We start from the raw sequence: 140,490 nt of genomic DNA on the forward strand, positions 1-140,490 counted from the left end.
AGAAGTTTGGTCTTTGGTCATAGCTGTGATTGTTGACATGGCTTGAGAATAATGGGGGTTGAATGAAATCAAGAATAGGAGAGTGAAAATATAGAAAATGAATTGAGAAGGTGAGGGTGAGGGAGTCCCCATTTTTTTAAAGAAAGTTATGAACTTTGGAGGGTTTTTGCTCAAATTTGGAGAAGATAAGAAAGAAAGGAAGAAAGAGTTTGGGAATGTACAAAGAAAGTAGGAGGAGAAGAGTAGCTTATGGCACTATAAAATGGAGTTGGTGAAGGAGTGAGCAGAAACAAAACTACAATTTATATGTAGCAAAGTGTGTACATGAGTGGTTAGAAGAGAATTCTAACTTGAAAACTCTTGGATACATTTTTTTTTTTGTTTTTCATCTGGTGTCAGGTACTTTCAATTTTAACGAATTCAGATTTAATTTGTATCACGTATGACCATTAAATGAAGAAGTACTCTTTATCAAAATAATAATAATGCCCAACACCCAAACTTGAGATCTTTGCTTAAGATGGATCGATCATATCCATCTTATCCCAATTCTTAATATCCTAGCGATAATATTCTGACTTAAAGGTCTTATACTTTTAAAAGTTCTATATATTTTTATTGTTTGAGAATTATGTAAGTGCATTTTACGTTGTAGATATAATTAAAGAAATGAAAATTGTGTATTTTTAACTGTTTAAGTTCTTAGATGAGATAATCATAAATTTCAATATGATATTTTGAGTTTTACCGTCACTCATTAACAAAGAGATATTTTCACCTATTTGGTCCATTAAACGAATAGGCCCCCCAAGTTTAATTTGTTATAACAGACAACTTATTTTCTAGTTTCCCTCTTCTATGAGCATCTTGTGAGTTTTCTTTAAAGTGAATCTCATAGAGTATTTCATTTTTTACATAATATATATAAAACTTAAAGTCGTATAAAGAAATAAGGAGATTGGAAAGAGACTGTAGTGAGGACATGCCCAAAAAGGGGGAGAGGTAGAAGACAATAGGGTTGGGAGATGCATGTGTATTGATGACCACACCACTCGCTGAAGATTTCCAATCTTCTACGCCACCTTTATCACACAGACAAATAACAATATGCACATTACTACAATTTATTTTATGTAGTGCAAGGTCGGCACTTTGTTTGGGGTGCTGACACTGGAACTTGGATTATTTACTTTGTATTAGTTGTTGCTTCGTTTGTTTTGTTTTATTTTACTATTTTGCTGTCGTTATTTTTTCCCTCAGTCTTGTTTTAATCGCACTCCTTTTGAGCCGAGGGTCTATCAAAAATCGCTTTTTATCCCATAAAAGTCGGGATAATTACATCTGCGTACATCGTACTCTTTTCATACCTTACTTGTAAGATTACACTGAATATGTTATTGTTGTTGTGATGGTATTTGATCCAGCTTATACGTATTGCGATTAATATTATGGAATATTTGGTACCTCCTAGTATCCCGTGTATTGAATAACAATGTCTACTGAAATTTGAATAGTGAGAAAAATTCACCTAGTATTTTTATCTCCCCTTGAAATTTAAATGTGAAAAATTATAATTAAGATTGGGTTAGCAACCAACTTCTTGTTGTTTCGTTAGGTTTTTGTCATTGTGTGCATACATCCTTAGATGCGCATTACTTTACTCCATTTATTTGGACCTTTTCCGATTTGCTACTTCTGTTTTACATTGGTCATACCAACAGTGGCGAAACTAGAAATATTGTTAAGGGGTTCAAAATTTAATATACATATATGAGAAATAATTTTTGACGTAAATATACAACATAATTTTCTATAAACACAATATATATAATTTTTCGATAAATGGTGTTCAATAGCTCAACTAACCACTCTTCGATCTATCAAAAAAGCAACAAGAGATCCGAAGGGATGATTTAGGGACCAATGGAATCTCTAGTTAAAGCAATTTTGAATTTCCTTTATCACTACACTAAAATCTTTCTTTATGCCAAATTAAAGGGATTCACTTGTCTATATATACTAGTTATGTGAGGCCGTGCAATGAACCAACTAATGCCAAACTGGTTTCGAAGACATAAAAGTAGATATTTTAACTAAAGAAATATAATTTGTGTTAGAATACGAGTTAGAATTTTTGAGCTAACAACAACAACAACAACCATATACAAATCATACAATTGTAGTCGCGGTGGGTAGTTATATAAAAGCAAAATTTTCATTCCACTCCTTTAATATTTTAACTTCCATTTTGATGAAATTATTTAATTCAAATCAAATTTGGAACCGAATTTGACATTATAACTTGTGTATCCTAATTTTTTAAGTTATTTAATTCGAAATAAATAATCTATACATAGTTAATGAACTTTTAAGACAAATACATAATTTAACTTGTGCAGTGAGACGGAGTCGCTCCTCTCTTAATCAGGGATTAAGGGTTCGAACATGGATATGAAAAAAATCTTTGGAGGAAGCGCTCCCGAATAGGCGCGATGCGGTGCGAATTATAGACTCGGATTAATTGGGCTCAAATGCGGATATCGAGCACCAATCAGAAAATCAAAGAACGTGAAAAGTGAGGTAGGAGGTTCGATAGCTTTTGAAAAGTAGACTTTAAAAACAAAAACAAAAAAATTGACACAAAAAAAATAAGATTAGGACCTAAAAGTAATTAATTAAAAAGTTTTAAAAAATTTGAAAATTATTGTAAGGGACTACAAAAGTGCAACAAGGTCAAGTGTTGGTTTTTTTTCCCAACCAAGAAAAGTAGACTTTAAAAACAAAAAAACAAAAAAATTGACTTAAATAAATAAAATTAGGACATAAGAGTAATTAATGAAAAAAGTTTTTAAAAATTTGGAAATTATTGTGAGGACTACAAAAGTCCTCACATTCCCTCTTATATATAATAGTAATAGGATTAGGACCTAAAAGTAATTAATTAAAAAGTTTTAAAAAAATTTGAAAATTATTGTGAGGACTACAAAAAGTCCCTGAATAATAGCTTTTGAAAAGTAGACTTTAAAAACAAAAAACAAAAAAATTGACTTAAATAAATAAGATTAGAACATAAAAGTAATTAATTAAAAAGTTTTTAAAAAATTAGGAAATTATTGTGAGGACTACAAAAGTCCTCACATTTGCTCTTATATAATATAGTAATATATAAAAAAATTCTTCTTATTTATGCTTTCTAATTTTTTGACAATTTTTTTTTTAGTTAAACCTTAAGTTGCGCAGATCTTCACTTTCGAATCCATTTCGACACGCAAATAACTCTTAACACATATAGTTGACATTTTGAAAAAATCAAAATAAAAATTAAACCGTATTATATATTTTCACTTTTTGTCTAATTCTGCTACAGTGTCAGATAGTCAATAACCACCAGCCAACAGTCCCTTTGATCTAGATTGGATTGCTGTAAGATAGAGTTTTGGTTGAAAGTTGACCCTTTTGAATTCATCTACATTTATTGCATTTTTTGGATTGCCAGTAAAAAAAAAGCTTTAAAAAGGAAACTTAAAAAGAATAGATGTGTGGATCGTAGTGAACAGTGGAAAGAACTAAACGTACACTTACAAATAAGGGCAGATAACAATGCACCAAAATGACGTGGTCTTTGTCTTGTGACCAAGCTCGACGCCAAACCGACAACAATTCCTTAGGGATAATATCGTTTGGTCCCTACTCCCCAGTTAGGTACTATGTAGTTATCGGGGTTTAATTATTTATGCATGAGTTATTTTATCTTTACCATATTTAATGTGCTGAATTTTATATAAAGTACTTAAAATATTATTTTTTAAGATGAATTTGTCGCAAATTATCTTTTGAAAGTACGTCCAAATCACTTTAATTATTTACGCATAATTTACCATTATTTTATCTTTACCATATTTGATGTTCTGAATTTTATATGAAATACTTAAAATATTAAGTTGTTTTATTATAAACAGGGTATAATATTTTTAGTATTTCGATTTTTATATTAAAAGTAGGTATCTTTTACGTTTACTTATTGTGTTATATATGTATATATATAAAATCATATATATAATAATATATTTATATATATTCACACCTATTTTTGAATCTCTCTCCATTATTAATTATTGAGTTGGAAACTTCAAGAAATTTTAGTGGCTACGCAACTTTTGATTGATTTCAATTATTTGATGAGTTAGTAATAATTAGGAATGATATAATAAGATTGTCATTCTATTTATGACTTTTTAACGGGTGTACCAAATCAATATAGGAAGAATAAAAATAGACGGTAGGAGTACTAAACATAATTAGCTATGCTAATTCTAATAAGAGAATAACTCCTTTCCTAATCAACAACCAAAAGGCCCTAAACGCTTACCACGTCTTACGTTCTTAATCGATAACAATCTTTCGACTAACTTAGCTTTCTCCGCCCCTCGGAATCAATGAGAGACAATACAAGAATATTCACCTATTAGTGTTTTGATAAATAAAAATTATAATAACCCCTCATTCCTAAAATTAGAGTTTTGATTTTGGGAAATAAAAATTTAATAATCACAATCTCATTTTTTATTCAAACTAAATCAACACTTGCAGTGCAAAGTTAGATTTCCTTTCTTGTTTTCCTAGTTTCTTTTCGAATTTGCTTATAATATTTGGAGGATATATAAAACACTCTTATTTTTCAGCAGAAGATTTTCTTTTTCGCTTAATATTAATATGATACTAAAATAAAAGGACTTTTAGTTCATGCGCAAGTCAGGATTTTTAATTCAAAAATTTCTTGAAATCGATTAGGCTTAAAGTGTATGTCCCCTTACCTTAAGAAAAAGTACTTGCGATAAGCATATATCCACTCCCATATAAATTTATATCTCTATACTATGTCAAAATTATCTTTATATGTATGCAATAGATGTTGAATGTTTTTTTTCAAATGCTTACTTCTTTGTATTTTGAATTACCTTAATAAAAATTATGACTCTGTCTAAGACTATTTTGCGTTTAGGCATTTCTTCGAGGCATCCTACCGACCATGAGGCGATTGATCTCTGCAAATTATTAATTTATCCTTATGAACTGCTAATCTCCATAATTTCTATCCTTCCACCAGCATTATTATTAAATTATCGTAAGCTGACAATCTAATCAAATTAAGCTCTTCACAAAATGCTGTCAAGTAATAACATAAGAGAGAAACTCCTTGGTTTCGAGAATCTTCTGACTTGTGAACATCAAAATCAATGATAATCAACTATATTTAGGGATTAAAGCAAAACAATAATTTTGTTGGTTCAACCGTCTGGTATCCTAAGCCTACCGGTGGACTAATTTTAAATTTGTGCCATGTAATTTCCATTTAAGGAAAAGCACCATCTATCACAAATTTTTTATTCTCAAGATTCAAACCTGAAACCTTTATTAGGAGTCGAAAGATCTCATCAGGTCGTAGTGTATTGAAGCAAAATTTTCTAAAGAGAACAAATAGTATTTTATCAAATTAAACAGTCAGGCCTAGATACTAGTTGATAGACCTCCAAATAATGCCAACCAACTAATACATTTTTTTTTTTTTGCACGGATTTCTCTTCAAAAGCGTTGGTCTTTAATTTTTGTTCTTCGCTTAAAAAAGTGGTCAAAAATACCCTAAGATTTTGGGTTCGAACCCTCCACTCAAAAAGAAAAAAAATTGCAAAGTAGGACTTTGCGAAAATTCTGCCTTAAGGCTTGCGAAAAAAAATTTGCAAAATTTTGTTTACTCTGCTAGAATTCTTAAGGCTTAACGTTTGCCAGAATAGGCCTAATTTTGTTACGAAATTCTGCCTTGCGATTTTTTTTTGACTGAGCCGGAGTTCGAACACAAAACCTCGAAATATTTTAGACGAAGGATAAAAATTAAAAATCACCAATTTGAGGAACAAAAATGAAAGACTAGCGCCTTCAACAAACAATCCGTGCAAAAAAAAATGTTGATAGCTGACCTCCAAATAATGCGAACGAACCACTTATATTCACAGAGAGCCCAATTGAGATGAATAGAGCCCAAGCCCATACCCATTCCCTCCACGTCCACTCCGCCAAAACGAAAATTTGAATTTAAAACTTCCATTTTTAAGAGTTACTACTGCTCCAAATCACTGCATATCTTTCTTCTCATCACAAATTAAAAAAAACCCCCCCCCCCCCCCAGGAACAAAATCCAAGGCCATAGCAAAGAAGAAAATCCCAATGAAGTCTCCAAATTCATCTCCAAAAGCCCATCCACCCTATTTACAGGTACTCATAAAATTTGCTGAGTTTAAAATTATTTGTATATACTTAGGGAGCTTTTTAATACATACACATAGCCTAAGCCTAAGTCAAGTTCTATGGGTTCAAATGAATCCATAGTTAATACTCCCTCCATCTCAAATATTTGTCGTTTTAGGAGAGAAGGAAAAATTAATTATTTTTTCCCTATTTTACACTTGGTAGAATTTTTCTTGAAGACTACAAACTTCTTGATTGTGAGTGTTATTACTCTTGTGCAAGTACCAACATAGGTCAATCTTGTTATCTTAAACACTTCATTGCGTTTTACAAAATGCAATTACTACAGTTAACAACTTCCACCACTGTATGACGAGCATAAAATTTGTTCTTAATACAAAGTTCTACCATATGAAATGGTAGAATATTTAATAGAAAGTGAAGAAGGAAGTAAAAACTAATTTGATTGTTGAACATTCAACACTTGATTAAGTTGAAGACAGTGCTAAGAAAGTTAATGATAGAAAAGGTTCAAGGGATATTAAAGTTGATGATTCAATGGACATTGTTGAAGACCAAACGAAGAATGTCAAAGATTTAATTGTAAGTGTTCGACATGAGTTTGATTTGAATGTGGTTGATTTTGGATATGATTTGAACAAATTTCCGGATGAAGGAGAAAAAGCATACAAGGATGAAGAACTTCAAGGAACGTTTCAGACTATGTTAAAAAAATTATTGCCCAAGTTTTACATACAACACAAATTTGCATTTACATAGATAATGTCATTAACACATAAATTGATTTGAACATTTAATGGAGAGAAATGATAGCTTAGACATAAATAAGGTTAAAATAGTAAAAACTCTCTTATAATAATTGTTTCTAGCATGTAAACCAAAAAAGGAAACAATGATTATAAGGGTTTTTTTACTACTTTAACCTTATTTATGTCTAAGTTATCATCTCTTTCCATTAAATGTTCAGTTCAATTTATGTGTTAATGATTTATGTAAATGCAAATCTGTGTTGTATGTAAAACTTAGGCAATAATTTTTTTGACATAGTCTGAAACGTTCCTTGAAGTTTTTCATCCTAGTATGCTTTTTCTCCTTCATCCGGAAATTTGTTCAAAGCATATCCAAGATCAGCCACATTAAAATCAAACTTGTGTTGAACAATTAAAATTAAATCTTCGACGTTCTTCGTTTGGTCTTCAACAATATTCATTGAATCGACAACTTTAACATCCCTTGAACCTTTTGTATGGTTAACTTTCTTAGCATTGTCTTCAACTTCATCAAGTGCAAGTTTTACTTCCTTCTCCATTTTCTGTTAAATATTTTGCCATTTCATATTGTAGAATTGTTAAGAACAAATTTTATACCCGTAATAAAATGGTGGAAGTTGTTTAATTGCATTTTGTAAAACGTGCTAGAGTGTTTAAGATAACAAGGTTGGCCTGTTGTTGCAAGAGTAATAACACCCCATAATCAAGGAGGTTGTAGTCTTCAAGAAAAATTCTACAAGGGTAAACTCATTTTGTCTTGAACTGCTAAAACAACATAATTTGAGACAACTGTTTTTAATAACCATGACAAATAATTTACCATTAGCAGAGTTGTAGCTCCGCCCATGGATGTGGTGTATGGTTGATGGATTCAATCAAATAAACTTTTTTCACAAACATTAGATTAATTTCAAAAGTGTAATCTGCTAGTGGTAAGAGTAAAATCAAATTTAAATCTTGAAATCTGCCTTTGCATGCACCTAACTTTTTGAGTTCAATCTTTAGATGATCACAGAGGCTATAATATCATTGAAAGATCGTAGTGGTTCAAGCCAACCAGCAATAGCAAAGTTCATAGAAGCTAAGTACAAGGAATATCTTCCCCCAAATTTCAAGAAAATCCTCTCTGTTCAGTTGAAGAAATTCGTAAAGTCAGAGAAGCTATTCAAAATCAACAATTCCTACAAGATTTCAGCAAATCCCCACAAAGAAAAAACAATCTCTTACAAGAAGAAAGAGATCAAGAATGGGGTTGAAAAAACTGCAAAAATGAAGAGGCTGAGCCAAGTAAAGACCCCAGAAGCATTGAAGAAGAATGTATCAATTGCTGCTACAGGTAAAGGTGACAAATGGACGTGTTAGATCAAATTTGGGCTGGTAAAAATGAGTCAAATTAATATACATGTCAAGATCCAACTTGCTCGGAATTTGTTTGGGTTAAAATGGATTGGTCTAGATGGCTCAAATAACGGATCATAACCCAATCCGTTTGACATGACCTAACGTTCTATCTTTTTTTATTTTCCTTTTTCAAAATAATACGAAATTAAATATATTTACAATCAAACCTCTATAACAGCCAAGTTTTTTTGCAACTGAATTTTTATGTTATATTATATTATATGTTCTCTATAATAACATTTTGTTGTAGCAGCCAAAATGTATCTAAACAAATGACGTTATTATAGAGAGGTCTGATTGTATTAGCTTAAGTTTTTCAATTTTGTAATTCTCAATCTCTAAATTTGATTTTTCATATTTGGGGTTTTGGTTACATTTAACCTGTTTACGCTATTTGACCAGTTTGATTGGTGTAAGTCAAGGCATGGATTAGAACTCAACACGTCCAAAAAAGTATGTTAATTTTGCTACTCTGGCTGCAGGTAAAACTGAAGGCAAGATGAAGAGGTTAAGCCAAGTAAAGACCCCAGATAGGCTGAAGAAAACAAAGGCTGTGACTCCCAAGCAGAAGTCTTTTAAAAAAGGAAATAAGTGAGGCATGCTTTCTTTTTCATAGGGTGAAAATAGAAAGAGAAAAAGTCTGGTGTACATATTTGTGTTCTCACTTCTGTAGTCTCTAGTAGTAAATGGAAACATGAGAATGTTTTCAGGTATTAAATGCTTATTTTTGGTTGTTTTGATTCAAAGAATTTCTAAAGTTTGCTTTTGGATGATGGTATTGAATTAGTTTGTAATATTAGGATGTCTTAAATTGAACAGACTCTGTTCGTGAAAGAGCATGACTTTTTTGAAAAGTTATCTCTCTAGTTTTATAAATATAAGAACTGCTGAAGTAGCGTAAGAAATTCTATAGTAATATTTTGGCTTTGATGAATCCTAAAGGAAATTGCATGTATCCCCCAAAGAATATAGGGGCAATATTTCTTTAAGGACAGTGAATTTTTCACGCCTCAAAGTTTTTTTTCTTCTTTTGCAAATAATTCAAATAAATGGAAACTGTCACTGAGAGGTGTAGTGGGATGAATGGGTGAACAAGGTTTAGGTTTGACCTTTGCGAATGCAGAAACTCTTATAGGAAGCAATTTTTTTAATAGATTCTACGTGACATGAGTCTGAATTAATTGGGCTAATAGGTTTTAATGGATATACAACTCGTATGCGTGTCAATTCTTATGAAAAAAGAAAGATGGTGAGAAGAAGAAAATGAGCTAGCTCATGCTTAAAGCTTAATTGTGATATGATATGTGGAGTATTAATTGTATACTGCTTAATTAATTTTTGAATTAAATGGCAACAACACCAATAACATACTCAGAGTAATGCATAAGTGGGCCTGAGGAAGATAGAGTATGCAGACCTTATCTTTACCTTGAAAGGTAATAAGACCCCGGGCTCAAGAAAAAGCATGACAAAAAAGGTCAGAATTGATAGAAGTTTCAAATTAAATAAGTGCCACTATAATAGTATGCTTGATATAGAACTTGACTAATATTGTGAGCTTGGTTCAAAATATCACAATATAAACTTGTGAGTGTCCAGCGAAAGATCAGCTAAGAGGAAGGATATCTTATTTGTCTATTTTTCTTTTCTGTTTTGTCATTCTTTTATTTGTATTTTTATTAAGTGCATTCAATAGTTGTTAGGCCTAAAATATGCCTGGAATCTCTTGGCAAAAGGAAAAATACATTCCATGTGCTCTCACCTTACAACTATTATGAGGGAACAATTATGTCATATGGAACAAGATCATACTAATTAAAGTAAGAAGCTATTAGTTCTTGATACTCCCTCCAATGTACACTACTCCCCCCGTCTCAAAATATTTATCGTTTTATTTATCCAAGACAAAAGTAAGTAGATTTTTTCCATTTTACCCTTGTATTGATTATATTAATGGGTTGATTTTGTGAATTTACATACCAACACTTAAGAGATTTCATCATTAATGAAGCAAATATTTATTGAGGAGAAAGAACATGATGAAATATGTTATGAGGGTAAAATAGTCAAAATGCCACCTTATAAATATTTTCTTAATGGGCATGTAAATGAAAATGCGACAAATATTTTCCGATAGAGGGAGTACTACATATCTAACAAATCATCATAGGTATGGAAAACTTCATTTTCATTTCTTAATCTTTTTCTCTAATGTGGTGAATGTGGACCCATGATTTCTTAATTGAAGCTAACTACAAATGCATGGGGAATTTCTTTTGGATTTTGAAAGGTTATATTTTTAAATTTTAACAATCAAATTCATGCGGTTCTTGATAGCTGATGGGTTTTTAATAGTTGAAACTTATGTGCCCACTTTGACATCATTGATTACACCTTACTTAAATATTTTTAATTAGGTAACCTGACAATGTAATTTTTTTATATTATCGATGTATATAAATTAAACTCATTCTATAATTAAACTTCATTTCCTTTTTGTTCTTTTAGTTTACTTAATGAAAACGAAGGTGGTGTAATTCCTTAGCGTTCAACAATAGCACAACCAACTATAATGGGAGTCGATACACTTCTTTGTTGAAAATAACACAATTTATATAGATCAATAATTTTTTCTTATGTATATACACAATATATTGAATCTGCTTTACTTCTTTATATATTTACTTAATTATATTTTGAATCTCCTTAGAATATCCTAGTTCCACCAGGCAAGGACAGAGCCAGTAAAGAGCAAGAGGGTTCATCGAAACTTCCTTCGACGAAAAATTACACTGTATATACAAGGTTAAAATTATGTTTTATATAACCTAAGTATAAGGTGCCACTAAGGCTTTTCTTTTGATTCTATTTGTGGGGTTTATATAATTTCCGAGTTTAGTTATTTTATTTTAAGCAGGAAAACTGGTCCTAATAAACTTCATTAGCACCTATTGAATAGCTAAACTTTCAGAAAACAAGAAAACGCAGGGATAAGACAAAAGAAGAATCATACAAGACGAAACGGATATTGTGCTTCTGATATATTAATATAATAAATAATACGATGATGACAAACTTGAAGAGTGTAATTGAAGAATAATAAATTGTTTTATTAGGTGGTGGTCTCATAAAATAGGGAGAGGTTTTGAAATAAAGGAATCAAAATAAGACCCCCACATTTAATACATTATCTTGCTTCTAGGCAAGGATCAGATATCTCGTTGAAATATTTACTTGCAAATCATACTAGTGCTATCTTGATCTACTTGGTAGTGCACCGACAAAATTATAGTCTCCCTCAGTAAGAATCCATACTTTGAAATTGTTCCATGTAACAAGATGACTTTGTGTAGAGTTACTTGATATTTGTGTTAATGAAAGATAAAAGAGTAAGACGATGACTTTGTAAATAATTTGTTAAAGAGTACCGAGTTACCTAAAATATGTATAAGCGAAATTTATAATCTTAAAAATAAGTCAAATTATTTTGTAAACATTTGACATTTTAGAAAAATAAGGGGGCCATTTATTACTTCTTAGTTATCCCTGTCCAATTGATGGAGTATTCATTAATTGAGATGCTTAAAGAGAAATAACATATAGTTATACATAAACAAATATTCTGATGATTAAAGTTATTAATTGTTCTTTTTAAGGAGCGTATAAAAGCATTTAGCGACTGATAATACAAACGGGAAATAGTAATTAACCATTGTAATTTAAATCAATGAACCAAGTGCAAGCTACCTAGGATCAACATCAAGCATGGAGAGTAAAAATTCATCGTCAAACGTGTTTATATCAAATCCACAAATATAAATAAATGTCTTCATACACATATCTATCACTTAATCGTACTTCTTCCATCTTAAATTATTTGTCGTGTTTTTCTTTTGCACACCCTGAAGAAAATACTGTATTAATTAGGAGGAATTTTTGACTATATATTTTACCCTTATTTATGCCTTAAGATATATATAATCTTTCTTCATTGAATATTTACTTCATTTATTCCCCATCATTAAGGTGTTTATAGTTTTAAAAAATAATTACTACTAAGGGTAAAATGAGAAAAATTTAATTTAATTTTGAACTTTTGAAATAATAAATAATATGAGATATATATTTTTAGAAATCACGACAGACAAATTGAGGCGGAGGAAGTCGTAAGTAATATATAACCTCACTTAAATTTTTGACTACGACAATTAAATTCATTGCTTTGATATAAATGAGTAAGTAATTAAACCAACCAAAAAAAAAGAGAGCAAGTAATTACCAACCAATGAGAATAAGCCCTTAGTTAGTTAAAATAGTCAATCCAATGGGGACAGTCGCCGTATTTTTACGGTACAAGTACAACACCATTAATGTCCCGTGAAAAATACAGTTAACGAATTAACCATAAAAAGCCTACCCACCATTAAATATTCTTCTTTCTTCCTTCTTATAAACTTAAATTCATTACCCCTTTTTTGCTCACTTTCATATAATCTTTTGAATATAACTGAAAAAAAAAAAAAATAGGAGAAAAAAAAAAATGGAGATATTATCAGTATCAACAAACTTGTCCAGCTGGAGCAGAAGGAGAGGGTACGAGAAGCTAAACGGGTCGGGTCGGAGAAGAAGGAACCGGGTCGAATATGAGAGACGAAGGTTCTGTTTACTCAAACATATTATCCTAGTAATATTTATTTTTTCAGTGCTATCATTTTGCTAGTAAATATAGTATTCCCTCTGTCCCAATTTAAGCGTCTTTAACTTTCTTGTTGTCGTGGCCCAAAAAGATTGTCTATTTTAATATTTAGTATGCCGACAATTAGGACCATAAAAATCAAAAGTCTCTCCTTATTTCTTGAATTACATGCATAGTCAAACCAAGACACTTACATCGGAGGGAGTAAATTTTTTGATTGAGTTTTTTTTTTTTACCTTTGTTTCCCAACAGATTCTGGAAGATAAATCTGAAGCCGAGGCTGAAACTGAAACTGAAATTGAAGCGATTTTCGCCGAAGAAATTGCTACTGAATATACGCGATGCGTACATGAACCTGATGTTGAAGATTGCTAATTCGAGGTGTATGAGCAGTGGGCTTAGTGGATTTGGTGGGGATTATAATGGATTTGGGGTGAGGCAATTGAAGGAGTATGATGAGAAAGTGCTTGTGGAGATTTACAAGTCCATGGTTATAGCACAGGGACAATTGGTTTCTCGTGATCGTGCTCGTACTGGTGCTGCAAAATTTGGCACCGAGATTATGTGCCAACAGTAATTAATCCCGACAAAAAAAGGGTACTTATTATCCAATAATCAATAAATAAATTCTTCTGTTTGTTTCCATATGGTGTTCAGTCAGGAGTGGAGTTACTGTTTTACCTACGAAGTAAGTAGAATTCAGTAGTTTTGGCTCATACTCTGTATTTGTGTTTAAAAATTCACTTAATATGTATAAATAATTTATTAAGATACTACTAAATTGCGTTTTTTAAATAATCAGAATTCATACTCAAAATTCTAGCTCCGCCTCTGTGTCTGATCCTGACCAAATCGGATTAATATCGGAAAGTCTTGCTTTGGAGATAAAACATTCTTCTCAAAGGCGATTTTATTTGGGATAATGCAATTGAAGGAGTATGATGAGAAGGTGCTTGTGGAGATTTATAAAGTCCATGGTTATGGCCAAGGACAATTGGTTCCTCGTGATGTTGCTGCAACAAAATTTGGTACTGAAATTACATGCCAACAGTAATTAATCGTGGCAGAAAAAGGGTACTTATTATTCAAGAATCAATAAATACTTTCGGTTTTTCATATGGTGTCAGGCACCTGCTATGCGGTCCGATATATATATATATATATATATATATATATATATATATATATATTAGAAATTTTTTACTTTGAAGGTAAAACACTTTACTATAAGGTGATTTTATTTTTAGAACTCGAATATGAATATCTAAGTAAGGATAGCGGGATATTTATCCATGATGATAGAATCAATAAACTTTTTCTTTTTTCAGTTTTCTATCCGACGTACATACTTATTTTGAGATTCAAGAGCCGTTCTGAAGGTAAAGTCTCCTTACAAATTTACTTACCTTTATCCTCGAAGATGTAAAAGAAATTTTTACAGGTTACTTAGTACTCCCTCCGTCCCATAATAAGTGTCATCTTAGCCAAAAACACGCATATTAAGAAACCAATAATGCAATGTGAGTTTACTAAATTACTTTTATATAATGAAAATAAATTACTTTTCCCTCTTGATTAGAGTATGCACAAGTAATAATGCTTTTAACATCGGGAATCCAACAATACCAAGTTACTATATGGCTTGTCCAATAATCATTTAGATGTTTCTTTAACTTGTCATTTTTTGCCTAAGAGTAGAATTGAAAAAAACTAGTCAATTTATGTCTTGATTTCCTAAGGTGACACTTATTATGGGCCAAATTTTTGGCTAAAATGACACTTATTATAAGACGGAGGGAGTATAAGAATAATATCCTAGTGTGTGAATAAGTTGATACAATGATCGGTTACATTGACTTTGTGAAATTTTTTAGTTACTCTCTGTTTAACTTATGTGACGATTTTAAAGAAAGACAGTTACGGAATTTTTTCATTTTAAATATGTCATGAGATTTGTATGATAATAAAAACATGCCGTTAACGGTAAAATGTGGGTATAAATATGAATTGTTTTCATATATAGAACGTTTTATTCTTTATGAAATAGACTAGTGAGAAAATTACATCATGTAAATAAGTAATTTAGTTTCTAATATATACAAACAGAAAATGAAATGTTACAATTTTCACATATAGAAGGTTTTATTCTTTATTATTAAATAAGGGTAATTTAGTAAAATAAATACTTAGTTAATTTTTTTTAAAAGGGGGTGGGGGGGGGTTGTAAAATGCATGCTAGACAAGTAAAAGAGAATTAAGTGAGTAGTTTATAAAAACATTTAGAAACCGTTGGTCCAAAATTATATTTTTGATGACCTCAAAATTAACTTTGCTGGATAAATTAAAATTTAGTCTAAAAAAGGTACTTTACGTTAGTTATTGCGCCGTTCCTTAGGTGAGGCTATAAATGAAAGTTCGACAGTTGGTTAACACTTGTGACGTCTGAATTGTTGTTGTATTTAAGCACCATTCCAAAGTCAATGCTCTACCGTTTATTCAAAGGTAAAATTTACTGTTGATGTCAATTTTGTAATGTGACCATTACGTGTCCTATCATTATAATCCCATCAAATGCATTTCGCAGTCCATTGCTATCAATAGTATCAACCTACTATTGGTTATGGAAATAATCTAATTGATTAATTCGAAATCAATTGCTTTCAGAAGTGTTGTAGGCGTATCCGAAATTTGATGTATGTAGTCTGAATAGTTGAAGGAAACCTTTAATTGACATCATTTCAGTTATGTGTCATGTCGAAGGGAGTTTTAACGCAAATTCTCAACTAGTTATAGAACACCACAAGAAACTTAAATAGTACTCCTTCTGTCCCGAAATATTTATTATGTTTCATGAAGAGAAATTAAGTTAAATGAATTTTAATCAATATATTTTCTCACCATATTAATATGAGAAGAATTGCAACTTATAATATTTTATTGAATATCTAAATTTTAATTTTAAGATATTGAATTAATCTGATCTAATTTAATTCTGAAAATTGGTCAAATTGACTCTAGAGAAGGAAAATGTGACAACTTTTTTGGGGTGGATGGAGTTGTAATTAATCAAGACCTTGTCCTTCGACCACTGCAAATTTACAACTTTCAACCTCCGCAAATTACCCATTTTTTTGTAGTGACGCCTCCCTAACTCCAACGATTAGGTGTAGCTTAGGTTAACACGTAATATATTTTAACTTTTATTACGGTGTTGTTAAAAGTTAAAATATATTCTCACTTTAACTTTTAACAACAACAACATAACAACTGTAATCCCGCAAGTGGCTATTAAAAAAACACCTAATATTAAAATATTTGATTTAATATAAACAACGAATATTTCTACTATATAGAAACATGAGTTTCTATATAGGATCGTCGTCCACCCTAGGGACCCACCTATATAGAAACTCATGTTACTATATACTAGAGAATTAAAAAAAAAAAATTAAGGACTCACTCTTCTATAATTTTAAAAAAATAAAATTGAGGGCCCACTCTTCTATAATAGTAGAAATTAAAAAAAAAAACAAATTTAAGGTGGGGCCCACGTGAAGATTTAGGAGACAATTGCAACAAAAAAAATATGTTGGGCTCCATGTGAAGAAGTAGGAGACAATTGCAACCAAAAAAAAAAAAATAGGACATTTAAATAATGATAATAAGTTCAGAAAATGGTAAAAGGTACGCTTAGAGAAAATTTAAAGAAGAGAAATTCGAGAAAAAAGAAATAACGATTTAAATCAACACAAAAACCGCTTAAAGAAGTCATAAAACCAAAACATTTAAAACTTATACCTTTGGGTATAAGTTTAGACACATTAACATCAAGCTAAGAAGACGAAATATAAATGGTCTTCTGTAATAGTAAATTATAAAATAAAATAAAATTAAGGTGGGGCCCACTCTTCTAAATTAGTAGAAAATTAAAAAAATTAAGGTGGGGCCCATTCTACTATGATAGTAGAAATTAAAAAAAAAAAATTAAGGTGGGGCCCACTCTTCTATAGTAGTAGAGATAAAAAAAATTAAGGCGTGGTCCACGTGAAGTTTGGGTATAAGTTTAGACACATACATCTCACACAAATAATGAGGAATAACATCAAGAAGACGAAATATAAACGGTCTTCTATAATAGTAAATTATAAATTAAAAAAATTAAGGTGGGGCCCACTGTTCTATAATAGTTGAGAATTTTTTAAAAAATTAAGGTGGGGCCCACTCTTCTATAATAGCAGAAATTAAAAAAACAAATTTAAGGTGGAGCCCACTCTTACTATAGTAGTAGAGATAAAAAAAATTAAGGGGGGGGGGGGGTCCACGTGAAGAATTAGGAGACAATTGCAAAAAAAAAGTGGGGCCCACGTGAAGATGTAGAAGACAATCAAAAAAAAAAAATTAAGGTGGGGTCCCTGTGAAGAAGTAGGAGAAAATTAAGGTGGGGTCAACGTTAAGAATTAGGGAAAAATTAAGGTGGGGTCAACGTGAAGAATTAGAAGACAATTGCAAAAAAAAAATAAAAAAAATAGTGGGGCTCACGTGAAGAGGTAAGAGAAAATTGCAAGAAAATAAAAAGGGAATTTAAATAATGATAATAAATTCAAAAAATGATAAAGGTACTTAAATAAAAGAAATTCAGGGAAAAAAATAACGATTTAAATTGAACACATAAACCGCTAAAGAAGTCATAAAATCAAAAGATTTAAAACTTATACCCAAATGTATAAGTTTAGACACATACGTCTCACACAAATAATGAGGAATAACATCAAGAAGGGGAAATATAAACGGTCAAGAAACGTATACACATATTTTCTTAAAATGATGAAGTTGGTCTATACTTAAAAATTTAAGACTGCAGCAGATGCTGACACATGAAAGCGCTTTTTAGTTTCGTTGAGTAGAAAGAGATGATGGCATGAAACTCGGTAGGAGAGGGTGTATTTCAAATCTTTCAATTGGAGAACCAAACTTAAAAAGTCATAGATTGGAGAAGCGGACTAAATAAAATAATTTATCGATATTTTTAATTGAATTATAATACTTTTTATAATAAAAATTTCATAATTATATTACTAAAAGGTACTCTCTCTGTCCTAATTTATGTGACATAGTTTGATTAGGTACGAAGTTTAAAAAAGAAAGGAAAGATCTTTGAAACTTGTGGTCTAAAATAAGTTATAGATATCTGTGTAGATTTAAATCATTTCATTAAAGATAAAAAGGGAAGTTTCAAGTTAAATGAATTCTAAACATAAAAATATATCATTCTTTTTTAGATAAACTAAAAAAAATGTGCTACTATTTTTTGTGTTGAGCCCATGCTAGCATGGGCTTTCATCATCATTGGTGCCACGTCAGTACCACATCAGTAAAGCTACTAATTGCAATTTATTTTTCTCTTTCTTCTTCTTTCTCCTTTTTCTCTTTCTTCTTCTTTCTCTCAACCACCCCCACCACACCGCCACCCGCCGCCGCCACACACCGCCGACGCATGATTGAACATAGCCCGGTTCGTGAAATCATGGGCGATTCAGTAATTTCTACATTGTTGTTAAATTTCATTCCCGTGGATTTCCATGAAATTTAACAAATGGCAAAATTAGCTTTGTTGGACAATTTCCATGAAATTTAACAAACAACAATTTCACATTGTTGTTAAATTTCGATCCATGATTGAACATAGCTCGGAAAGGAAGAAATTGCGACAGTTGTCCTTTAAATGGTAATTTCTTCAAATGGGTGGGGCAAGAGGAGCAGTTTTTTGGAGGAGGAATGCGAGGTGAAATGAAAAGAAGAAGAAGAAGGGGTTTATGATGAAATTGAATGTGTGTGTTAATGGAGGAAGAAAATGGGTTGAATGTTTGTGTGAAAATAAGCTCTTTATGATTGATGATTAAATTGAATGTGTGTGTTAATGGAGGAAGAAAATGAGTTGAATGTGTGTGTGTTAGTGGAGGAAGAAAATGAGTTGAAGGATTTCTTGAAATGAAGAATAAGAAGAAAGGTTTAGTGATGAAGAAGACAAAATTAATGGAGGGTTTAATGGTTAATTAGTGTAAATATAATTAATAAAAGAAAAATTAAATGAAAAAAAGAAAGGAAAAGTGGCAGTGATGTGGCACTGACGTGGCACCAATGTGGCGGAGTGTAATCAACACTCTCCCATATTAATATCGCATCAATTTTTTTGGTGCCACGTAAGCCAAAAAATGGTACAAAAATATAGAAAAATAAGGCCGGGGTAATAGTCACTCCGCAAATTGGTCATAATTAATCCGAGATACGTTGGGGTTTTTTTTTTATGTATTTTCCTAATATAAAAAGTTTCGATGCCCCCTAACTAGGTGATGTTGACCTCTCGCGCCTAGAATACTATTTATCTTTTTTCTCTTTTTTTTGAAATTTTTCTCAAATGATAAAATGACAAAAAGTATACATAATTCATTTATTTTCCACTTCCCATATTTAAAAGTCTTTGCAGGAATTAATTACTTGTAGTTATGTAGCATTATACTGGAGAATTGCAAACATCATCAGCTTCCAATTAGTACTAATCGTGCCTGCCTCCATCATCTGACAGTTATCTTGTAATTACTACACACTACATAGTAAACATCAATTATAGGCATGCCGTTATCTTATGTGTGGTAAACACCAATCAAAGCTTTGTCACCAACGATCCTTTTATCCCTATAAATTCACAACCCCTAACCTCAATCATTCTACCATTTCAATTTTCTTCCTTCTATACTTGCACGTAGACGGTAGACTCATAACTGGTCATTGTTTTTCTGCCAAATTAGTGATGGCCCAAGCTGACATTCTCAAGGTAATCTGGATTAATGTTGTGTTGTCGTTAAACTTCGTCTCAAGAGCTTTACAGAAAAATGCAGTAATTTGTTTGGTTGGAGATTTATGAGCTTTTTTGTTGGGGTAGAATATGTAATTCAGATTTATTCTTTTGACAATATATATTTTTATGGTAAAAGTTATTGATATTAAAAATAATTAGATTCTTTGTACGAATCTGTTTGTTCTTACCCTCTAATAAATTTGTCTAATAACACTACCATCCTTCAGTGTTAATTGGAGATTATGAGCAGAATTTGCTTTATTTTTTTTTCCTCCTCTTTTTTCAAAATATGAGCAAACCTCATTTCCGTAGTTGTCTATTTATTGTTTTTAAGCACATCCATGACTGAAATCTTTAACAATAACGCACTAGGATAAAAGTCAAATTGAATGTTGATTACGATCACACTCAAGTTATTAAATAGAGAGCAATTTTACATGTAATTGAGGTACACAAAGAGTGAGAAAAATAAGGATTTGATAAAAAGCCAAAAATATGTATGACTGAAGTACGTACGTGCAATTTTGAAAGATCAAATAGGGTTATACAGAAAATTTTATTGTAAGAAAGGCAAAAAGTTAAAGGAAAAATTGAATAAGATAAATAGTTATAGAAGAGAAAATATAACCATAGTTGTGACGTTATATTTTTAGTTATTTTTCTATTTATTTTTTTGTGTATGTTCTTTATCTATTAGTTTTATTATAATTTTTATTTTCGAGGAATAGAAAATAATGTCAATTTTATTATGTAATAAGTGTCAACGATTAATTAACATAGTACTAAGAGAGCCTTGAGAGCGAGAAGGAAAAAGCGTGCATCACCACATCTTTACATCCCCATATTTTTATATCACTATCTTTTTCTCTTTTTCATTATTTTTTATTTCCTCTTTTCTTAATCAGGTTCACGTATATTAAGTCAAATGACTGATCATATTTGGTTTGGAACTTTGAGAAACATTCTTTCTATAATTCTATCAAAGAATTTCATGTACGATGCATGTTAAAGATTGAGTTTCCTTTCATTAAGAATTAAGACATTATTAGATAGATCTATTTTGACTTATTTTTCTTAATCGCGCGAAGCGCGAGCAAGTACACTAGTTGTAGTAATCAGATGCAAGCTCCTTTTCGGACAGATTCTTCCTTTCACTTCTCAGCCTATATATAGAGGGGATTAGTAGTCGTTTTCCGTTGTTGTTCCTTCTCTAAAGGTAAGTTATTACGCGTTACTTACCCGTCTAATACTGAAACTCTCTGTTCCTTTTCTAAAGGTAAGTTTTCACGTATAACTAACAATGCAATATTTAGAGACGGATGAAGCATTGCAACATTAGGTTCATATCAACCCAGTACTTACGGTGGGAGCATAAATTTATGCATAAAAATCCACTAAATTGAACCCCTATTTTTAAAAATAAAATAGAATCATTGCTAGGAATTTTTACATATGCACTTAGCAGTTTTGGTCCTTTAAATTCGCTAAAAATTAACACTTTTAGTTTCTATAAAATACCACCGAGCTCTTTAGTTGGATTTGACGGAAATCATGGAAAAATTAATAATATAAATTATATAAATTGCATTGATAATGAGGCCAAGAGATCTTTTTCCTCTAAAATTTTACATTATCAATATACATAAGGTAAATTATCCTCCAACTACACCTTCTGCTGGATAAATCCCGGCATCTATATGATAATGTACCTATAATTGGGAAATACTATGCAATTGGCGGCTACATATAAAAGCCTTTGCCTCCAAAAATAACGACAAATTCAGTTATGTAACCCTCCACTTTACTTCACCTTCTCTAAATAAACAGAAAGAATAACAGAAACAAAACACATTTCTCAAACAATTACAATTTCACCCATTCACAAATCTGGCAGAAATTCACGAAACTCTAGCATTCCTCTTTCTTTTTAATTCTTCACTACAAAACAGTCGTTACAATTTTAAAATGCTTTGGATTGTGAAATTCTCAACCTTTTTCCCAATTACAAGTTTAAATGTGCTTAGTCAAATATCACAAGAATTAAAATTAAAATTTGTCAATAATTGAGGGACCAAAAATGTAATTAACTATGAAAACCATTGCCTCCAAAAATAACTACAAATTCAGTTACGTAACTCTGCACTTTGCTTCACCTTCTTCAAATAAACACAACAGAAACAAAACACATAATAAACAATTACAATTACAATTTCACCCATTTCCAGTAAAAATGCTTTGGATTATGAGATTCTCAACATTTTTTACCGCAACAATGTTAATAATCGTCTTTTTTTCACCCACCGAAGCGATAAAATCATCTCAGCCTCACTTCTCGTATCGTAAATCCTCTATTTTCCGCAATGCACCTGATTGCACCACCTCAACAAAAACCGCGAAATCCGATTCATTTATTCATATATCAATCACACTCGATATCGAGTATCTTCGTGGATCAATCGCAGCCGTACATTCAATTCTACGCAATTCTAGATGTCCAGAAAACATATTTTTCCACTTTTTGGTCTCAAATACAAATCTCAAACCCCTAATTCATTGCATTTTCCCTAAATTGAAGTTCAATGTGTATTATTTCAATCCAAAAAAAGTGCAAAACATGATTTCAAGTTCTATAAGGGATGCACTTGAACAACCGCTCAATTACGTTAGAAATTACTTAGCTGATCTTCTAGAAGATTCTATTCATAGAGTTATATACTTAGATTCAGATTTGATTGTTATTGATGATATTTTTAAGCTCTGGAAAACGGATTTGGGGAATAAGACAATCGGAGCTCCGGAATATTGTCATGCGGATTTTACGGCGTATTTCACGGCCAGATTCTGGTCGGATCCCAGGTTTTCCGGCGTATTCGACGGACGGAATCCTTGTTACTTCAACACAGGTAAAATGGGCTAAAAACTAACCCGCCAAATTGTAATTAAATTTTTTAAATTCCTTATTTGTTTTTTCTTATAATTTGTTTTTTTTCCAATTATGAAGATATATACATTTTTTAAAATATACAACTTTTTAAAATAACGTAATCCATTAAATAATGGGAGAAATGATTATTTGAACCTTTATAATTTTTTTTTTTTTTAGTTTTATAACACTTTTACTAGAAATCTTTATTTTTTATACATTATAGATCTGAAAAAATTCAAAATCAGGAGAGGTCGAAGATGTTTATTTTCTCTAAATACGATGCTTCCTCCGCCCCGATTTATGTAGCATTGTTGATATTTCGAGAGTCAATCAAGTTTTTTCTTATTGATTTTTTTTTAGATGTCTTTTAAATATTTTAAGTTGTTAATTATTACTCCATTCGTTTCAATTTATGTGAACTTTTTCGGAGTACAAAGGTCAAACTTTATAACTGTAGCTGTAAATTTTGACAGAGATTTTTGAAATTTATAAAAATAAAATTTATATATTTAGATACTACATAAAAAGTACTATAACTCATGATAATTTGCAATTCAAATCATTTCGAAAAATATAAGGAAAACGTGGTCAAAAAATCACCTCGTAGACTCAAATAGTAATAGGTTCACGTAAATTGAAACAGAGGGAGTATGATTTATAGCACATCTTACGTAATATCCAACTATATAAATTTTATTTAAAAACTTAAAGCTTTTGTGTCCGGATTCACAGTCAAAGTTGAGAAGTTTGAATATCGAAATTTCAACAATGCTATATAAATTGGGACAGAGGGAGTATTATACAAAATTATATACATTGCATTATACATAAGTCATAATGTATCAACCTTCTATAAAGTATATAAAAAGTGTTTATACACAAATAAGTTAGAAAATTAGGTGTTTATACACAAAATATGGAATCCTCCTCTCTGTAACTCCCTTTTTCTCTCTTTGCTACTCGTAAGTTTTAAGAAGTTATATCTTTTTTATGTTTCCTTCAATTCTTGAAAAATTTCTGTTGTTTACTGTTTTTGTTTGCTTCAATTGTTGCTTCTTGCTTATCATTTTTGTATCCAGATGTTGTGGTTTTGCTTCTTTGAGCATTGCATTGCAAGTGTAACTCCATCCTTATGCCCTAAGTTAAAAAAAAAAAAAAATTACTATTACCTCCGTTCCAAAAAGATTGTCTTACTTTTCTTATTAGTTTGTCCTAAAAAAATTGATACATTTTTATATTTAGAAACAATTTAACTTAATGAGATAATTTATAATCATACAAATATTTAAGGCTTGTTTTGAATCACACATTTCAAAAGTCTTTCTTTATTTCTTAAATTTCGTGTCTAAGTTAAAATAAGAAAATCTTTTTGGAATGGAGCGAGTACTATTTATGTTTTCTAGTTGTTTCTTTCTATTATGGCCCGTAGCTTATCATTTTTGGATTCCATGTTGTGGATGTCTGTGTAACTCTCTTCCTCTCTTTCTTTGTCACACGCCAATATATTATGAGCTGATCATGCTTTTATGGGCTGAAACACAGGGGTTATGATTATAGATCTGAAGAAATGGAGGCGGGTCGGGTACACGAAACGGATAGAGAAATGGATGGATATCCAGAAAAGGATCCGGATTTATGAACTTGGTTCATTACCGCCTTTTTTACTGATTTTCGCGGGACACGTGGCGCCAATAGAGCACAGATGGAACCAACATGGTTTAGGTGGTGATAATGTGAAGGGAAGTTGCCGTGACTTACATGCGGGTCCAGTTAGTCTACTTCACTGGAGCGGGTCAGGCAAACCGTGGACCCGGCTCGATTCGAAGAACCCGTGTCCTATTGATTTTCAATGGGCTCAATATGATTTGTATACACATTTAAGGTGAAATTCGTACAGGTAAATTCTTCAATGTGACTAATTCTACTCAATTTTTTACCCCTTATATTCTTGTTTTTCTAAAGTGAAAAAGAAATTGATGAACATATGATGCATAAGTGGAGGCGATTTGCACTGAATTCTATTTGATCATATATTTTACCCTAAAATAATATTTTTGAGTTCAATTTTATTGTAGTGATGTTTGTGTTTGTTCTTTTATTCTCTTTTAAGTCGTAATAATATGTATAATCTGTTGCATTTGTCAATATGGCATTGTGTATGTTAAAAAATAATTAGTATAATCTGTTGCATCTATTGAGTTTTGTTAACTCCTTTTTTGTCCAGTTATTCACAGTTGGTATTTACTGACTCAGTTAAATTATTTGAGGGTTTAAAATAATTTCTTATTAAGAATTTTTCATTTTCAAAACTCGAACCTCAAACGTCTAATTAATGATGGCGGATGCAGAAGGCAACCTTCAAAATTGATCAATCAGTATTTAATAAGCACGAACTTGGCCAAACAGACTATTATACAAACCTAAGTATCATTCCAGCAATATTAATATTAGACTTATATAGATTATATAGACTTATACTTGAAAATGATCAATTAAATGGATGGATATCCAGAAGAGGATCCGGATACATGAACTCGATTCAAAGAATCCTTGTCCAATTGATTTTCAGTGGGCTCAGTATGACTTGTATACACATTCAACCTGAATTTTGTACAATCTATTCAATTTTTTGAGCAGGTATACTCTTTCAAAGTGACTAATTATACTCATTCTTTTCTTCAAAAGTGAAAAAGAAATTGATGAACATAAAGTGGAATAAAGGAAAATATTTCTAGCAATGTTGAGTTCAATTTTATTGTAGTGATGTTTGTGCTTGTTTTTTTTAATTCCAGAGTTAATAATTATGTTACATGTGTTCAGAAGTATCTACTGAATTTTATTGTCTTTGCTATTGGGAATCATTTTGCAAGAAAAATAAGATATATAGATTAAAGATGAATAGTCATATCAGTAAGTTGGGGAGTATTTTAATGAAAATTTTGAGTATTAGAGATTAATAATAATATTTAATTGTCAGTTGAGGCAAGTAATACGAAATTAAACGTTAAGATGGTTATAAGAAAATAATTTCACTTGATGGAATCCACTTTTCATAAAAGAACAACTTCTATCATATTAAACACTAAAAATCGATTTCCTATTGATTTTCAGTGGGCACCCTATGATTTGTATACACATTCAGTGTGAATTCGTTACAATCGATTCAATTTTTTTCACAGGTACATTCTTCTATGTGACTAATTCTACTCAAATTTTTTCATTCTATTCTTGTTTTCCTTCAGTTTCAGAAGTGACCAAAAAAAAATAAAAAATTGATGAACATATTATGCGTAAGTGGAGGCGATTTGCATTGAACTCTATTAATCATGCAGCTTGTACTAAAGGGATTGAGTTCAATTTCATTGATGTGACGTTTATGCTTGTATTTTTATTCCTTTTTTAGTCGTAATAATTAGTACGGAATAATGCATTGTGTATTAATACAGTCACTTAAAAAGATTAAAAATAACTTATCGTAGTTATAAATAGATAAGCTTTCTATTTTGAGATCACAAACAATGGATTTCTTCTAACCTCTTTCTTTTAATTTTGAGTCTCTTAACTCATTTTTTTGTTTAGTTATCTACATTCGGTATTTATTGACTCGATTGTTCGGATTTGCATTGTCTAGGACGTTGAAGATTTAAGTGCAGGCTCTGAGTAAGAACTTTTAATTAAAGGGGATCAAGCAGAAATATATCTAATTAATGATTGTAATCTGACCCCTTTTTGTAGGGGCCTTCTAGATGCTAGCACAAGCATGTCCCGAGCTTATTTAAACAGACTTATACAAGCTTAAGTATCAGTTGTGTCAATTCAAGTAGCACTATTAGACTTATATAAATTAATAGCGAAGTAGAATAAGATACGAAACAATCGATTAAAATTTTTGATAGGCGATGCTTCCACTTTAATTAATATTATGCGACCCAAAGTCAAATTTGATCGAATCAATAAAATTCCAATATTGAATGGGAATTTCTCGAACCAAAAGTCCAAAGGGAAGACATGACGAATCAACTTACCGTGGACCCAATTATTATTCCCCTTTATGTAGAAAAGTTAAATGTTTGCTTATATCGAAATGCAAATCATTACTCACCAGTGATTTAAAGATCAGTCAGATGCTATCTCATGAAGTTGGTTATAGTTGACGAAGGATATAAAAAGAAAAAGAACTTAAAGAATTTGAAAAAAAAAAAAAAAGAAGAAAAGAATTCCTCCCTCACGCGTACAATAATTTACCGCCAAAGGATATGGGGTAGCGGATGAGATTACTCCTCCCTTAATTAGAGATTTTGAATTCTCGTTTTGGGTATGAAAAAATCCTTGGTAAGGAATTCTTTCCCCAAATGAGGCTCTACACAACACGAATCCGAATATATAATCGAGCTCCAATACGGATACCGAATACCTAGCGGGGCCAAAGCCGGGTAATTACTTTTAGTCAAGGGGGTATCTTGTGTGCTTTTCCCACCCAAAAAAAAGAAGACAATTTCCACAAAAAAAAACCCCACTGAACTCTTTCAACTTCTTAATAAAGAACGAACCTTTTTTTCACTTTTTTCCAATAAGGTAGAAAGCACCATTTCTTTTCCCTCAATTTTCCATTCACACTACAACTAAAAATCCACCATCATTTCCCTTTTCTATTTCTTTCAACTTTGCTGCCATGGCAGACTTGCCCGAGTCTAGCACTAGTACTGAACAGCCGTATCCATATGCTTATCACTATGTCAACGGTCTTCTCAGTTTCATTGAATTCACTGATGGTTCTTGTCAAACCCCATATGCTTATCATTATGATCTTAACACTTTAGGCCCTTATTTTATCGAGTTGAAAGATGGCTCTATTATCTCAGACACTGTTTGTTCACCATACGTTTTACTGAAACGTAGCTTTGAATCAGTTGAAGAAATAGAAAATGCATTCATTAGTAATTTGAATTCATGGGAAGTGTCATCTGATGGTGGTTACAATTGGGATGATGATGATGATGATGATGATGATGGAGGAGTTTGTTTTAATTGGGACAGGGATTTTCCTGAACTTGGAGGAGTTTGTTTCAATTGGGACGTGGATTTTCCTGAACTTAAAGCTGGTGAAAATGATAATGTGGTTCAAGGGTTTGAAGAAAGTCCTCAAAGGGATGCTAATACCTGTCAAGGTAATAAATACCACAAGTTTAATTTTGTAATTGCTGATTCACATTTCTTGGGAACGGTGGGATAGGTATGAGGAAGATAACTTTGGCGTAACTGGTAAAGTTGCTGGAGGAGATCACGGGTTTGGGCCGTGGAAATGGTCTCTTGCAGAAATGCTGGGTAAGACTGCATACAATAGACACTTGTGGTTCAGTCCTTCCTTGAACCCCACGCATAGCGAGAACTTAGGCACTGGGATTTTATTTATTTATTTATTTATTTTTTTGGGTGGGATAGGTTTGAGGAGAGGTAAAGGTAGGCAAGGAAGAGGTGATTAGACCGGGAAGAATAGGTGAGCATGGAGATCGAGGATTAGATTAGGATAGACAATTAGTGGGTCGAGTGTTTTCTTCCTTTCCTGTGGTAGAGCGGGATTCTAGTCTGAAGCATCCTTCTTGCTTACCTATAGGTCTTAGACTCGAGGGGATTGATATTTGACAAACTATCTTGAACAATGGATAGTGGGTCGAGTGTTTTGAAGAGTCTTCCTGTGCCGCTCTGGTAGAGCGGCCTCAGAAAGCGAAATACTTCTAGTCAGGAAGCATCTATCTATTTCCTTACTAGTATTATTATTTTTATGGAAGCATTATCTTACTCTTCGATTTTATTACTATTGTTGTTTCATTTACTTCCTTACTAGTATTATTATTTTATGGAAGCATTATCTTATTCTTCGATTTTATTTACTACTGTTGTTTCATTTACTTTGGCTATTTGCACTATTTTGCTGTCAGTACTTTTATTTCTTCAATATTTACACCATAGCTTCTTACGCTTGTACTTCTTTCAAACCTGTGTTGAAAATGTTTTTTTTTTTTTTTTTTTGAGCTGAGGTCTATTGGAAACAACCTCTCTACCCCACAAGAGTAGGGCCGTAGGGGTAAGGTCTTCATATACTTCACCCTCCCCAGACCCCACTTGTGGGACTATACTGGGTATGCTGTTGTTGGTGGTTGTGGTGAGTTAGCAATTCTATTATGCAAATAATAAAGTTCGCAACAACCACCATACATAACAGTTACAAGTAGTAAATACTACAATAACTACACTTCAATCCGAACTAGTTGAGTCCATTGTATGAATTTTTAATCTCCTTTTTGTTTGATTTGGACCTATATGCATTTCGATACTCAACAACTTGAGATAAATTTAGGGTTCTCTAACATCAAAGATTCTCTAGATTTTCTTCTTGTATAGAAATAGTAGACTTTTGCCCAATGTTTAGTGTACCAATAAGACAAGTTTAGTCTCACCATGTTACGGGTATTAAATAATTTCCGTTTCACCATCTAGCAGAAACAGAGCCAAAACCCACTGGAAAAGCAGATGAGAAAAGAATTGAAGTGTCAGAAGAACGAATTCCGTGCATGGATCGAATTCGTGAAGAGCTTTCTTGTGCTGTAAGAGTCTTAGCTCATTCTTGGATCTTAGTGACCTTTTTCATCTATCAGTAAAGTGATTTTTCATCATCTATTAGCGTTGTTCAATTGTATTTGCAGATTTGTTTGGAGATTTGTTTTGAACCCAGTACCACTTCTTGTGGACACAGGTACAATCTAAACGGAAATCTTCATGAACTCAAATTCATACAGCACTAACTTTAGAGGTTCTCAATAATTGGGTTCTGACTTATTTGGTTCAATCATGTTTATAGTTTCTGTGGGGAGTGTCTGAGATCTGCTGCTGATATATGCGGGACGCGATGCCCCAAGTGCAGGCAGCTTACCAGGTATCTTTAGAATTTTCTTACCAAAGCTGGAGTAATCTTATTAATAAGAAAAAGGCTTAGACTTTGTACTTCTATTTGAGTTGGGTGAGAATGGCCTCATCTATAATTTTACGTTTTTCAGAAAAAAGGTTTTTATTTGAGGCTTGATCATCCTGCGCTTGATTTGCAGCGACGGAAGATCTTGCGCTGTAAACACAGGCCTTTGGAATACAATTCAACTACTATTTCCTAAAGAAGTAGAAGCTAGAAAAGCAGCTGTAAATGATGGAGAAGCTGAGCATCAAAGTTCAGTAAGAATTGCTGGTCATACTAATATTTCAAGAAGCAGAACTGCATCTAGCGCTCGAAGTCAAAGAAGGAATTTTCACTCTTCGAGAATACGAGGTTTTTTCAGGACAGGGAGATATTTACCAAATCAAGATGATGATGCTGCATCGGGATGGGAATAGTTACCAAATCAAGATGATGATGCTGCATTGGCATGGCAACTGCAGAGAGAGGATTTCATGTAGAACTTTAGGACAGACAGAATTTGAGGGTCGTGGCTCTTAAGGTTTCTAAATTTTCTTATACTTCAAACGAGGCTAACCTCAGAGTGCATCGTTGACCAGTCCAGGAGAATCAAGGAAGCAGTGGATTTCTTGTGAATCTTTTCCCCTTAATTTTGACTCAGTTCTGTTTGCTTTGCGGCTTTACATGGCGATCTCTACCTTCTGTGTTTTATTTAGGAATTTATGAACGAATATTACTTGTAAAAGATATTATAAACTAAAGCCTCTTCTTGCTCAGTTTGATCAACACTCTCCTACTAAACTGCTCATGACAATTATTTGGAGGATGATCTGATACCAACAAGAATTTTCATGTACTACTAACAAGTCTTAAGAGAGAAGTTGGTGGGGGAAGATAGGGCAGAGCTACCCTTGGCCTAGGGTAGTCAGTTGAACACCCTTCACTGAAAATTATACTGTGTATATAGGTACAAAATTACCTGTTACAGATGTATATTAAATCTTGAACACCATTGACGCAACTGAGATAAGGTATCCCAGAGAAGGGTGTTCAATGTGAGTCGAAAGTCTAGGTTCTTTCCCGGCATTCTACATTAGCCTACTTTTTACTCTTTAAAATAGACCAACAGATTTATTTTTTAAAACAGACCAAAGCAATGAGTTTGCTTGACATGTTTTTAATAAGTTAAGTTTGGTAATTCTCATAAACAACCCCCAAAGTAAGTCAGAAATCGGAAGTGAAGAAGAATGCTCAGTGCCGCCCTATCTCAACCGCTGAAGCTGGTTGCCTGGTTCGACTCTCTTCTCTGTTTTCTCCTTTTTTTCTTCTTCTTTTGTTTCTTCAGAGTTCCAATAAAACTGATTTGTGTTTGGATTTTGCTTTACTGATTGCCTGGTCTGGACTGATTTTCTCTGTGGACTTTTTTTCTACAGACATTGCCTTGCTTGAATACGAGGACTATATTTTCTCCTCTAATTGTATGCTTTAATACTTCTTCACCACCTCTTTGGGCTTCTAATTTGTGGTTTCCATATCTAGTTTTCTTGACGTGAGCTATTTTGTGGACATTGTTTTATGCATCCATAATGGAGTAGCATTTTTCTTCACATTACTTTGTCTTTTCTCAGTGTCGTTTCTTCTTTTTTGAACTGTTTCCATTTGCTTTTATTTAGCCGAGGGTCTACCGGAACAGCCTCTCTACCTTCTAAGGTAGGGGTAAGGTATGCGCACACTCTACCCCCTAAACCCCACTAGTGGGATTACACTGGGTATTATGTTGTTGTTGTACTTCGTCATTTCTCCAATCTACCTTCCAAAGTATTATATTTTGTTTGAGTCAGGAAAGTTCTTTTGCTGGCGCTGAAGTGAACTTTAAGCCTCTGTTATGAAAGGTGGAAAAATAGTGTAAAAAGGTGAGAGTTAGTTTTTCTCTTACCTATAATTTTCTCTGTTAACACTGCAGAATCAAGATTTATCCAAAGAAAGATACTTTTTTTCCCTTAGGATTCTTGATTTTTTCCCCTTAGGATTCTTGACTTTTCCAATGGGTTATGGGTATCTTATAATGAAACATTTCACTTTGGTGAAATCCTTCAATTTGACCATCTTTTCCAGATCTATCCTAATGCTCTCTAGCTCACACGTCTTCCTCTGCAAAGATTAAAATGAACTGTGTTGATGTGCTTTCAAGGGTATTTGTCAATTACCTCATGAGAACTTGACATGTTAAAACATGACATGGTTGCTACATGGCTTACCTTTGGTAAATTAAGAATCCCATCATTGCTGAAAATTGTTCATTGCACATGGACTTTGATTTAGCTGCCAGGTGATGCAGATAGGCTCTTTTTTCCCTTAAAAGTAGTGAGCGTAGTTTGAAGATATATGACCTTTCTATATGTTGAGAGTTATTGACTGAGCGACAATGTAACTCAATTCATTTACGATCATAAGTTAAATACCGATCCTTAAGAAGATCATCCAGTGAAAATACTTGTTATATGCACCGTAAGGTCTTTTTTCCTATGCGATTCTTTAAATTTTGTTTTGTTTAGTGGACTAAATTTAAGAGTAGTTCGATGAAGTTTCTCTTTGTACACAAATTTAGTCCGGTGGGCTAATAGGAACAGAGTTCAAAGAGTGACCTCAAAGATGGTCATTTGTGCAAATGCCATGCATGACAAAAGAGCACAGCCCTGAACATTACTCCACTATGAAAATGTAATAGAGTTTTACTGGGTTCTAAGTTAATATTTTATACATATTCATTGAATTTTTAAGATAAATATAAAGTTTGAACCAAACCTATTTTGGATTTAAGCGAACCCGTAACCGGAGGGCTAGGCTCCGCTCCTTGCATATGAAAAGGGACCCTGATGAGGAAACTTGTTTATAGAGCAAGAAAAAGATTATCCTCATACTGTGAAATGGGGAAGGTTGTTGCCGGGGGGCCCGCACTATTTTATATAAAATCTTAGTACAAGTATCTTCTCTCATCATTTGCCTCCACTGCGTGCTTCATTTCCAAGTGAAATGCCATGTTGTTCTTCATATACCAGACACATTTCTGTGGCACTGCCAAACTATTGCTAAGCACAAAAAAAAAAAAAAAAAAAGTGTAAAAACACAACTCTGGTAAATTCATTGGGAGTTAGTCCATATGCATGCACTAATAATAATAGATATCGATGATTCCTACGGTCGACTTAAACTCGTTTAGGATTGAGGTTTAAATCCTTGATCTAAAGTTGGTACCAAAACCATATTGACTCTTTAACCTTATTGTTGTTTAGGGAGGACAACTCTCAAGGGGTGTGATACAATGGATGAGATTCATCCACACTTAATTAAGCATCTCAGGTTGGTGTCTGGAGAATGAATAACCACTTGATATGAAGCACGCCTCCGTTTAATAAGTCATACATGGTATGTAACTTGATTAGTCATGCCAGTGAATTTCGAATATTGAATGATTGCAAAAATAAAAATAAAAATAGGGAGGACAAGAATAAAAAAGAATAAAAAGACGAAAAAGACTAGGATTAGCGTAGCTTTTTTTGTAAAGTTGGGTACCAGTGTAGTACAAATATAAAGTTCTTCAAACTCTACCGAAAGGATTCAAAATATAAAGAAGTAAACATACGAAAAAGTCAGGACGATTTACCATCTACCATATATGCATATAGAATATTTTTGACTTTATATATATGATGTAATTTCTGATGAAGCGGATTCGGATGAACCCCTTGCGTCCCCTAGCTCCACCTATGAGGAAAATCACCGAGGAATGTGGTAGGATGGATCATGAAATCCCTTCACTCTTAACTAGGGGTTTCGAATTTGTGTCCAGAAAATAGGAAAACCCCTTATAGGCCTTGCGTTGCACGAATCTAGATATTAATCAACTAGTGGGTTATGTCTATCAGATGGTTATATATATATATATATATATATAAAATAAAAAATAAAAAACCTAGGATTAGTCTAGTTTTTTTAATTTTTTTTTATTTTTTTAAAAGTTGGGTATCCGAGAGTAGAGATATAAAGTTCTTCAAACTTCACCAAAATGTTGTTGACAGATCCTCGGAATTCGTCTTTTGCTTTAAGTCTTAATCTTTAATCAACTTTTTTTATTTCTTTCTTCCCAGTACTAGAACTCTAGTAGTTTGTTAGTGAAACTACCTCTAAAATAATTTATCCAAAGGTTGATATGCTTTATCAATTTACAAAAATTAAGGAAACAGAAGCATCAATATGATCTGATCTTTCTTTGAGAGTTTGATTAGTATTAAAAAATGAAAAAAAAAAAAACCTTGCTTGATGGTTTCAGACTTCCACGATTTAAAGAATATTTTGTGAAGCATTTTCGCATATCATTTCTGTATAAAAAGAGTGTCTAAAGATTCGGCTTAACTTTGCCATTTTGTGCTATGATATCTACTAAAGTTGTATAAATATTAAGTTTGGAACTTATTAACTGGAATGGTAAATGGTAAATGAATTTAATAACATGTTGAACTCATAAAATTCAAATCTTAAATGCGCCTCTACATACATGCTCATGCAAGCATTATACCAAAGAAGCTCAACAAAACCAAACTGATAGGAACACGAAAAGATCTAAAAAGCTCATCCTAGGCTTAATGTTTTCAAAAAAGATGGAGGTGTTTGTATCTCACATTGTTTAAGGAAATAAACTGTTAAGTAATATTTCTTTATCTATTTTTGAACAATAATTACTTCATGACTAGATTTAGTAGTTAAATAAGCTTCAATGTCTTTTTAACATACACTCCGGCTTCACTTTTTTTACCCGTTGACTTTTGAGTCAAACGGTCTTATGGAATTTACTCATTGGAAAATGGAAAGCTTATTGTTTACATGGGACATACTAATAGAAGCTTTTTTATACATGTATATATGTAGCTTGCTTTTGTGGCCAGTAGTACTCATGCAGCGCTATCTCCGGAGATTTACTGGAAAGTTAAATTGCCCAACACTCAAATCCCCAAAGTCATCAAGGATTTCCTTCCTCAACCAGGTATATCTTTAACTCTAGGGATATTGTTTTTATATTACATATAGCAGCAACAATAATTGCACCTGATCATTTTTAAATAAATTGAGGCCGATTATATAAATTCTCACTGGTCATGCATGTTTTACATTACACGAAGAACGTGATTTTCCAAGTGGACAAACCATATATTGACTAAATAAGCATTTCTAAAGGACTACAAACCAAAGCGAAAGGCACATATAGATGAATGGAAAAAGAAATCCCTATTGGTTCTACCTCCTTTTTTAATGAAGAGAATGAACCTTTACGGTCAGATGAATGAACCGTTGGAAGCTCATATGAGAGTTGGGTTGGCTACCCTAATTATGGCAAAATAATATCAACCAATTCATAATTTTAACTAATTGGGGAAGAATTTGAAAATTGAAAACCTGCTGGGCGAATTTTCCATGATGGTTTGTTAGTTTTAACTCCTATGGTACCTTTAACATATAATTCCATAAGTTACTGATTTATATGCAAACTCAAATAACTGATAGACCAAAGTTATCATAATAAAGGGACCAAAGCTTCATTTTTCACTTCTTTTATGTTTAGAACTATATATATCCCTAATTTTTTATTAGGCATATAAAGGGTACAGAGTTTTGAAGCAAACAATACAAAATTTTCAAGTAATAAAACAACATATCCGGAAGGTAATCTCACAACCTGTAAATTACAGGAGAATAGGATGTACGTAGATGTTACCTTACCTTAGTGAATACCACTCTTAAGTATATTCTTGAATTTGTTGCTTGATACACAATAAAACTGAAAAGTAGAACAAATGTAGAAACTCAGCTTAGTTTTGCGAGGTCGCAAAAAGTATAATTGAAACATCACAAAAAATAATTTATCGTATTTGTTTGTATAATATACTTCCGTTGTGATTCTACAGACATCAACGTTGCTCCTGAGCTAAAACAAGATAATACTAACACAAAGGATAAAGTGTACTATGGTTTAAGTCAATATGGTACTATTAGCTGGCATCGTACTGCTACCCTTGGGGTGCGCATCCTCGATTAATCTCTAAGTTTTTTCAAAATAAAATTAGATATAGGGATTCCATTTTCGAGTCCTCGCTTTCAGCAACTCTGAGTTCTACTTTGAGCTTGCACGGACCATTGTGAACTAGCATCTTATGTTTATTAGTACCTGGTAAATCAGATGCTATTTCAAAATGCACTTTGCCATTGAAGATTAACTGATGATGAATTTTCTCTAATCTAACTTATTCTGCATTTCTAGCCACCTGATTGTGATTGTTAAAATACTCATTACTGAGGCTCCTGATTTGTATCTATGTATGTCAAAGTCCTATACCAAATTACCAAAGCATATACTCTTACCGTTAATGGTAAAAAGACTTATATTATTGTTCATACAAGTCCTGTGGAGCTGCTAAGTCAAAATAAATTGTAAGTCTTAATTCTGTGCTTAACTTAGATGATCTTTCAATTGTACTTCTGTGTTAATGTCTGCTCTTGGGGTCTTGATATGCATTATTAAGGAGAGGGCAAGTATCAAAGAATCTTCCTTTGTTTTGCCTTTGTATTTTGTGTCCTGCATTCTGCATTTCTATCTACTGAAAGGTCTGGGAAATTTTATCATGAACTCTCGTTCTTTTTGCATTATCAAGTTGTTTGACTTTAAATGTGTTGTAAAACTAAATTTGTTGGATAGCTAACTGTGTAGATTTGGATAAAATTTGATTCTTTGAATCTAAATTTCTCATGTTATTATCAAGAATCATTCACATTTTACTCGTTCATAGCAATTTCTAAAAGATATGTGGGCTCTTCTTTTCCTTATCTTAGTTATTTGAAGTTATATAAATATTCCCTGTATGCACGCTTCCGATTGTCCTGGAACCAGTCCATATGCTCAGTCATATGCTGCTAATGGTTATAACAGTTGACTAAATGTGAAATGCTCAAGTGTAAGATGATTGATACTTCCTCTTTCTCTGTTTTTACCTATTACCAATTATTTGGGTATTGATGGTTGTAACTTCTTAAGTGTCTCACTGTTGCTTTTCTCATATGTTTGTAGAATCTGGCTCCTAAATTTTGTACGGTTCCGGTTCTGCACCAAAGCGCTGTCTAATGGCATCCTTGTTTGGAACAAAAAACAGATTTCACGGTTTCCACCATGTACGAAAATGTGGTCCTGAGATTTCCACCCATAAGGATATCACAAACAATGGGAGTCCGGAGCCTAAAGGGTATAAAAATACACGATATTTACCAAAAGGGGATGATCAAAAATTTATATACCAAAAGGGGTATTACTCGTGGGTGATTTACGATATACCCCAAAAAAAAAATTTCCGTCATTTGTAAAACCAATCAACAAAAAAAAAAAAAAAAATTAATTGTATAACGTGGGTTGATCCACGTTATACAATATATATTGTATAACGTGCGTGACGTCCATATACCTTCATATATTTGTAAAATATATTGTATGCATCCACGTTCGTTATATATCTTGTTTCCATCTGTTTTCTGTTTGTTCTAAGTGCTCAATTTTTTCTACTGTTTTAGCATCCACCATGTGCTGTCCATTACCATCTTGACACCTCTTCCTTTTTAATCTTTTAAACATTTATGTACCTTCACTTTCCTATAGTTTCTGACTTTATCACTCAATCTTATCTACCATCTTTGTGTGTTACAAATATTTTTGCATTCTCCATATATATATATATATATATATATATATATATATATATATATATATATATATATATATATAGAGAGAGAGAGAGAGAGAGAGAGAGAGGTAGGAGCTAAAATGACTTATTTTTGCGGCCATTAGCGCAAAATAGTATGCTTTTTTTTAATATCAAAATGGGTATTTCGTTGGATAACCAACGAAATACCCACACAATACTGTTCTGGTGCTGAATGAATTACTTGCATTTCGCTACATGTGTAGCGAAATGTAACATTTTTTTTTTTTTTTTTGCATTTCGTTCAGCAATTCACGAAATAGGCTTTTTTTTTTTTTGCAATTCGTGAAATTAATGAATAAACTGATTTTTTTTTTTTTTTTTCGCATTTCGTTAATTTATCAACGAAATAGGCTTTTTTTTTTTTTTTGCATTTCGTGAAATTAATGAAAGAAACTGATTTTTTTTTTTTTTTTTGCATTTCGTGAATGAATGAACGAAATGCAGTTTTTTTTTTTTTTGTATTTCATGAATTAATGAATGAAAGTCCATTTTTTTTTGTATTTCGTGAATTAATGAACGACATAGGGTATATGTGATTTGTATATGTAATTAAACAAAAATTACAAGTTTAATTAATCAATAGTTGATAATTTAAGTCGTTGCTTCAATTAAAAAAGCTTTTAAAAAATGTTGGTTGAGTTTATTGGTCGAACTACAATTAAAATAATAAAAAAATCGTTGGGCTATCGATTAAAAAGGTATAAATTTATATTATAAAATGTTCTTTTAGTTAGTCATTTTCATAGAACAACGCTAAAAAAAGATGAAGAGATTGTGAGGAAAGTAAGATTGTTAAATATAACATAAAGATATTTGTATCATTTGTTGAGTCATTTGCTATGCTCAAATTGTGACTAGTCATCGGAGATTATTTTCCGTTGATAAGCATGAAGAATTTTTAATTTTCAAATTAAAAATCTTTGCGTTATAGAAAATTAAACTTGTTTCTTTCGTTATAGAATTTTTTTTTTTTTGTACTATTTCTATAACGCATATTTTTAATTTGAAAATAAAAAATTCTTCATGCTTATCAACAAAATAATCTCCAACGACTAGTCACAATTTGAACATAGCAAATGACCCAACAAATGATACAACTATCTTTATGTTATATTTAACAATCTTACTTTCCTCACAATTTCTTCATCTTTTTTAAGCTATTGTTCTATGAAAATGACTAACTAAAAAGAACATTTTATAATATAAATTTATACCTTTTTAATCAGTAGCTTCAACGATTTTTTTAGTATTTTAATTGTAGTTCGTTGACCAATAAACTCTACCAACATTTTTTAAAAGCCTTTTTAATTGAAGCAATGACTGAAATTATCAACTATTGATTAATTAAACTTGTAATTTTTGTTTAATTACATATTCAAATTACATATACCCTATTTCATTCATTAATTCACGAAATACAAAAAAAAAAAAAATCAGTTTCGTTCATTGATTCACGATATTAAAAAAAATCAGTTTCTTTCATTAATTTCACGAAATGCAAAAAAAAAAAAGCCTATTTCGTTGATCAATTCACAAAATGCGTAAAAAAAATTAAAAAAAAAATTGCAGCTTTGTTCATTAATTTCACGAATTGCAAAAAAAAAAAAAAAAAAAGCCTATTTCATGAATTGCTGAACGAAATGCAAAAAAAAAAAAAAAAATTGTTACATTTCCCTACACATGTAGCGAAATGCAAGTAATTCATTCGGCACCGGAACAGTATTGAACCAACGAAATACCCATTTTGATATAAAAAAAAAAAAAAAAAAGCATACTATTTTGGGCTAATGGCTGCAAAAATAAGCCATTTTGGTTCCGGATTCTCTATATATATATATATATGGAGAATGCAAAATATTTGTAACACACAAAGATGAGTAGATAAGATTGAGTGATAAAGTCAGAAACTATAGGAAAGTGAAGGTACATAAATGTTTAAAAGATTAAAAGAGGAAGGAGGTGTCAAGATGGTAATGGACAGCACATGGTGGATGCTAAAACAGTAGAAAAAAATTGAGCACTTAGAACAAACAGAAAACAGATGGAAACAAGATATAACGAACGTGGATGCATACAATATATTCTACAAATATATGAAGGTATAACGTGGACATCACCACGTTACACAATATATATTGTATAACGTGGATCAGCCCACGTTATACAATTAAATTTTTTTTTTTCGTTGATTGATTTTTGACAAGTTTTAATTTTTTTTGGTATATCGTGGATCACCCCACGATATACCCATTTTGGTATATAAATTTTTTATCATCCCCTTTTAATAAATACCGTGTATTTTTATACCCTTTAGGCTCCGGACTCCAAACAATGGCATCATCACTTCAAAGTAGTGCATTTCCTTGTCCTGCAAGTCGGGTGCTTGTAGAGTAACTTTGTAGAAGTACGTGTTTTCTTTAATTTCTTAAATGGAAATACAATGCTCGCACAACTTATGACTTACAAATCTAATATTGTCAATGACATTTGATTGAAAAGTAAAATCTGTTTATGTGTCTTCTTTAAGTCAGTGTAATACATCTCACTGTAATTATTTTGCATGTACTTGATCTTCTATCTTATCCAAAGAATCTAGCCTATTTCTACAAAGAGGGGATTATGTTCCTGGCTTGAAGGCACATTTAATCACATCTCGCAGCACTTCTTTGAAATTTAAACTCTATAAGTTCATCTTCTTTTCTGAAAAAAGATTATCATTACCAAAAAAAAAAAAAATTAGGAAACTAACATTGAAACTTACCTCACAGGCTCATACTCTCCAATTTTGAACAACACAACTAGGTTGAGTGCTTTGTTATAGAAAAAATAAGGCCACAAAAACCTGAAAAAATAAGAAAATAAGATTAGCACAAAATCTACAAAAACTAAGGACCCGTTTGGCCATGAAAATTCCAAATATAACTTGAAAATGTATTTGAAATTTGAAAAATGCCTAAAATCTTGTTTTCACTTTTTTCACTTTTAATACATTCAAACAACCAAATATTTTTTGTAAAAACTATTTTAAATAAAAAGAAAATATATGATTTTCATGGCAAAACTCCTACTAAATAAGGAACGAAAAAGAAATTTGCACACATAGCCTCTTTATCCAAGTATGACAATAAAGTACCGCTCCATGTCTTCTCCAACGGGTACTTCAACATTAATGAAAACAGTTAAGACTTTCTAATTCTTACTACATTAATTAGAGATCTTGCTCAATTTATATATAAAAGAAAAAACAAGATTAAAACAAGATTATTTTTATACAACAATAATGATAGTTATACGTAGTCTCAAATAAGTTAGGATTGATCATTTGAATCATCACTAATCATATTTTTCATTTAGTACTATTAATAAAGTGTGTTATTCCCTCCGGTTCAAAATAAGTGTTTACTTAACCTTTTTATTTTGGATCAAATTAAGTGTTCACTTACAAAATCAACAAGGAATTAACTTTATCTTTTCCAATTTACTCCTCCTTAGTCGAGGCAATAAAGAAGCAAGAGTCTTATAAATTAAAGGTAGTTTATTGAATCTACCAAATATTTTTCTATGAGTTAATATTTTATTAAAGGGTACGAAAAAGACTAAGTAAACGCTTACTTTGAACCGGAAGGAGTATTGATAAAAGAACCCTTTTTATACTTACCTGTAAAAGTAGCCAACTCAGCTTTATAGTCATTGCCCCTGATGCTTTTGGCATTGTTGTCCAAAAACAAATTCAACCTACATAATTAATTTGTGAAAACTTAATTAGTAGTACATAACATGAAAATACTTTTAACACATAACAAGTTAAACCGTTTTGTGTACCTCTGGAACTCAGTTTTGTGCGTGTGAGTCAGGTTGAGATTAATTTGGTCCTAATCACATAAAATAATAAAATTAAGCTTTGAAATTAAGGAAACAAGAGCCAAATAAAATTAGATGTTAACACTAGGTTGAGTGCTTTGTTATAGAAAAGGTTATCATTAAAAAAAAAGAGCAAATTACGAAACTAACACTGAAACTCACCTCATACTCTCCAATTTTGAACAACACAACTAGGTCGAGTGCTTTATTATAGAAAAAATAATGCCATAAATACCTGAAAAATTAAAAAACAAGATTAGCACAAAATCTACAAAAACTAAGGACCCGTTTGGCCATAAAAATTCCAAATATAACCTAAAGTTGTATTTGAAATTTGAAAAACACCTAAAAATATGTTTTCACTTTTTTCACTTTCAATACATTCAAGCAACAAAATATTCTTTACAAAAACTATAACCAAACACAACTCCAACTTCAAAATTCCAAATAAAGTGAAAAATCTATGAATTTCATGGTCAAACGCCTACTAAATAAGGAAAGAAATTTGCTCACGTAGCCTCTTTATCCAAGTATGACACGATCTGAGGATTCACAATAAATCTGTATATTTTTGAATCATCTATATTGACCACATTATGCATGGGATTATTGAAGGTAACGAGAAATGGGTCCTCATGTGGATATTTGTCACGCCCCGAACCTGGGCCTGGACGTAACACGGCACCCGGTGCCTGACTGCATGTGACCGAGCGAACCAACTGGCTGGCTGAATCAACATGTGATATCAAAACATAACTGAATGTGGAAACAACTAAACACATGCTGATATACTAAAAGTCTGACTGAAATCATAATGCGGAAATACTTAGACAATCTGAAATATCTGAACGTAGCCAACATGGCTTAAACAAAAACAACTGAACAACTGCCAACAAGGCTAACATAATAAATATCTGACTGTCTGAACTGTGTCTATGAAGCCTCTAAGAATACTGAATAATAGAGCTGTCTATGAACTGAAATAACTAGATAGCTGACAACGCCCCGAAGGAATTTGGGGCTCACCAGTAGCTGATACGTGCACTCCTAAATAGCTGAGTCGTCAACCTGTATATCGTTACTCGCATCGCGAGATGCGGCCCTGCTAATAAAAAGGACATCAAAGACATTTGAATTGTGCGTGTGTAAAGAATCCGAATAATAAAATACTAAAGCGGCCGAAACCGATAACGTAATCAGAATCGTAATGGCAAGGAAGTAGAGCTATGAATACTCCTTGCTCTCTATACGAATCATCCGTATTATCCGTGTTTGTGTATATGTGGGGCCCGCCCAATAATAAATGCACGCTATGGCTCTCGCCTAGTAGTGCGTCGGTCAATGGCCTCGGCCATGTATACGTATACACAAGATCGTCCGTGCCCTCGGGCAAAATCACATATGTATAATTATGGTTAATTAATAGGACCGAGACCATAATAACAATGAACAATGCCGAACCGAAATAGACATGCGGACCGAATTAAAACACCGATCATTTCGAGCATACTGAATTTCTGGATCGAGACTCACGTGGTAACAATACATAAGTCTATAAAGATTACGTCTTTGAGTTCATGATATTCAAATTGTCAACCATGAACGAATTCTCAGAATCGCAACCCTAGAAGATAACGGTTCTACAACATATCATGAAACTAGGGCTAAAGCTGTATATTGAGTCAAATTACTGACAAGTATGAAGAATGAGGCGTAGGGAGAATCATGAACATTCCCTAACGTAGATAGTTAGCCTCGCATACCTTAGTCGCTCCAAAACTTGAATTAAAGACTTGGGCTTTGAAGAGGATTTTCAAAATCTTGAATTTTTGAACCTTGATATGGGTTTTCTTGAAAACCTTATGTTAAGAATGATGAGTTCTTGCTTAATGATCATGAACGTATGTTGGAATTGACTTGGAATGCATGGAATAGGCTTACCTTAAAGTATCTTGAAGGTTGGGAGAGAAGAGCTTCGTCCTTAGGGCTTGAGAGACTTCTTTAGGGTTCTTTTACCTCGAGGAAAAATTGGTTTAAAACGAAGTGGGAATGAATAAAACGAAATTTGGCTCTTAAAACGTCGTGGTCGGTGCGCGGTCGCGCACCGCTCGGAGGGTACTTCGCGTTGTGTGATCGCGCGGCAAAGGCGAACAACGCACTCACGGTGCGCGATCGCGCAGCTGAAATGTACTTCGCGCAGCACTTCGCGCAGAGTAAAACAGGTATAACTTCTAGCACAGAGCTCTGTTTGAGCTCCATAATATATGGTTGGAAAGGTATTTCAAAGGCCTACAACTTTCATGTTTTGAGTTTTCTCAAATTCCTAACGTCACTACCCGAAAATCGGCATAAGTACAAGCTGTCTCTCGTACTTAGACGAATTTAGAAGGCCTTGAGAACTTCACTTTGTTTGGTTTGACTTCAAAACGACTGTTTATCACCCGAATGGATTCATATAGCTAAAATATGATCTTTATACTAGTTTCATACGTTCACATCTGATTCGGATTTACGGGATATTACCGATATGGTTTAGTATGAAAGTACGAGGTGTTACAATATTTACTCTCCACGATTTGAGGTCTGGGGGTCAAAATTTTAAGACAGGACAACGACCTCAAGCTAATGTATAACAACCAAGGGCGTCTCAATAAAATTAATGGCCTAAAGTTTAAATTTAATCCGAGACATTAAATATATACACATACATAAAAAAAAAATCTAGTCTTGCCTTTTTGTTTTTTTATAATTGTTGCATTTACTTTACATAGTAAAATTATTATTAATAATTACAATAGTGAGGATTAATTCAAGTTAATAAGATGTTAGTCATGTGTTTTAAATACATTACCTTAGATGTTGTTGTAAAAACTTTATTTAATTGTATAAAGATTTTGAGTAATTTAGTTCAAAGTTCTAAAATATTTCTCTTAAAAAGTAGATAGTTTTTTCCCTTCTTTTATTATATAAATTTTGTAATTCTTTTTACAATCTTCAATATTGTCTAAAAAAAAAAATCATAAAATTCGTCCGTAAAAATTTTGGGGCCTCAAAAGTTTGGGGGGGGCTAAAACAAAGGTTTTACTAGCTTCACCTTTGAGCCACCCCTGATAACAACCATCAAATTAATGAACAAGTATCAGTATTTAATATATTTTCAAAATCGAATTTTGGGTTTTGCTTTGTGAAAGAAAACGATGAAAAAGAATGGTAGCAGCAAGTATCGGGAGAATTCGATTTGCTTTTTGCTTATTGATTTGTCAATTTTATAAAAAAAAAATTAAAATATAAAGTGTTAAAAGAAATTCTGTATAATATTCCGTATGATAGCCAAAAAGGGAAAAAATTACCCCCAAAGGAAAAGAACTGCACGAGTTCAATTTATACTTTCTTCTAGTTTTAAAAAGTGAATTAAAAGAGAATTTTGCTTGTTATAACAAAAAAATGAAAAACCTATTGTTGGGCTTTCAAACCCACATCTCTGGAAAGAGAGAGATTTCACGTCCGCATTACCAATCGAACCGTCCGCTTATTTGTGTATGTGGGTTCGCAAGTAAACAATATCTACCTTTATTGTTTTTCTATATTAAAAATACAGGGTCTATGCAAAAGCTACTGGGTTCGGCCGAACCCCCCTTTAACACTGTAGCTCCCCCCTGCTCCCATTGCTGCAACCAAAATAAAAAAGTCAGATATTATTAAATATTTTCTCTGTCCCAATTTAGATGTCACCTTTTCCATAAAAACTGAACAACAATTCTCTAAAAGAGATTGTGCAAATTAAATAAAGCATAACAAATCATGTATTCCAACAAGTTGTGAACTGGAAACATAATAATTCAGCGACGCAAAAACTCCAACATCAAGCAGATATCTAAAACTCAATACATATACCTTTCTACGATAGGAAATCACAGTTAAGCTTCCACCATCAGAACCACTGCCGAAATTACAGGCAATGTGCTTTATTCCTCTAAGGCTCTAACCCAATAGGAGAAAGACTGAATTTTTTGAACTCAACATAAAGGAAAGCAAAAGTCACTCCATGAGGAAGGAGAAAACAAGAGAATACTACAAATGGAAAGCAGTGGGATAGATAGAGATGATGATAACGGGATTGCACATTGAATCGACATGCCCCAAATTCTTGCTTGTTAAGACCAAATTAAAAAAAAAATCCTAATTAGGATAATTGAAATCCGCAAATTCTTGAACACCAACATCACCAAAGCAACATCAACATCCATATACTTACAAGTGTGATCATAAACCTATTATTTTGAACGAAAATTACATATAGAAAGGGTAAAATTTCGAATCTTACCTTGAAGAAACTCTAAGATGCAATTCTTTTTTTCTTCAGAACTGCCTATGTGTTTTTATGAGATTTTGGAGGAGGGGGGTGGGTTGGGCGGGAAAAAGAGGGAAAAACTAGTGCCCAAATTTTATTGATTAATTAATTTTTAACGACCGGTAATTATGATTTTTAATGACAGAATATTATCCCTTCGTCAATATCGACCTAAAAATTGGCTTTAACAAAGTTGGTCATTAGAAGTGTATTTACAACGACCGGATTCATTGTCCCTTCGTTAAGAAGTGGTCGCTAAAAATCATATTTCTTGTAGTACTGCTGAAGTCCTTGAATAAAACCTTCCCCAGTCCTACATGATACTACAACGGTATAAAAATATACTAAGATGGTATCACGGGGCATTGGATCAAGCCTTTAATGAAAACATTCTTCAATGCTCTCGATACTATCATAGTATAATAATATACTGAGATGGTATCATGCAAGACTACTGCAGTCCTTCAATGAAAACACTATTCAACAGTCCTCCATGACATGATGGTATAAAAATATACTGAGATGGTATCGACTGCTGAAGTCCTTCAATGCAACAGTCCCCAATCCTCCATGATACCATCATGGTATAAATATATACTGGGCCAAACCCATCGTCCCCTCGTGGTCGTCCTTCTTACACACTTGAGCACCCCAAGTGACATTTGTTCGGTGGACAACCGATGTTCCATTTAGACGCTTATCGCCGACATGGCAATTTGGGTGAGGTCCACGTTAAATAGGCGCGTCAAAATGCTATTTTAAAGTTGGGAACATAGTTTTCTTAGTTTTTAACTATTTTCTTTTTGGTTATTTTATTTATTTAGTTATGGGGGTCCCACACACTCTCTTCCCCACACTTCTCCTTCTCCAAATTTCTGAAAAAATGGCACCATACACCCTCTTCCCCAAACTTCTCCTTCCCCAAATTTCTTAACAATATGGAATTAAAAGTTGGTGGACCTTATTAAATTGTTAAGAAATAAGAAGCAATTACAAAAATATCATCAAAAGCCATACATTTTCTTGATTGATTGTTATGTACCCATCATTGTTCTTGTCAAATATTGCAAAAATACTCTTTAACTCAACCTTGTTATGGCTTTTTAAATTACTACTAATGCTCTTCTGCATTCGACCATAGTTCTTTGAACTTAAATTTGAGTTCTTGAAAAGAGGAGGTTGAGATGGAGTTTGAGTTATGAAAAACCCATATCCTTTCTTTACTTTTTTTTTTTTGCTGATACATAATTTGTTTATTGATTTAACTTGCCACGTTAAAAAATGATAGGAGGAGAAGGTTGGATATTGGTGGTGGTGTTGCGGTGGCAAGGTGGTGGTGGATGGTGGATGGAGGAAGTGTTGAGAAGGAGAGATAAACAAGAAGAAGAAGTGAACACAAAAAAATTGCAATGGTGGGGATCTGGTGAAGAAGACGCAGGAAGAGGGGGGGGGGGGGGGAGGGGGGGTGGATAGAAATCCTAAAGAAAAATAAATAAAAAGGTTTTTTTTGTAAAAAAAAAAAAAAAAAAATCCACGTGTCCCATACGAATTCGTTAATTTTTCCACGTAAGAGGCGCTTGGCAACATGCGCTTCAGCTAATTCTGAAATTGTGCAAAAAGTGCCTAAATGGAACATCGGTTGTCCACCTGAAGTGTCTAAATGGAACAAAGGTCACTTGAGGTGCTCAAGTGAAAGAAGTAGACGACCACGAGGGGCTGGCGATGGGTTTGGCCTATATACTGAGATGGTAACATGGAAGATTTCTTGAGTCCTTCACGTGTGTTAGCAGTCTTGCATGATTGCATGATACCATCATGGTATATACCATATACAGAGATGGTATCATGAAGGACTGCATATATCATGAAGGATCGTTTTAACGATATTCAAAGAGAAGTCCTTTATGATACCATCATGGTATATAAATATACGCAGATGGTATCATGGAGGACTGCTTCATCCTTTAATGACATTTCTCAATCCTCCATGATACCATCTACGTAGATTTATATACCATGATGGTATCATGAAGGACTCTTTTTGAATAGAGGTTGGTTTATTCCTTCAAGAAAAATACAACTCAATTCTTTATGATACCCACATAGCATATATGACATACTAACAGGGTATCATGAATGACTGACTCACACATGATATATCATATGCTGACAAGATGTCATAGAGGACTGATTCATTCCTTCAAAAAAAAATATATATAAATCAATCATATATGATACCCACACGGTATATATCTATATTGACAAGGTATCATAAAGACTAATTCATTCCATAAAAAAAAAAAATCTTCAATCCTTTATGATACCACATATATATCATGTATTGACAGGCTATCATAAATGACAGATTTCATTCGAGTTACCAACATAACAAAAAGGAGAGTTCTGGGGGGGGGGGAGGGGGGGGGGGTAATTTTTATTTTTTTAATAACAAATAGAGTTTAAGCTTAATTTTTGATATTTTAATTTTTATCGAAAGAGATACATTTGCTAAAAAGAAAAAAATTATAAAAATATGTTTTCAATTAATATAGGTTGTAGTAAATAAGCTTGTGACTTTAGTATTTTTCTTAATTACTTCTTGTTGAAGTCTAATTATTTAGTTTTTCTATATTTTTATTAGTCCGAAAAAGAAAAAAAAAAACTTTCCACAGAAAACCCACTAAACTCTTTCTTCTCTTTTTTCCAATAAGGTACAAAGTTCCATTTCTTCTCTCAATTTTCCATTCACACTGCAACTAAAAATCCACCATTATTTACCTTTTCTATTTCTTTCAACTTTGTTGCATGGCAGACTTGCCCGAGTCTAGCACTAGTACTACTGATCCCCCGTCATATCCATATGCTTATCACTATGTCAACGGCCTTCTCTGTTTCATTGAATTCACTGATGGTTCTTGTCAAACCCCATATGCTTATCATTAAAGAAAGTCCTCAAAGAGCTGCTGCGCATACCTGTCAAGGTAATAAATACTGTACAAGTTTTAATTTTGTAATTGCTGATTCACATTTCTTGTGAATGGTGGGATAGGTATGAGGAAGGATGAAGCTTGAGTTTAAGCTTGGTAAGTATGATTTTCCTGAACTTGGAGTGATCGATTGGGAGATCATTTTCGGAACTTCGGCTGGTGAAAATGATAATGTGGTTCTTGCAAGAAAGTCCTCAAAGGATGCTAATGCGTCAAGGTAATAGACACTGTTTAATTTTGTAATTGTCCGATTCACATTTCTTGGACTGGTGGGATAGGTGATAAGGTAACCTTGAAAGGCACTGAGGAGGATCACGGGTTTTTTATTTTTATGACATGACAGAACCCATACAATTTATCCTTCGGACGTAGCGATAAAATTTTATTTATTTATTTATTCTTTGTGCATAGCTCACAAACAACACGGGGAGAGATAACCCGCGCTAAGCAAGCGCTTGTGCGAGATCGCTCAATTAGGAAGGCAAATCCTTCCTTTCCTGTGGTAGGGGTTTGTCACGAGACCTTCATTATGGAAGCTCCATAGCTCTCTTTGTCTTAGTGACTACCCTTTTGATATCTTTTTTTTTTTTTTTGGTGGGGTAGGTTTGAGGAGGGTAGAGAGTGGCAGAGGAGCGGTTAATTAGGGAGAGGTGATTCGACAGGTCATGACCCTAGATAGGTGAGCATGGAGATCGAGGATTAGATTAGGATAAACAGTTAGTGGGTAGTCGAGCCGCTCTTTCCTGTGGTAGAGCGGCGTTCTAGTCTGAAGCATCTATCTGTTTCCTTACTAGTATTATTATTTTTATGGAAGCATTATCTTATTCTTCGATTTTATTACTACTGTTGTTTCATTTACTTTGGCTATCTGCACCATTTTATTGTCAGTACTTTTATTTCTTCAATATTTACACCATAGCTTCTTACGCTTGTACTTCTTTCAAACCTGTGTTTTTTTTTTTTTTTTTTTTGAGGTCATATTGAAACAACCTCGCTACCCCCAAGAGTAGGGGCCGCAGTAAGGTCTTCCTACACTTCACCTCCCAGGACCCAGCAGACTATCTCCTTTGGTATGTTGTTGGTGGTGGCTGTGGTGAGATAGCAATTCTATTATGCAACTAATAAAGTTCGCAACAACCACCATACATAACAGTTACAAGTAGTAAATACTACAACAACTGCACTTCAATCCGAACTAGTTGAGTCCATTGTATGAATTTTTAATCTCCTTTTTGTTTGATTTGGATCTATATGCATTTCGATACTCAATAACTTGAGACAAATTTAGGGTTCTCTAACATCAAAGATTCTCTAGATTTTCTTCTTGTATAAAAATAGTAGACTTTTGCCCAATGTTTAGTGCACCAATAAGACAAGTTTAATCTCAACATGTTACGAGTATTAAATAATTTCCGTTTCACCATCTAGCAGAAACAGAGCCAAAACCCACTGGAAAAGGAGATGAGAAAGGAGTTGAAGTGTCAGAAGAACGAATTCTGTGCATGGATCGAATTCGTGAAGAGCTTTCTTGTGCTGTAAGAGTCTCAGCTCATTCTTGGATCTTAGTGACCTTTTCCATCTATCAGTAAAGTGATTTTTCATCATCTATTAGCGTTGTTCAATTGTATTTGCATATTTGTTTGGAGATTTGTTTTGAACCCAGTACCACTTCTTGTGGACACAGGTATAATCTAAACGGAAATTTTCGTTAACTCAAATTCATACAGCACTAACTTTAGAGGTTCTCAATAGTTGGGTTCTGACTTATTTGGTTCAATCATGTCTATAGTTTCTGTGGGGAGTGTCTGGGATCTGCTGCTGATATATGTGGGACGCGATGCCCCAAGTGCAGGCAGCTTACCAGGTATCTTTAGAATTTTCTTACCAAAGCTGGAGTAATCTTATTAATAAGAAAAAGGATTAGACTTCGTTCTTCTAGTTGAGTTGGGTGAGAATGGCCTCATCTAAAATTTTACGTTTTTCAGAAAAAGGGTTTTTATTTGAGGCTTGATCATCCTGCGCTTGATTTGCAGCGACGGAAGATCTTGCTCTGTAAACACAGGCCTTTGGAATACAATTCAACTACTATTTCCTAAAGAAGTAGCAGCAAGAAAAGCAGCTTTAAATGATGGAGAAGCTGAGCATCAAAGTTCACTAAGAATTGCTAGTCATACTAATATTTCAAGAAGCAGAACAGCATCTAGCGCTCGAAGTCAAAGAAGGAATTTTCACTCTTCGAGAATACGAGGTTATTTCAGGACAGGGAGATAGTTACCAAATCAGGATGATGCTGCTGCATTGGCATGGCAACTGCAGAGAGAGGATTTCATGTAGAACTTTAGGACAGACAGAATTTGAGGGTCGTGGCTCTTAAGGTTTCTAAATTTTCTTATACTTCAAACGAGACTAACCTCAGAGTGCATCGTTGACCAGTCCAGGAGAATCAAGGAAGCAGTGGATTTCTTGTGAATCTTTTCCCCTTAATTTTGACTCAGTTCTGTTTGCTTTGCAGCTTTACATGGCGATCTCTACCTTCTATGTTTTATTTAGGAATTGATGAACGAATATTACTTGTAAAAGATATTATCAAAACTAAAGCCTCTCCTTGCTCAGTTTGATCAACACTCTCCTACTAAACTGCTCATGACAATTATTTGGAGGATGATCTGATACCAACAAGAATTTTCACGCGATATCTCAGTGAACGTATTGGAAGTCCAGACAGATTAAGAGGTGACCCGAATAAATGGGCTCAACAGCATTCATTGACTCGTTAAGTGAAGTTAAAAAGAAGCTGAACCAAGACTGAATGGTTCGAACAAGTCTTAAGAGAGAAGCTGGTGGGGGAAGATATGGCAGAGCTACCCTTGGCTTAGGGTATTCAGTTGAACACCCTTCACCGAAAATTATACTGGGAATATTGGTACAAAATTACCTGTTACAGATGTATAGTAAATCTTGAACACCGTTGACACAACTGAGATAAGGTATCCCCGAGAAGGGTGTTCAATGTGAGTCGAAAGTCTAGGTTCTTTCCCGGCATTCTACATTGGCCTAGTTTTTACTTTTTAGAACAGACCAAACAGATTTCTTTTTTAAAACAGACCAAAGCAATGAGTTTGCTTGACGTGTTTTTAATAAGTTAAGGTTGGTAATTCTCATAAACAAATCCCCCAAAGTAAGTCAGAAATCGGAAGTGAAGAAGAATGCTCAGTGCCGCCCTGTCTCAATCGCTGAAGCTGGTTGCCTGGTTCGACTCTCTTCTCTCTTTTCTCCTTTTTTCCTTCTTCTTTTGTTTCTTCAGAGTTCCAATAAAACTGATTTGTGTTTGGATTTTGCTTTACTGATTGCCTGGTCTGGACTGATTTTCTCTGTGGACTTTCTTTCTACAGACATTGCCTTGCTTGAATACGAGGACTATATTTTCTCCTCTAATTGTATGCTTTAATACTTCTCCCCCACTTCTTTGAACTTCTAATTTGTGGTTTCCATATCTAGTTTTCTTGAAGTGAGCTATTTTGTGGACATTGTTTTATGCATCCATAATGGAGTAGCATTTTTCTTCACATTACTTGGTCTTTTCTCAGTGTCATTTCTTCTTTTTTGAACTGCTTCCGTTTGCTTTTATTTAGCCGAGGGTCTACCGGAACGGCCTCAATACCTTCTAAGGTAGGGTTAAGGTCTGCGTACACTCTACCCTCCCCAAACCCCAATTGTGGGATTACACTGGGTATTATGTTGTTGTTGTTTGTCATTTCTCCAATCTACCTTGCAAAGTATTATATTTTGTTTGAGTGAGGGAAAGTTCTTTTGGGGGGGCTGAAGTAAACTTTAAACCTGTGTTATGAAAGGTGCAAAAATAGTGTAAAAAGGTGAGTATTAGTTTTTCTCTTACCTATAATTTTCTCTGTTAACACTGCAGAATGATGATTTATCCAAAGTTTTTATCCAAAGAAATATACTTGTTTCCCTTAGGATTCTTGACTTTTCCAATGGGTTATGGGTATCTTATAATGAAATGTTTCACTGTGAAATCCTCAAATTTGACCATCTTTTCCAGATCTATCCTAATGTTCCCTAGCTCACATCTTCCTCTGTAAAGACTAAAATGAACTGTGTTGAATGTTGATGTGCTTTCAAGGGTATCTGTCAATTCCGTTATGAGGACTTAACATGTTAACACATGACATGGTTGTTACATGGCTTACCTTAGTAAATTAATGAACCCATCATTGCTGAAAATTGTTCATTGCTGAAATTGTTCGGAAACAACCTCTCTTACTAAACACCTCTATCCCACAAAGGTAGAGGTACGGTCAAGGTCTGTACCTTATCCTCTCCAGGGCTTACTTGTGGATTATCTGCAGTATGTTGTTGTTGTTGCTGCACATGGACTTTGATTTAGCTGCGGATTATTTCGCCTGTTTTTTCCCTTAAAAGTAGTGAGCATAGTTTAAAGATATATGACCTTTCTATATTATGACAGTTATTGACTGACCAACAATGTAACTCAATTCATTTACGATCATAAGTTAAAGACCGATCCTTAAGACGATCATCCATTGAGAATTCTTGTTTTTTGCACCGTGGGGTCTTTTTTCTATGCCATTCTTTAAATTTTGTTTTGTTTAGTGAACTAAATTTCGAATTTAAAAGTAGTTAGATGAAATATCTTTTTGTAGACAAAACTAGTCCGTTGGGCTAAAAGGAACAGAGTTCAAAGAGTTATCTTAAAGAAGGCCCTTTGTGCAAATGCCATTCATGACAAAAGAGCACACCCATGAACATTACTCCACTATGGAAATGTAATAGAGTTTTACTGGATCATAAGTTAATAGTAGTTTCTACATATTCATTGGATTTTGAAAACAAATAAAATTTTAAAAAAAATTCGAAGAAACTTCGTAACCAAAAGGTATGAATTACACATTTTATGCTCCGCTCCCTACCTATAAAGATGCATAAGTATGCTCTTTTTGATAATTCCTTCACAAAGTGTCTTGGGTAAAAATGGACCCTGACCGCATAACTTATCGAGGAATTATCAAAGGTGATGGACCAAGATACTTGCTAAGTTCCCATAAGGCATAAGTAAAAGATTATAATTCCTTCACAAAGTTTACGCGTGAAACTTTTAACGGAGCAAGAATTTTACTACCTTTGGTATAAAAAAATCTTAGTCCAAATAAAATTTAAACTCTCATTGCATTTTTTTTAAAATTTTGGATGAAAATGGAAAAAAAGAAATTTAAAGACCACCCCAAACGGGTGGCACTCCGAAAAAAATGTAAGTTAATAGTAGTTTCTACATTTCATGTTTTGAAAACAAATATATAGGACTAAACCTAGTAACCAAAAAGGGCTAGGCTCCGCTCCCTACCTATAAAGATGCACTCTTTTATGAAAATGGAAATGGACCCTGATGAGGAAACTTGTTTGTAGAGCAAGAAAAAGATTACCCTGAAAATGTGAAACTGCGGCAAGAATGTACTACTATTTTATAAAATCTTAGTACAAATGTCTCTCATCATTTGCTTACATTGCGTGCTTCATTTCCAAGTGAAATGCCATATAATTTTGTTCTTGATATATCAGACACATTTCTGTGGCACTGCCAAACTACTAGCACAACAAAGTAAAAACACATGACTCTGGTAAGTTCATTCGGACTTGGTCCATATATATCCATGATATTGATTTCTACGGTCAACTTAAACTAGTTTAGAATTGAGGTTTAAATCCTTGATCTAAAATTGGTACCAAAACCATAGACTCTTTAAGGGAGGACAACTGTCAAGGGGTGTGATACGATGGATGAGATTCATCTACACTTAATTAAGCATCTCAGGTTGGTGTCTCGAGAATGGAAAAACCCCTTGATATGAAGCACGCCCCCCTTTAATAAGTCCTACGTGGTATGTAACTAGATTAGTCATGCTAGTGAATTCCGAATGATTGTTCCAAAAAACAAAAAAACTAGGGAGGACAGGAATGAAAAAGAAGAAAAAGACTAGGATTAGCGTAGCTTTTTTTGTAAAGTTGGGTACCCGTGTAGTACAAATATAAAGTTCTTCAAACTCCACCAAAAGGATTCAAAATATAAAGAAATAAACACACGAAGAAGTTAGGAGGATTTACTATCTACTATATATGCATATAGAATATTTTTGACTTTATATATATGAAGGAGATTCGGATGAACCCCTTTCGCCCCCTAGCTCCACCTATGAGGAAAATCACCGAGGAATGTGGTAGGATGGATCATGAAATCCCTTCACTCTTAACTAGGGTTCGGATTCGTGTCCGGAAAATAGGAAAACCCCTTATAGGCCTTACGTTGCACGAATCTAGATATTAATCAACTAGTGGGTTATGTCTATCAGATGGTTATACCAAAAAAAAAAAGGGTGGACAGGAATGAAAAAAGAAAAAAAGACCTAGGATTAGTCTAGCTTTTTTGTTAAAGTTGGGTACCCGAGAGCAGAGATATAAAGTTCTTCAAACTTCACCAAAATGTTGTTGACAAATCCTCGGAATTTGTCTTTTGCTTTAAGTCTTAATCTTTAATCAACTTTTTTTTTTTTTGCCTTTCGTCCCAGGACTAGAACTCTAGTAGTTTGTTAGTGAAACTACCTCTCTAAAATAAATTATCCAAAGGTTGATATGCTTTATCAATTTACAAAAATTAAGGAAACTGAAGCATCACTATGATCTAATCTTTCGTTGAGAATTTGATTAGTATTAAAAAAGAACCTTGCTTGGTGGTTTCAGGATTTAAAGAATATTTTGTGAAGCATTTCCGCATATCATTTCTGTATAAAAAGAGTGTCTAAAGATTCGGCTTAGCTCACTGGCATTGACTCAAACTTTGCCATTTTGTACTATGATATCTACTAAAGTTGTATAAATATTAAGTTTGGAACCTATTAACTCAAATGCTAAATGATTTTAATAACATATTGGACCCATAAAATTCAAATCTTAAATGCGCCTCTACATGCATGCTCATGCAAGCATTATACCCAAGAAGCTCAACAAAACCAAACAGACAGGAACAAGAAAAGATCTAGAAAGCTCATGCTAGCTAGGCTCAATGTTTTCAAAAAAGATGGAGGTGTTTGTATCTCACATTGTTTAAGGAAATAAACTGTTTGTAATATTTCTTTATCTATTTTTGAACAATAATACTTCATGACTAGATTTAATGGTTAAATAAGCTTCAATGTCTTTTTAACATGGCATCAAGCGAGACTCATTCATATTCTCCATTTATCTAATATTGATTGATGTTATAGCTAAAACCATTGTACAACATAAAAGCTAAAAATAAAGCATATAGTAGTTGCCCGTATATAGGGCTAATTGTCCCTTGTAATTGGGTTGGATTCTTTCTTCATGATCATTTCTTAGGTCCACTCGGTGGGCAAACGAAAAAATAAAAAGAAACAAGAATAATTAAAGAAAAGTTGGAGAAAAGTATATATGGAGTGCCATGGTTTTCATAATATATCATGTTACTGGGAATAAAATGAGGACCACCTACAATAATCAGAAGTGAAAGACACAACCTGTGCTGCCATCTCTCCACCTTATCTTTTTCTTTTTGTGTTAGCTTACACACAAAACAAGTATTGACCTATCGAGCAAAATAGTGGAGATTTCTACGTCCTTTAACAAGAGATCTCGAACAAAATACTATTACATTGTGCATAAAACATTTATTGAACTATTAAGCAAAATAGTAAAAAATTACACAGTCTTAACTAGATATTTCAAATTCAAACTTTCAGAATAAAAAATCTTTCAACACCAAAGATAACCCCTTAGAGGGTTTAATTATTTCCCTTACGACAAATTTAAATTGGTTAAGATTTAGTGAACTTCGAATAGCGAATGATTAATTTAATTTAAAGAAAAGCAAATATGCATATGTATTGAACCAAAATATTGCACACTAATGCTTAGCTGTAAATAAATTGGTATGGCCATTCACTGCAAATCACAGTCAACTTTTCTCTATGGCTTTGCCTTGGGATTACTCAAATTATTATCTATGGCCAACTCGAAAGCAAGGCAATGTTATGACTTATGGTGAGAAGGATATATAAAGAAAACACCTTTTCAATCTTTTTTTATACATTTTTTGGTCCTATTTTTTATACATTACTCCTTTTTATTTTACCTATCTGATCTTTTTTAATTGCTTCAAATTTCCTACACCAACTTATTAAGCAGTAATCTTGTTAGATAGCTTATTTCTATAAATTTATTGCCGCTTTCCCTTAAGAATATGTATTTTGGTTCTTTATATACTAACGCTATAAATATTTTTAAATATTTTTTCGCCGTATAAGCCTTCTACAGAAAATATGTTGGTTCACTTAGGGTCATTTGGTTGGAAACAAGTTATCTCAGGATAACTTATCCTGGGATTATTTATCCCGATATTAGTTATTCCACCCTCCCATAGGGATAAAATAACACTATAATCCTGGGATGACTAATCTCAGGATTAGTTATACTACCATTTTATCCCAACCAAACGTGAGATAAATTCATCTGAAATATAATCCCAGGATTATTTATCCTTATCCCTTGTACCAAACGAGAAGATAATATTTTTCTATGATCAAATTCGACTTATGTTGTGTATGGAGTTTAACTTATATACGCAGATAATGTAAAAAAAAAATTACATTATTAAAAGATATCTACACCTTTCATAAAAAAGGAATTTGTAACATTGAAAATTTCAATAAGACAGATTACCTGCTACAACAAATTTAACTCACTTGATTGTTTTTATATTGTCTGTAGGTATTAGTTAAATTCTTCTATGTAATAATAGGTTAGTACAAAATGTAATAGTTTAATTAGGCTACAAATTAGTGCTTATAATAAAATTATATTAATATCTTATACATGAATTATTGATTGTACTATCTTTTTTTTTAAACCATAGTTAAGGAATTATGATGATATGCTAATTAAAGAAGCAAGTGATCAATGATGTGTTTAATTCAGCAAATCAGAATTGACAGAACCATATAATTTGGCATTTAGCCAATGGACTCCATAAAGTCAAAAGTGGTGAATGAATTTTTACTGTTTTAATATATGATTATATTCTTTTATATTCATACCAGAGAACATGGTTTTGTCTGCAATGTGCTTTGCTCTCATTATGACTTATAATGAGTTCACCTTTTTCGCTTTTCAGGCAAATGTTTTTTCATTTTTTTTTCTCTTTGTGGTAATGGGGTTTGTGTGATTCTTAAAATAAAAATAATCCGAAATTTATTTGATTAATTAATGTTGTAATGATATGAACAACAAGGAGGAGTAATTGGGCTAACTCAGCAAGCAATTTCCCATGTGAAATTCATAATGACTTGCACAAAAAAACGTAAACCCCTCTTACTATGCTAACTAATTAAGCTAAAAAGGAAAAGGAAAAGAAATTAAATATGGATAATTCTAACAATCTAACATGGTTCTTTTATATTTGCCCAATTGAGAAACGATTGCTTAACTAAAAGTGAAAAGTATTTACACTAGCTGTCTAGCAGAGCAAAATATTTTTACACAATTAATATGATTTTGTCGGTTGTAAAAGGCTGTTTATCCTTTCCTTTTAGTAACTAACTTGAACATTTTATTTATTTATTTATTTATTTGCATATTCAACCTTACTCCCTCCGTTCCAAAATAATCGAGATTTTAAGCTTGACACATGGATCAAGTAATTCACTAATTCCTAAAAGTTAAGAGGACTTTTGACTAAGATATCCTCAATTATGAATTTTTTCCTTTAGTTTGACATAATTATTATGGAGATAGGGGAATATGTCAAGAGCAAAAAAGAAAAAAAACTAAATACTTTCTTGATTTTATAAAACATCAATTATTTTGGACTAACTTTTAAATGCCAAAAACTCAATTATTTTGGACTGGAGGGTAATATTTTATAAATACTTGAGAGTCATGACCAAACTTATAACTGCAAAATTTTAGTGTTTGCAAATGTCAAACAAAATTAATTTGTGCTCAAATTGAACTGAGATAACCTTGAGTGAAAAAAGTGGGAGGATGAATGTTAAGTACTTCTTCATCTTTCCAAAAGTTTCGGGTTTAAGCCTTCTTAAATATGAAATTATCTTGGTTAGGGAGCATTTTACTCGGTGCAGATACTGAACACCGAGGTTTGAATTATAATCTCTAGCTATAAACTCTACGGAGAGACTAATTTATCAACAATCAATAAACGAGCTAACTAAAACGACCTAACTATTGAAACGTGCGATGAAATATACGAGATTTTGTTATCTTTATTGAGGTTTTAGGTTCGAGATCTAAAATTAAAAAAAATCTTGATACCAAATGCTTTCCACTTTTTATAGATATTTAATAAAGCAAATTCAAATTAGTCAGATCGATAAGTATTGATATTGTTCAAAAAAAAAAAAAACAAATGAGCGTACAAACACGTGGGTTCCACAAGGTATTATTTTAGCAATTAAAAAAAAAAAGCCGGCTGAATGAAAAACCGGCCAAATGGGACCCATTAAACGCTCCTGTAGGACCGAAGTCCAGACCTGTTTGCTTCGGTTCCGAGCCACTAATTTGAATTTTTCGAACGTTAATTTGTGCCAATACCTTTTTTTTAATTATTTATCTTTAACACATATGTTTTAAATTATATAAAATGATATTTCATCTATCTTATAGTTCGTTCGGCTAAATTTTCAAAATCTGCTAATTGGAAAGATTATTTTTGGTCAGAAATATCTTTCAACAAGTTACTTTTGAGGACTATTTTAATTTTTATTTAGCTAATCATTTGAAAAATACTATGTCGATGTTAAAGCAACAATTTACGTTTGGCCAATGTACCAAAAGTGATTATACGGAAAAACTACTTTTTAAGCTTCATAGTTTCAGTTACTACTACTAAAAAATGCTTATTGTTTTTTCATAAAAGCTTGACCAATAACACATTCATTCGCTAAAATAAATACTTTTTAACTACACAGAAGCTTAACCAAGCATACTATTAATTTATTTGACATTGTTTAACTATTAACGAAATTTACAAATAAAAAAAAAAGGAATTTTTTTTCAACACTGAGAAAAAGTCTATAATGTCTTGCTTATCTCTCTCTTTGATGACATTTTTAAAGAAGAACAGCTTTGGCATATGTAAGATTTGTTTTTTCTTTTTGTAATAATTCTAACTTCTCTCCCTCGTTGGAGCCATTTTCAAAGAAATAGAGCTTGGCCTAACTTTGATTTGTTTTTTCTTTTGTTTAACTTACTACTTTTTCATTATTTAATCCAATCTCCCCACTGAAATACTTATTCATAATTCAATGTTTACTCCAAATTAAATAACTTAATCATAAAAGTACAAATTAATGTTTTGTAAGGTTCAAATTTCAATAGCGATTTAAAAAAAAAAAAATTCGAGGTAATTCTTTTTATATGTCGAAATTTTAATGGACAAAATTACTTGATATTTGTGTTGGTGAAAGCTAGTAGATATCTGATAGAATTAGACGAGACGCGCGCAAATTGGTCCAAACACAACCATCATTAAAAAAAAATAAAAAATTACAGACTAAAGTTAGAAGTAAAAACATATGTTTTAACCGTAGATACATATCTTCGATTGAGGTTTACCAATGGTTTCATTAAAAGTTTGAAAAACCTTGGGATATTGATATTTACCAATGCTTTGTTTCAAAGTCTGAAAAAGGCCAGTAAGTAGTAAAGCACTAAGCCAAAGTTAGTTGTGTTAGTTTCTTGGATAATATAATTTTTAATAACTACTTAAGTAGAAGTCCACATATAAAGGTAACCGTCTTCAACAAACTTGATTGGGACATTTTGCCCACCAGGAATATGATCCACTGGTGAGTTTATGGAGGAACTTGGAATCATATGTCTGTGACGAAATGAATATTTTTGTCGTTACGATAAAAGTCTGTGTTAATTCTATTTAATACGGATATTATCAAAGAAATCTTGTTAGCTATGAGCTAGTTAGCGATAAATTAGCGACGCATTTCATAGTTAATCATACTTTTATGTCCAAAAGATAGTGAACTTACATAGATAGAAGACATGACAAAAAGGGAAATTAAACGGCCACAAAACAGAAAATTTAAGAGAATTGATTCAAAGAAGAAGTACCTTGAAAGAAAAGGGCAAATTCCAAAGATAATATATAGTAGTGTAAAATGAAGCTAACATTCTTCTTTCATCTTAACAACAAAGCAACTTGAAAATTAGCAATTCCTTCATCTGTTTGCATGGAGATAGTGATATAAATATGTAGCGAATGCAATATATAGTCAATAAAGTGTCCAACTTTGAAATCCTTTTTTTAAATATATCAGTGGAGGGAAAAGGTTTCTCCATTTAAGTTCTTTGTTTTTTTCCTCTTTTCTTTTTATTACTATTGCAGAATATCATTATCTTTTTTTCTTCACATAGTTAACAAGGGAGAGGCAAATAATTGGTCAAATTTTACTATATTCACTAAACTTGCCTTCCAAGGTATCATTTCCAACCTTAAAATTCTACACGACAAATAGTCACACTTTTAATCTTCCTATATTCAAAGCCTACTGTCTTGGTTAACCGAATCTTTCGGGATAAGCCAACAAATTGTCACTCTAAAATCCAAGAGAACACATCTAAAATGTTTTATCAAAGAATCTATTAAAGCAAGAATAATTATAGAGAATAAATTAGCCCCACCCCCAATTTTTTTCAGAAAAAGAAAAACTAGCAGGCCAAAAACTCAAAAGAATTAGGAAAAAATTGAAAAATGTAGAACAAATGCATATATAAAAATGAACATAGATGTTTGGAATTTTAATCAAGCATGCAACTAGGTTTCTCCAGGTTCTTATATTCTGGCTTAAGAGTCCTAAATAGCTACTTTAGAGTTCCTATTAAATTCTTGTTTAAGTATTCACTACAAGAAAGAAGACATTTGGCAACAATTTTTTTTATTGCCATAGATAGATTATTGTTGCAAAAAGTACTTTTGGCAACAATATTTTTTTTGTTGTTACATAAACTTTTTCAACGACGTTCATTATTAACGATGTGCAACAACTTTTTTTTTAGTTGCCAAAAGTACTTTTTGCAACAATAGTCAATACTATATGGTGACAAAATTAAATTTTGGCAACAAAAAAAAGTTCATTTTTAAAAGATTCATCATGTATGCCAACAATAAAACTAAGTTGTTGCTACATATTGACTTTTGCCATTATGTTATTTTTGTTGCCAAAAAACTGTTGCAATTTCTATAATTTCTTGTAGTGATTACAAATGAAATACTAGTGTAGCAAAAAAAAAAAAATTAGAAACACTAACTTTAAGAAGTGAAATAAAGTGTATTTTAGAAATATTTTTCTCCATACCAACCACATCCGAAAAAATTAGTCCTACTCAATTGAAGCAATCAAACGGGGTTGACAAATAAAAAGGTAAAGATAAACTTTTAAAAAATGAAGAAAAAACAAGACCAAAAGCCATTTCATTGCATTCCTCAATATTGTGGAACAATCTTGGGAAAATGAATTTTTCTTATACTCAAAAAGATTCCTCTTCCTTAACTTTTTTGTATTAAACATTTTAATTATGACATATTTTAATTAAGCACCTAATACAATAAAGTATTACTATTAATTACTTTCTATTTAAATTCTGAATTTTTTTTTCACATATTCTCAAATGTCTATTACGTAAATAAGTTAATCACATGAAATATATCACCTTCATTTGCTTATTAGACTAATGTGTATAACTATGTGAAAATACATACTCCCTCCGTTCACTTTTCCTTGTCCACTTTTGGCTATGCACACCACATAAGAAATAATAAATGAAGTGCGTAATTTACCAATGTACCCCTATTAATTGGTGCATATTTTTATTGGATTTGAAAAATAATTTGAAGTAAGTAATTAATATTATAGGTAAAACAGGAAAAAAATCATCTTGTCTTGATATGCTAAAAGTGATAAATAAAAATAAAAATTTATTTTTAAAATAATGGACAAGTAAAAGTGAACGGAGGAAGTACATTACAAAAGGCCACCTCTAATTTTAGAAAGCCACATAGAGAGGGAAAGAGGTTAGGAACTAGGCTCGGATATTTGTGGCTTTTGCATACAAAAATCATAATCCTTGTTGTATAAAAAAGGCAAAGAAAATAAGCAATTGCTTTTGTAGTTTCATGTGGGGAAAAGGAAAAAAAAAAAAAAAAGGAATTTGGCCAGCACCAAAGTTATATACTACCAGCTTGTAGTCTACAACTCTATAGATAACTAAAAAGTTCAAGAAAATTTTATAGCTTATTTACTAGTAGTGTATACCCAACTATTTGGTGAACAAGTAACACTTTTCTGTTTCTCTTTATTTATATATATATCTATATGTCCCAATTTTGATGTTAAAGGGCCTGGTAGCAATTTTGTTCCAATAAAAATCCAATCTTTGAGAATTTTGAATCATCACATTTGTTTTTTTTATCAAAAGAATTATCAGGGGTTTGGTTTTTTTTGTTTGGAGAGTTGAGAATTTTGATGTTAGAGGGCATTGTAGCAATTTTGTTTCAAAAAAAAAAAAAAACAATCTTTTTGAGAATTTTGATGTTAGAGGGGCCTGGTTTTAATTTTGTTTCCATAAAAAGCTTAGTCTGAATCATCACATTTAGTTTTTTGTTATCAAAAGAGTTACCAGGGGGTTTGTTTTGTACTTTGTTTCTTTGGAGAGTTGAGAATTTTGATGTTGGAGGGCTTTGTAGCAATTTTTTTTCAATAAAAATCCAATCTTTGAGAATTTTGATGTTAGAGGGGTCTAGTTTCAATTTTGTTCCCATAAAAACCTCTGTCTGAATCATCACATTTGGTTCTTTTTTCAAAAGAATTACTGGGGTTTGTTGGAGGCTTGAGAATTTTGATGTTGGAGGGCCTGGTTTCAAATTTGTTTCCATAAAAAGCTGAGTTTGAGTGATCACAAGTGAGATTTTTCTCAAAATAATTATCTGGGGTTTGAGAATTTTGATGTTAGAAGGCCTGGTTTCAAGTTTATATCCCTAAAAACCTGTTCTTGAAAATTTCGATATTAGAGGACCTGGTTTCAAATTTGTTGCCATAAAAAGCTGATTTTGAATCATCACATTTGGGGTTTGTCTTGTTTTATTGGAGAATTGAGAATTTTGATGTTGGAGGGCTTGGTTTGAAATTAGTTGCCATAAAAATCCGTTCTTTTAGCGGTTTTGTGTTACATATTTAAACAAGAATGGCTGCTGATGGTGCATTGTCTTTCTCCGTGGCGTCTGTGGTGGAAGATGTTCTTCAGCAGCATGGAAACCGGTCAAGAACTCTTGATTTGGATGCCCGTCGAGCAGAGGAAGCAGGTAATTGATTTTCTGATGATCCTTTGTGTTAATTGCCATTTAGCAGAATTTTATATTGAGAGTCCTGCATTTTGTTGCTGATTGAAGTGTTTGGCAGTGGCGCAACCAGAAATCCTAACTAGGGGTTAAAGTGAATGATAGAGTGTCACCACTCGGATTTTAACCTACAACATAGAGCATGTATTGAGCTACTTTCTAATGCTAATTTTGTGCTAATTGCCAATTTTGTAATTCATTCTTGGGTCCTGCATTTGTTGCTCATTGAAATGTTTCAAACCGTGGCAGAATCAGAAGTTCTAATAAGAGGATTAAGAAATTAATAAGAGTGTCACGACTTGAGATTCAAATCTATGACTTATTGAGCTACAGCACTACTATACTAGACGTTTTTCTTGAGTTAAGGAGATTCAGCAATTTATAGATAGTCAAAAACAAATCTGCCTATAAGTACAGTGTAAGTTTCCGGCAGAACAGACTATATAGCTCCACCCTGTTTCAGTTGGAGATCCATTGTTACTGGCAATGGTGGAGCTACCTTAGGCTAAGGGGTCGCCTGAAAATTACATAGTATAGCTAGGTGAATTTTTTATGTATATACACTGTATGTTGAATCCACTTAGCTTCTTCATGTGGCCACTTCTTTATATTTTGACACCTACTGGCCTGTTTATGTACTCAGTCAGCTCATTCTCGAATAGATTAAGAAAAGCATGAATTTGAAATTGATTTAATGTTGTTATTGTTGCAGTCCTGAAATAAATAAACAACAAAGTGTCTTATATTTAACAGCTTAAGCTTTTAGATTGAAATGGTTCACACAATGACACGATTCAGCAATTGCTGAAAAGGCATTATTTTGACTACTTATCCTACTGTATGAGGAATGACATCGAACGGACTTATCTTTGATTTGTAGCAACGAGGAGGTACGAAGCAGCAGCATGGCTGAGAAAGGTGGTGGGATTTGTGGGAGCAAAAGATTTACCAGCTGAGCCTTCTGAGGAAGACTTCAGGCTTGGCTTAAGGAGTGGAATAATTCTTTGCAATGTACTTAACAAAATGCAGCCTGGAGCTGTGCCCAAGGTAAAATATAATCCAAAACCTCTCCATTTCAACCAATTTATCAAATGTTTAAGTCCCAGATTAGTTGGGGTCGTCTCTAGGAGTGGCAAATGGGCGGGTTGAAAATATCCGAGCCCCCCATACTTAACGTGGATAAAAAAAGGGGTTAACCGACGGATAATATGAGTATCCATATTATCCATTGTTTCAGCCTTTCAGGAATAGTCAGGTGAGAACATAGGCTAAAACCCGACATAAGCTTAGACTCCCAAAAAGCAAGAACTCATGAAAAATAACAAGCAAACAAATGGATAGGGATAATAGGGATATCCACACTAAAACCATATGATCCATTTTTAAAAGTCAGTTATTCAACACATGTCTAATCGGTCGGATTGGATGGTTATTTGTTTTTCTTAACCATTTTGCCAGCCCAGGTCGTCTCCATGAATCCTTTGTGTCATTCAGCTCGATTGATTACCAAGAAAATCCTCACAGTGGCATATACCAGTAAATACTGACCTTGATCAACAACTGCAGGTTGTTGAAAGTCCGGTTGACTCTGCACTTATTCCTGATGGAGCAGCCTTGTCAGCATACCAGTACTTTGAGAATGTCCGTAATTTTTTGGTTGCTGCGCAAGAGTTGGGGATTCCTTCTTTTGAGGCATCTGATTTGGAACAGGTAAGTACAGTGCCTTATATGTGAGCCAAAAAGCCAAAATAACCTACTGTATTATTCGTAGTAGTGCAAGGTCTGTTACCTGTTTAATGAAATATTGGTAAGTCTTATAGAAATTTGAATACAAAAGTTTCGAGTCTTAGTGGTGGTGCATTGTCATTCTCACGACCGTGAATTGGATTTGCTGCTTAATATGGGAGTGACCTGCACTGATAAAGCTGCGGCTTTTTATAATTATCAGGGTGGAAAATCATCGAGGGTTGTCAACTGTGTTTTGGGACTTAAGGACTTCAGCGAATGGAAGAAGACAGGTGGAACTGGAGTCTGGAAATTTGGTGGGAATGTAAAATCCACAACATCAGCAAAACAATTTTTGCGCAAAAATTCTGAGCCATTCTCAAGTTCTCTATCAAGAAGTATGTCAATAAATGAGAAATCTATGAATGGTGAAATGGTAGGTAGACTCTGCTTGACTAAAGTACGCAGCAATAACGGATCAATGGCATGTATCATTAATAAAATCTTCCAATTTACAGTCTAGCTCTTCCTTAAGCAACCTTGTTCGTGCAATTCTGATTGATAAGAAGCCTGAAGAAGTTCCCAATGTAAGTTGGAATGCAGCAAATTTCTTACCTTATTCAGATAAATTTTCCTTCTACATTTTTGTAGTTGCAAAATTAACTCTTGTCCAAGCATCAATTATCTTGCTCGTGCGTCATTTTCGAAAGAGTTACTTCGTATTTTGACATTTAGCCAAAGTAGAGAGAGGAACCAAATTATAAGGTGAACTTATACTCTGTTTGGCCAAGCTTTTGGGAAGCCAAAAGTGTTTATTTTAGAAAATTGAGGTGTTTGGCCAAACATTTAGGAAAAAATAAGTGTTTCTGATCAGTAGCAGAAGTTGTTTTTTAGAAGCTAAAAAAGTAGCTTTTCTCCCAAAGCACTTTTGAAACATTGGTCAAGCACAAAGTACTGCTTTAATTTTGGTAAAAGTACTTTTCAAATTAATTAGTCAAACACGAAAAGTACTTTTTTGAAAAGCACTTTTCAAAATAAGCAGATTTGAAGCTTGGCCAGGGCAAACTTTTATCATGTAATTTGCCACTATATTTCATTGCATTTCGGTATCTAGTGCCATTGTTCTAAGATACAACAATGTTATACTTTCTGCAGCTTGTGGAGTCAGTGCTGAGTAAGGTTGTTGAGGAGTTCGAGCAGCGCATTGCAAGCCAAATTCAACTGGTGAGTTTAATTAAGTTTAACTTTTAATTAAGATACAGCAATGATGTACTTGCTAAAGCTTGCAGAGGTCAATTGCTCATTTATTGATAGCTTAATGGAGTGTTTGGTATGGAGTTTTTCGAATTTCTCACGTTTGATTGGTCAAAATTTGGAAAACATTTTTTCTGGGAAAATAAGTTCCTTAAAAATGATGAAAATGACTTCCCTTGTGGAAGTAGAGAAAACAAGTTCCATAAGTGGCATTTCACATTAATTACCTAATAGGTAATACCCACTCTCCACCCCACCCCACCCCCACGCCCAACCCCATAGCTCCCATCCCCACCACCTCTAGCCCCCATGCCAACCCCAATAGTGTTTGCCTAGATTATACACAAATTTTCTGCTTATTTACCAAACACCTGAATAAGTAAAAAGCTCACTTCTTTTCCAGGAAAACATTTTCCTTCATACCGAACACCCCCAAAATCTATACTTTGTAGTCATAATTGATTGTTTCTTTCTCTCTCTCTCTCTCTCTCTCTTTCTCTTTTTTCTTTTGGGCACCAAACTTGTATAAACACATTTTTGTTGGATTTTGTCAGTTGATGCCTTTTGACTATATCTCATGTTCTACCAAAATAGAACATATAACGGCTTCTCCACCATTTTTGAATTTGTTTTCACCCTTTGTATTCTTCTCTGACACTGCATTTGCACAACCTTCCATCAGAACAAAGCAACTCCAAAGGAATCAAAAGTTTCTTGTGGTAACAAATTTCTTCAGAAACATTCTTCGGCCGGTACAAAGGTATGCCTCATATTTTTGCAAATCACTAGTTCATCAGTCATAAAGGTACAAGTTCTTAGGGTCACTCATACTTGTGTGTTTTTGTTCTTCTCTTTCTCAATTAGGTTGACCAAAGAAATGTAACAATAGTGAAAGAAGAGAATCGCATCGCCAATGAGGAACTTAAAAGAAGACAAATGATACAAAACACAATTGTTGACCAACAACAAATAGACATTAAGGTAAGAACTGAAACCAGGCATGATCAGACTCTCAAACATGGAGCCGTTGGCCATGGGAATTATTCACTTGTTTCCGGAGTAATTTTTCACTTTATTTCAAAATCAGTGTTTGGTTATAAAATCTCCAAATACAACTTGGAGTTGGATTTTAAATTTGAAAAGTGCTCCAAACCTGTTTTCCAACTCCATCTTCATAAATTCCAAATGAAGTGCTCTCTTCCCTCCTCTGCAAAAAGTATAACCAAACAAAACTCCATCTTCAATTCAAATAAAGTGCAAAATATTTGGAATCTACGGCCCAGCGCCCTAGATTTTCACGTATATTTTGTGAGCAATAATGTTCCATTGCAGGACCTGAAGCAAACTCTTTTGACTACAAAAGCGGGCATGCAGTTCATGCAAATGAAGTTTCATGAGGAAATGCACAATATTGGTAGGAGAAATGCACTTGACAATTGTTCCCCCTTTTGCCTTTCTTTTCCTTGGTTGCTGCCTTGCCGGTGCGTTTCTGTAGGAAAATTTCTTGAGCTGAGTTTGTTTCCATGTTGTAATATCCCTGCACTATAGGCATGCACATACATGGCCTAGCACATGCAGCTTCTGGTTATCATAGAGTTCTTGAAGAAAATCGCAAGCTTTACAATCAAGTGCAAGACCTTAAAGGTATCTTTCTTGTAAAGTTCCACTTTGTCCATCTTCATTCTCGTACATGTTTTGAAATGAAAAGGTTGTTTGTTTGTGCTCCCGTTCAGGAAGCATAAGAGTATATTGTCGAGTAAGACCTTTTTTGCCCGGGCAATCAAGTTATATCAGTAATGTGGATCATATAGACGACGGTAGCATAACAATAGGTGTTCCATCAAAGAACGGGAAAGGACGCAAATCTTTCAATTTCAATAAAGTATTTGGACCCTCCGCAACTCAAGGTTGGTTTGACCATTCTCAAAATGGCATTTATACTTTGATTTTAGCATCTTTTAGCTCTCTTCATGGCTTCTTTTCTTGAGATAATTACAGTCCAATGCCTTTCGGTGATCTAATTTAAAAAACAGCCAGCAAATGTATAGATTATGTATATTAAGTATAAATATACATATAATATACATACACTATACATAAAAGTAGATACGATATACACAATTAGTGCATAGTTTTTGTATATTTTGACCAGCGCTCGTAATTAATTTTGGCTGACGGGCCAAAAATTAAGAAAAGCCCTTTTCTTCTCTATTTCTGGTTGTTCACCTTTTACATTTCTTGACTTTTTTTGTGTTGCAGGAGAGGTGTTTTCGGACACGCAACAACTGATTAGATCAGTTCTGGATGGGTACAATGTGTGCATTTTTGCTTATGGTCAAACGGGATCAGGAAAAACCTTCACAATGGTTAGATAAAGAGAAATTCATATGTACAATTATAATCATATTTCCCCTCTTTTACGTGCTAAGAAGTCGTATATTTATATTCAGTCGGGGCCTAAGGATCTCACAGAACAAAGTCGAGGGGTAAACTACAGGGCGTTAGGCGATTTATTCCTTCTTGCAGAGCAAAGAAAGGATACCTTCCTCTATGATGTGTCTGTGCAAATGATTGAGATATATAACGAGCAAGTTAGGGATCTCCTTGTTTCTGATGGTGTACACAAAAGATATCCTTCACAGTTGCTTTGAGTTACATTTTTATGATCTTTGAAGCTTTTCCCAACTTGACTGTGTAATATTTTCACCCAATAACATTCTTATATTGAGTCCCTAATATATTACTCCCTCCGTCCTAATTTATGTGACACTCTTTCCTTTTAAGTTAGCCCAAAAAGAATGACATCTTTCCATATCTAGAAACAATTTAACTTCAAACTTCCCATTTTACTCTTAATGAAATGATTTATCGCCACAGAAGTTTCTATGGCTTATTTCAAATCACAAGTTTCAAAAGACTTCCTCTTTTTCTTAAACTCCGTGCCCAGTCAAACACCTTCACATAAGTTGGGACGGAGAGAGTAACTTTTCAATGTAGTAAGCAATAGAAATATTATTAGTCCACTGTTCCATCTTCCTTAACCAATTATTACATTAGAAATTCGTAGTGCTTCTCAAGGACTATCAGTACCAGATGCAAGCCTGGTTCGTGTGACTTCAACTTCCGACGTCATTGATTTGATGAATCTTGGGCAAAAAAATCGTGCAGTGAGTGCAACAGCGCTCAATGACCGCAGTAGCCGCTCTCACAGGTACGAATGGATATCCCATCTTGCTTTGTTTACTTTCTAGCCGCTCAAAAAATCATGTTTGGTAGCATTTTAGTTGCTATGTATAAAATTCAGGATACCGAGTACGATGTTTGGTTACCAGTTTACAATCGTGCATAACTAAAACATGTGTAAAGTTATGAGTCAATTGATGTATTATTTTATGCAGAGTAGAAGATGGAATAACTAACTAATACATGAATAACTAAATCCTGCATACCTAAAATCCCTGCATTACTAATACCTGCCTAACTCTAACCAACAGCCAAACTACCCCGTAGTGAAAATGATAACTCTATCCTGTTTTTGGCCTGTAGCTGCCTAACCGTTCATGTCCAAGGAAGAGACTTGACTTCTGGAGCTATTCTCCGCGGTTGTATGCATTTGGTTGATCTTGCTGGAAGTGAGAGAGTAGACAAATCTGAAGTAACGGGAGATAGACTTAAAGAGGCACAACACATTAACAAGTCTCTCTCGGCTTTAGGTGATGTAATCTCTGCCTTGGCACAAAAGAATGCACACGTTCCATATCGTAACAGCAAACTTACACAACTCCTCCAAGACTCACTAGGTAAGGGCATATATTAACGGGTTAATAGCACTTTTGGTCCCGTGACTATTGGTAAGTTCTGATTTTAGTCCTTGTGATATCCGACTAAGCAATTTTAACTATTAATTACTTGAACTGTGCACATTTTATCCCTTTGCTTGTGAATAATCACTGATTTACTGAAGCATTAATTGTTCAACCATTTAACTACCGATGTGTTATGTTGATGTTGTATTTTTGCTCCATATTTAAGGATAATGTACTTCTAAAACTAGTGTAAATATAACATATTTCCTACATAAAAGGACTAAAATCACACATTTTAATTAATTGAATTTTAAATGTGCTTAGTCGAATATCACAAGGACCGAAATCAGAATTTACGCATAACTGAAGGACCAAAAATGCTACAATCCCTATATTAACTTATCAAGCTTGTATCTTCTGAGATACTCTTCTTTCTATTAAGTAAAACTATGGTTTTTGGGATGTGATTCCTTTTAGGTGGGCAAGCCAAAACATTGATGTTTGTTCACATAAGTCCTGAACCTGATGCTGTAGGAGAAACAATTAGCACACTTAAATTCGCAGAACGTGTTTCTACTGTTGAACTTGGTGCTGCCCGAGTAAATAAAGACACTACAGATGTCAAAGAGCTCAAAGAACAGGTATAACATTTCTCTTCCCCCCCTCCCCTATTTTTCCTTCTTTCTTATTAAAGCACAAGTTCTTATAGCTTTTTTGGCCAAGCTTTTAAAATCCATTTATTTTAAAAAATGCTATTTGTCAGAAGTGCTTCTCGGAAAAAGTATTTTTGGAGAGTAGCAATTCGTGTTTAGATAATCAATTTTAATAGCACTTTTGCCAATATTAGAGCAGTAATGCTTGGTCAAGGTTCCAAAAGTGCTTCTGATGAAAGTCTACTTTTTTCAGCTTCTGCTACTACTCAAAAGCACTTATTTTTTCTTAACGCTTGGCCAAACGCCTCAATTCTCTAATATAAGCACTTCTAAAGAAAATACACACTTTTGACTTCCCAGAAGCTTGGCCAAACAGGCATAGTCTATGTGTGTATGCTAAAGGATATTTACGTTTTTATCAGATTGCTAGTCTTAAAGCTGCCTTGGCAAGAAAAGAAACGGAATCGGTCTCCATGAGTCATAAGGTAACTAGCAGTCCATGTGGTTTGCAGTCATCACCTCTTCAATCTAATCCACAAGGGAGAGAAATGTTGGGGGATTCAAACATCCAGAGGAGAGCAATGGAGGATGTAGGCAACAGAGAGGTAAAATCTTTACGACTGAATCTATAAATGTTTTTATAGCATTTTTTTTATAACCGTGGCGTCCGAGTTAGCTTGCACGCACCTCAACTAATTCCACAAGGTACCTGCTACCCCCCACCAGCAACAGGTACTAGGTAACTCTATCCAACAAGGCTTGGACAGATGGGAAGAAATCACCTTGTGTTTTTGCCTCCGCCGGGATTTGGTTCTGAGACTTCATGGTTCTCAACCCATTTCGTTGACCACTAGGATAGACCTGCTAAATAGTTGTAAATAGTAATATGGAAATGTAAGGAAATAGCACCTTAGCACCACATGAGAATCGGTGTATATCAAAATTAAGAAACAAGATACCGTGACTAAAGATTCTTTTAAGCTTCCATCTTAGATACATGCAGTTATCATCATGATTTAACATATTCAAATGTGTTTTAAAATTTCCAGGTCTCTAGTAATTCTGCATTCAGCAGACAAAAGAGGCAAAGTTTTGATCTTGATGAGTTATTAGGAAATTCCTCTCCCTGGCCACCTGTCAGCAGTCCTTCCGAAAACTATGTAGAAGATGATAATAACATGAGCTCGGGTGAGTGGGTAGATAAGGTCATGGTGAATAAACAGGACCATGCACGTGGATTTGGAAACTTGTTTGGATGTTGGGAATCCGAAAAAGGCAATGGTTCTGATGTACTTTATGAAAAATATCTTTCAGATTCATCTAAAGTATACCAAGAAAAATCAAGTAACCTTTTCCAAATGAGCAACCACTTTGACATCACTACTACTGAAGATTTAGATGAGTTTGATGCCACTACCAGTGATTCATCTGAGCCGGATTTGCTTTGGCAATTCAATAATTCAAAAGTTAACACTTTCCCTAGTGTTGGGAATGGCTCAAAGATACAGAGACCAAATACAAAGCTGAGAAAGAGCCCAGAATCAAGGTTAGTCCTAATCCCAGTCTTTGTGGTTTATTTGAATCTCAAAAGTAAGAGAAAAGCAACATGCTTTATAATAGAACAGTAAACGAAATAGCAATCTTTTTAATGACAATTTTGTTCACCGCTTGTTTTAGGAATACGGTTCATAAAGTTGGTCCTCCGCTATCGCGACAGACAAGTGGAATTGGCCAAAATCAGCGGAATGGCAGGCAGGCCATGCCAGCTGAAATGAAGCGTAAAGCTGGGAGCAGGAAATAGGGGAACATTTCTTTAAGAGTTTCTAATTCTTTTGTTATCATTTTTTTAATATTTTGAGTCCATAGTGTGGGAGAGTGAATGAGAGTGGTTTTGCATTATTTTTTTCCATAGAGTTTCTTCTTCATCCTATTTGATTTTTCTCATCAAAGTTTGTATCTTTACTTGTGCAAATGAGGCAATTATTCCGGTTGCTTGTAATTTTGTATCATTGTAAGTTTGTAAATTTTTTATTGTTGGATAGCTTTGTAGTTAGCAGAGTGTGACGATCCTCGAACGTTGTTGTTCCGTTTGATAGTATGTAGCTCTTTGAGGATTTGACTTTGTAAATTTTGCACATATATACAATTAAAGAGTGAGCATTGAAAAATATTTCTTCAGTCTACATCTATTAGATCCAAATGATGTTAGCTTTGTTCTTTTAGTCCCAATGTTGTATGGACTCTCCAAAAATGCATGCGCACCCATATTGGATCTTCAAAAAATGAACGACTTTTGGAGGATCCGGCACCTACTTGTCGAAATTTTTGAAGAATCCCAGTACCAGTCTTTTTCTCATACAGCTTACTATACCAAGGGATGATGGAACTTAGTGGAATATAGGCAGGGACCATGAGAACCTTTTTGGCATGGCACAAAAAAGTAAAAAGAGAATACAGAGAGACTAGTGAAGTACTTTTGTCTTCATTGTAATAATTTGTAACTGGAGCATGCAAACTTTCTATCAGTTAATGCCCTTGCACCGAATTCATGTGAGTACTATTTTACAATGTAGTACTCCTTATGTCCCATTTCATATTTTATATAATGGTGTTTGCCTGAACATCGTGATTCCCTTCCTCTTCCATGTAAAGATACTTTTTGATTTATATTTTTGTAAGACATTTCAATTATTTTAATAGGACAAAATACTTATCAACACTTATTTTACCAAACAGAACAATCTTTATTGTTAACTTTAGAACTTCTCTCCGGACACATAACATACTTATTCATAAAATCAGCATTGACACTTAAAAGTGTTTTCAAAATTTGGTGTTTACCGGATACTTTCAATTAGCTAACGCAAACGGGCTCTAATTGGTATTTGGGAGAAGAAAAATTATGATTTTAATAACTAGTCTAAAAAGGTGTCATAACAACATATTACAAGTTTAATCGTTGTATGGGATCCTGGAGAGGTAATCTAAAAAAGTCTACTATCATTGTAAGAGGTAATTAAACAATCAAGTCATTTATAAGGTAATTAAAGATAAATTTCTACAATAGTATGTTACTCATAGTATACATTTTACATTGTAAGTGTTTATAACTTTTAAAAAAAATCCAAACAGAAAAGAACCCTACTGCAAAAATGGACCTTTGCTGATGGCTAATAATATTTTCACTGGCAGCCAACAAACTTTACCAATTAGTTTGAAAATTCTGGTAGACCCCTCTCCACCCCATCTACTGGGCCAGAAGAAAAATGAAATGACAAAGGATCCAAGGAAATATGAAACAAACTAAGGTGCTGACAGTTATGACTTGTCTCCATTACAAATCTTGCCATAATGTTTTCTAATGTTGACATGACAACATTAAGTTACCTCAAAATTTTTAGAAGTTGCAGTTTGATATCTTGAATACAAGACTTTGTGGACTAGGATTTCTTTTCAATTCAATCAAATGAATAAAAAACACTTAAAAAAAGCTTGTCTCCATTACAAATCTTGCCATAATGCCTTCCTAATGCATACATGACAACATTGAGTCACCTCAACAAGCAGGGTCTGCAAGTAGAGGTAACATGATACAATCTTAAAAAATTGCTGATACCTTCAGCTCAAGACTTTGTGGACTAACAACTCCTTTCAATTCAATCAAATGACCCAAAAAAAAAAAATGGTTATTATTTCAACAATGACAAATCAACTGTAACACCCCTCCTTTGCTGCCTATTTTACAACTGTAAGACAAATGACTAAAAACACGAATGAACAAATAACAGAAATAAAACAACTCATCTGAATTTGCTGCACTATCAAAACTTTTCTTATATGTGAATGAAGAAACTGACGCTGTACACAGGCGACAATCAGCAATCTCAGGCCACTTTGAAATTTTTTATCTCACCAGAGTTTTGATGTCAACTTGCAAAAGCACGAGACTGAAGATCCTGAATTGCATATTATTGGAGAATTGTACACCATTGTATAGGTTCAATAAAATGAATTGTTTCACTCACGAAACCGCAACTTGATTGGAAGGGTGGCGTAAGAGGGCGAAGCAAGTTGAGGTAGTACTAGAAAATGAGCTCTCGAGCTCGGGACATGGTTCAGGAGACACATTTCGAGACGAACCGGATACATCAGAGCATAGCCATGGTGTAGAAGGGTTGGAAGAAATGGAAAAGGTGACATTTGATAGACATATTGAAGTAAATGGAGATTCAGATAATCCAATGAATTTGCCTGCTGTGGAAACATTTGTGCCAACAATGTCCTTAAAAGTGATACCACTAACAACGGGAAGTGCAGAAGAATTGAATTTCTCGTCCGGATGAGAATCACATTGACCGGTGGCCTCAATTCCCACTTGCACATTTTTCATAACCACATCCATAACGATAATATCTTTGATATAACCACCCCTTCCTCTCGCCGTCTTCAGCTCAATCCCAAAAAGGGAATCATGCAAGTCAACATGCTCTACTAGCACATTAGAGATACCGCCAGACATCTCACTACCCAAAGCCACACCAGCACCTGCAAAAGACTGAAGCCTAACCCCTCGGACATGGACATTCGAGGTAGGTTTCCCATAGGAAATCCCGTACTCATCCCAACCGCTTTTGAGAACAACAGCGTCGTGACCCATGCTAATGTTGCTGTTCTCAATGCACACATGCTCCGAAGAATCTGAAAATGCATACAGTCAAACTTCTTTATAACAGCATCGTTTGTTCCAAAAAAAATTTGGCTGCTATAGTGAATGTTGTTATAAAGAACATATAATATAACATAACAGGAAAGATCGGTTCCATGTGGAAAACATGGTGAAATGTTGTTATACAGAATGACTGTTATAGAGAGGTCCTACAGTATCAGGTCTCACATTACTTGGAACAAAAGCTGCAAGTACCTCTAAATTTCTAAAACACAACAACAAATGTTTCTGTAATATCTGGTTTAATTATTCTCATCCATCAGCTCAAAGTAAAAATCAGAGTTAAGGCCCATGTCCGTACCTCCATATTTAGATTAATTGCGATATATAAATAATCACATTAATTTATTAAAAACCTGTTTTAATTGTGCTACAGAAAGGTGTTATTGTTAGATGAACCAAGCAGTATCAGGAAACTATCCAGTTTTTTTTTCTTTATGAGTGTCAAGAAAACTACTGAGTTTTGGCGGAAAATTGTGTTAGAAAATCAATTTGAGGTTTTTGGACAGTCAAAAGTGCTGACTGCTGGATATACAAACCTATTTATAACGATATCTTTTGTCCCAATATATTTGAAGTTTATATCGAAAGGGACATATAATATAATAACATAACATGAAAATCACTTCCAAAGAAAACTTGACGTTACAGTGAAATGTCGTTGTACAGAATGGTTGTTATAAAGAAGTCTGGCTGTACCACTTAAAGCAGGTCTCAGATGCTCAAACATTGTATACAAAGGTAAGAGAAATGATTTTAATTAAACCAACCTGGGACTACCCCATAGGTATATGGGGAGTTAGCTGGAGAATGAACTGTTATATTCTGAACCACAACATTACTGCAAAATATGAAAATTTCTAATAAATTAGAAAAGTCCAGATCTTATCACAAGAGAACCTTATATTGGAAAGCTTTTCTCACAGAGATAATCAACTTACCTGCAATATACCGGGCGAATATTCCAGGCCGGAGCATTCAGGAAAGTCAAGTTTGAAACGACAACATCTTTGGAGCGAACAAATTCTACTAGGTGTGGTCGAGTATAATTTAAAGAATGGGCACTGAATTGCTCCCACCATACAGAACCCTGGCCGTCAAGCGTTCCATTATTACCTGCACAAGCAATAGGCGTAAGTTGGCTGCATGCATGGCCAAAAACGGAAACATCAAATATAGTAGATTAATGCAACGAAGGAATTCCTGCCTGTTATCACAACATCAGTTAAATTATTTCCAGAAATCAAGCTGCGATATCTTCCATCTGGTGCCTCAATACCTCGTCCATAGGAAGGTAAGGCTTCAACTATATCCCAATGAGCATAATCCTGCATTGGAAGAACGTACTTATAAAATATATGTGTATATATCCAATGCATATGTAAATAGATTGAGAATCTGAAGTTAGTCCCCACCATCACAATGCATTTACAAACATTATAATTTGATTATTACGAGGTTAGGATAAAATATTACTCCTTCCGTCCCAATTTATGTGAAGGTGTTTGACCGAGCACGGAGTTTAAGAATGAAAGAAAGACTTTTGAAACTTGTGGCCTAAAATAAGTCAAAGGTATTTGTGTGGCTAGAAATCATCTCACCGTAAAATGGAAATTTCCAAGTTAAAATGTTACAAAATATAGAAAGGTGTCATTCTTTTTTAGACTGACTAAAAAGGAAAGAGTGCCACATAAACCGTGACATTAATTATATGCAGACAGACCACTTGTGATCTACCCTTCCACGGCTGAACATGTATCATCTTCCCTTTTGGAATTGCCATGAATGTAGCAAGAGTTGAATGTATTTATAAACAGCTAAAACACAGCACCTCGTCACCAAGTGCTACAAGTTCTTGAGCTAATCATTTCTTTTCCAATAATTAATGCTTAGGCTATTGTAAATACAGTAGCAGCCTTTTTTAAAAAAATTGTGGAGTCCGGGCCAGTTTGCGCGCACCTCTACTAACTCAACGGGATATCTGCTACCTCCCACCAGCAACAGGTACCAGGTAACTCTGTCCACCAAGGCTTAGATAAATGGGAAGAAATCATCTAATGTTTTTGCCTCCGCTGGGATTTGAACTTGAGACCTCATGATTCTCCTCCCATTTCATTGACTACTAGGCCATACCCTTGGGTGCTATAGTAGCAGCCTTTCTATCTCCAATAACACAAAAAAATCTAAATAAGCAGGAACTTCAGAACAAGTCAAGGCGCTAACCTGTGATCCCAAAATAACGGCTTCTTTTTCGAGGAAGAGAGTAAGGTGACTGGTAAGCTTTATGCTTCCAGTCAGCCACTTGCCAGCTGGAACATAGAGCTGGGCCCCACCTTTGTCAGCGAAGGACTTAAGATAGAAAATGGCATTCTGGAAGGCCACAGTATTTAGAGTCTCTCCATCACCCACAGCACCAAAGTCCAACACTGATGCACTGTGAGGTCTGGGTTTCAGAGGCTTGTTGAAATTGCATTGTCCGTCAAATTGAGCTTCAGTATGTTCTATACTGTGACTTAATCCCAATAACAAAACTAGCACTGCCTGTAAAAGATAAAAGCAAAAAGGAAATGGTAAATCTCTCAGTAAAGGTGGCAAAATTAGCCCATGAAAACATGATCCGCCCAAGTTTGGGCTGGTCATTGACCCGCCCATTTCTTAGCTCAGCCCATCATTATGATGTTGTTTTTGTTGGATGCAGATGCTTAAGGAAAACAAAGATCTAAAATAAGTTAAACCGAAGATCTAAAATAAGTTAAACCACAGCATTGCACACTTAATCCAAAATTATAGTTAAAACAGTACTTTGTCTACATTCTATAACGAGTAGGTTTGGAAAGCCCCCAGTAAAATATAAAAAGAGCTCCTATAAATGAAGATGACATTAAGGATTTAGAGAAAACCAGTAGAAAGACCTCAACTAGATAACTTTTCTTTTTTCATTTTCAGAAAAAAGAAAACTTGACTGATAGCAAGTAACTAAGCTATGTCAACTCCTCAAGAATGTAAGTCCAAAAAAGGGAGTAGAAATGAAAGAGATAATTATGAGAACTGAGAAAAAAAAAATGTACAAATCAGGTGTATGTACATAAATTCACAAGCTTTAAGTAATTCAAAACACTGAAGTAACCAATAGTGTACCAGTTGCATCTTCATATTAGATCCCTCTATCAACATTCATGAGGTAAAAAGCAAAAATATAGACTTTCCACTTATAAAACAAGTTTATTCTCTTGAAAAAAGACAATGTGGACCAAATCATAGAAACCCTGTATCCAGATCGAGTAAATCTCTAAAAAAATTGTCATAAGAACCAATTTAGGACACCAAAATAAGCATCTTTCAGAAGAAAGAGAGAACTCTAATGAAGGACAGTACAAAAAGCAGCTCCAAGATTCAATTTTGAGCACAAATTTAGCAATAAAATTAAATACTTAATACTATAATCACGTCAAAAAGTCGATTAGGTACACAAATAAAGATAAATACTCATTTTCCTGTAAATATCAGATGCTGCACATGTAAATTAAAATTGAAAATAGTAACTTACAAAACAAGATCATTCGAAATGGGCAAAAATGCAAAAGCTTGGAAATCCTAAAATCTAAAAATATAGACTTCCCACTTACAAAACAAGTTCATTCTAGGGGAAAAATGGACAAAAATGCAAAATCATGAATTGCAAACAAAATCCTAAAATCTAAAAATATAGACTTTCCACTTACAAAAAAAGTTTATTTTCTTGTAAAAAGACAATGTGGACCAAATCATAGTAACCCATTTTCAAGATCTCTAAAAAAATTGTAAAAACAAATTTAGGACACCCAAATCAGCATATTTCAACATTCAGTACAAAAAACAGCTCCAAGATTCAATTTTTAGTACAAATTTAGCAATAAAATTGAATACCCAGTACTAAATCACATCAAAAAAGTTGATTAGCAACACTATATAAAGATGAATAGATGAATATTCATTTTCTTGGAAATAGCAGATGCTGCTAATGTACTTAAAATTGAGAATTGTAACTTGTAAGAATCCTTTAAAAAAATTAAAAATATAGACTTTCCACTTACAAAACAAGTTTATTCTCTTGAAAAAGACAATGTGGACCAAATCATAGTAACCCATTTTCAAGATCTCTAAAAAAATTGTAAAAACAAATTTAGGACACCCAAATAAGCATATTTTAACATTCAGTACAAAAAGCAGCTCCAAGACTCAATTTTTAGTACAAATTTAGCAATAAAATTAAATACCCATTACTCAAATCACATCACAAAAGTAGATTAGCAACACCAAATAAAGATGACTAGATGAATATTCATTTTCTTGGAAATAGCAGATGCTACTAATGTACTTAAAATTGAGAATTGTAACTTGTAAGAATCCTCAAAAAAAATTAAAAATATAGACTTTCCACTTTTAACACAAGTTTATTCTCTTGAAAAAGACAATGTGGACCAAATCACAGTAACTCAGTTTCAAGATCTCTAAAAAAAATTGTAAAAAACAACCAATTTAGGACACCCCTATAAGCTTATTTCAGTAAGAACAGTACCAAAAACAGCTCCAAGACTCAATTTTTAGTACAAATTTAGCAATAAAATTGAATACCAAGTACTCAAATCACATCACAAAAGTAGATTAGCAACACCAAATAAAGATAAATAGATGAATATTAATTTTCTTGGAAATAATAGATGCTGCTATTGTAATTAAAATTGATAATTGTAATAGCTTGTAATAATCCTATAAAAATTAAAAATAAAAAACGTACTTACTAGACCCTTCATGAATTTGTTATCTGTCATTTAGAAATGTAGATTAGTCTCTTCTTCTCAGCTTTTACACTGTAGAGTGAAGAGAGAGAGAGGTGAGGAGAAGAAGGTGTAATTGAATAAATGCTAATGATTAGGGTCAAAGAAAGAGTGAATAAAAAATACTCTATGCTCCCTTTAAAAATAAAATGCATTTAATAATTTTGAACATAAATCAGCGTAAACTAATAAGAGCATATTAAGAGCCCGTTTGGATTGGCTTATAAGTAACTTATAAGTTGTTTTCGACTTTTTTTGAGTGTTTGGTTTGTGTAAGAAAGTCATTTTGTCTTAAAATAAGCTCAAAAAAATAATTAGGCACCATTTGACTTACCATTTATAAAAGCGAGTTATAAATTTAAAACGACCAAAAAAATAAGTTAGACTACCCCAACTTATTTTTTTTAGCTTATAAAGCCGCAAACAATATTTATAAGCCCATCCAAACGAGGCTCTAAATCACTATTTTTTTTCTTTCTAATTGAAATGCTAACGCACCCGTGGTGGGTGTGCATATATCCTCCACAACCTCCCTTCTCAGGTCATGTCCTCAATAGTTCTTATTTTGTCGTATCGTGTCGTGTCCCGATCACCTTTCCTCAATACTTCTTTGGCCTAACTCTACCTCTTCTGAAATTATCCATAGCCAACCTCTCACGTCTCACATCTCCACACTGAAGCATCTGCGCATCTCCTCTTCACGTACTAAATCAATAAGCGAATAATATACATTATTGATGTAAAAGACTTATATTATTTAATTACGGTTAATATTTCTTTCTGTTCCATTTTATTTGACATTATTTTTTAATTAGTCTGCTTCAAACTTAATAAGAAGTTCTTATAGTCACACAATATCATACTATCATATTTAAATGCAGCAAAGAACATAACCAAGACTCATACCACTTCGCGGAACCCACTCGTATTCAGAAAAGAATATGCACCACAAGAGTGCAGCAAGTGTAGTATGAGTACATAAAGCACGTGTACTAAGTATATTTCATAGACCGACAACTAAAGAAGCTGTGACGAAGTATGAGGAAAAGTCTCTTTAACCTTACCAGTTATGTTAACTTCAAACCGAACCATTTACCAGGTAAAGAATGTAATAGTACCAAGTAAGCCGCTTACTCAGAAAATCAGAGAATCAAATAAACAGTTAACCGGGTAATCAGATAAGAAGTGATTAAAGAAATGCAATGCAATATGCTCTCGTAGACGCACAGAGCTCCGCTTCGCGTACAGGAGATGCGACCCATGAGGGACCGCTAAATCCATATACTACTCTGAATAAAAGATCTCCCAGATCACATTGGGAAACTGATCTTAAGAGGCCAAAATATCATGCAATTGACCTTATGAGGCCAAAATATCCATCAACCGATCATTTAGGCATAGTAACCATCACTTACCTTGAAATCCTGTTCTCTCGGATCATATAGAGCCACATCAATGCACATGCATGATACAACATATAAAAGAGTGAATATCTCAGTATTCGGACTTAATAGCCAATAAGTTCAAGTAAGTTCATCAGTAATCCACACATAATAGCCAACAAGTTCAAGTAAGTTCATCAACATGTTTATCACAATTGTACAAGATTTCTTAGAGTACCCAATACAATTAAATAGTCAAGTATAAAAAAGTAGTATAGAAAAGCTAATGCCCATATGCTTTGGCATTCTGGGTCAGGACCCATAACTACACAGTGCACTGTCACTCATATCATGGCACCGGTACTCGTACCAATGCTCGTCATATCATGGATACGAGACCCCCTATTACGCCCTTATCCCTTATTGATAAGCTTATTTTTATTATCTTTGTTGAAAACGTCCTTTAAACGAAGTCTAGAAGTCTTAACATACCTCAAAGTTGAACAAATGAATCAAGAAAATCGCCTTTCCTATCAGGAGTACCTCTGAACGCTCCAAAACTATCAAATACATAATCTACATGAGTGTGTGACACCCATATTGCTGTGGTGCTAACACGGGTCCAAAAAAGTCACCCCAAAAGTCAATCTGGAGTTCCGAAGGTCAAAAATTTAATTTTGTCACAAAATCAGGTTACCCATAGGTCCTAAATCTGAAGAAAAAAAAAATCATCCAATTTCTTCCACGAATCGATACTCAAATCAAGGATTTACCATTTCTCAACTTTGGGGCTCAGAACACGGATAAAAATGATAACTAAAGAAAATAATCATCAAGAAACACAAAAATAAAGGTTAAATACTTACCCCCTTTCCAAAATGAGAAGAATGCCGCGAAAATCACCCAATTCCGAGCTCTAGAACTCCAAATATGCTAAAAAAAAAAAAAACGATATGCCCATTCGAAACACCATTCGAACAATTTTCTTTTCGCTATTGCGGACACCTATCACGATCGCAAAGTAAACTTCACATTAAAATTTTTAAATGTGTGTCGAGTGACAGGTTGGTGAGTATTGGACAGTGAAAAAAATAAATTTAAGTAGGATTTAATTTGTAATATATTTGACAATAGCATAAAAGTTATACTAAATATGGTTTCTGCATAATTGGAAAAAATAAAATGTATTTCCATGAAGCACTGCAACGGCTATAATCGTACATTTATCACCATTTAATATTCAATATATATTTGTATTATTAAAAGTTAACAGTTAAATGGATTGTTTTTTACGCATATTCAAATATTGTCGAATTAATATTTCAAAATTCTTAGCCACTATAGTTAATTAAATTTTTTACATCTTTTATTTAAAATGCTCGCTTGTTTCAATCTTTAATTTTGTACATCTATAATTATTTTTAAAGAGATTGTATTATTATTATTTTTAACTTTTTTGATGACTAAAATTAGTAAGCAATATGTTGTTACTCTATCATCACTTTTTTATAAAATTAGCAAGCAATCACATTTGTTGTTACTCTATGATAATTTTTATGGAGATTACTTAAAAATTTCAACTGAATTATTCTCCTAAACCCAAAGTTGACTCGAAAAAAATTGGTCAGCATAAAATCGGAGCCATAAACTCCACATATTTCAATCTAACTTGGTATCTAGTCTGTCCTCATTTAATTTCATGTCAAAATTGCCAATGGTGACAAATAAGAATCCTCTAATTCAAACTATTCAAAAATTTACAGAATCTAAATTCTCCCTATAAATAGGAGCCAATCTTAGGCAAAGGAACACACCACAACAACAAAGCCATTTGATCCCATATCCGAACAAACACATTTCTCCTTCTTTTCCTCCTCTTTAGGCATGATTGGAAAGAAAATGAAGCTTGCTTTGATAGAAAGTATCACTCAGAGGAAAGCCTCATACAAAAAAGACAGAAAGAGTTCTTGAAAAATGTTCAAGAACTCAGCACCCTTTGTGATGTTGATATTGCAACCGTCGTTTATAGTGCTTGCGACAATGAACCTGAGGTGTTTCCAAATCTTGGTGTTGTTATCAATACCTTTACAAAGTTCGAGGGCCGCCGGAGTTAAAAAGCGATAAAAAATACAACACTAGAAGCATTTACGAAAAGGATTAATGCGAGCTTGGAGGAACAACGCTACCGGAAGGTAAGGAAGGAGCATAGAGTGAAGGAGTTAACAATCAAGATGCATGAAGTACAATAACTCCTTCACCCTATTCTCCTTCCTTACCTTCCGCAGTTCTTCCTCCAACTTCTTATCCTCTGCTTGGTAAACTCTTCTAGTGTCACCATATTTTTTTATTGCTCCAACTCCGAAGCACGCTAAACTTTCTAAAAGTATTGGTAACAACACCATGATTTGGAAACACCTCTAATTCATTGTGGTAAGCTCTATAAACGACGATAGCAAATTTTTACATCACAAAGGGTGCTTGGTGCTTGAGCTTTTTTCAAGAACTCTTTCTGTCTTTTCTTGTATGAGACTTTCCTCTCATTGATACTTTCAATCAAGGCTTAAGTAATCGATGACCCTTAAAGTTGTCCACATAATTCACTTAGACACCTCAACCCAGACTTGTACCTATTGAAGTGTCCGTCTATCGTTTGTTTTTTTCCTCAAAGCGCGTTGTTTCATTCACGTATTAAATCTATGATCAATCTTTGTTTTATGTTTACTAGATACTCTGATACTTATTTTTGCCTTTATTACTGTTGTTGCTAGTGTGGTTTCCAAAAAGGCCGTAGTCCCTCTATATGTACCTTATTGTAACTTGGAATAGAGGAAGTAGTTCAACATGACTCTTTTACAATTTAAATAGAAGAAAATGTCTCTATAAAGATCTCTTGTACTTTCTTTTCAGATATCTTACATGTAAAAATAAAGATCTTTTAAAAGGTTTGACATTAACTTTTGAAGATGTAATGGCCACATAATCAATTGACCTAATCAAATGACTCTTCTCTCCAGTTTCTTATACTTTCTACTCTGCCATGATGGAGTCACGGATAGAGAAAACCAAAAAATTTTGGTAAAATCACAAAGCTTAATGCAGCACGTCAACTCGTTATATCAAACAAAGTAAAATAAAGGAAATATGAATATTTACTTCGAGTTATTACTAATAATAGTAATTAATCGTGATTTGGCATGAATTCGACTCCGTAAAAAGAATACGAGTTGTGGCATGTAATTTTCCTTTAACACGTTCAATTGTTGTGATGATATTCACTAATTAATCGTGATTACGCAGACAGTTTACAAGTTAAATTAATAGTACTCACTAATAGGCATGACTTAAAGTCATAATACTCACTAATTAATCGTGATTATCGGTCATCCTCTCCTTGCTAGTTGCTGCACAACAGTCAACAGTAGCGTGATTTGGTTTGTCAAACTTTTTTTCTTTTGCTTTTTTTTTTTTTTTTTTTTTTTTTTAAATTTAAAAATAGAAGAGAATTGATTTAAATTAAAAGAATTTATGATACCATATCGTTTAATTTCTATATTAATCTCACTGATGATATTTGGAGATGCTAGGCTGGCATAATTGAGCTGCCAGATCATATGCTTACACATATGTGGATCCACAAGGTGGGGAAAAGTGGGTCCATTTAATTTTTTCCTTTTATTTCAGAGTCACCAAATGATTCCTAGTTCACTGATACCGGTAGTACATATTTCTTCCATTTTATTTTGTGCGTGACTCATACATAATCTAAGAAATAATAAAAGACTTGGGTATCTATGACAACAAGTAATTAAATAACCTTTTTGTAAAAAAAATATATTTAAGTTTACCTAAGTATTATATAAAATGTCTTTTATTTCCTCCTAATCGTTTTATGTGATAATTTTTTAAAATTGAGTGATATTTTTGTTATAAAAGATAATTAGTGACTTTTATAAAAAAAATTAAAAACTTGAATGATTATTTGGTTATAAAAAAAATTGTATTTTTTATAAAATGAAATTAAAAAGTTGAGATGATTCGGGCATGTGAAGAGGAGAGCCACGGATGCCCCAGTTCGGAGGTCTGAGAGGTTGACTTTGGATGGTTTCAGGAGAGGTAGAGGTAGAAGTAGGCCGGAAACGTATTGGAGAGAGTTGATTAGGCAAGATATGACGCAGGTTCAGCTTACCTAGGACATGACCGTATATAGAAGGTTGTGGAGGACACGCATTAGGGTAGAAGACTAGTTGGTAGTTGAATGTTGCCCCGCGATTCTAGTTGGTGGTTGAGTGTTGCCCCGCGATTCCCTAGTAGTTGTAGTACTACACTTCAGTTTCGGTTATTATCTGCTGCTCCCCGTACTTTGATTTTCATAGTATTTTGTTGTAGCTACTATTAGTTTTTTTCGGAAATGCTTTGACATGCTTCATATAGTAGTTTGCCATGGTTTTTTCATTGTCGTTACTTCATTTTCAAGCTGCTTTCATTTGCTTTTACTTTAGCCGAGGATCTATCGGAAATAACCTTTCTACCTCCAAAGCTAAGGGTAAAGTCTGCGTACATTCCACCCACCCCAAACTCCACTTGTAGAATTACACTTGATATGTTGTTTCTTTTGTTGTAAAATGATATTAAAATGGGCAAAAAACATATATATGTACATACTAAGAGGTTATATTTATGGAATATAACGATACTTTTCACTTATTAAACATATCAATAGATTTGTTACAAAATCTATACAAATCAGGTAAATTAAAAAGAATTAAATAAAACACATTAAATAAGGTAAGGAGATTGCTTTCATTATTTTATCCAATTTTCTCTCTCCAATCAAAATTAAAATATATTGTTACCTGATTTTCTCCATGCTCCCTTATTTCATCCACTTTTATCTCCCCATTCAAAATTACGAGATATTGCTTTCCAATTTTCTTCAACTTTTTATTCAAAAAGTCAATACTAATAAATAGTTTTATATACATCGTAAAACATATATGTATAATTTTTATATGCAATATGTATACGTATAAATTTGTTATAATTTTTGTATATGAAATATGTATTAAAATTATGTGTATTTTGATTATGATAAAGTGCATATAAATTGTATAAAATTTAATCAAAGTATGTATAAAGTTTGAGAAAATATGTATAATAAATTTGTGATTGATATAAAATCCCGATTCCATACAAAGTTCATAATAGAAAAATAAATTTGTGTAAATTTTTGTATGCAATATGTATAGATTCGTTATAATTTTTATGTATGAAATATGTATAAAAGTTGTATGTATATTTTGATTATGATAAAGTACATATAAATTGTATAAAATCTAATCAAAGTATGTATAGATTATGAGAAAGTATATATGTATATTAAGTTTTTGATTGATACAAACCACATTCCATACCCGTATAATTTTCAACATTTTTAGATTAATTTATATCACATTTTTAGATTAATTTATATCGAATTTATTCGCATTCCATTCACACTATGCCACATATATCTAAAAAATGATAGTATATAGCAGATTCCATACACATTTCATACATAACTAGTTTTCAACATTTATACAGATTTCAAACACACAATGATCGCACATATACAAATGATACAAATCAATTTTTATATACAATTAATACACATGTCATTAATAAAAATATTTTGTAATATTGGTTTAAAATTTATATTATGAGAGAAGATGAATTTTAAGTCTAGAAATGGTATCTATCATAGAGGGAGAAGAAGAGAAGAATCTTTTAAAAAAAATATAAGCTTGATTAGCAGAACATCCTATAATTAAGCCCACATTTAAAATCGATTCTTTTCCTTAAAAACGCCCAAAAATCGTATCTCATTAAATTCAAATCTGATATTCTATTTGATATACTTTGTAATTTTATTGGTATGTTTTGTAAATAAAAAAAATATCTTTATATTTTGTAATATAGAATCTTAAATAGTATTATTAAGTCATTCTCCCTATTAAAATAGAATCTAATCCAGATTGATTTAAAATGAACATCGTATGGACTTGTGGCCTATAGGTTGTAGGGTATCCAATTATGGACTGCACACTTGTATTGCTCCCAATGGAAAACGGATCCAACATTGAGGCTTACCTACCACATTATTTAATTTCTCTACCAATCCAAGTATCTTGTCTGGTCCTTTTTTTTCCCTTCTATCCTACTAGTGGGATGTAGCACGGGCCCAATGTCTTTGTCTGTACATTCTATTATATATTATAATGGATCGTTTAATATGTAAAAACTTTATAAATAAAATAGCATAGAGATTTTTTTTAAGTAAAAGAACTGTTTCAAACATAAGAAATTGTCATTATTTGTCTTTACAAACCGGAACACTTTATTTATAATTATGTACACAAATTATTGAAACAAATTTCAGATTTATTAATCTAGCTAGCAATTCATTTTTTTGTATCTACTGATACTAAAAGTGATTTGCTTTTCCCCCAAAATATTAGAAGTGATGCAAATTTGAGTTGTTTTACATTGGATAGCACATTTTTACTCAATTAATATTTTAAACTATTTTAATTATTGTACTCAATTTAGATACAATTACTTTATCAATATGGTGTTTAAAATATTCAGAACTCTATCCTCGGCCATCTTGTTGTAACATGCTCCTCGGCCGAATAAAATTGGCAGTTTACTGTTACATATGTGGAATGAAAGAGATTTTTATCCTCAATAAAAATATATCGATTTTGTGTTATGAAAATTGAGGAATTATTAATAGGAAGCGCATTTGAATTAGTCAGATCAATAATTTTTTTGATACAAGTAGTTAAAAATCAAAAGAGAAAAGATTAGTAATTTCGATGTGGTTATTCTTTTACCTATCCCCACATGATTTCTAACTCGATAGTATTTACAACAACAACAACAGACCTAGTAGAATCCTACAAGTGCGGTTTGAGGAGGGTAGAGCATACGCAAACCTTATCCCTACTTTGAAAGGTAGAGAGGCTATTGTTTCACTAATCGCCTCAAGAAAGAATAATAAATCAAGTCAAATAGGAAAAAGAAAACAAAAGAACTACAACAAAACAGTATACTAAGCGAAGAACAAGAAACAATAAATAATAACAGAAATTGAAGAACAAGAAACTACCGGAGATATACTATGACTACTAGTAAGGAATGATAAGCGAGACAACACTCTACTACCTACTAACTATCTACTCTAATCTGTGTCCTTCACAACCTCATATCTAAGGTCATGTCCTCGGTAATATCGCGTCAATCGTCATGTCACAACCTCATATCTAAGCGACGAAGCCATATCTCTCACACTTCTGCACTGAGGCATCGGCGTATTTATTTATTTATTTATTTATTCAAGCTTACCAAATATTCAAACTCTATGATTAGACAATCAAGGGGTCGTCCGTCTAATTACCTCTCTCCAATATTTCTTATAAAATTATACCACAATCTTACCTCTTTCCCATTTGCCCATCCATAACCAACCTCTCAAACTTCTAAAAGATGGTATAAAATAATCCGCGTGGGATAAGAAGGTATGTTCGGGATATCCTCAAAGACTAATTTTTGCACCATGTTTGGTACAAGTATAAATTTATCGGCGTATTTATTTACTTATTTATTGGTACAAAAATTAACAAGAATACACATATTTATTTATTCACACTTACCGAATATTCAAACTCTATGATTAGACAATCATTTAGCTTATTTGTATAATCATCTTGTATTTGATATTCATTGGTTTGCTTAATTCTAATTAACGTTGCGTACTACCCATTAAGGAGATATGTTTTTTACCGAAGAGGTTCATTCATCTCATCATATACCTCTGCCGCGATGATAACAACCACTGTGTCTTTTTTCTTTTTACCCCTTATTTCGATCCATATAGCCAGCAAATGTGCGCCATCTTTTGCCTTATTTAACTTGTCCTTTTAGGAAGAAACAAAACCAAGAATTCAATGGATGAAAAACTACAAGTCAGAATTACTTATTTAATAAATTTTGAATCCATCAATCTTTTGGAACATGTAGTATTAAAAAAAAAAAAAAAAAAAGTCTGACACGTTAGTATTTGAAAGGTGTGTTTATAAAATGGTGCTTTTTGACAATTCGGATTGGGTTCGTTAAAATTTGCTCCACTTTTCTCTCCAACTTCTAGAAAAGTATTACAACTTCATGTTCTCTACTTTGTGTTCTTGTTTGAACTGATTTTGTGGTTTAGACCGTGGAATTATATAGATTTTCATAATATATACCAAAAAAATTCATTAGTCGATTAGTCGAAGGCCACGTATCATATCTGGTATTATAAAATTAGCGTTAATAAAAAATGATATGAATGAGTCATTTTAGAACGGGCGATTTTAATAACGATAAATGAGCCAAAATTATTGATGAAGTAAAGATAAATGAGCCACTTCCGATAGTTCGATAAATGAGCCAAACTATTGATATTTGAGCTTTTTTCACATAAATAAATCGTGTTTTTCCGATAGGCGATATATTTGAGTCTTTTCGATATCTGAATTGATGTTTTTTTTTCTCGAAAAAGTACTTTGATTTTCTCAAGACTTCAAAAAGATTGATTGCTTTGTTCAGACTTTCCTTGTTCTTTCTTTCACATTTCGAATGAAAAAAATGAAAGAAATAGATCTAAAATAATAATTTAGACAGCAAAATCTAATAATGGCTATATAAAAAGAAATTATCAATTAGAGAAAGAAGAGTTAGGAGGCTTTAAGCAATCACTCATAAGCTCATAAAAATACAATAGTATCCATATTTATAAGGGCAAAGGTGTAAATATATCCCTCAACTTTGATAAAATAGAAAATAACTTAAATTAAATTAAAAAATGATTAAAATAAACTCAAGACCAAGAATTTGCTCAACCTCAATTTATTTTTTTTACTTAAAAGCCATTTTGGTTTGGGCAGCAACTCCACCCTTTTATACCTGATATTTTCTGTTAATTCCAATACTACCCTTACCTCTAAAAATCCTTTAAGCACTTTTATCCAAACACGTAACTGCTTATTTATAAAATAACTTTCAGCACTTAAAAAAAGCCATCTTTTTCAGCTAATCCAAACAGGCTCTTAGAGTTGATTTATCCCTCGTTAAAAAATAATGCATATATATCCCTGCAGTTAAAAAGTGATTAAAACAAGTCAAAAGTCATGACTTGGATCCCATATTTAATAGTTAAAAAATTTGAACGATTAAGATTCACATTTAAAAAATAAAAAATTAAATAGATTTAATAACTCAGATTTAATTGATTAAGATAAACCAAAATAATGATTAATTACAAAAAATAAAAATAAAAAAAAATTAGGATTTGCAACCTCAAGAAGACAAATTTGACCAATTAATGCTCATCTCCTTTTGATCTAATAATCAAACACACACAGGAGTGTAAAGAACTATGTCGATGCTCATAGCATCCCGTCGATTATCATCAACCAATTCGTTACGTTATGCGAAATTTTTCTCAACTTCTTTCAGAGAAGAAAGAGATACTTTCGGTCCCATTTTAGTTCCCGAGGACAAGTTCGTCATTTCACTCTCTCTTTTTTACTCTCTTTGTTAGCTGATTAAGAGTTATGCACGTATTAGTAATGTAGTAATTAGTTATTAGAGAATCTATATACATTATTTTACGGAGGATTAGTTATTCATGTATTTTTTTTTTATTTTTTTTTTCCCACCCATTTGTGAGGATTTTTTTTTTTAACCCGTGTCTACTTATTTTTTACCACTGAGCCATCCCTCACTTGTCGTTATTCATGTATTATAGCCTGTTTGGCCAAGGTTTTTTTTTTTTTTTTTTAATAAGTGCTTATTTAAAAAAGGTAAAGGTGTTTGGCCAAAGTTTTTGTGATAAAATAAGTTTTTGTGGAGTCACGTATTTTTCTAAGCTAAAAAAATATAGATTTTGATAAAAAATATTTTTTTGAAAAGCACTTTTGAGAAAAAACATTTAGAAATACTTTTTAAAAGCTTGGCCAAATACTAATTACTGCTTGAAAGTGTTTTTTAAAATTACACCTCGAAGTTGATTAAGCCAACTATCATCTGTTTTCTTTTCTTACTTGGACTATCACCATGGTGTGTTTTAATACATAAATGGTGATAGTTCAGGTAGGAAAAGGGAATAACCGATAGTTGGGGTGTGGAACGCGTAAAAAAGTGATAGTTAATGTGTGTTTTTGACAATTATCTCATGATTAAACTATTTAAATGTACTCCCTTTATCCCAATTTGATTAAGCTTTTGTTTTTGGTTATTGAGAGTCAATTTGAGGTGAGACTAGACATGATTACAGTGTCAAAATGCAAACAATTTAGATATAGGCTTGTTGTTTCGAGAGAATGGAATGATAGATGAAGATGTTACTTATAGGATTAAAACCGGATGGTTGAAATGGAGAAGTGCTTTCGGGGCGTTATGTGATAGAAGATGCCTACCAAATTGGAAGGTAAGTCCTACATAACAACTATAAGACCGGAAATGTTATATGACGGTGAATATTCGGCTGCTAAAGTCCAACATATCCACAAGATGAGTGTTGCAGAGATGCGGATGTCAAGATAGATGTGCGATCATATCATATTAGATAGGATTAAAAATGACCACATTCGCCAGAAGGTTCAAGTAGCATGCATTGAGGATAAAATGCGAGAAGCTGTTGGAGATGGTTTGGACATGTTATGCGTCGACCGTACATATGAAAATTAACCAAGTACTATTAAATAGGAAGGCTAGTACCTTATGGCGGGTCCAGATCCCACTTGTAGTGGTGTCTTGCAAAACCTCAGCATTATCTCCAACTTTCAAAACCTCAAAGCAATTTAGTGTGACAAATGAGAGATCAACCCTCCTTGTTACAACTTTAGTTTATATGGTGTGAAAGGAAGGTTAGTTATTTAGGGATGATGAGTATTCTTGATGATGCTAAAAAAGAGTGCAAGAATTTGTATAGAAACTTTGAGCTCCGATACCAATACTTGATGTAGCACCACCAGGAGTGACAGAGAATCGGGAGAAGAACAGAAAAGGAGAGAAAGAGTAAGAGAGGGAATCAAACTCATAAAATGTTATTCATCAACTAATGTATCTAACAATGTATAAGGAGGGTCCTATTTATAGCCTTGGACAAGGTAGAGTCCTTAAACAATGTAAACTTTATCTCTAACTAAGAGTGAAAGATAAAACCAAATAAATGATAAAAGATAAAATCAACAAAAACTAATAATAATGATGTGAATAATCTAGATAACCATAGAGTGAAAATATATTCTAAAAGATGATATCCTAATTTATTAAAATAAAATACTAATTTTTTTTTTGATAAGGTAAAAGAAAAAGGGGGTGGGTGATTCAGGTAAATCAGGTGCACTGCAGTCTTTATAGTTTAAAGTCTTTGTGATTTTCCGTGGTCTTTCCTTATATTTGGTGTTGATAAGCCAAAAACTGATAGTTTCTGATAGTTCAGCCGATTTTGAAATTCTTTCTTTCGATAACTATAGTGTGATATTTTTGCTCCTTTTATCCATATTGACTTGGGCTCGATTTGGCTCACGTTCAGGTTATGGGGGGCACAAACCCAAAGATCCCTGCAAAACTTTGAAATTGGAGGTGAGCGTGAAAGGATGCCTGAACCAATCGTACGTGCATTTGGTATTCTTAAAAAGTGTGCTGCCAAGGTTCGTACTACTATACGCTAGACAATGTCAACTTTATCTCTAATGTTATATAAATTTTTTGGTGTCGCTGTGGTAATGCTTTACATGCAGTTTTTTGGTCTTGTCATCTTATGGTTATTACCTCCATTGCAGGTGAACATGGAGTATGGCCTTGACCCATCTATAGGGAAGGCGGTAATGCAAGCTGCCCAGGAAGTAGCAGAAGGAAAATTGAATGACCATTTTCCTTTGGTGGTTTGGCAGACTGGTAGTGGAACTCAAAGTAACATGAATGCAAATGAGGTAATCACAAGTTCATGAACTTGAAGTTGAAGGTCCATTCGAGGTCTTTTAATCGCTTGAAGAGGTTTCTGTCAGTTACTTCCTCTGTCCCAATTTACGTGACATTCTTCCCTTTTTAGCATCTCTATTAGTAAGTTATTCGTCTTTCATGAAAAATAGTATGATATAATGGTGAGCAAATCGTATAATTCATTTTTCTGGTGTCAATTGGTTCATCTATCTGTAGTTGGCACACATCAGTTGTTGGAATTAGAAAAATATGTCCTGGATCTTGAACATGGGAATTATAGCCAATTGTGTGTATAGATGAGAGTGTATGCCTTTTGATGCATGCTAGAAGCATATTTAATCTTTTATTGTAGGTGCAGTCATCTCCAGATGATAGATTTCAAGACATTTAAAATATCCAAAGCTGTACAGTCATTTCTTTAGCTTTATTAAATGTATTGGACCTTGTTGTAAATGTATTGGACCTTGTTGGATGTCACTTTGAGGAGAGTTACCTAGATGAAGAATAAATAAATTGTTTGGATTCTGGCTCTCAATTTTGAGGAGCTTTATTTTACCTAGATGAACTGCTGCTCTGGTCGATTGCAGCACCAGTTACTGGAAGCATGTGGATTCTGGCTCTCAATTTTTTTTTTTTTAGTTTATTGACTGTTGAGCTCTTGGTTTAGAGCTTCAAGCTATGACAGAAAAGATCTCTTTTTATTTTTATTTTTATTTTTAATATGTAAGACTGCAAGATATTACTTTGTTCAAAGTTTGGCTAATCTTCAAGATAATTCAATGATAGTGCTGAATGCATCGGATTCTACATGCATTGGGTGCTTTGTATGTTTGACGGTAGCTAGCATTTGTCAGATTGTGACGGCTCGTAAGGCGTTTGTATTATAAGAATGTTGAGGAAGTCGGCAATATTGTGAGAGTATTTTGTTGACTTATGAGCTGCAAGGAATTATCTTCTACAAAAGGGAAGAAATCTTAATATGGTTCTTTCTAGTGATGCCTTATCTGATCTTTTCAGGTTATTGCAAACAGAGCAGCTGAAATTCTTGGCCATAAGCGCGGCGAAAAGCATGTGCACCCAAACGACCATGTGAACAGATCACAATCTTCAAATGACACATTTCCTACTGTGAGTTTCTCCTTTAGATTACTTGTTTGCAAGATATATTGTTATGTTTCTAATTCTCCTTTCAAACTTATGCTGAGTTCTTAGCAATGGTTATTTTGTAGGTGATGCATATTGCTGCTGCTATGGAGATAAATAAAAGATTAGTACCAAACTTAAAACAGTTGCATACTTCACTACACTCGAAGGTTGATTTCTTTTTTCACTCGCAAAGAATTGGGACGCATGTTTACCTTTTCTTTTAGCAGCTGGTTCCATTGTTGTTTAGCATTTTATGCAGCACTATGTGATTTTGTAGCATGCAATTGTCAACTGTGCTTGCTTGTTTACCTTGATGGCTGATTCTAGTGATTTCTTGTAGGGGCATTATGTATACTGTGTAGTGAGCAGGCCACGTCCTGCTCTTAGTTATACCCATCTACTTGGTTCCTAATGCATAAAAGGGGAAACAACATTCCCTCAAACTTTCATTAATTTACAAATTTATAGGGGCAATAGGGAAAAATGAATTTTGTTGAGTTATGATGAAGAAGAATTAAGAAAAATCAAAATGAACTGTTCTGCTCAGTTTGAACAATAGACTTAGGTCCATTGACAGCTTTTGGTCATTTTGCCCAACTACTAATTCTAAAGACTAAAGCAACCCAAACACTGTTGTTACTCAGAACCATTTTACAAAAGCTGTTTTTCAGAATAACCAAAACCAATTCAAATGCCAAAAGAGTTTGTAAGATGAAAGTCTCTCCTCTCATTCTCATGTATCCTTCTTCACTTGTTCTTTGTAAAAATTTTACTTTCTACTACCATACATGGCTACAGTAACATGTATAAACCACCTGAAAAATGCTGCTTGATATTTTGGAAAATCTTCCAAGACACCACGAGGATGTAGTTATCACCCTTTGCAAATGTTGAGGCAAATAAAAGTTTTGTGATATATGGAGAATTTCCTATGGTTTATATTATGTGCTTGCCTTTTTTTTCTTCTTATTCTAACAAACAATGATGTGTCTGTGCTGTAACAAACAAGGATATGGAAATATAGTGGTTGTTCTCCAACATGTATACTAACGTTCCAACTCAACTTTAAAATGAAAGGTGTTTGTATGGTGAGTGACTCAGTCTGATATTTTCATAACAAAAAGCGGCTCTTCCCCATAGCAGAAAATGATTAAGGCAGAAGCTGTTCTGATTTTCTATATTGGCAGTTATTTATTAAAGCAAAGAAATTAAAAATAAACTGGTCCTACCGTTCCATAGTTGCTTGGTCTTTTGGGAGATCTATCATCTTGGAATGGAGCACGGAATTAACCAACTCATCAGACTTTTCGCGTCTATACCATCACTTTCAGTTGTTTTTTATTTGTCACACTGGGTATTATTTCCTTTGCAACTAAAACATTTTACTCCTGATTAATTTTACCAGTCAGCTGAATTCAAAGACATTATTAAGATTGGCCGAACCCACACACAAGATGCAACACCTTTGACTCTTGGACAAGAATTTAGTGGCTACACAACTCAAGTAAATCTCTACTGAACTTCAATTTACTAAATGCAAAAGTTGCTGTTTTAGTAGATAAAAGGGTGTTAGTTTTGGATCATTGTTAATGAAGCATTGCCATTGTAGGTGAAATATGGTATTGATCGAGTCTTGTGCACCCTTCCACGCATGTATCAGGTTCTCGTTCAAACTTGGCTTTCCCTACTTTTATTTTTACGACTTCCTTGCTTCCCCTTTTCTGGTTCTTACTGATTGCATCTTCACTTGAGCAGCTTGCACAAGGAGGCACAGCAGTTGGAACAGGATTGAACACAAAAAAGGGGTAAGTGTTCCCACATTCAGGTTCAGATGTTTGTTATTTTCAGCACAGAAGTTCTAGCATTGGTTTTGTGAAGGCAGCTAACATCCAGCAATGCAATCCCTTCAGTTGGTTTTTGTTAAAGTTTCAATTGTGCTATATGTTTTCAGTTGTGGTTATGTTTTATTCTTCCTTCACAGGTTTGATATAAAAATTGCAGCAGCAGTGGCAGAGGAAACAAATTTGCCTTTTGTAACAGCTGAAAACAAGTTTGAAGCATTGGTGATCACTGCTTTGTGAAGTGCTTTTTTTATATTCCTTTTTAATTTTTATAGCATATGGTGGCTATCACCAACAAAAGTTTAATGGTCCGCTGATATTTGCACTGGCAGGCTGCTCATGATGCATTTGTTGAAACCAGTGGAGCCTTAAATACGGTGGCTGCTTCTCTCATGAAGATTGGGAATGATATACGCTTCTTAGGAAGGTATGTGTTTTGGGCTTTTCCTGTATGTTGCTCTTTTTCTTTTTGCTTTTCTTTCGTCTTTTTTTGTTGGAGATTTCGAAGCATCTTAGGAAGGTGTGTTTTTTCTTGGATTTATATCTTTCCTCATACAGTGGTCCACGCTGCGGTCTTGGTGAACTCATTCTTCCTGAAAATGAACCTGGAAGCAGTATTATGCCTGTAATCTTACTAGCCTTACATTTGTTTGAGTTAATTCTTATGTATCGTCTAGTCTTTGATTAACCCTTCTGAATAAATCTTTAAACACATGATTTTTACTCATTTCAGGGCAAGGTGAACCCTACTCAGTGTGAGGCGCTTACAATGGTCTGTGCTCAGGTAACAGTTCTACTTTAGATCGATATAATCAAATTTAAGGTCTGCATACATTCTACCCTCCCAAGACCCCACTTTGTGAGATTTCACTGGGAATGATGGTGCTGGTGTTGTTGATGAAGTCGGATATTTTGACTGGTCTAATATGCTTGTCCAAAGTCATAGCACCCTGAGGCTCGACACATGAGATTGACTTGGATCAATGCTAGAATAGTTTATTTGCATGTTTTATAGTTGAATCTTTTAAACAAGGTAGGATAAGGTCTGCGTACACTATACCCTCCCCAGACACCACTTGTGGGATCACAAAACTAGTTGAATCTTTTATCACCTGCAGGTTATGGGAAATCATGTAGCTGTTACAGTTGGTGGATCAAACGGTCATTTTGAGTTGAACGTGTTCAAGCCTATGATTGCCAATGCTCTACTTCATGTACGTCTACTTACTCTTTCATTTTGTTGTTCATTAATGTTCTCCCTTGGGAGACTAGGTGAGCATATTCAAGTATGCTACACGTATTGTGTTCTACTACTGCTTTTCTTACTTCCACCACTGAAGCCGGATTTTCATTTTTGTCATATTATTGTCATGCCAGTCGGTGAGATTGCTAGGGGATGCATCTGCTTCTTTTGAAAAGAATTGTGTAAGAGGAATTCAAGCCAATAGAGAGAGGATCGCAAAATTATTGCACGAGGTCAGTAGATGTAAAACGGTTGAACAAATTTTGATATTCCTTTAATCCTTTCTATTTCATTTGTTCTAAATTTTGATCCTTTTGATCTCATTTCCTCCATTTTGGCAGTCGCTCATGCTCGTCACATGTTTGAACCCAGTAAGTATCTGTCAACACTTCCAAAGTTCATTTTCAATACCATACTGTCCACACTTTTAGGGCTATGCTAAAAAATCTTTGCTTCTTTAGATGTTTTTGTATTGAATCTATTTTGCTGATTCTGTGATACCTGCTTTATTTCAGAAAATCGGTTATGACAATGCTGCAGCAGTTGCCAAGAAAGCTCACAAAGAGGGAACCAGTCTAAAGGTAAGTTATTAATGCGCAATTATTTGTTAAAAACAATCTTTCACTTGGTGTTAGACATTGAAAGAATTTGACACAATGGTTTGAATTTGCAGGAGGCTGCCCTTAATCTTAATGTCCTCACAGGTGATGAGTTTGATAAACTCGTAGTTCCTGAGAAAATGATTGGTCCTACTGACTGATTAACGCCAGTAGTTTCTAAAAATAGAGATGACCAAGAGGATTTGAACTATTATTTTTTTCTTCAAAATCAAAACAGGAAAATAAGGATTTCATGAAATTCTTGAGGTTTTCATTCCCCCCACCCAAAAAAAGAAGAAAGAATTGGAAGTGGGAAAGCCTCCATTTTGTAATGAAACATTGAGCAATAGCAGCAGACCAAATAATGAATGGATTCTCAAAAAAAAAAAATTAAAAAAAAAATAAAAATTGAATGGATTCACTTATTTACCATTGTACTAAACTTGATATATTGGTTTCTGAAACTGAAAAAATGTGATCGTTACTTCCTTCAGGATTGAGGCACAGTTGATTGATTTTTCTCTTTGCTCGTACTTGGCGGCGCATGATCTTTTCTTTCTCCATTTCTTGTTTTCTTAATTTACTGATATGTCATTACATTTTCATCTTGCATTAGTCTACACTAACTAGGCTTAAATCTCAAACAAGTCTGAATCAGCTAAATGAATCCTCATCACTGATCCATGTAATAAACATGACATATAAAAGCAATAAAAAGTAAACTATTATATATTTTCATATAAGAGAACAATAGAAAAGTACTAGAAATCTAATGCTCTTTCTGCCTGATGACCTTGATTGGATTAAGGAATTATTAGCATGAAAGAAACGATAAAAAAGCATTACAAAGGACGATGTTACTTCCATTTACGCAACAGAACTTTGAATATGTGAAGCTAAATTCAGAAATGCGATCAATTGGAGCTTTTCTTGTTTGTACTCATTACGCATTCTTGTTTCTTCCGCTGAATTACGGTATGCCTTTTTAAGTTTTTTTTTTAATAACAATAACGCATATCAAAATAATGATGAGTAATACTAATATGAGACTCTCAATGACTACTAGAAATATAGAACCTAAAATAAACATAGTGACATAACCAGTAGACATAATCCACACTAATTGGTCGCCTATATAAATCTGTTTCTTGGAATGTGCTCTATAACGAAGACAAACAAAACAGGGAAGAGAGAACAAGGACGGAAATACTAGAAAGTTGTAAGCCCCTTTACCTTAACACTCCAATTGTCTAAAGATCTAAACGTTTGATGAAAGCTTTATCCAAGACCTATAATTGTCTCATATAAAACTATGCGAGCACATAAGTGATAAGACGCTAGTTCATTAAAATGCTTTGAAAAAGTTGAGAAGTCCATGTAAATAAAAATCATTGTGTAGCGTACAAGTTACTGACTATATTTTGGAAGTACTAAAAACTACAAGTCACTTCACCAACTGAACATAATTAAAAAATTGCAAAAAGCAAGACATAATCAGGCAAATAAGCTTTATCTCTAATATTCTAAAGGCGCTTTTGTCCCACTGACAAACAAGAAACGTGATAAAATGCCACAGCCACAACCACAGCAAAATGATTCTCGTTCAGAAAAGGTCAGTAACTTTCCATTGAACACCGTCACAACCAGCCAAAAAGCAGAATTGCAACAAGGTGAAGAATTCAATCCCAAAAATCAGCTTAAACCACTAAATTCCATCCAACGCAAAATGACTAAGGTGAATATATAATTAAAACGTATGGGCAAAAGTATTACTGAGAAACAAGGTATCAAAACTTTAAACCATCTTCCAAATTCATACAAGTAACATTGTCTTCCAAAGTGAAAAGAACAAAAAGGGAACGGATCAAACATACTAAACTGCCATACTAACAAGGACAAAAAGTAAGCATAGCGCCAACCCTCATTGCAAACCATCATGCTCACTCCTTTGATTTTTTAGATACCCTGCAAGGACATGTTCTCATCAAATGCTGTTCTAACAAGGATATAGAGAAACTAAAAGTAATAAATTTGCAGATGGACTTACTGAGCAGGCTGGGCTGGGGGAGCAGCAGCGGCCGGTGCTGCAGGTTGTACTGCCCCTCCTGGTCCCTGAGAATTGGAACAGAAAAGATGAGCAGTTCATATTTAAAAGAGGATAAAATTCCCTAATCACATGCAACATGTCCTAAAACCATAAAACTTGGAGGAGCAGAGCACAGAGAAAATAAGTATAGTATCCTCAAATGTCAGTGTCAATTTAATTTGAGCTTCAAATGATCACCTGAGCCAAACGCTCCTCTCTCCTAGCAAACTTCCTTTCCCTGCTTGCCTTGTTCTTTGCCCTCCTGGCCTCAAATTGGTCAGACAGGGTCTTTTCTCTGGCCTTCTCAGCCTTAGTTTTGTGGATATTTTCCATCAGCACACGCTTGTTCTTGAAAACATTACCCTTGACCTTCATGTACATGTCATGATACATGTGCTTGTCAATCTTCTTTGATTCACGGTACTTGCGAAGCAAGCGCCTAAGGACTCTCAGTCTCCTCATCCAAAGCACCTTGGTAGGCAGTCTAGCCTCCCTGGTACCTTTGCGCTTACCTGAGAAAAGAATATATTGGCTAAGAGAGCAATTTCACCAGCAATTATTCATCAGACATTACAAAGACACAGGAGAAATGGCATAGTTCAAGCATGGTTATGTATGAGACAATAATATCTACAATACCAAACGGTGGCTCAACTTATCTCATCTCTTTATGTATGGACTATGGAGTTCCAGACAAAACAATTTAATTAGGTCAAAAAAGCAAAGTGACACTATATTAAAACAATACATGCTAGTACTAAACACCTTACCAGAAAAATAATACTAATTGACCGTTTATACTAAAAGCACATTGACACTATATTAAAACAAAACATGCTAGTATTAAACACCTTACCAAGAAAAAATAATACTAATTGAAGGTTTATACTGCACTCAATCTCATTTTAATTGGCCCAGCTGATATTCATAGCCAAAAACATTACTACGCAAATTTCACCTCATTATTATGGTCTTCTTTACTTTGATTGGAAAATTGGTCGTTAATAGAGTTCCCCAAGTAGGTTATAATTTTGTAACTATTATTTTAGAAAAATGAAACTAACAGAATGAAAATTGAGCCAACCCAAAAGAGTTGAAATAGGTCATGTGAAAAAAGTTTGCACAATGTAAGCTACAATCACTGTCAAGTCTAAGAGGTACCGTATCCAGAGTGACGGCCTTTCCTCTTGGCTTCCTTCATTCTGCGAGCACGAGATCTTGAGTGAATTTTTGTTGGCTTCCTGATGATGAAACCATCCTTCACCAACTTTCTGATGTTTTGACCTGCACCAAATGCAAATGAAGGCATTAGAGGCAATTTTCAGAAACTATTGACAGTTAAATAGATGTCACAATAACATGGGGGAAGTTATATAAATATTACAGATGGCTTGCAAAAACTTAATCAGTGTATCTAGTTACAGCTACATTTTCAAGTTTTCCTAGATTGGGCAATGATTAATATCATTTATGTAACTTCAGCAAAACAACTTGCCGCATGCCCTGTCCACATCTGCCAATAACTCCAATCCAATACACCTATAATTGCAATCAGCTAATCAAATTAACTAACCCCTTCAGTTTCCAAAAATCCAGAAAAATTAGGTTACTCCAAACCAATCTTCTTCATCCAGCCTACGAACCAGCTATGTTTCATATGCTCAAATCTAAGAATTTTCGCTCCAAAATGTCATTGTTTACATGTGAATAGAAAAATATTAAAATGTCACACTCATGAATCTTCCTGAAACAGTATATTTCACTGACGAGTCTAAAGTTTGATCAATTTCCAAACCTAAAACTTCTCTACATTAAGAAAAGGCGGATTGATAATAAAAGTAAAATAAATCAGCTCAATCACATCTCCACCTCACGACCTAACAACTCTTGAAATCAACTAATCGTATAGTCGCAATAACTCCTAACAGAAGATTTTATTATAATCAACCATGTCCAGCAGAAGAAAATTCAGAAAGGAAAAAATGAAAGCAAGCAAATCATTTACCCCTTCAGTTTGGAGAATTCAGCATAACTAGATTACCATTAACCGTTAACCCTACAGCAACCATCCTAACGAACCAGCTATATTGGTGAAACTCAAATATAACAATCATCACTCTAAAAAAAGCCGAAACTGATAATAACAGTAACATGTGCTGGGCCTCATTGGAGCTTAACTGATTAAAATATACAACAGATCTTCCAAAACACAGAAGCTACTACAGTCTTCAGATATTAATATGCTATCTCGTGAATGTTACATAAGAATTATACTTCGTTGAAAAAAAAGTCTAAAATTGATCAAGTTCCAAACCTAAAACGTGTCTACGTAACTAAAATAAAATAACTGATAACCACAGTAACATATGCAACGCTTCACTGGAGCTAAACTGATTATAAACTATTACAGATATTCCAAAAACAAAAGCTACTACATACGAAGATAGATTAAAGAGATCATTTACATGTAAATAACAAAATATGAATATGCTAGTCTCGTGAATGCTACCTAAAGAGCATGCTTCCAAATTCCAAACAAAAACATCTATAAGCAATCAAGGCGAACATAGTAATGCTTCCAAATGAAGAGTATAATTCATTGAAAAAATTGTAAAGTTCACCAAATTCGTAAAACACAAGGCTACAGTAGGAGCTAAACTGATTAGACTCTGCAACAGAGTTTCTAACAATAGATGCTACTACATACGAAAGAGAGATTAAAAGAGATCGCATAAACATAAACAGAAATTGAGGGAAAAAACAGAAAAACAGTAAAACCTACTTCATATGCACGAGCGATTACAGTAAAATCACAGTAAAACAAAAAAACACAGTAAAACCTACTACATACGAACGAGTGATTACCGTAAAATCACAATAAAACAAAAGAAAAACACATTAAAATCTACTACATACGAGCGATAGATTACAGTAAAATCACAGTAACACAAAAGAAAAACACATTAAAATCTACTACATACGAGCGACAGATTACAGTAAAATCACAGTAACACAAAAGAAAAACACAGTAAAACCTACTACATATGAACGATAGATTACAGTAAAATCACAGTAAACACAAAAGAAAAAAACACAGTAAAATCTACTTCATACGAACGAGTGATTACCGTAAAATCACAGTAAAACAAAAGAAAAAACACATTAAAATCTACTACAAACGAGCGATAGATTACAGTAAAATCACAGTAACACAAAAGAAAAACACAGTAAAATCTACTGCATACGAACGATCTATCACAGTAAAATCACAGTAACACAAAAGAAAAACACAGTAAAATCTACTACATACGAACGATAGATTACAGTAAAATCACAGTAAAACAAAAATTCACAGTAAAATCTACAACAGATATTCAATAAATATAAGCTACTACATACAAACGATAGTTTAAAGAGATCGCATAAACATAAATAGATATTTAGAAACAAAAAACTGAAAACATACGAGAATCGGCAACGGAGATTTCGTTTCCTTCACATATATAACATATAGAGTATATTTCGTTTAAAAAAGTCTAAAGTAGATCAAATTCCAAACCTAAAAAGTATAAAAAAAATTAAAAAAAAAATTAACTGATAATCTCAGTAACATATTCAAAGCTTCAGTGGAGCTAAACTGATTAAAACCTACTACAGATAAATATTTAGAAACTTACGAGAATTAGCCATAGAGATTTCGTTGCCTTCATTAGGATCTAACCAAACTTTGCCTCTTCCACACTTTAGTACACTTGCGGCTAACCGCTTTTGAAGCTTCAACGACACCATTTTTTCTGATTTCGTTAAGCTGCAAAACTAAGGAGAAATGAACTACAATGGAGATATGAGGCTTTTATACTAGGGTTTTTCAAAGGGGCTTATTTGTCTTTTTATTCTTGGGAACAGATGGGCTACGAAACTGTTGGCCCATTTTGAAAACTGTCTTTGTTTGCGCCAATGGGCCTCTTAGTAGTTATGAAGATTGGATGGGCTTATTTACGCAAATATTACGGTCAAACCTCGTATACAAAAAGACGTGCAAGCGTTCAAATTTTTGAAAATTTTTATAGCGAATGATTGTTATATACATGTGATAACATTGATATTTAAATAATATTTAGTTTTTCTAGGCAAGAAAAATATATAAAATCTAGTTTTTTATTTTTAATTATCAGATCCTAAGCTTGATCACACTTTGTATAACGGAAGAAAATCTTTTAATGATAAAAATATATATTCATATAATATTCTTTGTCATGAATAGTGTACTAAAGAATCAAAATATTTGGTCAAAATCTTTAGACTTGTTGTTGGTGATCTTAGAGATTTTATTTCTATAAAGATGATTAATTATTATATTACAAAAAAAGAAAAGAAAAAAAGATAGTCGTCATAGAGGGGTAATTCAACAAAGAGCTTACTGTTATAAAGATGGTTATTGCTGTTATAGGTAAAAAATTGGTTCCGAGAAAAATAATAAAATTTTCTTTTAGTTTCCAAATATTTGAAACAAACATTACCATTTCATTTGATAAATGGATGACCTACCAGCTGCTTGGATGCAAAAATTGTAGGAGTATCATCAATTTGCCTCACACCTCCACCTTAGCTTTTGTATAAGCCCAAACTAGTAGGTTGTTTGGTTTCCTAGTGTTTTAATTTAATTAATCAATTGTGCTAATCACAACTTGTCATTGAATACAAAAGATCTTTCCCAATATTCAATTCCAAATACGATACGATCGAAATTACCCCCTTATTCAATATCTATAGCAGTTAGAAATTTGGAGATATTTTTGTTCACAACACAAAGAACTCTAATCCAAACACTTCAGAAGGAATGCTTGTTTCATGGGATGTGAAGACATAGAAATGTTTTCATATCTACAAGAAAACATGCATTTAATTAAGTTAATTAGGGACGACAAACCCTAATTAACATCATTTTCGCTAAGAAAATAACCCTAGCTACATCCCGTAACTAATATGCGCCAATCTAAATTTTATCTTTTTCTATCTTTTCAGAAGACCATAAAAGAGAAATATATTGTAATAAACCATAAACAAATTACATGGTTGTATTAGAATTTATATACAATTTTCATAGACATAATTTGACTAATAATGTAATTAGCATGCTGGTGGATTATTTTTCCCACCCAATATTGTTTTGGCATTTTGACATGTTGCTGCCAAAAGAGATCCAATATTACCAATTGGAGCTAGATCAATGTCAACCAATTCAATTCCATCACATGGAAGTGCCTCACTGCAATTGAGTGCCACTGGAGCTTTTGAATTTGTTGTGCCTCTTATGTTCTTGAAGTGAATATCCACTAGTTTCACTTTTGATGGCTATACAAAAAATAAAATTATATTAGTGACATTGATCTAAAAGTTACAATTTACTCAAATTCATGTCCATATGTACAACTATATAGCAGCTTACGTGTCGAAAGACAGTTAAGTGACTGACAGGTCATAATTCGATTGGGCTTACTACTTCAAATTCTGGTGACCTTCTTATCATTGATGTCCCAACAGAAACCAATAAAAGAGTATTTATAACATTGATTTAAATAGTGTATATATGTTGTCTCAAATCCATGTGGACGCCAAGCTTTTCTTTAATTATGGTGTTCGGGTCAACTTGTAGCGCACCTTAATTAGTTTTAGGAGATATCTATCATTTTCTATTAGTACAGATATCAAGTAACTCTGTGACTCTATCCATCAAAGCTTGGGGAGATGGAAAGAAACCAACTAATATTTTTGCCTCCGCTGGAATTTGAACTAAGATCTCATGATTCTCCACCCACTTCATTAAACATTATACCACACCCTTGGGTGTGGATGTGGTGGACACCAAGTACTTATTGTATGAAGATATATGGTAGTTTACGTGTCAAGAGACAGTCCAATGACTTAAGAGGTTACGATCCGGACTAACTTTTTCTTTAACGGTAGTGTTTGGGTCAACTTTCCTACACCTCGAATAGTTTTATAATATACATAATGACACTATCTACCAAAGTTTGGACAGATGAAAAAAATCACCTAGCATTTTTGGACAGATGAAAAAAAAAATCACCTAGCATTTTTGTCTCTACTGGAATTTGAACTAAGACATCATGATTCTTGATGCGCCAGCCACTTCATCTACGATTATATCACATGACCCTTGGGTGTTGTGGACACCAAAAATACTTATCGTACTATAATATGGTAATGTCTTCTTTCATTTCTTAGGTAATATGAATATTATCTACCCGTAATGCATGAACCAGTGTCTTTTTCTTTTGTACTAATCAAATAAAAAAGTAGTTAGATAGCTTACCTCATTTCTGCCCTTGGAATGATAGTGTTGATCAATAACAATTGGATTTTTAACATTATCCAGGATTAAATCTTCATAAACAACATCAGAAACTTGTAGTGAAGGTGAGCCCATATAAGTCTTGATTCTTGCCCCATTTGTTGTACTGTGGAATGTACAATTTCTTATAATAATTCCTTTAACATCTTTCTCATCCAAGCGTTTTCCAAGGCTGCCGATGCTGAACACAAATAATTAAAAAAATATAAAAAATTAAACAACAACTGCATTTAAATGTCTAAATGTATGATACCATAAATAGGATTTTTCATTCCTCCTATCGATAAGTTTTGATTTTAGCTTCTATGATATTTGATTAAGCTCATTTAACCTTTGATCAATTGAAATATATGTGCACTTTGATCCTTTTGCTTGTGGAATAAATTTTTCATAATTATTAAGTAACAATTCTATCACATAATTATTCATGTGTTATGTGAAACTCATACTACTTTATATTTGACGGTAATATAGTTTTAAAATAGTTCAAATATAACATACTTCCTACATAAAGGGACCAAAAAATACATATTTTGATTAACTGAAAATTAAATGTGTTTATCTGTGTATTACAAGGACCAAATTAAGATCAACAGTATTGCTATTATCCCTTTATGATATTTTGGACTAGTACATAGAAGAATTGCACAAGTTGTTGATTAAGAGACCACAACTCTGAATTGTAAAATCACTCAATTTTGCCTTAGTACCATGTAAAGTGATTAAACTATTTTTTGTGAAAAGGTCTTATGTTTTCTCCTAATGACTTCCTGTGATACTTTGGCAAAGTTAAGTGACCTTTTTATTAGAAAAGCTCGTGTACTAACTTACATGAAGCTTAGATAAAATTGAATAACTTTTTTGTTACAAAAAAATAGTTTAATTATTTTAACAATAAAGTAAAAATTGACTGACCATCTATGGAAAAACTGTCCGGTTGAGTGTTGCTTACACTTCTATTAAAATGCGGAAAACAAAAGTAGTTCAAATTTAACATACTTTTTACATAAGGGACAAAAAAATACATGTTTTAGCAAATTGAAAGTTAAATGCATTTAATTAATAATCACGTATAACACATACCAAAATTAAAATTTACTAATAACTGATGGACCAACAATACTATAACCCCCTATGATATATTGGGCTAGTATGTAGAAGAAATGCACAAGTTATCTATTAAGATACCACAACTCATCAATTGTAATACGAGTTCGAACCTCTGTGATTGATCGCTAGAGACCATAACTCGTAAATTGTAATATCACGAGTTTGAACCTCTGTGATTGATCGCTTGATCGTTCTTGTCTAGTAGAGTCTTTCTTATCCTTTTGTTAATTATGTACAGAAAAACAAAAAAAAGTAGAAATGCATAATAACAATATTATTAAAACTAACCTTATTCCATGTCCAGGGCCACAATTTATATTAGAGATATAAACGTTGGAAGTGCCATCTCCAATACCAATGCAGTCATCACCTGTCCCAATGTCACTATCAGTGACATTGATATTTATTGTTTGACTTATATGAAGTCCATCAGTGTTTGGGCTGGTTCCCGGGGCAGTAACTTTGATTTTTGAAACTGTAATGTCACTGCTATCAGTGATTTTCAAGTGGACACCTTTGGAATCCACAAAATTAATGTTGTTGATGGAAGAACTCTTCACAGTCTGGAATACAAGAGACTACACAAAAAAAGTAAAAATAGTTACGGCTCAAATCGTTGTTAATTTCACATATGATCATTCAACGATCAATTCATTATGCCCAAGTCATAAAACTACTAGAAATATAACTCTCTCTGACACACACACATATATAATCGGAAGAAAAAATATCAAGAAAAGCTAAATACAATATGGAAACACAAGTAGCTAGTTGCAACTTGAGCGGCTCACCTTACATATATAATGTTCTTGTAGAACTACTTAAAAAAAAATATATATATTATTTAAGAAAATCCCTCATGATTTGTCACATGGTGAAAGATAACGGATATTAAGTTGGATTGAAAAAATAGTTTTTTATATTTTTAAAACGGTGTCATGCATGTGAATATCATGTAAGATGGGTTGCTGACTTGACTATACTTAAATGACAAATTCATTTTTGGTTAATGGCTTAATCATCTGGTATCCGATATCCATTGGCTTGAATAATCTGGATCTATTATACATAGAACCCACTTAAGGTGAAGCGCCCTCCCCAATCAGGAGTTCTTCATTCTCAAGAATCAAATCCGACATTTGGTTAATGGTGAAGAGACCCCTTCCATCTTATGACACTCCTCAATGACTATTTTGTAATGTATATCTTTTCAGCTTCTCTTTTGCAATGTATATGTGTAATTGAGTTACTTTATTACGACAGTTAATTGTGTGATTTGAAAATAACAAAATTAAAAGTTAAGCGATCATCCGTGAAATTATCAGACTTTTACAAAGTCTACTTACACTAGGGAGAGGAGGGGTGCTTCCGGATTTGTCAGCGTATTGCCAGCTCGAGTTTCCTTGTCCATTGAGAGTCCCTCCACCCGTAACCACGATACCATCTACATGTTCGATAGATATCCATGCTCCTCGTGTATACAAACTAATGTCTGTAGCTGACAATACAGTCCCTTGAATTTCAATAGTAATAGGTCTAGGACTACTGCATGGTCCTTGAAAAATAGTTTCTCCTGTAGTGAATGTTCCTGGAGGAATAACAAGTTTTGCTGGGCCTGATGATTGACAAGCTGATCTCCATGCCATCATAAACCCCTGCAAGTGCAAGAGAATTAGATTTACACTTTTAAATCATTTATTTGTCTCCAAACTTCAAACCAAATTAAATAACTAGTTATAGAGTAATAAAATACTAACTTTTTATGAATATTATGCATATAAGTCGTAGATGATCAGAGTTACAGGGGATTTGGGAGCAGAGCTACATGTTTAAAAGATGGTTCAATTGAATCCCCTCCCTCAAATAATTATGATATGCACATAGGATAAATATAAAATTCTTTGGCTATTGTTGGCTGAGCCGGCATCAGGATTTCAACTTTATGTGTTCTGGAATTTAGAACGACGACTTCAAGTGTCAATAAGTAGGTTCTAAATTTGGTATTTATGTATATTTAATGAATTTCTTAACACAACTATATTGCTTAAGCATAAATAATGGGTTCGGCCGGACCAGTATCCGGACTTCTAACTTGATCCGCCCCTGATCGTTGGATTCTCTTGACATATAGGAAGCTTCTTGTGTAATGACAGAAGTGACTCAAAAGTTGGACTATGTTGCAGGTTCAAATTCCGATATAGCATTCTTGCACGTTTTTGAATCCCCTTATTAGAATTCCTAATTCAGTTGCTTGGGATGCATTGTGAGTGGTAACGAGTGACATTCTTTTCCGTTTTTTCACCGGTGTCTGATAACTGCATAAGATCGCCTAATCTAGATTTCCACTCGATATTTGACAACCGCATTTCGAAGATTGTTGTTGCAAAAGTGTTCCATATTCAAAAAGATATGTATGAACAACATTTAAATTACCACTAATTGTTGTTATTTCATTAATTACAAGACTTACCCTGGCGCTATCTGCCTCTGTATTTGGTCTAGCTCCGAACTTGGTAACATCAAAAACTGTCTCCAAAAGGCCACGACGTGAACCAAAAGGTGCACATTCTGCAACTTTTGATGAAAAAATGGCTATACCCAAAAGTAAAACAAATCCTACAACTTTTGGAATAGCCATTGTGGTGGCCTAATTAGGAAAATGAAAGAAAAATTAAGCAGTAAAGTGGGCAAATTAAAGAAGGAAATAAATGCCCTTTGAATGGAGATAAGCAATCCTTTGCCATTCTTATATCAATCCTCTTACACCATACAAAAATTATTGGCTAGTGTTTAGTTTGTTTATTTTGTTTATGTTATTTCCTCAATTGTAGGAAAGTTCAAACTGAGAGATTTTTTTGTTTTGTTTTGTTTATAACTTTCATATTTCATACCACATATTAGCATTTCCCTCTGTTATAAGCAATATACCCTTAATTTGTTTCAGTTTGTCTAAAAAATATACTCTTCTAAATTTGGAAATAATTAACTTTATATTTTCCATTTTATCCTTAATGAAAAGCTTTAATAATCAAGCAAATATTAGGCAAATACTTAATATAATCAAACAAAGATCGATTGAACTAATTATATTGCCACTCTACAGTCATTGACATCAACTTCCTCCAGAAATGATAGACTAGAAATCAAATTTCATGCATATGGAACTTAATATTCTGAATAGTAAAAACAAGCTAACAACATCTCTAAGATGTTAGCTTAAAGATGACATGAAGAAATACAAGCAAATGTAGCAGATTGGTGACTGCTGGGATTGTTGTTTGCAGTGATCCATATGTTAGCTCATTAATTCTGATCTTGAATTTTCGGACCAAACTACATATACTTATTAAATTTTTAAAAATTTATTTATGTCAAGATCGACTTATATTACTTTCTGCACCAACTAATTACTTAAAATCATGTATTTATCTCTGTCTGTAATCAGTATCCACGGGGAATTGATGGCCCTATATATAACTAGGCCAATTCACTCTAGCACTAGTGTTTGGACCATGTATCCTCCATAATAAAGTGTCTTTAATGCAAAATCACCATTCTCTTCTAGCCAACCAACATAGACTATAAATTAAGCTGCCAATGTTGGACAGGAGAATAAATTGAAAGGTTTGACTTTAGTGTTGGAGGGAATAAAAGTCAAACAAGTACCAACCCGACATTAGTATTCAATTTTTAAAATATTTTATACATAAAAATATTTATTTGAATAATATATAAATATTTCTAATTTTTTTCGTAGCTATCAAATTTCTTAAGTTTTATATCTTAATATTTAGTTTAAATCAAAACCAACTCAACACTAACACTAACAAAAAGGAATTCAATTTACCATATAGCATCCTTAAGATGTTTATAGAGTGAAAATACATAACTTTTTTTTTTCTTGCCATGTAAATAATACTTATTAGCCTTACTTATTTTAGCATAACAGTATTTTTAGATACAATTTTCTTTATGGCTTATTAATTAGCAATGTTTATTTTAACATTTTAACCGATTTTTATTATCTTTTGTTGAATTGTTGCAATTGTTTGTTTACAGGAAACACACTTAATTACATAGATCTTACTGGTGACTACCTCACCCGAAGTAACCCGATAAAACCCGATAGAAACAGTGGTTGGTGTATAAATTTAAAAACTCGACGCAATCCAAAAAATCCGACCCAATCAAACTAAATTGAAAGGGAGGGAATACAAGTTTAACTGATCATCAAATGGTATTTAGCAACCTCAGGACCAGCAAATTATATATATGTTTGTTTACATTATATACAAGTTGATAGACAGTGGTCCGCCAGCAAACTCGTTCTGATCTTGGATTTTCAGACCAGCATATTATATATATGTAATTAAAATTCTTAAAGCTTATTTATTTATGACAAGATGTTCTTATATTGCGCCTTTGCACCCACTGACTTAAAATTTTGTATTTGCCTCTGTCTGTATCACGAGGAAGTTAAGCCAGTATAAAATGGCATCCCAGTAGCTGGTAGCCATTCACTTCCCTGAATAAAGTTTCCAACTGTGAATTGACTGGCCTCAGCAGAACTATTAATGACCCTATATCCGGGCCATTTCACTCTAGCACCAGTATTCGAACCCGGTCCTCTATTCATATACTCTCCATAATAAAGTGTCTTCAATGCAAAATCACCATTCCATTCTAACCAACCAGCAGGATCAATTAAGCTACCAATGTTGGATAGGAGAAAAACAGTTCTTGAATATTCTTTCCATGGTCGTCCTAGGTAATTCTTGAATGAAGATAGTACAGGGACTAAATCTGATGCAGCTGCCACTTTGCAATTCAAGATTGAAATTCCAGTGTTTTGATTTGGATCCTCTCTTCCCTGTGCTGTGAAAATGTTCTTCTGGTTCGGGTCGGGTTTGCGAGCGTACAAGTTGCAGTTCTGGATAACAGCAGCTGCATTGCCTGTTTCAAGAAATTCACTTATTAAGTAAGAGAGAGTGTGAGTTAGCTGGTTAAAAATGACTGATACGTAATAAACAGTTGTATATTTGGATTAAAGTACTAAAATTAATATTAATAAACAATTGATGTGTTTGATATAAAATACTGATATAGACCTTTTCTGTTAAAAAATGATTGAAATGCTTTTAAAGCTATTTACAAAAAAATACAAATTCTAAACTATTTATACATGAAAAAAGGACGACCGACAAATATGGAATAAAGAGAGATCTAGCAAGGGACCCGATTTCTTTTGGGTAGATATTTCATGGACTAATAGAGATAAAATAATAAAAAAAGTTTGATCACAATGTTGAAGACATAATTAAGAGGTCGTTTGGTTAGTTGACTAAAATGGCTAACAAACATCAGAAGTTTGAAGTTGATTTACGAATAAACAAACTTGTATTTGGTTTAAAAAATGGTAATAAACAGTTAGATGTGCTTGATAAAATAAATGCTATTTTTTGTTTATTATTAAATGAATATTAGTTTGGGTATGTATTGCGTGGATTAGAAAATAACTATTAAGAAAAAAATAGTTCAATAGTTTAGTCAAAGTAAAAATATTTACAAGTTGAAAAATCACAGTAACTTTTTGAATGATCAATATATATGACTTTTGAATTTTGACTTATAAGTACTTTTGATATTTACCAGACGTGTAAATAATTATATGAGCTGGTTTGATCAACTTATAAATTTGACTAAATATTCTTTAAAGGAATAAATATAACATAGCTTAAACTTTTAAATGAGATAATCACAAAGTTCAGCATTACCGAAAATGAAGTCGACAGTTCCATAGACGTCGCATTCACGATAGAATTGTCGAAGGGAATGGACGTAGAGGGTGTCTTGATATGCGACGAAGCTGCATTGGTAGAATGCTGAGAGATCAGAGCCACTCCTTAGTGCCACTGCTTGGTGTTTGCTTGGTCCAGCATAGTTCTCAAATGTGATGCCTCTTGCTATGAATCCATTTCCCACCACAGCTGCAGTAGAAGAAAAAAAAAATATATATATATATATATATATATAGTCAGATCTCTCTATAACCACCATTATTTATAATAACATTTTACTATAAAAATTAAATTTTCTACTTTGAAACCAATTTTCATATAATGTTAGTATACTATATGTTCTTTAAAACATCTCGATAATAAACGAAGTTAACTGTTATAAAGAGGTTTGATTGTCTTTACTTGATTAAAAAAAGGAAGTGAATGGTTGATGCTCAACAACTTTATAGAGCATTGAGTGGTTGTGGTATTAGAGAATAAAGAAATTGGAAATAATGGTCTACATCCATAACTTTTCAGGATACCATGGTATTCTAGTAATGAGAGTTTTTACTTCATACTGATAACCAGTGTAAATAGAATTTTCTCAAGGATGGATGTACCATTTATATGGTATGGGTCGACATAATTCGATAGTTTTGATTCAAAATCATTTAATGCGTACATATTATAATTTACAATCCAATAGTTTCAAAGGGCTACAATTCAGATCCAATAAACTTCGAATTTTAGATTCGCTTATGAATTTTATATTATCAGGTCATTTCAAAGCTGATAATTAAATGTGATCATCCGCAAAAAGTATTAATCATCTAATAATTAAGATAGAAACATGTTTCATTAAATTAAAATTTGTTGGATGTCTTTACATTATTTAGGTTGTCAATATATACATACTATTTATCCAAATATTTTGAAATGAATTCAAAGCAATATAATGGTCATGGTCCTATAAGTCATCAACATGTGGACAAATTTTCCTATATTTTCAGAAATCTATATTATTTTATGGTGCTTATAAGCAGGGACTAGATCTTTTTTAGGGGGAAAAACGAGAAAAACAAAACCTGCTAATTAATCTTTGTCATCTGGACACTGACCTTTGTTGTCTTATATAATTGATATCTTAACATTTTCATCACTAGCACTAACCGCAAGAACACCTAAAGCTACATGTTTTTTTTTTTCTATCCGCTGTCTGATATCGATATCCGTTTCGGAGTTTCGATTAATTTGATTTGTGTTGTGTAAAATAAAACCTATTAAAGTAAGAAACACTTCCTATCATGATCTTTTCATACTTAGGACTCAAACATGAAATCTTTTATTAAGGTTTAGAAGCATCATATTTATCCTACCACAACTCTTGATCCTAAATCTACACATTACTTTTTCTTTTTCAATTTATGAGGAGATTTTGGGGCACGAATGTCAAATTTAATTTTCAAAGTGGATTCGGACATAGATTTTTTGTAATTTACAGTAATTAATAATTAAAAATATTGGAAAAAATGATTGTCCAAATTTGACTCCCAAAGAATAATGTTGTCATGTAAGTTCCTTGTTTGAGCACATTAAGAAGGCCTTCTTAGTCATTATTCCTCCAGTTTTACTTTGGATTCGTAGAGAGTAGGCAATAATGGAGGAATGATTCTAACCGGACAAGCAGACATGGGATCATAAATATAGGACTAGTACTTTGTAAAATAAATCTAGTTGAAGTGAATAAATTACTTGAATGGAGAAGTGGCCATTGAAGGCCTTTGTAAGATGTAGAACCAAATTAATGTCAACGTGGACAGGTGAGTGTTCTTGGAACCTTTTTCAAAAGAATATAAATTAGTACGAACAGGATCATGAAAATAATTTCCTGATGCGTCACTTTCATATATCCAACATAATATCTATATATCCAATTGGTAATGACTTGTGACTGAGAACGGATTGCTAAGGTCAATTAGTCCTCCATGTAGAAGAAGATATATATTTTCTAGTAGATTCAAATTGTATCACATAAATTGAACCCGATAAAATAATATGTTTAGTATTGCTTTGTCCCTTCCTAAAGGTAATAGTCTTTTCAAATCTAACCCTCGAACTCATAGTTAAGGGTGTCGGTGGAACGATACGATCAATTACTTTTTAAAAATTATACCATAGCAATTTTTTTGATTACTTTACTATGCATGATTAAATTTAGATTTTTCAATACCGTCTCAATTATCTTGGTTTTTCTTCATAATATCAGTATGATTGGATAAATCTTTGATAATTATTTATAAACGTTATCTAAGAGTCGCTCTATTTTTAGATTAAAAAAAAAAACAATTAGAGGTTACTATCTTATAATAAAGCAAAATCCCTATTATTATAATTGTCAATACTCCTTTACATGATTAGATTAATATAATGACACGAATAAATGAATGGTCCACAGCCACGACAATTCCTTCATTGCTGGACAACACTCAGTTTTTTAGTTAATTGCTAACCAATTAGTGTATCAAGATCTTTGTAATATTGGTATTCATTATAAAGACAAAAAGTTAATCAATAAATCAACCTACAGTCTCGTTTTTCCACACCGACAGAATCCATCAAATATTTCATAATCCTACACGTTCAATGCTTATAATTCATGTCTAACATCTTCTCAGTGTCTTTTTTCTTTCTCCTTTTATTAATGGTTGACACCCTTTTTTTTTTTTTTTTTTTTTTTTTTTGTCTTTCCTTTCGTTGTCTGCTATTTGTATTGGCCCAAATTAATTTGAATTTGTGCCGCGTAAGATCCATTAAAAGAGAAACGCTCTCTAATAGAATTTTTGATATATTCAGAATTTGAATTTGAGACCTTTAATTAAGGATGCAGGAATCCTATACATTCTATCATAACCCGTATTGGTAGTATTAACGGTTGACACTTGATTTTTTTGCCAATAAAAATATCTACACTCTAATAACTAATGTCAGGACTTAAGGAATGACTAACCAGGGCCAATGCCTTCTTTTTCATCTCATGTTCAACGAGGCTCAGATTAATTCAAATTTGTACTGCGTGTTGTTATTAAAGGGGAAGCGCTTCCTATCAGAATTTATTTTGTTTTCAGGACTTAAATCCAAAGCTACTGATTAAAGATGGAGGGATCCTATCAATCCCACTATAGTCCTCGATAGTGCCAATCACCTTTAGGTACAGTTAGAGAACTATGTAGCTTAATTTAGATCACTATACAAGAACATTAAAGTAACTAATCAAACTATTATTACTGTAGATGACTTCATAATTTGTAAATTATTCACCAATTATTAATAGATAAAGGAAGGTCTAAATCATTGAGTTAATTTCAAGAACGCATGGCCCTATATAGAACGTGTCTCGTCCAAATAATTATCTATCTTGACAACACTAATAGTCTTAGGTATATGATCAGTATAATTTAACATATTATGATAAATTATATCTTATTTTTAGATTATTATCTCACTTAATATAACCTAACATGACATGTAACATGTAGTTACATCTTAAGTAACTTGACTATCAGTATATAAAAGTTAAACTAGCCGTGATACAAGCCCTACAAATGTATATAAACATGTAAGGGAAAATTTTGAACTTACCAACGGTGGCTGATCGGAAAGTAGTCCACCCATCCACGACGTTCCGATTACCCTTTATTTGTGTTTTTCCGATGCCATCTCCGACGAACATTATCATACTTTTTTTCCTTTCAACGTCAATATATTCGAAATAAACTCCCTCCTTAATGTAAATCACAAATCTTGTAGTGCTAGAATTTGGTGCTGCACTTAATGCCTGGTTAATAGTAGTAAAATTACCACTACCATCTTTAGCCACAACCAAATTGAACTTAATTTGGTTAACTGGAGCTTGTAATAATGCCCTGTCCCTTTTTTTCAACCATTTTGGGTATCCGTTTTTCATAGCCCCGTATTCTGGGAAGACTTCATTAGAGCTTGATGACGACCTAAAACCAAATCATAATAAGAGGCTTTAAACTTATTTATGGTTAAACAAACCAGATAACTAATTTGATAAAATTGAGTTGAAATTTAACTGTAAAGTAGAAATGACTGTGCATATTTAAAGTAATTTTACTCACTCATCCGAGCAACTTCAACCAGATACTAAAAGGGAAAAAGACCAACAATAATTGTGTGAAGCTCCATTCTACTTTTGACACTTGGATAGTGAGCCCATTATATTTGGCTATTTTACAGAAATAATATACTATTTCTGGAACATTTGATTTTTTGGGGTCTAAAGCAGAAGCTTCAACAACCTCACCTTTGAGTCGACCCATTTAACTTCTTGAGCATGGCAAGATAGTTGCTCACATGTTGAGTTATGGTATGCAAATCCTTCTCAATATAATGACTCAAGTTGTGATTACTATTGTAAAATCCACCTAGACAAGTGTCTTGATTGGTCATTGCAGCAGTAAATAGTACTGTTTGGAGATCTAGTGCTTTGAAGGTGACTTACTACTATTTTTGGTGGAAAGATCATCTAGAGTAGTTGTATCTCATCAATAGTGCTATCATCCAAGAGCAAGAGCATGTTATGAAGGATAAAATGAGATGACCAAATTTAAATATTCTTTCTGGAACAGATTAAAAATTGAAAAGGTTATCATATGGGTTGAAACAATAGGAATATGTTATTTTCAGAGCATTTTAACTTTTGGGGTCTAAAGCAGAAGCTTCAGTTATCTTACCTTTGAGCCGACCCAGTCTTTAACTTCTTGAGCATGGCAAGAGAGTTGCTCACATGTTGAGTTATGGTATGCAAATCCTTCTCAAAGTAATGACTCAAGTTGTGTTTACTATTGTAAAATCCACCAAGACAAGTGTCTTGATTGGTCAATGCAGCACTAAGAAGTGTTTGGAGATCATTGTAGTGCTTTGCAGGTGAATTACTACTATTTTTGGTGGAAAGATCATCAAGAGTGGTTTTTAACTCATAAATAGTACTATCACCCAAGAGTTCAATACAATCATCTAAAGCCCTTTTCTCTACAGGGTCCAATTTGGACATGTGGTGAAGCATGTTAGTGCAATTTTCAGCAGAGGCTTTGACTTCATTGACAGTAACATTGACATTGGAAGAGATGATTTCTGGAATTGTTTTTTTGTGAAGATCTGGGATTAATGAAAGAGTGGAAACACAGAGTTGTGGGTAAAGTGTGCCTTGGCAATGAGAATTTGCAATTTGGATGTTTTTTTCAACATGATTTTGTGTAGTTGATACTAATAAATTTGGAAGAGAGAAGAATGTGAGCAAGAAAATGGCTGAAAGAGCAAGCAAAAGTGAAGGTTTCTTTCTTTGGCTATACATTTTGGAGAAGCAGAGGAAGTTCAACACTTTGTGAGGGAAACAAGTGCTTTGCTGCTTAAATTTATAAAGTTTTAGTTTCAAGCATGGTACTAAAATGATTTGTGCTATCAGTATATTTTAATTTACTGAAGCACACATATCTGCCTTATTTATCGGGTTACTAATGCCACCTTTGATGGAAAGTTACGACTTGTTAGTGTATATATAAGTTAAACTCGTAAAAGAAAAAGTTTTAAATTGTATATGCGAATAGGGATTTGTACACTATTAAATGTAGCTTAACCTATGAGGCCGTGACAAATAGTAGTTTCCATTTACCATATTATCAATTTAGGTTTATGAGAAATTTACGTATAATTACCGTATAAATAACATGATAATGTAAATATTTTTATGTACAAAATCTAAACTCATAAAAGATATTTATACCTTCAAGTAACTTTCTAATATAGGCAACTTCTTATAATCAATCATTATTAACTTAAAAGGTAAGCTATAAATAGTTAAAAATGCAGTGCCAATAAACTCAAACCTTAATCTAAACATAAGGAGATATGAAGGAGTTAGGAGTATACGTAGTTCGGTATATTACATTTTAAAATTGCGGATATGCATTGAATATATTACAAATGGACATTTAGCATATCGATCTCTTCATCAATTACTTACTCGATCTCAAACTTAGAATCATTTTGGCCAGCCTGTCGAAATCAATTTATTTTGAGAAATACTTTCAGAAAAAACTGCTAATTTAATACAAGAACATGTAAGTATATAGCATAGGTATATGCAGTTTTCTATTAATTTTAATGTAGGGATAACAACACTTCCAGTCTCTCAGCTATGTGTAAATTCTGATTTTGGTTCTTATAAAATATGACTTGTCATATTTAACTTTTAATTAACTAAAATGTGCTTTGTTTCTTTATATTGGAAATATGTTCTATTTAGTAGGCGTTTGGCAATGAAAACCAAATATTTTTCACTTATAATTTGGAATTGTGAAATTGGACTTGTGTTTGGTTATAGTTTTTGCAAAGAATATTTGGTTATTTGAATGTATTGAATGTGAAAAAAGTGAAAAAAAGGTTAGCTTTAGGTGTTTTCCAATTCCAAATACATACAACTTCAAGTTGTATTTGAAATTTTCATGGTCAAGCGCTAATTTCAAATAAAGTGAAAAAAATTCCGGAAAAAGGTGAAAAAAATTCATGGTCAAACGGGTTAAACTATTTATAGAAATAAATTACTCTCAAATGTATCATTACATTACAAGTTTAACATAATACATGAGTATCTAAATGGTAAATCGATTAATCGAGTTTCTGGATGAATATCGAATGCTGACAGAAGATAAAAAATAAAAAAAGTAATGGTGGTAGTTGAGTGTTAGTGTTAGGTAAGAGAATAATTCTGTGTAGGAATCTAATTGAAATCATATGTCTGTTACATGCTACCGACACTGCAAATTTTAACTAAGCATGTATTTGTCTGCATTATAACATATATTTTTCCCAGTATATGGGGCGCTCTTTTCAGTACAATAATATATGTATTAGTATTTGATCTGATCTATTCCTTAAAAAGTTCAGATATAAATATCTCCATTAGGTCTATATGTTTCTTGTATGTTCATTTTTCAAGTCCATTTTTCACTTAAAACTCGGGGGACTGCGGCTGTGTTTGGCATGAAGGATATTTTATTAAAAAATTAAGTGTTTTTTTGTTTGTTTGTAAGTAAATAAAAAATTATTATCCCAAAAGCATATATATATGTAATCTAGAAATTAAAAATACTATAGAGGTGGAGTGAGGTGGGATGGTCAAAAGGTGGGAGTGAAGAGGAGATGATGAACTTGAAATAATAAGATTTGTTTTCTCTACATTCTACTAGGCAAGTCGTTTAAGTAGTGCATTTTTGAAGGATCCAAAATGAATATGATAATATTTTAAAAAAAATCCGAACAACATACTGTAGTATCTTAGTCTTCCATTGAAACTAAGTTCTCTAAAACTTATACCAAAATCTCAACAACCCCCCCCCCCCCCCCCCCGCCCAGCCCACACCCAAAGGATTGAGTGATTGAGTAAGAAATTCTGGAATTGGCTTCTCTAGAAGGACACAGAACTATTTCATCTTATTTAGCACTATATACTTGATTTATCTAGTAAACTGTTCTTAATTTTCATGTATCGAGAGAAATCAGATCTTTAGCTAATAACAAGTTCCACTATGGTTCAAACCATCTTTGGACATGCAATTTGGATATTTTAAGTTGTATTTTCTCTTATAGACATAAAAACCCCATAAATTGTGAAAATTATCAAAACGTTCTCAATTCTTATACAATCTTACCCAATGAGCAAGTCATAGTTCATAACAAAATTAGTATACTACTAGAAGGCCTTTCTAAAAAATACAACATCAATTAATCAAACTTTAGTTCAATAAAAACGAAAATTTAACATGAATAGTAATGTAACTACTCTTTAATATAATCCTCCCACATAAATTAAAGATTAGTAGACATAAATAAAGGTTGGTGGAAGTTAATTTGGTGGAAGTTAATGATATTGGTAAATGATTGGTGGGGGTAATTGTTAAAAATATCTACCAACTTATGGGTCTTTTTTTTTTTTTTTTACAAAATATAAACTTATGGTTAAATTTTATATTTAAAAAAATTGAAACCATGGTTTCAAACCCCAAATCATGCCTTTTTGGATGATTTGGGGTTTGAAACTATGAGTGAAAACGCATGTCCAAACGCTGGTTTGGGGTCATGGTTTCAAACCATGATTTGAAAACGCATGGCCAAACGCCTACTTATATTACTACTAGTGAATTGGTTCACGCTTCGCGCGATTATAAAACTCTTATTGAATTTATAAAATATCGTAACCGAATATTCAAAATATTTAAATCCTTTTTAGTCTTCAAATTCTAATGAATTAGATTATTGTCACTAAGTTTTTTGTCTTTAATTTTGCAACAATTACGCTTTTTTAATCTTCTAGTAATACATGAATTTTATATTATAATATAATCTTTACAGACGTAACATAGTTTAAACGTAGTGTTACTTTGTTCATTTTATTTTACAGATTTTAATCTCTTTATGTTGATATGCTTATAAATTTTAAATATAGTTTTTCTTTGTTCATCTAATATATTAAGCATCTATTTAACTTCTCTTCTCTACCTTTCAAGAGTTACATTTTAATTATTTCTCCAAAAACCTTTAAAAAGAAAAATGCATCAACAATAACGTCTACTACAAAAGTTATAAGGAAACGAAAGAAAAGCTCATAAACAAATCTCTTTGTATTAATTTTTGCCTTATCTTTTTTCCTCCCTTTTCCTTTCTCTTCTTCTTCTTCTTCTTCTTCTTTCTTCTTTCTTTCTTGCTTCGTCGCTCATTTAATATTTACCTTTTCTTCTTCCTCCTTCACTGGAACATGACATTCTTTATAACTAACAGCTTCACTCTAAAGCTAATTTTTTCCATCCTCAAGATTATCCTAACTGCACTAAAATTTCATAAAATCTAGAAAAATTGTTCATTTCTTTTAAAACGTTTTTCTATGAATTCAATACACGACACTGCCGAAAAAGGAGAGAGAATTCAAAATAGCGAGATAATTGAAAAATAAAACAGAATTTTCAAGCTTCAATTTCATTGAGAATCCTTTTGACAATTGAAAATTTTATCATTTACTAATTTTTTTCATTGAAAAAATGTAAATTATTTGGTAAAGCTAATTGTATAATAACATCTTTACTTACTATTGTTGATATATTATTCAACCTTAGCAATTAATAGCTAAGCAACAAAAGCATGCTTACACAAGCTATAAAAATACAAGATAGATGGAGGAGAAGTACAAATTGTATAAAAAAAGAAATAGAAAACAATTCGTATGAAAAATTTAGTACTCGGAAAACCATGCATGTTTTCAATTCAAGAAAGTTCATACCTATTGGAGATCAAAAAAGAAAGAAGAAGAGAATAACGCAAATAGAAATCATGATAATCTGCAAAAAAACAATAGTATAGTAGCTATAAAAGAAAGAAAATGAGATTAACGCAAATAGAAATCATAGCAATCCACAAAAGAACAATACTATGATGATACGCTCAAATTACACCTATTAATGGTATAACGCGGACGTTGTCAAATATAGTAACCCAACGAGGTTGGGGTCGAATCCCACAGAGAATATGGTGTGAAAAGTTTACTAAACGAGTATTATACTAATCTTGTGGTCCTGGTGTATTCCAGAAAAGAGTTTTATAATTGATTTGGTTTGTGGACTAATTTAAAGTGACTGAAAATTTAAAGTTATAAATATATGGGTAAAAAGAACCAAGGTTGTGTCCCCGTCAGATACAGTCCATGCTCGATCTTGATATACTTCTAATGGACTGTTTGTATGGATGCACTTAACCTCTATGTGAATCTAAACTATTTCCCAATAAGAAAAGTTTATTTCTTTCTATGCTTTTTCCAAAGATAAGAAAGTATGCTTTAAGAACGGTTAATTATGTCAAGTAAATTTCTCTTATTCGTAAGTGAATTTATTAAACAAGGTTTAAAGCCCTGAGTTTTTGTTATTTGTTCTTACCTAATCCTAGCTATTTTTCCAAATAAACTAAGGTTTATGGCGTGAGCTAATATTTGCAACCACTAACTATATGATGAAAACGAAGAATAAATAAATTCTAACAATCCATTATGCGTATATCTTTCACGATCCCCAATCACACACACCCATCCTTGGGTTCACAACCTTAGTAAAGGTGCTTAGCTACTCATGGCAACAAGAAAACAATAAAAAGATGAAGATTGCATAATTGAATTTTTGTAAAAAAACTTACGAATAAAACTGGAAATCAAACAATTTTAATAGTCTTGAACACTGTTGTAAGCTACTAAGAACAATTTGTCTCAACACCAATCTCAGAATTTTAGAATTCAAAATATGAAAAGTGATAAAAAATATTCAAAACCCTATTGGCTATTTATAGGAGTCAAATGCCTCTTCAATCTGGACAACAATCTCGTCACCCGCACGGAAGGAGTACGGGACGTACATTGAAGTACGTCCCGTTCTTGCAAAGCACGGCCTCTGAATAACTTCATGGTGCGGAAGATGTACGGGCAAATGTACGTCCCGTCTTTTGGAGTACGGGACGTATTCTCAGGTCGTCCCTTCCCTCAAAGGTGCATTGCCTCTCTGTTACTTCAGGCCAAAGGACGGGCAACAAATTCGGCCCGTCCTTATAAGTACGGGTCGTACTTTCCAAGACGTACTTCCCTCAAATCTGACAGAGACTTTAGTGACTTTCCTTCACAATGCGGGAAACAGTACGGGGTGTACTCTGATGTACGTCCCGTCCTTCTTCGCGTTTTATCCACTTTTGCTTAATTCTCCATCTTTGGACTCCTACAACGCCAAATACCTAAAACACAACAAAAACACATTAAATTGACCAAGACTTGCTAAAAAACAAGTAAAATTTATAGCCAAAAGCGTCGAATGTGCCATAAATCCCCGGCACATCATATAACAAAGTTGGGGAATAGTGCATCCCCATATAAACTAATTACTTACCTTTTTTCAATCTGCAAAAAAAAAAAAAAAAAAAAAAACACAACATGATAAAGTATAACAATATAATGTTTTAGAAATTAAAAAAGAAAAATAGAAACACAGAAGCCAAAAACACTCACCTGGTGTAAAAGGAATGATAAAATTGGTTGGGTTAGGATTGATTAAATTTGTGTTACTTATCATATAGTTGTTAATGATTTTTTGAAGAGAAGCAATAATAACAAGTAATTTAAGTTTAAAAAATCGAAATTTTAAAGTACCATTTATGGCTTATTTAGTAGCTTTTGATCGTGGGCTGATTGAAGGTTTATGTGGCTTTATTGCAAAAGTTACTGCTATGTGGGTTGAATGGTACATTTATTGCAGGAGGCTTTTATTAGTCCATAAGTTAGTGCAGTAGAAAATAGAAATGAACGAAAAGATGCAATAAAAAATGAGAAAAATGGCAAAAAATGGAGAAAAAACATAACTGTCAATGGAGTCTATAGAGAGGTGCCACATAGGATTGTCTATGCCCAGCTTTATATTATATATAGATTGGATTGTACAACCAATTATATGATGTTCTCTTTTGCTTTTGGACAACGTGCGGATTTAGTATTTTTAGTTTATAGGTTATGGACCCTTTTTTTTTTTTAATTACTGGATTTTGAATGAATAGTTTATACTCCTTCAGTCCCAAAATAAGTATCATCTTAAGAAAAATATTTGTCCCAAAATAAGAGTCGTCCCAGGAATTCAAGATAAAAATTGGCAAGTTTTTCTAACTATACCCTTAGCATTAAAGAAATAGTCCTCTTTAATATCGTTCAATTCTCAAAAACCATCTAATAAATAGAGTTGCATTTATTGATTTCTTAATGGACATGATTTTCGTTAAGTTGATACTTATTTCGGGAAGGAGGGAGTACATATTAAGTAATTATTTAACATAAATAGGGTCTGAACCAAAGCTATTAAGTTTTGCGAAACCCCCTATAATCCAATTATAGCTCTGTCTCTGTCTCTGCTCTTGAAATAAGAAAAATATGTTGGAGAGGTACAATAGGTTTTCTTTCGGTATTCTTGTTAGAACAGGCAACCAAATGTTCCAAGTTAAAGAATCCGTAACTGGTATAAAGATTTATTCATGGCTAATTTAAGTAATTTGATCGTGTAAAGATTATTTTATAAAGTTAAACTCAAAATAATAGTCAAAGAATGTGGTCCATATTAATCTTAGCTTAAAGAAATAAAGTGACGCCCTACAAGGATTCATACGTGAAAGTCCTTTTTGCGAAAAGCATGTGTCCAAGGGATGAAGTACACAAATATCCCATTTTGAGATCACTTTTTAAATAATCTATGTAATTTATAAAAATTTATAAATTTATTCACTTTGGACCAACTTCAGATATACAATGTCTGATGTTAGACTTGATAAACTCAAACTTCACACAAAGTATCTGAAGTTTCATATGACTGATGTTCAAGCATATACGTCTAAAGTTTCATCATCTTGCCTACACTTCAATCATATATGGCTTTCTTGCCTGAAGTTCAAGCAAATATGACTAACATTCAGTCACTTTTGTTTAAAACTTCAGTCATATGTGACTAAATCAACTCATTGTTGCCTGAAGTTCATGCACATATAGCTGAAATTTAGCCATTTTTGCATAAATTTCAGGCAGAAATGTCTCAACTTTAGCTTCAAACATCACACATTTGAAGTTATTCAAAATAAATAGACGTTTAAAAAAAATAAAAAATAAGTACAATTTAAATAGCATATCCAGCAATTTGCAAGGTTTCCCTTCGCTAGGGGTGGTCTTTAATTTTTGTCACTCAAATCAGTGATCTTTAATTTTTACCCTTCGCTAAAAGCCCCTTGGTTCCGAGTTCGAATTCTCGCTCAGTCAAAAATTAAAAAAAAAATTGCAAGACATAAGTTGGGATTCGCAGGGCATAAGTTGGGTTTCAAACTCTGCCTTAAGGCAAAAAAAAAAAAAAAAAAAAATTTGCTTGCAAACCTCTGCCTTAAGGTTCTGCCTTATGGCATAAGTTGGGCTAACTTATGCCTTGCGATTTTTTTTTTTTTTTTTTTTACTTTTATTAAGTTTGGGTTCAAACTCAGGACCTCTGAATATTAAGCGAAGGATAAATATTAAAGACCACCAATTTAAGGGATAAAAATTAAAGATCACCAAAAAGAAGAGAAATCCGCGCGAGAAAAAGACTGAGGTACCCCGTGAAATTTTGGTATTGGTCTAGCTTAATTATTTAGGCCTCAAGACTGTCATAAACAAGCCAAACATTAAAAGAGGGACCAGTATATATTGGGCTTTAACTTCGAATAGACTGGCCCCATCTTTTCTATTCACCAAAGTCATACGCCTTCCTTACCAAATTACTTATCCAGAAGAAAAAATGGCTGATTCAATTTGCGCAAATATTTCCAGTTTTAAGTCACCATTTAGTTTGTGTCTTTATTTTTTTAAAATTATACAATTACCGGCCTTGATAAATTACTCTTCCGGATGATGTTAAATTCAGGTCTAATGTTTGTTCATATATTGTTCAATCTTACCGACAAAACATAGACTAGTATCTAACATTTGTAATAAGTTACAAAATTTTAGACCGTTGTTTATTATTTTCTCATAAGAATTAGTTTGCTCAAAAGAAATTTTTAGATCGTGGTCTACATGTCCATAATTTGCAAGAAAAATAAAAAAGATTATTTACTAATTAATACAACACGACATACACATTAAAATTCCACAAATGGGATTTGGAGAGGGTAGTGTGTAGGCAGCCTTACCCTAGCCTCGTGGAGATCATTTACTAAATAGGCAATCCACCATCCTCATTGCTATGTACATTTTCAGGTATAGAAGTTGTAATGGGTCTAGCTTGACATGCGACTCTGAATTAATGTATAGTCTATTTAGATCAACTAATTAAGTATGTAATTTTATGGTCATTTTAAATTTTAGGCATTTATTAGTATGAATTAGTTGTTGGAAATTTATTTCAGCTCCAAGAAGTACTCTATCTATTATCAAAAATCTAATTCCGATTAGCCTAGTGGCGATTAATTACGTGAATGATGCTCCTATTTGTTGCACTATTATTACTTTTACAACTCTTTTAAATAATTCTCTCCAGATGTATCAACTTCATGATGTAATTAAATTTTCATTTGTTGTAAGAAATTTACTCCCTCCTTTTCAATTTCTATATTCTACTTTCTTTTCAAATATATTTAATTAAAAAATAATGTCATCTTTTATATCTACTATTGGAGTACTCTTTAATATCAACATCTCATAAGGCATATTAAGACGGCAAGATTTAAAGGAGATTTTAATATGTTATGCACATATTTAATTTAAGACCACAATATTCAATTTTTTTCTTACTTAGATATTGTACCAATCAAACTAAGACACATAAAATAAAGCGAATGGAATATATATTATTGACTCACTAATGGTTTCCCAACCCTCAACTAACCTATCCGTTGTATTTTCCACATTCGACTAGGATATGATGGTAAAAATTACTCTATAATGTATTTATATAACAAGTATATAGTGGCGGATTTAGAATATGACGTGCGTGTTGCAGAAAACATGTATATATATATATATACTAGTATCTAGAACGCGCGTGCTCGTGTAGCCATATCAAAGTGTAATTAAATTCTTGCAAACGATAAATATTTATCCTATTTAGCTAACTCAAGTCCACACCATCATTTTAATATTGAAGGGAAAAACCAAAATGCCTAATTACGTATTCGTAGTACTCTCTTTTAAGGAGGTCTATCGTTATTTTGATAAATTAAAAATAAAAAAGATAAAAACAATTTGGAAAGATGTACTGGTAAAATAAGCATTCACAAGGATATGTATTTCTTATGAATTCAACTTGTCGATCCCTGCAATCTGCGGAGAAGCTTTCAATATTATATCTTGAAAAAGAATCAATAAACCAATCCATGTAAGATGCACTATAAGAATTGGATTTGCATCTCTAAAGACTATGAAAGTAATTTTTCCTTTTTGCAAAATAATACGAGTTGTAAAAATAATCAAACCTCTTGCAACTCATCCATTGCGGGAACATGTTCTGATATTTGATGATTCTGCGTGGGGTTTGAGATTGATGTTTTGACTCGTTTTTCACTTCATGCTTCTGTTAAAAAAAAAAAAGAGAGAGAAACGAAATTAGGAAAAACAATATCACAGAAACTCAAATTTGCCCCGAACCCTGTTAACGAGAGATGTTTTGTGCATCGGGCTGCCCTTTACACAAATTTAATTTATAAATGAAAACAGAAATAAGAGTAAGAGAGGAAAAGAGTGAACATTTTCTACAAAACCAGAACCAAAAACCATCTTGTCGTGAATGGAATTGGTAAAAGAATGAGAGCAAAGCAAAGGAGTGAGTTGAACCGAAATTTGGCAAATGAATGGTCTAAGCTAAGATATTCAAACCAACTCCTCAAATTCTCTAACAATGAAAAGAGCATTGGTTAATATAATTAAGTTTCTAATGGCATTTATTATTTACAGCCAACATATATAAAGTTATAAAAGCTAGTCTTAAATTGTGATGCATGCATGAAAATCGCATCAGCTAGCTCTTAAATGGTGTAGATGAATAAAACGTTTGAAGATCAATTTTCTGTATAATCATTAATTTAGAGTAAATAAATGAATATGTCTTCTCATTTACTCAGTCTATCGTGGTACTAATTTATCATTTATTGGGAGGTAAATAAAACGTTTGAAGAAATAATTTTCTGTATAAATATTTATTTAGAGTAAGTAAATGAATAATGTCTTCTCATTTGCTTTGTCTATTGTGGTATTAATTTATCATTTATTGGAAGGTAAATTTACTTTTTGATACAAGGATATTGTAGGATTAGGATTCAAGAAAAGGGTAAACTTGTCATTCAATATTTAATGGGCATTTTCGTAATTCAACTTTAGGCTTAGAGTCTTCCCACTTTTAGTATAATATATATATATATATATATATATATATATAAAAAGAGGGGGGTTATGTTTTTTCAATATTTTAAAATTTCAAAGAAAGTTCAAAGAACTCAGTGAAAATTTAATGTGGTTTTTATCAAATGTTTAAACAATTCTACTCGGTACTTCCTCACTCCTAAATGTCCTCTTATCATGTAGTTATATTTTTAAGTTTCTGTTTATCTTCCATTATTATTATTATTATTTTAATAATCTGGACTCGGTCCAGTCATGAATCTTGTTACACTGTTCATCTCTTTCTCTTAACCTTTATTCTTAATAACCTTCTTCTTTAACAACACCCCGGTCAGGCCAACATCGTACTTTATCATTTTTTGGACATTAAAACGGCCGCTTTATTACCTAGAAATTTACAGGTTAATCCATTGAATTTATTAAGAAGTTAAGAAAATAACCATATATTAAGTGTAACAGATTCATAAAAACATAGATTTACATTGACGTAATTTACATAGTAGGGAGAGTAGTACGTTTAAAACATAGTTAAAACTTACATGATTTAACGACGGAGGGAGGTTTCCTTTCGGGAACCCGCTACTTCACACTAGGAGAATTATTGAAAACTAATACTATTTTACAATAAAGGATTATATTACAAGAATTTTGGTGAGGGAAGGGAGTGCAGGCATTTGAAAGAAAAGGGAATATGGATTTTGTGGTTTTTCTCGTGAGTGTTGTTGATGATGTTTTTGCCTCTTCACAAATGGTCTTATTTATAGTATACTTCAACTTCGGACTCCAAAATATTAAAGAATCTTCTCCCCCATCGTCACAAACAACTTTATATTATTGTCCTTTTGCTGATCTGTCCTTTGCGGTAGCTACTTTATTAAAACTTATTTTAATAAAGTTACTTTATCTATATTGTCTTCTAGCTATTGCAGCTTTTTTTCAACGAATCTTTTCTTTTCTCTTCTTTTGTCTTTGGCTATCACAATTACCTCTTTTACTAATTTCTTCATGTGTCTAAATTATGTAGTGCAATGGAATCAAAACTCATTCCGAATCTACGTCATTATTCTCTTCGAAATGCACTCGTTCGAAAATTTACCATGTCTCATTCAAGAGCCGAACTATGGACCGACGACATCCCTGGACTTGAAGATAATTCTGGATTAGGATTTTGGACTATATGTTTATCTTGCTCTTCTTTTGTTTGAAAAAATCTTTCTAATGTCTGTTTAACTATATTCTCTATTTTCTCATTCTTTTTCTTCTTGGCAAGTATACTTTTTTTTGTAGAGGTAGCTCCTTGTGTTAGTGTCTTTGGTAGTCTTCGTCTTGTCTGGAGAGATGAACATCCCTCATCTTCACTTTTTGGCAAAGTGACAGCCATCAACGGATTTGATAAGCCTTTACCGCCACCATTTGAACCGACTAGCTGTATCCTTATCCGATACTGGATCTAGCTACATTCGTCTCATCCATTTTATTCTGAGATGGAAAACTCTGAGATTGTGCTAACTCGAACTTGATTGCCTGTAGTGTAACATCCCGTAAATCCGAATTAGGTATGAATGTATGAATCTAGTATAAAGGTGATATTTTAGCTATACGAATCTATTTGGGATGAACTATGATAAACAACAAGTCAAACCAAAAAGAAGTTCTTAAGGCCTTCTAAATTTGTCTAAGTCTAGGACGTACTTATGGCCTATTTTCGGGTACTTGCATTAGGAATTTGTGAAAACTTCCTTTTGAAAGTTGTATCCCTTTGAAATACCTTTCCAACGGTATATTATGTGGGTCAAGGGGACATCCGTACAAAGAGTTATGGCCATTTTATCAAGGATTACAACTTTTCGATCATGTTATACGGACCTCGTTATACGGCCCATATAATTTTATACGGACCGTATAACTCGTCCGTACTTCAGACGCTCCAAATCGACGTTCTGTTCAGCCATGATAATTATGGTCATATTATACGGACCGTATAACTTTATACGGACCGTATAATATGTCCATATAACCTCCGCCTCACTTTTGTATAAATCCAAGCCTTGAGTTCTTATATTTCATTATTCACAATTCCAAGCCCTAGCAACAATCCAAAACATCAAGGTAAGTCAATCCAAACCCTTCCAACTCAATTCTAACATTTATTCTAATAATCTAAGCAAGAAATCATTGTTCCTAAACTAGGGTTTTCAAGAAAACCCATCTCAAGGTTCAAGAATCAAGATTTAGGAAATCTTCTCCAAAATTCAAGTCTTCAATTCAAGATTTTGGAGCAATTAAGGTATGTAGAACTTCCATCCACATGTGGGAATCTCTACGTTCTTCCCCATGCTCCGTTTCTTGATATCCATGAAGTTCAAATCCTAGGGCATTAAACCCAACATATTGGTAGTTTATGTATTTATGTATATGAATTTTGTATCTATATTCGTTATTGTATTCCTAATCTTCCATTATGGTTATTAATAGCTTAATCCATGAATCATGAATTCTTCCTCATGTGTTCTCATTATGTTTATATGAAATTTTATGATTTTATGTAGCAAGTTACAAGCATGTTTTCAAGTCAATTATATATATAATTATGAACTATTGTTATTACTCTGAATCAAGAACATGTTTGCAAGACTACGATGTTATCTCATGAAACCATATTATAAGATATTTCATGAAACCATGTTACAAGTTATTTCGTGAAATCATGATTACAAGTTATTTCACAAAAATCATGGGCTTCTTAGCCAACTACATTATGTTCATATTTTTGGGATTGCTTAGTTAACCGAGGGCTCGTATAGCCCGAAACTACGTTGCCACCGTAGGATAAGGGTTGTCGCCACGGAGGCAACACCTTCATTATGCAGCTTTTGGATCCTTACATGCTTATTATTACTTAAATCTCATATCCCCGAAGAGTGAGTGTTCTCTGGTAGGACGCAAGTAGCATCATGCAAATTTGCTCTACCATAGCATTACCCACGTTATTTTTAACGCTTATATATATGTATTTCCATTGATTTACCGTTTTCGTACTTTACCCACGTTTTATGCTCATGTTCAAGTTACTTTTCTACTATGTCCTATACCTATGTTGTGCCATGTTCTTAAATTTTACATACTAATATTCAATGTATATATTTTATCATAATTTTCGGAGCATATCACCTTTACCCTTCGGGGTTCAAATGGAGTCTCGCATTAGTATTCAATTTACGGTAGTCCGTGGCCATGTCCCGGTAGTTAGTATTCGTACATGTTTTAGAGGTTTCATAGACGTATAATTAATGCTTTCATGTTTGCGAATTACGTTTTCATGAATTTTCATGCTATGAGATAATTTCAAGACTTTATTCCGCAAATTACATTTTCATGATTCATTTAAATTGCATCATATAGATTATATCGTTTTGATGCCCATGTCGACAAGCAAAGTACACATGCAAGCAAGGCCCGAGTGCCGTGTTACGCCCAGGCCATAGTTCGGGGCGTGACATGTAGTCTGTGTTCTGACATCTTTAATTGCTCCAAGAGCTTCATCTTTTCTTGGATCAATATCTCATTTTCTGGTTTAGTCTTTTAAAGGCTTTGGTCATAGAAGAACAATGATCACAAAAAATTACTTGTTTCTTTACAATTTTGTTTGGGTTTTATAAAATATAGTAGTTTGGACCCAATATTCCCCTAGCATAATCTAATCATTTAGAAATAATTAAAAAAAAGAGGTTTTTGTATATCTTTAATAGTCTATGACTCTAGCCAAGTGAAAATACCATTAGTCCCGCCATGAACTACGACATAATATCTAAATTTTTTTGTCTAGATTCTTGATTAAAATATTGACAAAGTGCGTTTAGGGTGGCTACAAAATGTTTAGAATCTTTTTTGTTATAATCCATAAATTGTCTACCAATATATTATTATAATTTTCTAAAAGTCATGTTTGAAAAGAATATTAAATTATGTTTAGTTCCAAATTTTATTCTCTCTAGCATTACTTCCTAATAAGATATAGGTCAAAAGATGATTACCTAGTACCGTTTGTCCGTTTTTAGGCTTATATGCTTTTTTCCCTTCTCCGTTGTCCGAGAACTTGTTGGTCTCATGCCGTCAAATGAGAAATCATGTTATTAGTTATAATCTTTAATCTACTTAATTGGTCCGCTAGATTATTATCTTTCCTTTATATGTTCAAACTTTAAGTTATAAATTGAAAAGTATCTATAAAGTTTAGCCATATCCTTCTACTACTATTTTTATCATTTATCTATTGATAGAATTTAACTATATTCTTACTAATATTTCTGATTTGTTTAAGATAAATAGTCTAAAACTATTTAATCCGTATATTACAGCTAAAATTTCTGCATCTATACTACTCATATTACCTTTTTCTTTGTACTTACCACTTTGATAAGCACATATTTTTTCTTCACTTTTATTATATATATATATATTGAGAAATCAATTATATATATATATAAATATTTCGTAGTGAATCAATTATTATTATTATTACTCAATTAAATATATATGGAGTATTTCATAGTGAATCAATTATTATTGTTGGTACTCCCTCAGTCCACTTTTACTTGTCACGTTTCGCTTTTCGAGAGTCAAATTGACTAATCTTCGAAGCTAAATTAAATTAGATCAATTCAATATTTTAAAACTAAAATTTAGATGTTCGGAAACTATAAGAAAAATACTATAAGTTGCAATTCTTCTCATATTAATATGATGACAAAGTACATCTTAAAATGTTGGTCAAAGTTTATGCAATTTGACTCTCGAGAAGCGAAACGTGACAAGTAAAAATGGACGGAGGGAGTATTATATAATAACTTGACGTTGTTGTAAATCAAAAATTAAATATATATAATATAATATTCATTGTAGCTTCTTTAAGACAATTATTAATATTAACTACCCTTTTATTTAATTATATGTAGTATATAACTTTTCTAAATTACAATTGGTAGCTATATCAAAAATACATACTCAAATACATATATCTTTCTTTTTTTTCCCAACCACTACCCATTTCGTATTTTTTTCATTTCTCAAAATCCTAAAAATCTCTCCCTTCTCTCAACCACCACCACCATGGCCGCGCCGCCCTCTCTTTCTTCTCCCTCCGTGCTCACTTCTCTCTCTCTCTCTCTCTTTCACTCTATCCGGTGATCGGGCGGGTGTTTGAGTGGCCCGAGATGGCACACGATGCGCACTGAAGACTCTTGCGATGGCAAGCCGGCCGTGTGTATTTTTGGTGGCGGTGGCAATGACACCGATTTTGAGATTCAAGAGATTATTTTAAGAGATTAGGTTTTTGGTGGTGGAGAGATTAGGTGGTTTTTGGCGCGTGGTTCTCGTATATGTGTATTTTTTATAGTTTTGTGTGTATTTGTTAAAAGCCAAATACAAATACATTAAAAAATCTACATCTCACAAATACACTGTTTTTTAATGTATTTGTCTTTGTATTTTTTGAGTGTATTTTTTAGTGTATTTTGTTAATAGCCAAACACACTGTTTTTTAATGTATTTGTCATGTATTTGAATTTTTTTTGTCTTGTATCTGAATGTATTTGTTGAAATTCATTCTATACACAAAAATTTGAATGTATTTGGCTTCATATGTAGTTGAGTGTACACAATGTATTTGAAATACATCAAAAAAAACCACTGAAATACATCAAAAAATAAAAATAAAAAAATCACTGAAATACATAAAAAAAATCACTAAAATGCATCAAAAAATAATAATATTAATATCTAATTTAATAGCTCCACCGTTATAAGATCCTATTAAACTCATGTATTTGTTGGCAACAAATACACGCGAAAACATACACTATTTTGCCAAAATATAACTACAAATGGTATATTTAATATAACGGAAGTTATAATAAGATAGTCATTTGAGTAATTTTATCTATAATATAACGAACAAATCCATTATACAATCAATATACACCCCCTCCCCCACGGCATAACTTAACTGATAGACAAACAATAAATTAAAGTTCTACGTACATCATTGATTGATGGGATGTTGCATGCATATAACATAGACAAACTTGCAATTAACTTTTCCCCCAAAGCATGCAGAGATTTACGTACGTAGCACAATTTACGCTAAGATCCAGATGGTGTTAATTAAGTATGTACATGGATAGACCTAGGAAATACTAGTAGCATCCGTTAAGGTAGTCGATGAAGTAAAGAGATGAATGAGACAATAAAAACTTCCACAAACATGTGATCATAATATTATTCTTAGATCTTAATCTATGTGACACATTTTTCTTTTTAATTGACTTTCTGATAATTTTCCACGTAGAATTTTAGTGGATAAATTGTCAGAACTTTAATTTTCACATCGGATGGCATTAGCAGGGAGAGGTATTTTTGAACCTTCAGGTAAAGGCGTGAGCTAATTTTTTTGAACCTTCAGGTAAAGGCGTGAGTTAATTTTTCTTGGGATGCGTACATGGGAAGATAAACTTAAATCTCTTTGAATAGTAAAGTGACAAATTTGACCCTTTTTCCTTTTTATATATATCATCGACATACCACATACTTCTGGTTTTTGGTTCCAGCTCAAACCTCTTATAAATACTGGGCTGTCTCAATAACATTAGGGGTCTAAAGCCAAAATTCAAACAGAGGCCTTAATTTTTTTAAAAGAAAAAATCGTCATATATATATATATATATAGTTTACTTTTCTAGCTATTTTAGATGCGGGGTCATTAATTATTGTTTTATAATCGATTTGTTCTAACAATTCCTTTTCAATTGATAATATATTCATTCAATCTCTCTTGAGACATATATTGTTGATCTTGGATAAGATATTATCAATCTTAATTTTGAAAAACTTCTTTTGGTTGAGGCAACAATTTATATATACATCTTTAAGGAAAACATGGGGCTCAAAAAATCGTTCCTAAACGATCGCATTATCGGGTCTTATAATCGGAGCTGCCTCGTATAAACATAATAGAAAAAGCTAGTAATTTTTCTTCCAAAACAAGATATTCATCGGAAAAAGGTTGCAACATTAATTTCTTTAACGTGTTGTTAACTGCACATATAACTTATTTTCAAAAGTATATATGCCCCTCGTGACACTTGGCAGCTTCTTCGTATCCTTCTTAATCCTTATCGAAGCTTAATTAATACAGGCTTAGTTTGGCTTGTGGCCACTTAACTTTCTTTTTCTCTAGATTATAAAAAATAAAAAATAAAAACACTTGCTTATGAGAATCGCAGTTTACATGTGCTTACTGCATTCACAATCTATGCGCAAACCAACTCCCTAGCAAGCTGCATATGTATATATACCTTTCATAGTAAAATTTAATACTATAATACTAGTATTTCATAAATTAAGGAAGCAGTATAATTAAACTGAACATGAAATTTGCCTCCCTTGTTTTGAGCCTAAATGAATGCCTTCAGCCCTTCACTTTCAATGTGGTACGGTGGAGTCCTACAAGTTTAACTTCTGTCCAATAGCAATGAACGAAGGATCGACAATCAGAGGCGGAGATAGGATTTAAAGTTTATGATTTCTGAATTTGCATCGAACCCATAACTCGTCTTAGTTTTGGGGTTCATAATTAAATATTTATACAATTTTAATTAATTTTATAATACAAATAGATGGTCTGAGCAAAAGCTATTGGGTTCGTCCGAACCCGTAACTGATGCTCTAGCTAGCTAGCCCTCATCGTCAATGAAGGCATTAATTCTAGTGTGTTAAATTCATATTCAAGACTTGTATCATTTGATGATGCCATGTGAATAGCTAGAAACATGTGAAGTGTATGGTTTAACCCAATAGCGAAAGTTTCATAAGGGGACTAGAGCAAGCTACCTCTGGGGCGGATTTATACCCTTATTTATGGCGCCGTAAACCCATTGTCTTTCCGCCAAACTAGATATTTTATATGCATATTTTCTAAAATTGATCTAATATTATATGCAAACACTCATGCTCCAAAAAGCTAAATGGTGCACTTGGTTGGATGCTGAGTTATAACATGGAACAATTCCACTTAATACTTCTTTTTCTCTCCCTCTTTTAGTGGTGCACCCATGTTATAATCCTAGATTCGCCTCTGGAAACCATGACACAAAGGATCTTCTTTCTGAAGAGATTCGATTTGAAGGTCTTATAAGTTCAATATTGGAATAATTTCAGAGGTTTTTCTTGACTCTGTCGTTGACTTATTGACTCTATCGCGCCAACAAACTATTCCAAATATTTAGACTATTTTAAAACAGGTCATAATAAAAAATAAAAAACAATAATTCGAATCATTTCTTTTCGCACCATTTCAGAAACTCACAAAATTTATTCAAATCGTACTTCAAATGAACTACAAAAATGTAATCTCTATAATAAGTCCGACAATAAGCTAAAATTGGCTTATGTATATCTCTATAATAAAGTCATTTTGTGCTTAAAATAAGCTCAAAAAAATAATTGACCCACTTAACTTAGCTTTATCTAAAGCAATAAGCTAAAAAAATGGCTTGATAATATAAAAAAAAATGGCTTATAAAAATTAATTATATTATCAATGTATATAAGTTAAATCCTCGTCAAAATCAACACATTTTACAGAAAATGGCCATGCAAATTAGTTGCTTGACTCTCTATTGCCCCATAAACAATTTACCGCTAATAATCTATTCTTCTCTATGTACTTAAGCTGCCTCTAATTCTTTGTTATATATAGTACCAACTAACACACTTCATGCACATCCACCATTTAATTTAGAGATCTACAAATCATGGCTAACAATTATCATACTAAGCTTTTCATGGCTCATCTTATGATATTTGTTCTGTTTTTATCATTTTTTCAATCTTCTGATGCTGACAATCCTCATTTCCTTACCAAAAAAAAAGGTAATCCTCATATCACGCCTGATTCTCCTTCCACCATTTGCAAATCTACCCCCCATCCTAAGTTCTGTAAATCAATGCTCCCAACAACTGAAAATGCCACTTCCAATAATGTCTATGACTATGGTCGATTTTCTGTTCACAAATCTTTATCTACAACTCGTAAGTTCATTTCTGATGTTCAAAAATACCTTAGAAAATCCAAAAAATTAACAAATCCCGCGATTCGCGCTCTCGAAGATTGTCAATTTTTAGCTGATCTCAACATAGATTATCTCTCAACCACTTTCAAGACTGTAAATGAAACTTCCAATATTTTGCCAATTGTGGAAGCAGAGGATGTGCAAACTTTGTTAAGTGCCATTTTGACAAATACACAAACTTGTTTAGATGGTCTCCAAGAAATTACCTCTTTTCCGGGAGAAATGACATTTTAACCCCTCTAAACAATGACACAAAACTTCATAGTGTTTAGCTTTGGTCACAAAAGGGTGGGTTCCAAAGAAGAAAAAGGATCCAAAACTCATCCAATTATCAAAAGAAGTCAGCTTTCAGAAATGGCCACTCTGCTGTTGAAAATGTCTGCAAGAAATAGGGTAATATTTGAAAGAATCAGAGAGAAAGCTCTCCACAACAAGATGTGACCAGGTTTTTATGGT

At 32.9% G+C, this 140,490-nt stretch overlaps 9 protein-coding genes across 13 annotated transcripts; 5 read left to right on the forward strand and 4 right to left on the reverse strand.

Annotated features, from left to right (window-relative positions):
* Nucleotides 1–12,876: 12,876 nt before the first annotated feature.
* LOC132050652 (uncharacterized) lies at nucleotides 12,877–14,464 on the forward strand. Its single transcript, XM_059442008.1, has 3 exons — nucleotides 12,877–13,091; nucleotides 13,384–13,780; nucleotides 14,343–14,464. Exons 1-2 carry the CDS (start codon nucleotides 12,976–12,978, stop codon nucleotides 13,706–13,708), a joined length of 441 nt encoding a protein of 146 aa, XP_059297991.1. The 5' UTR covers nucleotides 12,877–12,975; the 3' UTR covers nucleotides 13,709–13,780; nucleotides 14,343–14,464.
* Nucleotides 14,465–22,124: 7,660 nt separating this feature from the next.
* Nucleotides 22,125–51,482, forward strand: LOC132050653 (probable galacturonosyltransferase-like 7). 2 transcript variants are annotated; one of them, XR_009413490.1, is made up of 5 exons: nucleotides 22,125–22,890; nucleotides 24,456–24,810; nucleotides 50,292–50,544; nucleotides 50,650–50,724; nucleotides 50,894–51,482. XR_009413490.1 is itself a non-coding variant. In XM_059442009.1 (3 exons), the coding sequence occupies exons 1-2, from the start codon at nucleotides 22,218–22,220 to the stop codon at nucleotides 24,797–24,799; spliced, it is 1,017 nt and encodes a 338-aa protein (XP_059297992.1). In that variant the 5' UTR covers nucleotides 22,125–22,217; the 3' UTR covers nucleotides 24,800–24,810; nucleotides 26,025–26,349. The 2 variants fall into 2 exon arrangements, 1 of the variants encoding a protein (XP_059297992.1); XM_059442009.1 differs by lacking the exons at nucleotides 50,292–50,544; nucleotides 50,650–50,724; nucleotides 50,894–51,482 and adding an exon at nucleotides 26,025–26,349.
* On the forward strand, nucleotides 27,493–30,615 carry LOC132050654 (putative E3 ubiquitin-protein ligase RING1b). The gene is made up of 6 exons (XM_059442011.1): nucleotides 27,493–28,081; nucleotides 29,412–29,518; nucleotides 29,618–29,667; nucleotides 29,773–29,847; nucleotides 30,017–30,250; nucleotides 30,293–30,615. The coding sequence occupies exons 1-6, from the start codon at nucleotides 27,586–27,588 to the stop codon at nucleotides 30,294–30,296; spliced, it is 966 nt and encodes a 321-aa protein (XP_059297994.1). The 5' UTR covers nucleotides 27,493–27,585; the 3' UTR covers nucleotides 30,297–30,615.
* An 11,568-nt stretch (nucleotides 51,483–63,050) lies between the features above and the next one.
* On the forward strand, nucleotides 63,051–73,941 carry LOC132050655 (kinesin-like protein KIN-14I). Of its 2 annotated transcripts, XM_059442013.1 has the most exons (20): nucleotides 63,051–64,299; nucleotides 65,216–65,382; nucleotides 65,902–66,045; nucleotides 66,284–66,496; nucleotides 66,579–66,647; nucleotides 67,216–67,284; nucleotides 67,997–68,074; nucleotides 68,179–68,295; nucleotides 68,647–68,728; nucleotides 68,863–68,958; nucleotides 69,048–69,221; nucleotides 69,574–69,680; nucleotides 69,765–69,943; nucleotides 70,367–70,525; nucleotides 70,861–71,114; nucleotides 71,598–71,761; nucleotides 72,196–72,378; nucleotides 72,823–72,961; nucleotides 73,088–73,319; nucleotides 73,451–73,941. In XM_059442013.1, the coding sequence occupies exons 1-20, from the start codon at nucleotides 64,182–64,184 to the stop codon at nucleotides 73,572–73,574; spliced, it is 2,868 nt and encodes a 955-aa protein (XP_059297996.1). In that variant the 5' UTR covers nucleotides 63,051–64,181; the 3' UTR covers nucleotides 73,575–73,941. The 2 variants fall into 2 exon arrangements, with proteins under 2 accessions (XP_059297996.1, XP_059297995.1); XM_059442012.1 differs by having other exon boundaries at nucleotides 63,054–64,299; nucleotides 72,823–73,319.
* A 1,313-nt stretch (nucleotides 73,942–75,254) lies between these two features.
* Nucleotides 75,255–81,439, reverse strand: LOC132050656 (probable polygalacturonase). Of its 2 annotated transcripts, none has more exons than XM_059442014.1 (6): nucleotides 81,281–81,439; nucleotides 78,723–79,040; nucleotides 77,707–77,827; nucleotides 77,441–77,615; nucleotides 77,270–77,340; nucleotides 75,255–76,471 (listed from the first exon to the last, which is right to left on the reverse strand). In XM_059442014.1, exons 1-6 carry the CDS (start codon nucleotides 81,308–81,310, stop codon nucleotides 75,795–75,797), a joined length of 1,392 nt encoding a protein of 463 aa, XP_059297997.1. In that variant the 5' UTR covers nucleotides 81,311–81,439; the 3' UTR covers nucleotides 75,255–75,794. The 2 variants fall into 2 exon arrangements, with proteins under 2 accessions (XP_059297997.1, XP_059297998.1); XM_059442015.1 differs by having other exon boundaries at nucleotides 78,723–79,036; nucleotides 81,277–81,439.
* A 10,658-nt stretch (nucleotides 81,440–92,097) lies between these two features.
* LOC132050657 (fumarate hydratase 1, mitochondrial) lies at nucleotides 92,098–100,087 on the forward strand. 2 transcript variants are annotated; one of them, XM_059442016.1, is made up of 17 exons: nucleotides 92,099–92,277; nucleotides 94,316–94,433; nucleotides 94,566–94,715; nucleotides 95,743–95,853; nucleotides 95,955–96,038; nucleotides 97,277–97,375; nucleotides 97,481–97,531; nucleotides 97,627–97,676; nucleotides 97,853–97,934; nucleotides 98,045–98,139; nucleotides 98,271–98,337; nucleotides 98,446–98,496; nucleotides 98,831–98,926; nucleotides 99,090–99,188; nucleotides 99,297–99,326; nucleotides 99,471–99,536; nucleotides 99,629–100,087. In XM_059442016.1, the coding sequence occupies exons 1-17, from the start codon at nucleotides 92,153–92,155 to the stop codon at nucleotides 99,713–99,715; spliced, it is 1,461 nt and encodes a 486-aa protein (XP_059297999.1). In that variant the 5' UTR covers nucleotides 92,099–92,152; the 3' UTR covers nucleotides 99,716–100,087. The 2 variants fall into 2 exon arrangements, with proteins under 2 accessions (XP_059298000.1, XP_059297999.1); XM_059442017.1 differs by lacking the exons at nucleotides 97,277–97,375; nucleotides 97,481–97,531 and having other exon boundaries at nucleotides 92,098–92,277.
* Nucleotides 100,088–101,323: 1,236 nt separating this feature from the next.
* On the reverse strand, nucleotides 101,324–105,472 carry LOC132050658 (large ribosomal subunit protein eL19y-like). Its single transcript, XM_059442018.1, has 5 exons — nucleotides 105,318–105,472; nucleotides 102,802–102,924; nucleotides 101,839–102,152; nucleotides 101,602–101,666; nucleotides 101,324–101,519 (listed from the first exon to the last, which is right to left on the reverse strand). The coding sequence occupies exons 1-5, from the start codon at nucleotides 105,427–105,429 to the stop codon at nucleotides 101,495–101,497; spliced, it is 639 nt and encodes a 212-aa protein (XP_059298001.1). The 5' UTR covers nucleotides 105,430–105,472; the 3' UTR covers nucleotides 101,324–101,494.
* Nucleotides 105,473–106,481: 1,009 nt separating this feature from the next.
* On the reverse strand, nucleotides 106,482–111,842 carry LOC132051249 (exopolygalacturonase clone GBGE184). The gene is made up of 5 exons (XM_059442492.1): nucleotides 111,597–111,842; nucleotides 110,473–110,781; nucleotides 109,415–109,704; nucleotides 107,978–108,197; nucleotides 106,482–106,995 (listed from the first exon to the last, which is right to left on the reverse strand). Exons 1-5 carry the CDS (start codon nucleotides 111,762–111,764, stop codon nucleotides 106,771–106,773), a joined length of 1,212 nt encoding a protein of 403 aa, XP_059298475.1. The 5' UTR covers nucleotides 111,765–111,842; the 3' UTR covers nucleotides 106,482–106,770.
* A 1,594-nt stretch (nucleotides 111,843–113,436) lies between these two features.
* On the reverse strand, nucleotides 113,437–120,380 carry LOC132050660 (pectinesterase-like). The gene is made up of 4 exons (XM_059442019.1): nucleotides 119,664–120,380; nucleotides 118,546–118,913; nucleotides 114,901–115,113; nucleotides 113,437–114,079 (listed from the first exon to the last, which is right to left on the reverse strand). Exons 1-4 carry the CDS (start codon nucleotides 120,281–120,283, stop codon nucleotides 113,592–113,594), a joined length of 1,689 nt encoding a protein of 562 aa, XP_059298002.1. The 5' UTR covers nucleotides 120,284–120,380; the 3' UTR covers nucleotides 113,437–113,591.
* Between the last annotated feature and the right edge of the window lie 20,110 nt (nucleotides 120,381–140,490).

Source organism: Lycium ferocissimum, chromosome 3 (genome assembly GCF_029784015.1).
Source record: "Lycium ferocissimum isolate CSIRO_LF1 chromosome 3, AGI_CSIRO_Lferr_CH_V1, whole genome shotgun sequence".
NCBI lineage: Eukaryota > Viridiplantae > Streptophyta > Magnoliopsida > Solanales > Solanaceae > Lycium > Lycium ferocissimum.

What these genes read in the sequence shown, in the direction of transcription:
- LOC132050658 (XM_059442018.1), bottom strand. Translation starts at nt 105,429, where the DNA reads ATGGTGTCGTTGAAGCTTCAAAAGCGGTTAGCCGCAAGTGTACTAAAG. An exon ending in AATCTCTATGGCTAATTCTC is followed by an intron (nt 102,925 to 105,317) that starts GTAAGTTTCTAA and finishes CATTTGGTGCAG; the next exon opens with GTCAAAACATCAGAAAGTTG. An exon ending in GAGAGGAGCGTTTGGCTCAG is followed by an intron (nt 101,667 to 101,838) that starts GTGATCATTTGA and finishes TCCAATTCTCAG; the next exon opens with GGACCAGGAGGGGCAGTACA.
- LOC132050660 (XM_059442019.1), bottom strand. Translation starts at nt 120,283, where the DNA reads ATGTATAGCCAAAGAAAGAAACCTTCACTTTTGCTTGCTCTTTCAGCC. An exon ending in TTTCCGATCAGCCACCGTTG is followed by an intron (nt 115,114 to 118,545) that starts GTAAGTTCAAAA and finishes CTTCTACTGCAG; the next exon opens with CTGTGGTGGGAAATGGATTC. An exon ending in AACTGTCGACTTCATTTTCG is followed by an intron (nt 114,080 to 114,900) that starts GTAATGCTGAAC and finishes TTCTTGAAACAG; the next exon opens with GCAATGCAGCTGCTGTTATC.
- LOC132051249 (XM_059442492.1), bottom strand. Translation starts at nt 111,764, where the DNA reads ATGGCTATTCCAAAAGTTGTAGGATTTGTTTTACTTTTGGGTATAGCC. An exon ending in GGCCCTGGACATGGAATAAG is followed by an intron (nt 108,198 to 109,414) that starts GTTAGTTTTAAT and finishes ATTTGTGTTCAG; the next exon opens with CATCGGCAGCCTTGGAAAAC. An exon ending in ATTCCAAGGGCAGAAATGAG is followed by an intron (nt 106,996 to 107,977) that starts GTAAGCTATCTA and finishes TTTTTTGTATAG; the next exon opens with CCATCAAAAGTGAAACTAGT.
- LOC132050656 (XM_059442014.1), bottom strand. Translation starts at nt 81,310, where the DNA reads ATGACAGATAACAAATTCATGAAGGGTCTA. An exon ending in ACAAATTCATGAAGGGTCTA is followed by an intron (nt 79,041 to 81,280) that starts GTAAGTACGTTT and finishes TATCTTTTACAG; the next exon opens with GCAGTGCTAGTTTTGTTATT. An exon ending in TACCTATGGGGTAGTCCCAG is followed by an intron (nt 76,472 to 77,269) that starts GTTGGTTTAATT and finishes ATGCATTTTCAG; the next exon opens with ATTCTTCGGAGCATGTGTGC.
- LOC132050652 (XM_059442008.1), top strand. Translation starts at nt 12,976, where the DNA reads ATGGAGATATTATCAGTATCAACAAACTTGTCCAGCTGGAGCAGAAGG. An exon ending in GTCGAATATGAGAGACGAAG is followed by an intron (nt 13,092 to 13,383) that starts GTTCTGTTTACT and finishes GTTTCCCAACAG; the next exon opens with ATTCTGGAAGATAAATCTGA.
- LOC132050654 (XM_059442011.1), top strand. Translation starts at nt 27,586, where the DNA reads ATGGCAGACTTGCCCGAGTCTAGCACTAGTACTGAACAGCCGTATCCA. An exon ending in ACCACTTCTTGTGGACACAG is followed by an intron (nt 29,668 to 29,772) that starts GTACAATCTAAA and finishes TCATGTTTATAG; the next exon opens with TTTCTGTGGGGAGTGTCTGA. An exon ending in AAGTGCAGGCAGCTTACCAG is followed by an intron (nt 29,848 to 30,016) that starts GTATCTTTAGAA and finishes CTTGATTTGCAG; the next exon opens with CGACGGAAGATCTTGCGCTG.
- LOC132050657 (XM_059442016.1), top strand. Translation starts at nt 92,153, where the DNA reads ATGTCGATGCTCATAGCATCCCGTCGATTATCATCAACCAATTCGTTA. An exon ending in ATTTTAGTTCCCGAGGACAA is followed by an intron (nt 92,278 to 94,315) that starts GTTCGTCATTTC and finishes GCTCACGTTCAG; the next exon opens with GTTATGGGGGGCACAAACCC. An exon ending in CCCTTCCACGCATGTATCAG is followed by an intron (nt 97,532 to 97,626) that starts GTTCTCGTTCAA and finishes TCACTTGAGCAG; the next exon opens with CTTGCACAAGGAGGCACAGC.
- LOC132050655 (XM_059442012.1), top strand. Translation starts at nt 64,182, where the DNA reads ATGGCTGCTGATGGTGCATTGTCTTTCTCCGTGGCGTCTGTGGTGGAA. An exon ending in ATTCTTCGGCCGGTACAAAG is followed by an intron (nt 68,075 to 68,178) that starts GTATGCCTCATA and finishes TTTCTCAATTAG; the next exon opens with GTTGACCAAAGAAATGTAAC. An exon ending in TCAAAGAGCTCAAAGAACAG is followed by an intron (nt 71,762 to 72,195) that starts GTATAACATTTC and finishes CGTTTTTATCAG; the next exon opens with ATTGCTAGTCTTAAAGCTGC.
- LOC132050653 (XM_059442009.1), top strand. Translation starts at nt 22,218, where the DNA reads ATGCTTTGGATTATGAGATTCTCAACATTTTTTACCGCAACAATGTTA. An exon ending in TCCTTGTTACTTCAACACAG is followed by an intron (nt 22,891 to 24,455) that starts GTAAAATGGGCT and finishes GCTGAAACACAG; the next exon opens with GGGTTATGATTATAGATCTG.